Here is a 144179-nt window from a genome sequence, read left to right on the forward strand (position 1 = left end):
AGGTCATTTATAACAGGGGTTAACTTCGGCGAGGTGTATCTGGCCTTAGAGGTCAGTGTCCGGCTAGCTGAGGATGGCCGACACCCAGCTGCAATCCTGCCAGCACCCCTCGGCATCTAATGGCCTCAGGCTGTGCTGGCTGCGGACGGGTCTCACTGCTGCCAAGACGAGTAGAGAGGAGTAGAGAGGAGGTGGACACTCTGGGGGTTAAGTCGGGTTTATTGGAGATCCCAGGAAGCCAACCAGGGAGTGACCAAGAGAAGAGGGAGAAGCGAGGTTTTAAAGGGAGGAGGTGTATCACGGAGGGGTTTACAAAGAACCAATAAGGGAACATAAGGGAGTGAACGTAACATGACAGACATTAGGGAAAACCCAATTGATACAAAGTAAGGGAGGGGCCCCGGGACCACTGCCAATCACTACCCCCAGAGCGAAGAGGTTTCTGGAAAACTAGGTGGAGTGGGGGGTGACTGACGGGACCCAGGGAGGAGAACCAAGTATACAAATAAGGAAATGAAGGGGAGGAGGAATTATATGACTTGAGGGACTGACAGGGCCAAGGGTGGGAGTAACTATAGTAACAGAATGAGTGGCAGGGCTATGGCGGGAAAACTGGGGAGGGCAGAACCATTTACATAAAATGGGGGGAGCAATACAGAACATGGGGGAACAATACAATAAACTTAACAAACACACTGCAACAGTTAACGGTAGACGGTGACGGTAAAACGGGAGGGGTTCTGCCTGACAGTAACATTGCAATATCTTAACTTCCCACTAGTGGACACTTGTGTGGATGCCAGGGCGCTTTATTTCCCAGGCAGAACTGGTGACGGGTGTCAGAGGAGGACAGCTTGGGGAGGCAATGATAAAGGAAATGGGCGTGACAGCAGGAGACACAAGGTGACCAATAAATGAAGCTCAGGGAAGGAGTGTGGAACACCAGTAAGGATTACATGGGGAGGAGGGAAGAGGCAAATCATGCATTGAGTAAGGGATGACTGACACGGAAAGCTGTCGAAATAAAGGCTACAATGATAGGGGAAGTGGGCAGCACCAGGAGGGAGGAAATAAACTAATAAGGGCATAAAGGAAGGATCAAGGGATCAGTCACTTCAAGGGACAAGCCATTGGCAGGAAAACAAGGGGTGAACAACTTAGGGAAAAACCATTATGAGGGAAGTACTTGGGGGAAACTGAGGACCAAACCATATTTTTAACTTCTAAAAGGTATAACCAGCTTAACAACTTATATAAATGTTTCAAAACACACAACGCCACATCTCCCTCTTCTTTGTTTAAAAATAAAGAGAAGGGCACTGTGGAAAAGGAGTTCAGTCGTTTTTACACCTCGGTGCTCTCTGCTTTCTGTCTTTTCCGTCATCCGTCATTTCTTGTGACTGTGGTGGCAAGCACTATTTTGGACGCTGAGAAAGGCTTTGTGGTGGAGGCAGTGATGATCCGCTTCAGGACACCGAAGCACAAGGACAGCAGAAAAAGGATGATAATAAAATAACTTTTGTCCTTCATGAGGGACAGCATCCACCCGGAAAGGCCCCAGTTTTTTAACAGGCCCTTAAACCAGTCCTTGCCTTCCTGTTGCACGTTACCCACCATGCCTTTGATTTCCTAGATGGATGCGTGGAAGGTTTTCAGGGCCCAGCTAGCTCCCAGGAACCCCGATACTGGGTGGGTGCGGGCAGACCTTGTTCTTGATGTGTCCTGTCGCAGAGCGTCTCTGCTGCTAACACACGCACAGTCGTGGATGCTTAAAAGACGGCACGGCCAGACAGAAGGAGGACTCGGAGATAAGAAATAATAATTCGAAGACTGAAAATCTGAAGAGTCCAGACTCGTCCTTTGAAACGCGGGCTGTCCCAAGGCCATCCTACGCGTGTCCGTGCAGAGACAAACAGCCGACATGGATAATATACAAGAACAGTTTTTTCCCCTTTGACATCAACCTTACCTCAAACTTTCTCTGCAACCTCCCCCTTGTCCCCTCCTCCCACAGACGGATTGGCTCTTGGATGACAGATTTAAACAACCCAGCCCCTCAAACTCCTGGCATCTGTGCCTGTGTGCCAGTGGCAGAAAATCAGTAGCTGCCTTGTTTTGCAGGGTCGCCAGTTTGGTTATCTCCTCATCGTCTAAGAGGTCGCTTAAGGCCATAGATGTTAAGTTCACCTGGCGAGTCACCCAGCATTTAAGATTTTGTAGCTCACTTAGAGCTTTTGCAGCTGTTACCTGTGATGGTTTGGACCAGAAATGAGATTTCTGGGATGCGGTGGTCCCTTGTTCCCCTTCATCAGCAAGACCAAAGTTTTCACCTTCCGGCCAGTTTGTAATTATGTCCAGAATCCCAGGACAATTCAGTTTTCCAATACGGGTGCAGTGTGTGATAACAACAAAGTAGAAAAACGGACACAGCAACACACTTAGATTTGGCCCAGTGATAAATTTCACTGTCACAATGCTCATTGAATTGAGTTGCACCCCTTTTGACAATCTTTGAGCTTAATTTGGGCACTCTGAATTGGAATTTGGGTCATGTTCAGTGATGTCAGGGATAGGCAGCCCAGGGTGCATGGGCCCCCGAGAGGGGATTCCTGGATATGCCCTGTCTCCGCAGATAAGAAAGACCTGGTGTGGTTGAACGTAGCTCGTCTTTGCTCCTGCTCAGAGTACTCAGATGCTTTGCAGTGTTGGATTGCTGGGATTCTTCTTAGTCCCTTCATTTCAGCCCGGGCCCTTTTCTGTACTGTGCCAAACCCAAGTGAGGCACATTATGAGCACATCTGGCTGGGAGGCAGCAGGAACCTGGAGCACCTGGAAATGTCCCCAGAGCCACTCTGGGTTTCTGCCGCGCTGGGAGGACTGAGCCCCAGTTCTTTCTCCCCCAGCCTTGGGAACTATGCTCTGTGCAGTTCACGCAGGCAGGGCAAGCCAGCAGGGTTGCCGCCACGATCCTGGTGTGGTTGAACACAGCTTGTATTGGATCCTGCTCAGAGTACTCAGATGCTTTGCAGTGTTGCGTTGCTGGGATTCTTGTTAGTCCATTTCAACCTGAGTGCTTTTCTGTGCTGCGCCAGCCCAAGTGAGACACATTCCGAGCACATCTGGCTGGGAGGCAGCAGGAACCTGGAAATGTCCCCAGAGCTGCTCTGGGTTTCTGCCACGCTGAGAGGACCGAGCCCCAGTTCTTTCTTCCCAGCCCTGGGAACCATGCTCTGTGCAGTTCACACCTGCAGGGCAAATGAGTAGAGTTGCAGCCACGCTCCTGGTGTGGTTGAACACAGCTTGTCTTGGGTCCTGCTGAGACAGAGTACTCAGATGCTTTGCAGTGTTGCGTTGCTGGGATTCTTGTTAGTCCCTTCATTTCAGCCCGAGTCCTTTTCTGCACTACGCTGCCATGGCGGTGTCGATGGCAGGAGTGCCGTGACCTTCCTGAAGAAGCGCCTTTATGAAGATGTCCCAGGGGGACAGGCACAATCGTGGCAGTTGAGTGATTTCTCAGCTCTCAATCTTGCGGCAGTGCCAGCGATGTGAAGAAAGACTTGAGCACTGTGTGGCTGGTTCCACAGAGTTGGAGGCTTTTATTAGAGCTGCGCGAGGGCATTCGTGGCCCTGAGGTCAGGCTAGCTTATGGGTGAAGGCGGCCGACGCCTCCGCGCATCTGAGGACCAGCCCCCCTTGGCATCCTGGCCTCGGGCTGGGCTGGGTCGCGGACGTGGATGAAAGCGTGCCTACGAGTCGAGGAAGGAGGCGACCACTCGCTGGGGTGGAAAACGTCGGTTTATTGAAGGTGGACGGAACCAACCATAGGGAGGGCACCGACCAGCAAATGGCCACCAACAGATGGAAAGGGCCCCAGCAAATGGCAAGGAACAGGGGGAGGAACAAGGTTTTAAAGGAGAGGGGTGGAGAAAGGAGGGACGCCCAGCTAGCCAATAACAAAATAACATGGGAGGTACAGAACTTAATAGACATACAAGAGTAACCAATAAATACAAAGTAAAGGAGGGGCCCTGGGACCACAGCCAACCACAATCCCCAGAGGGAAGAAGCCTCTAGAACAGAGGGAGGAGTGGGGGTGATTGACTGGGCCCAGGGAGGAGAAAAACTTGACTTACAAGGATAAGAAAGGGGAGGAGAAGTTACATAACCTAGGAGCTTAAGAACTAAGGGGGAGAGGGTAACCATGGAAACTGAACTGGCAGGAGAACAGTGGCGGGAAAACTGTGAAGGGAAGAACCATTTACAAGAACATGGGGGAGGTTACATCAAATGGGGGAGCAAACAGAAAACTTAGAAAACACACTACAACATCTCCCCATTTCTTAACAAGTAAAAAATGAAAGAACAAAGCAGTCCATAGAAACTTAAAACTCAGGGACCCGCGGCTGGTCCGGCCAGTCCTCGCCTTCCTCGAACTGGGGTCCATCCGCCCAGGGATGGTCAGCTGGCGACGTAGTTGACCCCTCCTCTTCTGCAGCTTCTCCGGCCTCTGAGGAGAGGTCTCCCAGCTCACTGTGCTCTTCCACGGGCACGGTGACATGATTGCTGCTTGGCGAGGTGGCCTTGGATATCAGTCTCTGGACCAGACCGTGGATCAACATAAAGAAAACTAAAAGTATAAACAAGCTTAAAACAACTTTTGAAACTGATTCTAAAATTGAACTGGCCCACCTGCTAAGGCCCCAACCCTTGAAAATGTCCCCCAGCCAGTCTGAAGTCTCCTTCTTGACCTGATGGACGAGGTCCTGGAGCTTCTTGATGGAATGCCTGGCGTCCTCGGCTCGGGAGGACAGGTTCAAGCAGCAGAGGCCCTCAAACTCCTCGCAATGATGGTGATGGAGCAGCAATAGAAAATCTATTGCTGCCCTGTTCTGGAGTGTCGCCTTCCTTGTAATTTCCTCGTCTGTAAGGAGATCGTAGAGCGCGGCGGAAGTAAAGTTGGCTTGTTTAGCCACCCAACACTCTAGGCGGCCCAATTCACCTAGAGCCTTCGCCACCGATACCCAAGGCAATAGAATGGTAAAGGCGACAGACTTTGAATGGGACCAATGAGTAATTTCGTCGTCACAATCTTCTGTGAGATCCTTAAGATCTCTTTTAGCTCTGCCCAATTCATATGTGACATTATTTCTCTTCCAATTGACAATTTGGGTCATGTTAGGGGTATACAGCGTCAGCCGGCCAAAAGTACACGGCCCTCCGACCAGGCCAGAGGGGATGCCTGCCCACGCTCGGTCACCACAAATCAAAAACACACCCCAAGGAAGGGAGTAAGGGGTCCGGCCAGTAGTGGTGGGGCCGAGGATCTTCAGAACGGCCTGACACCACTCTTTGGCCTGATATTCCTTTTTTGTCTGAAGGACCACCTCACTACCCTTCTCTACGGGGGTGATGCCGTAATCAAACTGGAAACAAACAGAGGCATTGGCGGAGCCGAGCAGGTGTAATTCAGTGGGCTCGGAGGTTGCAGGAGCCAGCCTGAACACTCCGTCTCTCCAGGCATTTGAGGAGTCAAAATTCGGGAGGATAGTGAGGCTCCTGGCCAAAATCGGGTAAAAGGAATGTTGGAAGGTGGGAGGGAACTCGCCTGGAGAGAATGGGATCCCCACAAGGCAAGACGACATCGGGTCCTCTGCTGCACCAGTATCCAGGCAGATACTGTCCTGCCCTAGGGATTGAGCCAAGGCACGCCAGACATTGACTTTCGGCTGGGGGATGACCCACGACTCCGAAGGTGTCACAAGGAGTCCGTAGGTCAGGATGATTGTCAGCAGCATCTCAGGGCTGGGAACCAGTGATGTTGCAGCGGGGGCCATTGGGGAGATGTAACTGAAACGAAAGAAACCAGTAAAAGTATAACGAAGTCACAAATAGGGTTCTTCCCCAAACAGCCAACTTAAATAAAACATACGGGGTGACATAGCTGGAGCAGGAGGAGAATATGAAGAAACATGGGATAATAAATCAAGGGGAGGAGGAGAAACAGGAGGTGAAGGTTCTTCGGAAAGAGGGGGGAGATCTGGAGGAACGGATAGGAGCTGATGGGAGGCCTTCCTCCGCCGCCGCCAACACGCCTGCCGTACCTGCGACACTGCTTCTGCCTTGGTCCTCTGTTTCGGGACGAAGGGCCTGACCCACTTTGATGGTACCCACCTGGGGCCCGAGGGAGTGGACACGCAAGCATATCCCCTCCCCCAGGTCACCAGGTCAAAGGGATCCTTAACAAGAACTGGAGGCCTGACTTTAGGCTGCAGCTGCTGGTGGCTGCCGAAGTGCCGGACCACTGGAGGATTCTGGTTGTCAAAAGAGCAGTTGAGAAAATTAAGCTTGTACAAAGCTCTTGACAGCCGGACGTGGGGGGTCTCCACCTTCATCGCCGGTTGTTGACGGGACAGGATCTTCTTAAGGCTCTGGTGGGCCCTCTCCACCATGGCTTGGCCTGTCGGGGAATAGGGGATGCCCGTCTTATGGACTATTCCCCATTGCTGCAGGAAGCTCCGCAGCTCCTCAGAAGTGTACGCTGGGCTGTTGTCTGTTTTTAAGGCCCTAGGGATGCCCAAGACGGCGAATGCCTGAAGCAGATGCTTCTGGACATCCGCTGCCCTCTCACCTGTGTGGGCAGAGGCATAGATGGCCCCGGAGAAGGTATCGACGGAGACATGGACGTAACACAATCGACCGAAAGACGGGATGTGTGTCACGTCCATCTGCCACACCTCGCAGCTCGCCAGGCCCCGGGGATTTGCCCCCGAGGCCACGGTGGGCATCTGATCTTGTTGGCATTGGGGACATGTGGCCATGATCGCCTTGGCCTGGTCCTGCGTCAGATTGAATTGCCGAACCAGGCCGGGCGCATTCTGGTGAAAGAGCTGGTGGCTGATCTTAGCCTGGCCGAACACATCCGGGAGGGGGCCCTGCGTCACAGCAGCCGCGGCCAAAGAATCGGCACGACGGTTACCGTCCGCAATAAACCCAGGCAGATCGGTGTGTGATCTAACATGCATGACATAAAATGGATGCTCGCGGTGGGAGACCAGCTCGATGAGCCTATTCAGTAAATTAAATAAATTTTTGTTGGAAACCTCCTGAAGAACTGCGCACTCAGCTCTAGACACTAGACCTGCGACATACGCAGAATTTGTGACCAAATTAAAAGGTCCTGGGAACCTCTGGAATGCCCTGACGACTGCGTCTAACTCAGCAATCTGTGGAGAACCCTCCACAACAGCAACATCGGTCTCCCACTGCTGAGTCTGAGGAGCCTTCCAAGTCATTACTGACTTGTGGGATGCTCCCGACGCGTCTGTAAAAACTGTCACGGCATCCAATGGTTCCCTGCTTTGGACCTTTTTAAGAGATAATTTGAACTCCGAATTGAATAATTTATGGGCCGGCCGATCAACTGTGATGCGCCCAGTATAGCTGTCGAGCGCAAACTGAAGATATTCATTAGTTTGCAGCAATTCTTCGAAGGTTTTCAATTTTAATTGGCCCGATTCTAATTTAATTGGAATATGAATGCATGAAAAATCACACCCTGCCAACTCCCTGATCCTCGATCTTGCCTTGAGGATCAGTTCGGCTACCAACTCCTGTGGCCGTGTCATCCTTTTGGACCTATTGTGGCTGAGGAACACCCACTCTATGATCAAGAGGGGGTCACCCAGACCCTGGTTCTTTAGGTCTTGGTCCCACTAGTGGATTATGCCATGGAGGTGTGGCAGCTTTCCCCGTATAATAAATTTGGATGGCAGGCCCGGATGGTACCGATGGGCCTGCCTGGCCGAAATAGTCTTTTGAACCTTCTCCAGAGCCACCTCTGCCTCTGGGGTGAGGGCCCTAGGGGAACTAAGCCCCTCTCCCCCTTTCAACAAATTGAAAAGGGGGGCTAGGTCTTCGGTGGGGATGCCTAGCCAGGGTCTCACCCAATTTAAAGACCCACACAGCTGATGGACATCCACTAGGGTCTGGACTTTCGTCCGAATAGCCAATTTTTGCGCAACAATGGTCCGCTTTGTAATTTCGAGGCCCAGGTACTTCCAAGGTGGCATCCGCTGAATCTTATCCTGCTGGAGCTCGAACCCTGCAGCAACCAACGCATTGATTGTCAGGTCAAGCGCATGGGCAAGCAGACTGTGGTCGGCCGCACACACGAGGATGTCGTCCATGTAATGATGGATGATGACGGCATCCCCGAGGGCTGTACGTAGAGGTGACAGCAGCGAAGCGACGTACCATTGGCAGATCACAGGGCTGTTCTTCATGCCCTGTGGCAATACCCGCCAATGATAGCGCTTGGCCGGGGACTCACGATTGATTGACGGCACCGTGAAAGCAAAGCGCGGGGCATCATCCGGGTGAAGGGGAATTTGGAAGAAACAGTCTTTTATGTCAATTACTGCCAGGTTCCAATTTTGGGGGAGCATTGCTCGGGATGGCATCCCTGGTTGGAGAGATCCCATGTCAACAATTATATCGTTAATTTGGCGGAGGTCGGTCAGGAGCCGCCACTTATCTTTATTGGGCTTCTTGATGACAAAGACCGGGGAGTTCCATGGAGACATGGACTCCTCGATATTGCCCTTAAGTAGCTGCTCCTGCACGAGCTCGTTGAGCGCCTTCAATTTCTGTTTGTTAAGTGGCCACTGTTGGACTTGTACTGGTCTATCAGAAAGCCAATCCAGCTTCCAAGTCCGGCGCTCATCAGTGGCCCCTGCCCGAAAAACCTGGGGAGCCTTTGGCAAGTCAATTCTGGCCCCCCACTGGGCTAGCAGATCTCTCCCCCAGAGAGGCTCGGTGTTGTCTAATACAAACGGGCGTACAGACGCCAATTGCCCGTCGGGCCCCTGAATTTGGACAATGCTCCTTGATTGTTTGGCCAATTGTAGACCCCCGACACCAGAAATCGTGCCTGCTGCACTTTGCAAATCCCAATGTGACGGCCACTCCCGAGAGGGAATGATCGTCACATCTGCACCCGTGTCCAAGAGACCCCTGATGACCTTACGATCCCCGCCCAACGAAAGCTGACATGTCAGGCGGGGCTTCTCCCTCCCTACAAGCTGTGCCCAGGCCACCGACGGAGGCGATGTCCTCTCTGCGCCGCTGCTCCAGTGATCTTGATCGGGTACGGGAATGGCCTGGGCGATGACCTGTCCCTTGGGAAGGAGAAGTGGGGGTCGGACACAGTACAGCCCTACCGCGAAACGATCCTGGTCGGTAGTGACCAGACCGGGAATGATGTGCACGTCTCGCGGCGTGTGCTTTGTGTCACCGATGACAGTCCACCTGCAACATCCTAGTTTCCTCCAGCGACCCGGATGTTGGAGATCGACAGACACCAGCTGGATGTTACTGTTAGGGATGTAAAAATCCCTAGTTAGCTGCAGCCTGTAAGGGGAAGCAGAGGACAAGGTGTTAAGCGCAGGAACTGCACCACAGGTATTTGTCACGTCCGAGAATTGAGTCAAGTCCGGCAAGACGAATTTTGGCGGCGGCACTCCCTCATCTTTCTCCTCCCCGCGTGGTGTTGCTTTGCCCGCCGCATTTTTATCAGCGCGCAGGGAGGGGCTGCGCTCTTGATCTAGTTTTTTGCTGACTTCTCCCTCTCCCTTTGCCTCCTGAAATTAAGGTAGTCTGCCCTCATGGGACACTGGGGCATCCAGTGTCCCATTTCGCCACACAAGTGGCAGGGGTGGGTGTCCGTCGTTCTTCTGCCAGGCCCTGGTGTTGGTGGCCCAGCAGTGGGGGCAGCCTCCAGGTCGAATGGCTCGGGCTCGGGGAGGTCGGCAAAGGTTACGGAGTTTCGGCGTGGGCGCACAGAGAGTGGAACGTGAGCCACTACCGCCTCCATCATTGCCTCCACCGTGGGCCAGGGGGTCCGGGGGAGAGTGCGAATTGCCTTCCGGCATTCCGCGTTGGCATTGTAGTATGCCATTTTTCTCAGCATACATTCTCTCTCCCAGTCCCCGGACACCTGCGCTTCAACGAAGCGGTAGAGGCGTTCGATGAAGGCCAGGTAGGGCTCCTGCCTCACTTCGTCTTCCTCCCATTGGGAGGTGACTACTGCCAGCCTAAAGAAGGCTTGCTCCGCAGCCTGAGCCGTCTCCACCAGATGTTGGGGGAAAAGAGCCCGAGCCTGGGCTGCCCCATTCGCCCATTGCCCCTCGCCCAACAGATGTTCTTCCTGTACTATCAGACCGTCCGCGTCATGAGAAGTGGTAGGAGTCCCCCAAAGGTTTGGGAGAACCTCCACAATCTCCCTCCTCTACTCCGCCACCCAAATCCGAAACTCCATAGGGCCGGTTAAGCTTGAGAAGAGAGCCCTAAGGTCAGCGGGTACCAGGTCTCCCCGTGCAAGGGCATCACGGAGCAACCCCCGGAAGTATTCAGACTCCCGGGAGTAGTCCTTCTGCGCCTTGCACAGTTCCTTGATCCTGGCTGGTGCTAAAGGCATCCACTGCGCCAAAGAACTCCCCTCTCCGCTCAGGGTGTACGAAACCGGGGCGGCTTCCAACAAGGGCGCCTGTCCCGGCCTCCGGTCATCCACTCCCCCCCCCCCGGAACACAAAGCGTGGGAACCAGAAGGGAAGGCGTGGGAACCGGAAGTGGAAGAGGTTGAGGCGGGGCCTGACGGTGAGGCGGGACGAGGGGGCGGGCACGGCACACCACCCCTCTCCGCCCCCTGGGTGGAACATGGGGGCGGAGCCAAACATGAAGGCGTGACAGGAGAGGGGTCTGCGGGGGGCTGGACTGGGGGAGGAGATATGGGAGGAGCAGAAGGAGGAGCTGACTGAATGAGAGGAACAGGGGCGGGATTAATAGACGGTTGAACTGTGGGCGGAGAAACGTGAGGGGTCGAGGGAGGAGCAGAATATGAGGGAGGAGCAGGGGTGGGATTGGCAGGGGGAGCAGTGGGAGGGACCGTGGAGGGGTACGAGGGAGGGGCAACCGAAAAAGGGGTTGGGTCGGGAGGGAGAAAGGGGTTGGGATTTGGGAGAAAGGGGTTCTGGGAAAGAGAAGGGGCCCTGGCGGGAACGGCCATGTGGCCGGCGCCATTTTGGGCACCCTGGGAGCCATCTTCCAACTCTTCAACAAACCAAACTTTGGGTTTAACAACTGGGGACTTGGGGGCAGGGACAGAGGGGTCGGGAAGAAGAGAAGCCTGGCCAGGGCTCCTTGAAGGGGGAGGCCGAGCAGGTCGAGGGGGAGCAGGGGCAGGTGGAACCCCCTGCTTCTTGTCGGCCTTTAAAATCCCCCTCGAGGGCTCCTGCCTATGGGATGGGGGAGCGGAATGAGGGACAAGGGCAAGCGAACGTGGGGAACGAGGGGACAAAACAGAACTTGCGGGCCCTTTCTTCGGCTCCCCTACTGGGCGGATAGTGGCAAGCACAACGCCAGCCCAGTATGCCACGTTAGCCAGTTTTGCCTCCCCGGACTTCACTGCTTCATTTAATTTGGCCACAACGGCTGTCCAAAAACGTGGCTGTTTAACAATTTCCGAGGAGGCATTGGGGAACTTCGAAAAGACCCACTTAACCAACAATTTTAACTCTGGTTTGGGCGCCTTATGCCCACCAGTCAACAGCAAACCTTTAACATAATAATATACCTCTTTCTGTTCCTTTCCCAAGCCTGCACCCATGGCACCTTTCTAGCAGCTAAAATTTCACTACTAGAAAGGGGGAAAGGAAACCGATGTCACTCCCCTCTCGCCCGGGGAAAAACACAAACTAAAACAACAAGCCGCAAACAACGAGCCTTCGCCCTCCCACCGCCCCGAAGTCTGGGGAAAAGGTGTGAGGGACAAGGAATTAGGGTGGTGGGTCCGGCCCCCGCGTCCGGGGAGAGTCCGGCTCCCACGGGAAAGTTAAAACAACAAAATCCGGGTAATAGGGAAAAGGGTGGGGGGCAGGTCCCCAGAGCAGGGCCCGTACCCCTAGGGGAGAGTTTAAAAAGGCGAAGGGGGAAGCCCGGAAAGTACCCAGGGAGAAGGGGCCCGGACTTACCGATCTCGTTGTGGCGGCAACACAAACCAAGGCGAGGGGGTCTTCATTGCTGGTGTCGTCCCGGAGGGTGCTTGGGAGTCCCGACTCCGGTCCCCAGGGAGCGCTGCCCTAGAATGGGCCTGCTACAACCTTGGGGTAGGTTGACGGCCAAAGGAATTTATAAATCCCACACCGCGGGGTCCGGTCAGTGGTCAGACGTCCGAGTGTCCACTTCACAGGCCACACATTGGGCGCCATTCTGCGCGAGGGCGTATTTGGCCCAAGTGTCCGGCTAGCTGGAGTAGTGACGGAGGTGGCCGACACCCCCGGCGCATACACTGCCAGCCCCCCTTGGCGTCTTGGCCTCAGGCTGAGCTGGATACGCGGTGTGGACAGAAGCGCAGTGGAACGAAGGAAGAGGTGACCACAGGCTGGGGGCTAACTCCGGTTTATTGAGGGTTCGATGGCAAGAACAGGTAGGGAGGGTGCCAACCAGCAAGTGGCGAGGAGTGAGGGGGGGAGGTACAGTTTTAAAAAGAAGGGGTGGAGAGAGGAGGGGAGCCCAACTAGCCAATCAAGGAAGGGTGCAAACATAACTGACAAAAGGAGACGAACCAATAAATACAACATAAAGGAGGGGCCCCGGGACCACAGCCAGCCACAGTCCCCAGAGAGGAGAAGATTCTGGAAACCTGGGAGGAGTGGGGGGTGATTGACTGGGCCCGGGGAGGAGGAAAAACTTACTTATAAGGAGAATGAAGGAGGGGTAATTACATAACCGGGAAGATTGACTGTTGAGGGGGAAGGGGGTTACCATGGAAACTAACTGTGAAGGGAGGCAGTGGCGGGAAAGTCAGGGGAGGGAGGAACCATTTTACAGAACTGGGGGGAGAATACATAAAATGGGGAAATAACTGAGGAAATTGAACAACACACAACAACAAGAAAGCTCTGTGAGGGCTTTGGTGGCAGAAACCGAAGGTAGGAAAATGGACATCACCAACAACGTGTATGACCAGTCGATAATTTTGTTGTCACAATTTTCATCTAATTGAGTGAGCTCTTGTTCTTGGTGGGCCAATTAGTTCTTTTTCTGCCAATCGGTAATAGTTGTGGAGTTTGGAGTTCAGATGGTAAGCTGGCCAAGCGTGCAAGGATCTCCTGGGAGGAAGGAGGGAGTCCTGGCCTGCACTCTGTCCCCACAGATCAGGAACATGCCCTGGGGTAACTCTCTGGGATGACAGGTGGAGATGGAAAGTGTGCTGCTGGTGTAATTGCACCAATCAAATCGATTGTATGTTTTGTCATTTGGTGACGCATCTTTCATATGAGTAGATTTTTGATACTTTGCAGTAGTCCATGTCTTACCTGGTGGGTGGTAGTAAAACTTAATGCAATATGTGGCCTTGGAAGACCCCAAAAACTCCAATTCTTGGGGCTCCTCTGGTGCATGTGGCAAAATCCTCATCCACTCATCCCATGTGTCCACTGGATTGGGCTCCTTCCCTGTGAAGGGATACTCGTTGGGCTTCAGGGGAATCCCTACTTGTCACACCTCCCGGCTAGATGGTGATGGGGGGTGACAGTCTCCTTCTCCTGGGCTCTGCAGAATCCCACTGCCAGGGCAGGCGCAGCGCCGAACAAAAGGACAACAGCACAGACACGGGGTGGCACTAGGGTGCGCGAGGGCGTATGTGGCCAAAGGTCCAGCTAGCAGAAGGTGAAAGGCCGACGCCTCTGCTGCATCGAAGGCCAGCCCCCCTTGGCGTCTTGGCCTTGGGCTGGGCTGGATGGCGGACCGGATTCGCAACGCAGAGGAGACGAGGAAAGGAGTGACCCCTTGCTGGGGGTGGAATTCAGTTTATTGATGACAGGTAGGCACCAACAGAGGGTAGGCACCAACCAGCAAATGGCCAAGAACAAAGGGAGAGGCAAGGTTTTAAAGGCATGGGGTGGAGAAGGGAGGGATGCCCAGCTAGCCAATAGGGAAAGGTATGGGGAGGTACATAACCTAACTGACATACAAAAGCAACCAGTAAATACAAAGTAAAGGAGGGGCCCTGGGACCACAGCCGACCATAACCCCCAAAGAGAAGAAGGTTCTCGAAGACTAGGAGGAGTGGGGGGTGATTGACTGGGCCCAGGGAGGAGGAAAAGTTTACTTATAAGGAAAATCATGGGAGGGGAAATTATATAACTTACTTTACTGACAAAGCGAGGGGGAAAGGGTAACCATGGAAACCTAACTGACAAAGGGCTTGTGGCGGGAAAACTGGGGAGGACAGAACCATTTTACATAAAATAGGGGGAAACAATACATAAAATGGGGGAGCAAAGCAAGAAACTTAAGAACACACTACAACATCTCCCCATTTCTTATCAAATAAAATTAAAAGGAACAGGAAAGTCCATATGAACTTAAAATGCAGGGACCCGCGGCTGGTCCGGCCAGGCCTAGCCTTCTTCGAACTGGAGTCCGCCCGCCCATGGATGGTCGAGGGGCGGCGCGGTCGCCCCCTCCTCATCTGCAGCTTCCTCGGCCTCCGAGGAGAGGTCCTCCAGCTCGATGGGCTCATCCAGCGGAACGGCAGCATGGTTCACACTTGGCGAGGAAGCCTTGCCATCAGTCTCTTGACTAAACCGTGGATTAAAGTAATAAAAACTAAAAGTATAATTAAACTCAAAATAACTTTACAAACGGATTCTATAACAGAACTGGCCCACCCGCTAAGGCCCCAACCCTTGAAAATGTCCCCCAGCCAGTCCGAGGTCTCTTGCTTGACCTGATGTAGGAGGTCTTGCAGTCACTTAATGGAGTGTCTGGCGTCCTCGGCTCGAGAGGACAGGTTCAGGCAGCAGAGGCTCTCAAACTCCTCAGTGATGATGGTGAAACAGCAATGGAAAATCTATTGCTGCTCTGTTTTGGAGCGTCGCCTTCCTTGTAATTTCCTCATCTGTGAGGAGGTCGTATAGCGCAGCTGAAGTAAGATTGGCTTGTTTGGCCACCCAACACTCTAGGCGGCCCAATTCACCTAGAGACTTCGCTACTGATGCCCATGGCAATAAAATGGTAAAGGCGACGGATTTGGAGTGTGACCAATGTGTAATTTCGTCATCACAATACTTGGTGAGATCTTTAAGATCTCTTTTAGATCTGGCCAATTCGGATGTGATGTTTGTCTTCCTCCAATTGATAATTTGGGTGATGTTGGGGGTAAACAGCGTCAAACGGCCAAAAGTGCACGGCCCTCCGACCAGACCAGAGGGGATGCCTGCCCATGCTCGGTCGCCACAAACCAAAAACACTTCCCTAGGAAGGGTGTAAGGGGTCCGTCCAGTAGTGGTGGGGCCACTGATCTTTAAAACTGCCTGACACCACTGACTGGCTTGATGTTCTATTTTGGACTGTTGGACTACCTCACTGCCCCTCTCAATGGGGGTGATGGTGTAATCAAACTGAAAACAAATGGAAGAATTGGCAGAACAGAGAAGGTGTAATTCTGTGAGCTTGGAGGGTGCAGGATCCAGCTTGACCCACTCCATCTCTCCAGGCATTGGTGGAACCAAAACTGGGGAGGATCGTGAGGCTCCGGGCCAGAATAGGGGAAAGGGCAGACTGGAAGGCAGGGGGAAACTCACCTGGAGAGAAAGGGATCCCCACAAGGCAAGACGACATCAGGTTCTCTGCTGCGCCGGTGTCAAGGCATATGTGATCCTGTCCTAGCGACTGAGCCAAGGCACGCCAGACGTTGACCTTTGGCTGGCGGATGACCCACGGCTCTGAGGATGGCAGGAGGAGTCTGCAGGTCTTCAGCAACATGAGCAGCAGGCCAGGGTTGGGAGCCAGTGATGTTGCAGCGGGGGCCATTGGGGAGATGTAACTGAAACAAAAGAAAGTGGTAAAAGTACAAAGAATTCACAAAAATGGTTCTTCCTCAAACAACCAACTCAAATTTAACATAAGCGGAGAGAGAGCTGGAGTGGAGGAATAAGATTGGAAGTGGTATAGAAGATCAAGGGGTGGAGGAGAAGAGGGAGGAGAGGGCTCCTCAGCCACTGAGGGAATTTCCGGAGAAAAGGATGGCGACCGGTGAAAGGGTTTTCTCCGCCGCCGCCAGCATGCCTGCTGGACCTGTGGTATTGCCTCCTTCTTTGTCCTCTGTTTCGGGACGAAAGGCCTGACCCATTTTGATGGAATCCACCGGGGGCCTGAGGGAGTGGACACGCAAGCATATCCCCTCCCCCAGGTCACCAGGTCAAAGGGCCCCTCTGTCTGCCAGGTCTCTGGATCCTTGACGAGAACCGGAGGCCTGGCTTTAGGCTGCAGCTGCTGGTGGCTGCCGAAATGTCGGACCACTGGAGGATTTTGGTTGTCGAATGAGCAGTTCAAGAAGTTGAGGGTGTAAAGTGCTCTCGACAACCGGATGTGGGGGGTCTCCACCTTCACTGCTGGTTGTTGATGGGACAGGATCTTCTTGAGGCTCTGGTGGGCCCTCGCCACCATGGCTTGGCCTGTCGGGGAATAGGGGATGCCGGTCTTATGCACTATCCCCCATTGCTGCAAGAAGCTCTGCAGCTCCTTGGAGGTGTACGCTGGGCTGCTATCTGTTTTTAGGGCCCTAGGGATGCCCAAGACAGCGAATGCTTGAAGCAGATGCTTCTGGACATCCGCTGCCTTTTCCCCTGTGTGGGCAGAAGCATAGATAGCTCCGGAGAAGGTGTCCACTGAGTCATGGATGTAACACAATCGACCAAAAGATGGGATGTGCGTTACGTCCATCTGCCACACCTCGCAGCTCGCCAAACCTTGGGGATTAGTCCCTGAGGCAATGGTGGGCATCTGATCTTGCTGGCACTGGGGACATGTGGCCACTATCGCCTTGGCCTGATCCGTCGTCAGATTGAATTGCCGAACCAGGCCAGGCGCGTTCTGGTGGAAAAGTTGGTGGCTGATCTTAGCCTGGCCGAACACATCTGGGAGTGGGCCCTGCGTAACAGCAGCCGCGGCCAGAGAATCGGCATGACGGTTGTCTTCTGCAATGAACCCAGGCAGGTCCGTGTGCGATCTTACATGCATTACGTAGAACGGGTGCTCGCGGTGGGAGACCAAATCGACGAGCCTATTGGGTAATTCAAATAATTTTTTGTTGGAGACCTCTTGAAGAACTGCGGATTGAGCTCGGGACCCTACACCGGCGATATACGCAGAATCTGTCACCAAATTGAAAGGTCCCGGGAATCTCTGGAATGCTCTGATGACTGCGTCCAACTCAGCAATTTGCGGAGAACCCTCCACAACAGCAACATCGGTCTCCCACTGCTGAGTCTGAGGATCCTTCCAAGTCATCACTGACTTGTGGGATGCTCCAGACGCATCTGTAAAAACTGTCACAGCATCCAGCGGCTCCCTGCTTTGGACCTTTTTTAGAGATAATTTGAACTCCGAATTAAACAATTTATGGGCCGGCCGATCTACTGCAATGCGTCCAGTGTAGCTGTCCAATGCAAACTGAAGATTTTCATTAGTTTGCAACAGTTCATCAAAGGTTTTTAATTTCAGTTGGCCCGATTCTAATTCAATTGGAATATGAATGCATACAAAATCACAACCTGCCAACTCCCTGATCCTCAATCTTGCCTTGAGGATCAGTTTGGCTTCCAACTCCTGTGGCCTGGTCATCCTTTTGGACCGATGGTGGCTCAGAAAGACCCACTCTATGATTAAGAGCTTATCTCCTGAGCCTTGGTCCTTTAAGCTGTCATCCCATTGATGGATAATGCCATGGAGGTGTGGCAACTTTCCCAGCACAATGAATTTGAAGGGCAGGCCCGGATGGTAACGATGGGCCTGCCTGGCCGAAATAGCCTTTTGGATCTTCTCCAAGGCTACCTGTGCCTCTGGGGTGAGAGCCCTAGGGGAACTAAGCCCCTCTCCCCCTTTCAACAAATTGAAAAAGGGGGCCAGTCCGGCTAGCAGAAAGCGAAAGGCCGACGCCTCTGCTGCATCGAAGGCCAGCCCCCCTTGGCGTGTTGGCCTTGGGCTGGGCTGGATGGCGGACCGGATTCGCAACGCAGAGGAGACGAGGAAAGGAGTGACCACTTGCTGGGGGTGGAATTCGGTTTATTGATGGCAGGTAGGCACCAACAGAGGGTAGGCACCGACCAGCAAATGGCCAAGAACAAAGGGAGAGGCAAGGTTTTAAAGGCAAGGGGTGGAGAAGGGAGGGATGCCCAGCTAGCCAATAGGGAAAGGTATGGGGAGGTACATAACCTAACTGACATACAAAAGCAACCAGTAAATACAAAGGAGGGGCCCTGGGACCACAGCCAACCACAACCCCCAAAGAGAAGAAGGTTCTCGAAGACTAGGAGGAGTGGGGGGTGATTGACTGGGCCCAGGGAGGAGGAAAAGTTTATTTATAAGGAAAATCATGGGAGGGGACTTAATTTATTTGATGGTAAAACTCCCCGAGGTGCCAAACTGGGGGCAAAAACCAGCTTATAAACTGGGGGAGGTCTCAGGGGAGGATACAATCTCTAGCTAATCAGGAGAGCTGGGGGTGAAACGCAAAGCAGGGAATGCAACGTGTAAATCAATGAAGGATTTCAAGGGAGGGGAACAGCTTGGGATAGGAGGGGTTAACAACTGGATGGAGGGAAAGGGGGTTTGAAACTTCGCAGGGAAGTAGCTAAGTAACAAACAGATAAACCAACACCTGGCTCAATTAAATAACAAAGGCAGGTCTGTGTCACTCTAAAAATGGGGAGAAAAATACAAATGGACTACAAAACCACAAATCAAATAATAAACATGCCAAATAAAAAACACACTACAACACCTATCAGGCATGATGTGAGGGCATTGGTGGCACTACCCATGGACAAGCACATGTTGTTCTGTTGGAGAGACTTTGCGAGGATGATCCATACGTTCTCCTTGGGCTGTGCTACAAGCCGGGCATCCACGGTTGCAATCATGAGAAGCATCCAGTGGGTCAGGAACTGCGATTGGGCTCTATTTTCCATGGTACCGAGTAGCTGGGTCATCTGTGGGAGGGAGTATTGTTTGTGTCTGTCCCTCAGGGAGCCTCTCAGGATCCCCCTGCCAGTCCCGAGTCAGCAGACACTGGGGGGCAGCCCCGACAGGGCCGACAGTGGGGAGACTCTCTCTGTGCCCCGAGGGTACAGAGGGCACCTGGGCTGGTCGCCTCTGCAGCACAAGAGACACCAGAGACATCTGTAGGAGATAAAGGGCCGACTCTTAGCAGGGGTTAATCCAAGGTTTTATTCTAGGAGTCCTGAAGGAGCCCCCACACCTCAGGGGGCTTCTGCAGAGAACCCCAGGAGATGTGCCCAGGTTACATTTAAAGGGAGGTGGAAACTGAGAGTAGATAACATTTTACTGACCAACAAGTGACCCTAAGGGATGGGTACTGGGGGATAGACATTTAGGACAGCGTATGGGGCAAGGCTTGGGGAGCTAGTCTAATCACTTGATGTCCAGGACCAAAGCTTCTAGATGGAGGGATGGGATGCTGAGTGATTGAAAGAGAGCCAGGGTGTGGATTTGGGAATGATCTCAGCAGGGGAGAGGGATTACACAGGTAAAGGGAGGGGAGGTACAATCTGGGATAAACCATGGGAAAAATACAGGGATACAAAAATGAAACTTCTTCAGAATATCACCAAGTATAAAAATACACTACAACAGTTGTTAACAAAAGAAAAGTTAGTCTTGGGGGGGTGGGCTCCTGCATTCAACTCTCCCATGCTCCTCTCTTCTTTTATAAATTTATAACTGAGTAAAACCCAATGTTAATAACAGGATAATAATTAATGAGGTAGATGATGGCCGGTGGGACCATTTTGTGCGGTGGGGGCATATAGTCAAGCGTCAGCTGTTGTAGGTTGAAAATGGCTTGCATTAAGGTGCATTGGCGTCATCTGTTGGTGGATGAAGTGATGAGGGAGTGGAGGAGAAAGAGGACAAAGAGGATAAGGGAGGGAGGGTAATAAGTGTGGCCATGTGAATGAGGAATGTAGCAGTGTGTGGCTACAAAGATGAGATCATGTCCAGGGAGGCCATGGCCAACAGCAGGAGAAACAGATGAGACAAGTTTCCTCATTGTTTAGCACAGGAGTCAATTTTCTTTCTCTCCCTCACCCTCTGCTGGGGGAGGACGGGGCAGGAGGAGGAGGCGTGGAAGTCCGAGCAGAGCCCCAGAGATGTGAGAGCAGAGGGAAAAGAGAGCAAAGCAGACCTGTGGCAGGGGTTTTATCAGGTGTCCCATGGGTGTTTTGCGGAGAGAAAGAAAAATAACTCCACAACTTTGTGAAAGTTGTAAAGCTGGTATGTTTTATTACAGCGCTGGACGCATGCGGAGATTGCTCTCCTCAAAAAGGCACGCGTGTGTCTTGAGAACTTCAGATCTCTTTTTATCCCCCCCCTAAATACATATGCATACAGTTTCGCAATAGATTCATATATATTCATTTTTATGGATTTCACGTGACATTTGCCGCTAGTTCTTTTTATCAGAAAGAATTTCTAGGTCAGGTTGACCTGCTCCTGTAGCAGTTTCTGTTTCTCTTTGTCTGTCTCCCCCTGTCTCCCCTTTATCTATGTCTTTCATTGGTGCAGTTTTCCCTTTAGCCTGGGCCTTAAAGACTTAAGGTGTACATTTCACCCAAATGTATTGCTACTTTGGGGGATTTCTACTCTGGGGGATTTTTACTCTGTCTCATGGGAGGAGTCTTAATATCAGATTACAGCCTCCTCAGAAACAGGAAAGTTCCACAGAGGAATACTGAATTGGGAGAAAGGGTATTGTAGCATTGAGACTTGGAATTGGGATGGGGAGGGAGCTTTGCTTGTCTTGGGAAGTGTTGGCATTGTGGTGGCTTGGTCTTGTTTGGGACCTGGTGACAGGTCCATTGGCTCTCAGTTGCAATGTTCTCTTGCAGCCCATCCTGACAAACCCCATGCGGAGGAGATGTTCCCCAGCCAGTCTGCAGTCTCTTGTTTCAAGTCTCGGACCATATCTTGCATTTTGTTAATCATCTTTCGCACGTTCTCGGCCTTGGTGGTCAGGTTTAGACAAGAAAGATCTTCAAACTCCTCTCACCGATGGTTGTGCAGTAGGAGAAGAAAGCCAAAAGCAGCCATATTTTGCAAAGTTGCCTTCCTTGTTATTTTCTCATCTGATAGGAGATCTGAAAGAGCAGCTGATGTAAGGTTCGATTGTTTCACCACCCAGCACTCTAGGTGGGCCAATTCACCTAGAGCCTTGGCTGCAGCCACCCAAGGCAAAAACACAGTGACTGCAACAACTTTTGGTTTTGACCAATGAATAATCTCAGAATCACAATCTAGGTCCAAATTTTTCGGGTCACTTTTAGGATGTGCTGAATTATGGGTGCTATTTTTGGTCCACCAGTCTCTGATTTGGGTCTGGTTGGGTGCGAACAGGGTCAGCGTGAGAAAGTGCATGGACTTCCAGTGAGGCAAGAGGGGATACTTGCCCATGCTCGGTTCTCACAAATTAAAAATATTTCTCTGGGGAGAGCTAAAGGCTCGTAATTAAAGGTTGAAGCCATCTTCATGTGGGCCACTCTAGTACACCAGGAATTTGTGGTGTATTTTCTCCTGTACTGCTGGACAGCATAAAAAAACTTATTTGGAGGGTTGGGATTAAATATAAGCAGAACACAATAGGAAGCTTTGGAGAAACTGAGTAATTTAAATTCTAGCAGCTCATTATTAAGTGGGGTTAATTTTCAGACCATGCTCCTTCAGCCAACCATTGGGTTAGCTACAGGAATTTCTACTTCTTGCATCATGAAGGAACATGTGGCTCTTTGGGGGCACTGGGGAGTCAGGGAGTCAGCTAAAAAAGGGTGAAACTCATTCACTTTAAAAGGGATCCGGATCCCCACAAGGCAGGTTGACATTGGGTCTTCTGCAGAGATGGTGGCGGGGCAAATGTGATCCTGGCTGAGGACGTGTGCGAGGATTGTCCAGACATTGGCCTTTGGCTGAGGAACAATCCACTGGTCCGTAGGGTGGATGATGGAACACAGGATAACCACAAGGGCAAATTCCACCGTTCAGATCAGGGCCATTGGGGCTGGGTCACTAAAAGAAAGCATAGGAAGTTAGAAGGGTAACCTAAAAGGACTTGGTTCTGCCACTGCATCAAGGGGTTAGGGTTTGCACCTCCTTCTCCAGCAGGCCACTTCTGTCTACACCCCAAGTCTGATTTCGGGCTGCTTCTTAGAGAGGTACGGTTTGACCCATTTGGAGGGGACCCACTTCAGTCCTGAGGGATTGGACACACAGGCATAGGCCCTCCCCCAGGTAACCAGATCCTAGGGCCCCTCTGTCTTCCAAGACTTTGGATCTTTCACCAGGACCGGAGGCCTGGCCTTGAGGTGCAACTGAGAATTTTGTTTAAAGAGCTGGATAGTGGGTAGATTTAGGTTGTCGGAAGTGCGGTTTGAAGTGAAAAGTGCTTTGGAGAGCTGGACCTGAGGGGATTCCACCTTCATTGTCTGTTGTTGCTGTTGGAGGGTTCTTCTGAGACTCTGGTGGGCCTTCTCAACCATGGCTTGGTGCGTTGAGGAATAGGGGATGCCGGTCTTAATTCAATTCCCCACTGTTGAAGGAAGCTCTGGAACTCCCATGACTTGTACAAAGACTTGTTGTCCATTTTGATCACCTTGGGGACACCCAACACAGAGAAAGCGTACACGAGATGTCTTTTCGTGTCAGCTGCTTTCTCCCCTGCATGAGCTGAGGCATAGCCAGTGCCAGAGAAAGCGTCCACTGAGACATGGGCATAGTTGACTCTGCCGAAAGAGGGGATGTGGGTGACGTCTGTTTGCCACACGTCGCAGCTTTGCATCCCACAGGGATTCGTGCCTGAGATTGGAGATGGCAACTGGTGGGACTGGCACAAGGGGCGTGTGGCTACAATCACCTTGGCCTGCTCTCGGATTAGGTGGAACTGCCAAACCAGGCCAGGTGCATTCTGATGAAAGAGCTGGTGGCTGATCTTTGCTTGCTGGAACGCATTGGAGAGCGGGGCCATCTCGACAGGGGCAGCAAGGGCATTGGCTCAGCAATTGCCCTCCGCAATGAGCCCCACCAGGTCTGTGTGTGACCTGACATGCAGCACATAGAAATGGTTGCTCTCAGTGGGAGACTAGGGTTACTAGTTTTGAGAGCAACTCGAAAACAGGCGTGTTGGAAACCTGCTGCAGTACTGCATTTTCTGCTCGGGATACTACAGTGGCTGCATAAGCCGAATCTATTACCAAATTAAATGGTTCAGAGAACCTCTCGAAGGCTCTGATGACAGTGGCCAACTCAGCTACTTGAGGTGCTCCTTCCATCTCGGCAACATCTGCCTCCCACCGCTGAGTTTGAGGATCCTTCCAAGTCATTACTGACTTGTGGGATGCTCTGGACATGTCTGTAAAAATTGGCAATGTCATTAGAGATGTTGTACTTTAGAGATAGCGAAAACCGAACATCCAAATCAAAGAATTTGTGGGCTGGCCAATGAAGGGAAATTTGACTGGTGTAGCTATCCAACGCAAACTGTAGGGCTTCATTCTCCTGAAGCAAATGTTCCACCATTGCCTTGGTTAGTTGGCTCGACTCTAATTGAAGCGGCATATGGATGCAGTCAAGGGCACACCCTGCTAGTTCCCTGTTCTGTGATCTTGCTTTGTGTATCAATTCTGCCACCAGCTCTTGTGGCTGTGTCAGTCTTTCAGACCGATGGTGGCTGAGGAAAACCCACTCTGTGATTAAGAGTGGATCCCTCTGGCCCTTGGCCTTGGATGTTATGTCCCATTGAAAAATCGCCCCATGGAGGAGTGGCAGTTTCCCCAGTACAGTAAGTTTGAAGGGCAAGCCTGGCAGATGCCGGGCAGAGATGGGTTCCTGGACATTCTCCAGTGCTTCCCGGCTCCTTGCTTCCTGGGTAAGTGTCCTGGGAGGGAGAACTCCTCTCTCCCTTCCAATAAATTGAAAGGGGGGGCTAGGTCGCCAGCGGGACTGCGTAGCCAAGGCCTTACCCATTTCAAAGACCCACACTGTTCGTGGATGTCCACCAGGGTCTTGATGTTATTTTTGATTTGAACAGTGGTCTGCTTTCAGATTTCAAAGCCTAGGTACTTCCAGGGTGACATCCATTGAATCTTTTCTTCTTGAAGCTCGTACCCTGCAACAACCAACACATTGATTGTGACGTCAGGCACATGATTAAGTAGGTTGTCATTCGGAGCACACTCCAAGATGTCATCCATGTAGTGTAAAATGATGACATCTTCTGTGACTGCATGGACAGGGGACAGCAAAGAGGAGACGTACCACTGGCAAATCACTGGACTGTTCTTCATCCCTCGCAGGAGGACTTTCCAGTGGTACCTCTTCCTTGGGGCTTCTCAGTTGATGGCAGGAACTGAGAAGGCAAACCGTGAGACGTCGTCAGAGTGTAGGGGAATTTGGAAGAAACAATCTTTGATATCGATAACAGATAATTTTGGGGGAGCATCATGGGCAACAGCATCCCTGGTTGGAGAGAGCCCGTATCTTCTATTATGTTGTTAATTTGGTGGAGGTCGTGGAGGAACCACCACTTGTGTTTCTTTGGTTTTTTGATCACAAAGACGGGAGTTCCATGGACTCATGGTCTCCATGATGTTTCCTTTGCGCAGCTGCTCCTCTGTGAACTCCTCAGGTGCCTTTAATTTTTGTTTATGGAGCGGCCACTGTTCTACCCATACTGGTATATCAGTCTTCCAATTCAGTTTTTGGGTAGAGCGCTCTTCAGTGGCCACTGCCACACAAACCTGGGGGGCTGGTCTTAGGTCAATTCTGGCCCCTCACTGGGCCATGAGGTCTTTCCCCCACAAGGATTCTGCATAATCTGAAGTGAGTGGACATATTGGTGCCAATTGCCCATCCAGTCCCTCAATTTGTACGGTGCTTTTTGATTGCCTAGCCAGTTGAATGTCTCCTGTACCTTGCACGTGACCAGCCACGTTTTGCTGCTCCCAGTGTGACGGCCACTCCCGAGAGCAAGCGATCATCACATCTGCACCTGAGTCTGAAAGTCCATCTAGGTATCTATGTCCCCCACCCTTCTGCGTTCTGCACATAATACAGGGCTTCTCCCTTCCCAGTACCTGAGCCCATGAGACAGTGTGATGAATGTTTCGTTGGAGCAGATGGGTTTGCTCTGGATCCCACATCAGCTCAGGCACTGGTATGGCCTGTGCTATTATCTGGCTTTTTGGGAGGTAGGTGCGGGGGTGGATGCAGTACAGCCCAAGAGAGAATTATTCTGGGTCTGATGTCAGGAGACCCCAAACAATGTTGATTTCTAGAGGTGTGTATTTTGGATCTCCGATGACAATGTACCTATATCAGATCCTGTTCCAACTACCTTGAGACTCTGGGCACACTGACACGAAGTGGAAGTCGGAATTCTGCAGATGAAGCGGCTCTGTCAGTTGCAACTGGAAAGGTTCAAAATTAGAGTGCACAAAATGGGTCTTTGTTTAGTAGGTGTAAGGCGAGACAAGTCCTGTTGTCATCTTATTGCAGAAGTCCCATACCTTCATGGTGATTTCTCATGGACATCTCCTCACAGCACTGGCTCCTGCACAGCACAGCTGACAAACTCCAACTCTCTCCTCACCCAGCTAACCCACTCTTTTGTAGCACTCGTCTTCTTATTGGACACAGCTGTGACCTAAGAGCAGGCCTGTTCCTGATCTTTGGTGTTTAGTACGGCTGCAATTCCTCAGGTGTGAGACTACCTTCTGCACTATCTTTATTTTCTTACATTCTGTCCCTCCACAAAGTCTGGTGAAGTTGTGGTCACAGGTAGGCTCTGCTTCTTAACATTTTCTCCACTACTCTCCCCCTGTGAAGTGAACAAGCCCACCTCATTTTTGTCATGGTGCAGGGAGGGACTGCGCTCTTCAGTTAGTTTTTTTGTTGGGCCTCCACAGGAGCCTTCTGCCCCCTTTTAAGGTCTAAAAATTGTTGCCTCAGTGGGCAGTCAGGCATCCAACATCCCTTGTTCCCACACAGGTGGCACGGCTTGTCTGGGTCTGTGGGTTTCCTGGAAGGTTTTGGGATGCAAGGCTGATGTGTGGCTGGTGTTGGAGCTGAACCAGCAGCAGAGTTGACAGCGGTGATCCTCCAAGGTGGCTGAATCTTCTTGTCATGTTCCTCCAGGGCAGTGACTTCACAAGCACACACTTTTAACACGTGCTGCAGAGTCAGAGCAGGATCCAGGGGCAGACTCAGGAGACTGCAGCTTTGCATTTTGCATTATCATTGGCTAGTGCAAATTTCTTGAGGATGTTCAGCCATGCATCCTCACTCTGCACCTGCAACTCAGTTGCTCTGCAGAGTTTCTCAACAAAGGTTAGAAAAGATTTGGTTGGTGTTTATGTAATTTTGGTGTGGCTACAAACTGGTGCCTTGGATCGCAAGGTGATTAAAACTTTCTCTGTTTGGCGTTTTCCCTCAGTACCTCCATAGGAATTGCCAGTGCCTGCTTGGCACCATCTTCCCGTTCCTCCTCCCCACAAAGATGATCTATGGAGATGTCATCACCATTGACATCAGAGGCTGTGCAAGGGTTGTCCCATAATCATGGGAGAATTCCCCTCAGTTCTTTTTTGCATGCTGCTTCCCACATTAGGAACTCTGTAGGGGAGAGCAGGTGTGAAAATAATTAAGTTGGCTGGGGTGATCTCTGATGCTGGTAACGTCGCCCTCAGGAGCCCCCGAAGTATTCACTCTCCTGAGAAAACCTTTTTTTGGGCTTTACACAACTCCTTAGTGGTGTGGCAAGGGAATGGGGTCCACTAGGCCTGCATTCTCCTTTCCCTCTCCAGATTTTTCGTAATTTCCCCAACACCACAGAAACTAACATCTTTACAACAGATTTCTGGGACTTGGCGGGGGTAAACCTTTACAATCTAACTACTAAAAGAACCTCTGTGGCCCCCTGCACGCTCCCTGTTGCAGTGTATTTTTTCTTAAATGATTTGTTCCTTTCATCCTATATTGTTAGTTCATTCCTAAGTTGCATCGTCCTCCTCAACTGTCAGTCTTGTCCAGACCCTGCCTTCTGTTCCCAAATGTTCCCTGTCAGTCCCTCCTTGTGCCAACCCCCTGCTTGGGACCACCCCTTTGGAAACTCCCTAATCCTTGAGGCTCCATTTGTTTATTTGACCTCTTTCCCTTCTCCTGTGACTCCCCATTGGCTTAAGGATTGTAAACCCTGCCTGTTTCTCCTCCCCATCCCTTCCCCTATTGGTTAAGAATTGTACCCTCCCTCTGAGATGTGCCCCATATGTAAGTTCATGTACCCCTTTGCTCAATGTCTTTTGTCCCTAGAGCCTTCAGAGAATAATTTTTTTGGAACATACACAAAATATCCCTCCCTCATCTTCGCCTCTCCCCTCGATGCCTCGTGATCAGTGCCGTGGAGCAGTTCCTCTAAGCTGCATTCCCATGGGTTTTGAGGAACAGTGTTGTAGTGTGTTTTTTCTGTGCCATGTTGGCCATCACAGGGCACCCACAGGATTGCTGAGGGATGAAGCCCAGCCAGCAGGGGTTCAGGAGGGTTGGGTCATGTCTGACCAAGCTGGTGTCCTTCCATGAGCAGGTGACCCTGCTGGTGGGTGCAGGAAAGGCTGTGGATGTGTCTGTCCAGGCTCCAGCAAGGCCTTTGGCGCTGTGTCCCACAGCTCCCTCCTGGAAAAGCTGCAGCCAGGGCTGGGACAGGAGCACTCTGTGCTGGATGGCCCAGAGGTGGTGGGGATGGTGCTGCACCCAGCTGGGGCCAGGCACCAGGGCTGTCCCTCAGGGCTCTGGGCTGGGCCAGCTCTGATCAGTGTTTGCACTGACCCCATGGGTGAGGGCATTGAGGCTTTCATTAGTGAATCTGCAGAGACTCTGAGCTGGGAGCTGTGTCCATCTGCTGGAGGGTAGCAGGGCTCTGCAGGGAGGCCTGGAACAGTTGGATGGATGGGCACAGTCCATGAGATGAAGTTTAATAACTGCAAGTGCCCAGTCCTGCATTGTTGTTGTGTTGTGTTGTTTTATTTCCCCAGTTATTCCCCCATTTTACGTATTCTCCCCCCTGTTTCTGTAAAATGGTTCCTCCCAACCCTGATTTTCCAGCCACTGTCCCTCTTGACAGTTGGTTTCCCCGGTTCCCCCCTTCCCCCCTCAACTGCCAATCTCCCCCTGTTACGTAATTACCCCTCCCTTTTACTCCTTATATGTAAGTTTTTTCTTCTCCCTGGGCCCAGTCAATCACCCCCCACTCCTCCCAGCTTTCTGGAAGCTTCGCCTCTCGGGGGGCTGTGGTTGGCTGTGGTCCCGGGGCCCCTCCTTTATGTTGTATTGATTGGTTAACCCCTTATGCCAGTTATGTTTGTACCCCTCCTTGATTGGCTAGTTGGGCTTCCCTCCTCTCTCCACCCCCTCCTTTTAAAACTTTGCCTCTCACCTCACTCCTTGCCATTTGTTGGTTGGCACCCTCCCTTCCTGTTCTCGTCATCGAACCTTCAGTAAAGTGGAGTTAGCCCCCAGCATTTGGACGCCTCTTCCTTCATTCCATTGCGCCTTAGTCCGCACCGCGCATCCAGCCCAGCCCGAGGCAAAGACGCCAAAGGGGGCTGGCAGTGCATGCGCCAGGGGTGTCGGCCACCTCCTTCTCGCTTCAGCTAGCCGGACTTCAGGGCCAAATACGCCCCTGCGCAGGTGGGCCCAATAACGCCTGCAGTGCTCTGGGCTGGGGACGGTGTGGCTGGACAGTGCCCAGGCACAAAGGGACCTGGGGGCACTGAGGGACAGCAGGCTGGACATGAGCCGGCAGTGTGCCCTGGTGGCCAAGGAGGCCGATGGCTCCTGGCCTGGATCAGGAATGGTGTGGCCAGCAGGAGCAGGGAGGGCACTGTGCCCCTGTACTGGCCCTGGTGAGGGCACACCTCGAGTGCTGTGTCAGCTCCGGGGCCCTCAATTTAGAATAATTTAGTTGATAAGGTGGTGTTAGGTTGCAGCTTGAGACTTGGTGATCTCCAAGGTCTTTCCCAACCTGATTGATTCCGTGAATGTCCCAACCCTTTTTTTCCTTATGTGGAATCATGCAGACTCTTTATGGAGAATACTACTTTATGACCAATGATCATTTGCCTTATGTAGTTAAACAGGATCAGTCTTTGCAACTTTTTCATTAATAAGATGGCCATTTGAATGTAAAACAAGTTAATTACTTAGGATTAAGATTGAGCCCCATTTCAACAGCAGTGAAGGACATTTCTGAGATTTGCACAGAAAGGTCTGGAAAGTAGAACTGTACTTTTACAATACTGGATTGTAGCTTTTTAAATCTGAAACATTAGACATCTATGATGAATTTTTCTGGGTTTGTACTACAATCAGTACTAGTAATTGATTTTCTTCCAGTTATTAAACTGTTCTTATTTCAATCCACGGAGTTTCATTTCCTCTGTTCCTCCCTGGTACCCACATGGTACCCAGCTGCCAGCTGAGAGCAACCATGAGAGCAAATATGACATTTCATACATTGCCTGTGCTATTTCAAGGTCTCTTGTAGGCAAATGAAAAACAAAGTAAAAAAAAAAAAAATCAAAGCACTTCTTATCTTTCATTAGAAACTTTATTGTATTAACCTACAGGGATGTGAAGTGAAATATATGGTAGTGAAAGGGAGAATGATGAACATCAGTCATCTTTGGAAAATATATATATGTTTTCACAACAAAACACCTTTTTTTTGTTACAACTAAGAAAAAAAAAAGCCAGGCATACTTAATAGGTTTTCTTTAAAAATATAATACAGTTCAATCATATCAAAGTGAAGTCTTGTCGGCTAAAAAACTGCAAAGTTATGTTCAGTGCTCTAGCACTAGGATGAGAGTATCAAATGACAAGGTTTTCTCTACATACACTCATTTGCTTTCAGTGATTTCAGATACTGTATATACAATCTTTAATATGAAGCATTTTTTGTCAAAACTAGCTCTGTGATCTTCAGTCTGGACTTTGGAGCTTCGGTGTAAGAATTACGATTTGGACACATATTGGATAAAAAATTGTTGTTAGTGTACTTGAAAATCCAATATATTTAGAGTAACACATTCCTTGCTTTTGATTTTATCCTAACTGCACTTCAGTATGAACTTGCAGATTGTCTCAGCAGAAAGTGTGAGCACAATGAAATCTTTCTTCCTGTAATCTGCATGTGCATCTCCAATTAAAGTTAATGGAAGTTCTCTGGGTAGATCAAGATGAGGACAGATTTTATGCGTAACAGTGTGTTGTGATTAAAATCTTGGACGTAGCAGAAAGCTGTGGGGTTTGTTATGCTTCTAAGTGGCCTGAATTAATAATGCCTACAGTATTTAAAGCCTAAAGTTTATATTCACTACTTAAATCAGCTATTTATTAACTTGGTGCAGCTTTTTATTGAAATGGTGACATGTTGCTAGGGGAGAGCCACCTCCATTTTCAATGCCACATTTTGTCCCTACTGCAGTGTGAACACATAGAGGCAAGGCATCCCTTCCCATTCCTGTCTGTGGTGAAGTGAAGCCCATTCTCTGAGTGCTGGCTAAATTTAAAAAACATCCCGACATTTATTCAGCTCTTCTCTTTTCCATGTTAAAAGAATTGTTTATGTGACGAAGATAATTTACCTAGTGGTCTTCGAAAAGAGCAAGAAGTTTTTGTGAACTCCCAATTGTTAAACGCAGCGTTTTCTATTCATGGCTTTAGAGAAGAAAGGTTTTATTTTAAAGTCTGTTTCACACAATACAAAAAAAAAAATGTATGTATCAGTAGCTCTACATTTTATCTAGATGCATACAAACCCAATCAATACTTCATCTTAGACAGGGATTAAATGGCAAGGAGCCTTAGAAATCTCCTAGCTAATACCTGTACTTTCCAAATCCAAAGGTAATGGAATTCTTTATTCCAAGGATGTACCAGAAATGCCCAGGGAACTGCAGAATAGCCAGGATCCTTCTCCCCATCCATTAGTGACACAGCAACCCTCAGGACCAGGTGCTGCAGAGGCACTGCCAGGTCACGTTAAATGCTGGCACCTCACTCTTAGCTTCCTAAAAATAACTTTTCACTGAGAGAGGATATCTCATCTGTAACAACCATGTAATCTTCAGGTTGATGCGTTGGGGGAAAATTCTGTCCAATGGATGGATCCCTTGGTGAATTTGATTTCCACCAAATCGTGCAGCTCGTAAGAGATTACTTTGGAAGGACTGAAAGCCTCTTTTGGGAAAAAGGGGCTGTTTTGGGAAGATGATGTCCAGCCACATGATCAACAGAATAAGCTAAATTTTAAGGAGGAATTGGTTTTTACTTTATTTCTGTGTTTTTGTTGTCATTCTCAACAAAACACCTTCATTTTCTTCCCGCAAATTAATTAATCGGTCTGAACTGTTAGGTATTTTTTAATCATCCTGACTGACATCACTGTGAATTCTTACTTGGATACTCTTGCTCTGCCCAGAGGTCCCTTGAACCAGACAAACAAAAGGCCAGTTGGCAAAAATGCAAAAGAAATGGACACACACACACACTAGAATATTTTTTCAGTTACAAGCTAGCTCACTAAAAACACAGACACACAGCGTAAAAATGGAGAGAGAAGTTAATGAAGGTGAGGGGGGTACATGTGTCATATTATTAGCAATGCAAAAGACCAGCTTAAGCATGTGTTTCCCTACGTCAACTATAAAAAAAGAAAAGGTGCCTTTTTAGCAAGTATGCACAGAGTTTGCTTAGTTATTTCGAAGAAAAAAAAAAGTCAGAACACTTGACTATCTTTATCCTATATTACAGTAATTATTACTACCTTTTTATAAAATGTAAACCCTTCCTTGCAGTTAAGATTTACAGAAGTCATCACCTTTGTCCACTCCTTACGTAATCAGTCCGTGGTGACAAAAATAAACTGATTCAATTTACATCTTTTTTGAAGTAATAACTGATATGTTTTGGATTATTAGTTTGTGTGGCAGAAACAGTGGTCAGAACTGCAACGTATGAAGCTGAACTGGAGCAAAATACTTGTTGAAGACTGGTGCTGGGTCTACAGTACTAAGAGATCTTGAAGCATCATGTAAATATTGATGTATGCAATCATTTATCTCCAGAACTATTCAAGCCAAGTACATCCACCACCTGCAATGGAGACAGCAAAGCCTGATGGTGGATTTCCCAAACAACTGCAACACTGTGCTTCCTTATCCCCATCAGATCTTGTTTCTTGTAATATGTCTTGACTAAAGGTAAGAATGGAAGGTAAAATTTGGCAAGGCAGTTTTCCTTCTACGAGTGAGTAACTGGTGAATCAGATCACCTGTACAAAGTGGTATTTGGTAAATTGCACTGTCCTGGGAGTATTACTACTCAGGAACATGACAGACATGAAGCCTATATTTGAAGTCGCTAAAATGTGATGTTATCAATACTAATCTGCAAACTACTATTTTTTTTAAGCCAGTATATTACAGTATAAATGTGTTGCATACCTGTTTCTATAAAATTTACTGCCATGAAAAAAAAACAAAAACAAGAAGAAGAATCAGGATCCCCAGAGTGTGGCATTTGTCCATCTGTCACTTGTATACACAATACAGACCTCGTGCTGAGATTCTGCTCAAGGTACAGCAATTATCTGCAGGACAGGTCAGGAGCTCAGAGCGATGGCAAACGAGAGCGGAGGGAGCGCGGCCGCGCCGTTCTGCCCCTCGGAGTCCCAGGGCTGCAGCATCAGCTCCCTGCGGGGTCATTTGCTGCTGAGCCCCTCTGTGGAGGGCGTGGGGCTCTCTCTCACGGGGAGCAGGTCGTAGTGGCAGGGAATGTGGCTGTTTTTTGGGAGGTCGTAGGGATCCTGGCCGAGGCGCCCGCCACCGCTGCCGAACGCGCCCTGGACAACGCTCACCGTGGGCTCTGTGAGGAGAGACAGCACGCACTCAAATCCAGGGAAAACACTCATGCTTTATTTCAGTTTCTGCTTCAGCAGGAAGATTCCTGATCCTGCTGAGTCCTGAAATGCAGCTCTAGAAACACAGGTTGGTGTTTTTGCTTCGCACTTGCAGCAGGGCCCTGCCATGAGTGTCTTTACTGACAGACAAGACAGCATCTCTTCTTATGTGTCTCCAATTTCAACAAATTTAAAAAAACCAAACAACAACTTGAATTTGAGGGTTTCAGTCAAGACTTTGTAACAGTCCTTAAAAGCAGAATGGGTCTGTTGATGGATTTCAGTGCTCTCTAATTGCATGCAGAAAAGGAAAACACATCCTGTGACACTGGACACAATTTATTACAGCCCAGAGATGATCAGGATAGTACCACTCCACAGGACCCCAAAGATCTCTGTAACTAAAGAAATATGGCAACTGGGTACGGCCCATATTAGTGGAATACTACGTTTGGGGGTGAAGATGCCATTTTATTCTCATCAAGAGAAGGAAACAGAACTTTTACCCTCCCACGGATAACTTCAGTCTAACCTAGAGCTGAATTACATTGCAATCAAATGCTAAACTTTTCTTATGCTGTTGGTTAAAGGAAAGCTTTCACACCAGGGCAATTCAGAGGTACCTGTAGGTGACAGAACAGATATGAAGGTACTTCAAACCCTGTTTGTGTGAATTATACTAAATTAGTAAAAACACTTTCATTACAGCTTTTGGGCAGAACATGGAATCGGAACGCGTAATTTTGTTTTCCTGGTGGTTTCCGTGTGTTTTGATGAAACTGAAGCAAAGATTAAAAAGCCCTGTGCTCTTTTTTGCTGCCCCCCAGCTCCCAGAGGTAGATGTTGTACCTACCAACTTCGTACACGTTCTTGCTGGCCGTGGCAGAGCCGGCGATCTCGGCGTAGGGGGAGTCGCGGCGCGCCGGGGACTTCATTTCCACGTAGCCACATTCTGAACTCTTTGGCACCAGAGCTGGTGGGTCTTTGATGGTAGCATAGGGGTTCTCAGAGCTGCTCAGTGAGCAGTTACTTAGGTTGTACTCCGAGTTCTTCACCAGGTCTGCCAAAAGAGAAGCATGTTACTGTCTTGAGCATGCTGCGTGCTATGGACGTAGCTACCAAAAAAAAAAAAAGGGTTTTGTTTCATGCTGAGTTCTAAAAAGTCACTCAGAAGTGAATATTTAAATGCAAACCAGTTATAACACCCCAAATTATTTGCAACAATCAATGAAAGCATCTCAGCTGCTATGCTCTTTAATGGACTTCATCTTGCCACCAGTAAATTACTGTTGCAAAATCCGAGCATCTTCAGTTCTGGTTTAAATAGTGCCTAGCATTATACAGGGACAATTATAAGGATAGGATGAAGAATCAATTTTTAACAAGCACTTCAGAACACTTCCTGCCCCTCTAGGTGCTGAAGTCAGGACACTTAAAATCTGAGACTGTTCCCAAGAGCAGTCTCTGGGTGAACAGCAAATGGCATGATTGATATCTAGGGATGGCTTGGGTGATGCAAAGGTTGAGTATCTGAGTACACAAAAAGAATAACCAGCTTCTTCTAAGTTTCTCTAAGGCACATACAGGAAAACTGGCAAGGAAACAACAGGTGGCTTGTGACGTCAGGATTAGACTGAAGGATGAATAACTGAATAATTTCAGAGATGTATTTGCTGGTGCTGGGAAGTGATTTTGTGGTGTTTGTGTTGCTTTGTGCTCTGTGTTGGTTTGTGATATAATATGTTATTTAACATGACACTTCTTAGCTCATTGCTGACTCCATATCCGACATGACACTGACCTGGTGGACCTGTCAATGGATGGGTGCTCATGATTTTGTGACTCATTTGAACTGGGATTTCTGTAATCACCGAAGTGTAGAATTGTTTAGGTTGTAAAAGACCTTTCAGATCATTGAGTCACCATTTATGTAACACTGCCAAATCCATCACTTAACCACATTCCTAAGTGCCAAACTAGGGTGGTACAATGGAAAGTCTTGTGAGAAAACTGGATAATTCAGAACATCAAAATACCAGATCACCACTACCCTGAATTTTTGAAGCTTTTAATGCTGATATCCTTTCCAGGGGCCTGCAGTGGATGTGGTGAAGGTTTGTGGTCATGCAGACCAAGGCCAGCTGCAGTTGGAATTGCCTTTTAAATCCTTTCAGCAGAGGCAGCATGTGTTCTGCAGTCTAGAATTGAGCTCTGTTGTGACTCAAGAATGACAGAAACCATTTGGTCTATGCGACACACAGGGGACTTTAAATGGCTTGGGTTTGTGGTTTTGCTGGTTTAAAGAAAAATAAAAATCCAACAACCTCCCTTCAAAAAAAGATAACCCACACCAGCAAAGAAACCAATCATGCATTGATTCAGTGTCTAGGAAAAATTTAGTTCCAGAATGATTTTTTTATATTTTCTTCACCTATAAACCAAAGGGAATTTGGAAGAATAGAAGGCATGTCTATGTAGTTTCATCTAAATACATCAGAAAACAACCTCACCTTTCAGGGACTTCCCCACATATCCCCTATCAAGTCCAAAAGCACCTGAGGAGAAAATGATACAAAAAAAAAAAAGGGTAGTTTTAAAACCAAAGAAAACAGAAGTGATTAGACAACAGCTTGTAAATGTTTAGGAATTGCCTTGGGACTCATTTCTGCCCTAGCTGAATAATTCTCTCACAAGGGCTGTGGAACTGCCCAGGATGGGGGTACAGAAACACTTGTACCATTTGCTTCCACATTTTCCAGCAGGAACAGGGGAGGTGGGTCATGAGGGACCATTAAATTATCTCAAGTTTGAACTCACGTAACACCAGTTACTCACTCTTGAACAATCCCATTAAATGCTGTTGGACTAAAACTTTTTTTGCTTGGTTTTTCTGTTTTTTTTTTTTTCTTTTTTTTTTTGATCTGGATAAACCCTACCTACCAGAAAGGCATCCCACCTTGACCTGAAAATCTCAGCGCATGCAGAGCTTGCTCCAGTTCTTATTTCTCTGCTTCCAAATGCAATCACTCCCAAATCAGGGTCAGCCTGTCCCAGCCCCAGTGGCCTGAACACCTTGCACCTGAACCTACAGCTCTGCAATTGCCTGTTACTCACTGATTTCCCTCAATAAAAGTAAACAGCAGAGCACAACTGCTGTCTGCAGAGACCTGGCACTTTCCTGGTTACTGATCTATTGAAATAGCTTTCACTGATATTGTGGAGAGCTCATTTTTAATTAGGCTGTATTGTGGTACTATGCTAGAAGCATTATAAAAGCCTAAAATGGTTTTATCCATGCACTATCTAAACAAAATTAGTAGTTTTCAAGAGTTAAGTGGTATTATTTTAAGGAGACCTGCACATAATTGATTTTATTCCTACCCCATCTTTATTTACTAGATCTCATGTCAGCTGTGCTGTTGTTTTCACAGATTTACTGCTCAGGTCACCAGCCTCAAGTTACCCAAGTAACTCTATTTTACTTTCTAGCAAACAGACACAATATCAGCACTCATCCAGTCCTCTGGAACCTCCCTGTTGCTCAAGACGGGCCCCTGCCTTGGGTTAACCACAGCAAGTGTCTCTCAGAAGCATTTAGTGCAAGTTCAAATGCTCTAAGAAAATATAAAGCTGAATGTTGAGCATTATGACTGAAATCCTTTCCTGAAAAAAAAAAAAAAAAAAAAAACAACAAAAAACCAAAACCAAATCCCAAACCAAACACAACAGATCTGAGCCTGAACTGTGGTTTGACCAAGGTTGGGGAAGAGCAGGGAAAAACAAACCAAAACCAGTGCTGCATACTGTTGTTCTGAATCCCAGGGTCTGATATATGTAAATACCAGAAACGAAAGTAATTAAATTTTCTGAATTATATTGCCATTGAAAGTCCTCTTTAAGGCTTTCACTGGGCAGTGCAGTCCAGCCTTTTTGGAATGCATGAGAGTGGAAAAGGGTGACAAGCAGGATACAGCAACTCTCACCATTTCTTGGGAATTTCTCTCCTTAAAGACAATGCTCTTTTAGCAAACAGGAGGCATGCCTGGGAAGATCTACTATTTACATCTGTAGTGGCTCAGGTTATGCAAAAATACTTTTTAAACCATTGATTGCATCTTGCGGTGATTTTAAAAAAATAATATATGCAACCTTTCATTTATTTGATAGGAATTTGTAATTTTGTCCAAGCAGACTCCCATTGTTCCATGAAACTAGTGAATAAGCAAATCTTTTAATAAAAATGAGATATTGTACATGCCATGTCTGCACTGGGCACCAAAAACTGTTCCACCATTCCTCACAAGGGGTCACTTGTTAATCTCTTCCTGCCTTAAGGGATGCATCCCACATCCAGTGAACAACATTCCCATTCTCCTCCTCTCTTTTTTTTAATTTTTATTCTTACCAAGTTCATTGAGGTAGCCGCCGTGTTTCCAGTCTGCTGGCAGGGTTCCCGTGTAGTCCATGACAGCACTTCGTTTTCCAGGCTCCATGTTTTTCAGGTTCACAAACAGCTGGCTGGTTTTTGCCTATTCCAAAGAAAGAGAGGCAATAAAACTGAAACTGAAGGGGAGATGCTGAATTTCCAGGTGGTGATCAGGAAGAGCAAAAACAAGCCAAATAGGAGAGATTAGGGAACGATGTAAAATAAACTAAAGACTGCCAGAAGTTTCCACGTTTTCCTGCTTTACCTTTGCCAAGGTCAGTCTCTCCATGTTGGTGACATGAGGTGGGCTGGAGCACTGGGTCAGAGTGTGGTAACTGGGGTTGGAGAAGTAGTGGCTGTTGACATTTCCACCATTGGTATGAGGGATGGTTTCTGGAAATAAAAAGAAAGGAAAATGAACAAAAACACAGAATTTCTTCCTTAAGGTAAATTTCTGAGAGAGAGTGCTGCGCTGATTTTCGAATCTGACCTGGAGATTCCTAAAAAAACCCCCAACAAACACAAACCTAAGTATTTTTTACTCATTCCAAGAAATGAGAGAAGCAGGGCAGTGAGTGACAAGTCATGTCCTCACTTTTAGCAAGGAGCATTCTAGTGTAGCCTGCTAACTCAACCCCTCTCTCTGCTGTGGATCCTTGCTCTGTTTTTCTTTTCTAGCCATCACTGTAGTCACTTGTACCATCAAGTCTGCATCAACATTTTCTGGTGCTCCAAGAACACCAGGACCTTTGCTATTTGCTTTTCCTTAACTCAGAGGAGTCTTCCTGCTGCCTTCTTCAGCTTTCCTTGACAGCGGTGTTGAGAAGGCACAATGGCCTCAAGTTTCATGCACCCACTGAATCCCAACTCACAGGCACTACAGTAAGTCAAAAACTCTTGTTTGTTCCACTGCTCCTTCCCTTAGTCAGTTTCAAACCTTTTGCTGTCTGTTTCTCTGCAGAATCTTGCTACAGATAGCATGAAACCCTGATTTTCTACGCTCTTCCTTTATTCAAGCTCTTGGCATTGAATTTAAAGTCCCTTGTAGAAACCAGATTTTGCCACATTCCAACTGTATATATATATATAAAAGCAGGCTCAGAGGATATAAATGTCCACGTTTAATGCAGAAAAAAATTTTGAGGGTGTAAAATGTTGCACAGGAAGGCGAAGTAAATGGTCACTTTTCTTTAGAGTTAAGACGTTTTTCCAGGGTGTGCCACCTTCATGGTCTCAAAAAGCAGAAATATGTGAATTCAAGCCCTGTTAGGGGCAGATCTGAGCACAAAGACAAGAGGTGGAGGGGGGAAAAAGAGAAAAGCATTCTAAACACGCCATACCTGAAATGGTGTAGTCTGCATTGATGACCCTCATGGCAGGGGTGTAGGTGACAGTGGGCATGTGTGTCTCCTTCCCTTTCTGCTTCTGCCTGTAAATGATGAACAGCACCAGCAGGAAGAGCACCACCAGGACAAGGATGATGATGCCAGCTATGGCTCCTATCTGGTAGGAGTCAGCAGGGAGGGCAGTGCTGGTACGGCTCAGGCTGTTCAGGTTCCCCACTATAATTACACCAGCTGGAACAGAGGAAGCAATGAAAGTAAATGCCATAAACCCAGAGGGGCCACGTGTCGGGAGCAGGAGACGAAATTTCACTTCTAAATATAACTGTATTTAGTAAGGCCAGAGTAGAACTCTGTCAGGAACCAATCCTAAATTTAAGGAATCTTAGAATCTTCAAACTTAGAATCTTCACAGAAAAGAAAAACACTCAGAATTTTCACTCAGAAAAGAGATGTTTTCATGAATTTGAAAAAGTAACAACGTTCTTTGGGCAAAAGAACAGGGCAGGTAAAGCCCATGCTCCATCAGCACCTTTGAGAAGCACTGCCTTGCAATTTCATGCAAATCCACACTCCACTTACTTTGCTACAGTTTTAATTATCTCTCATCTAATTTAAAGCTTCAAAAAGTTACATGAATTAACACTGCAGAATGGGCTACACAAAAAACTCCACCTGTTAGATTTATTTAATGAACGACACAGAGATGGCGTTCACTAGCTGAGGCCAGTTTCCGTGTGAAAAGATGCCAATAAATGTGATTATGTCCGGGCTTACCTTGATCACACCTGGCCCCTTTCCAGCCCGGGCTGCAGTAGCAGGTGCCTGTGATGTGGTCACAGGTGGAGTTGTTGAGGCAGTCGCAGATCTGGCGGCATCCGTACCCGTACGTGCCCTGGGGACACTCTGCACACGACAAAAAGCAACAAAAACCTCATTGAAGTTTGGAGTTCCAGGTCTGCAGCAGCACAGGAGCCCAGCCCCACACGCTCCTGTCCCTGGGCAGCAGGTGGCAATGTGTCACCAGCATCAGATCTCTCCTGGAGATGCTCCCACGAGGAGCATCCTCCTCGGGGTGCAGGAGGGAGAGAAGCTGTGCTCGGATGGGTGTTCATGCTTCACCTGCAGTGCCACCGAGGCAGTGCAGCAAGGAAACAAGGGGGAAAAAAAAAAAGGCAAAAAAAGATAAATTCTTAGAAATTAGAAGGCAGTGAAGAAATGGGCAAGCTGTGTATAAAGAGCCAGAAGACTCAGATCCCAGCGCCTGAAAAATCTCATTGTCATACAGATGGAGCCAAACACCTGGATGGTGTTCTGTGGTGTGACAGGTGTGCTGGTGTAAAACAGCAAAAGGAAAGGACCCTAACAGTGAGTCCAAAATGCACCACACATTTACAGAGAAATACAGCTGCTGCCCATTGCATGCTCTGATACTGCAATGTATACACTGAGAAACTACCAACAGGAGAAAAATGCCAAATTATGTAGAATAAGGTAACTGGAGAAGTTGTACTTAATTATTTGAATTACTTGAATGTAATACTTAATTACTGATCAAAGTGTCTCCTACCTCATGTAGGTATCCTGGTAGAGAATTACCCTATACTGACAAAAATAATTTCTTTTATACTGCCACCACTTGGTACTGTGTGGCCTGGCACATTACAGCAGTTCTGATGGTTTTAGCAAATGTAGTCTTTCTTCACTTTTTCTGAAATTTCTTGAGAGTTCTGCACTTATATTTATTTCCTTTTGTACTTTTAAAAGAATCTAACTCATCTTTCGTGCATTCCTAATTTGGAATAATTTAAAAAATAACACAAAGCGTGCCAAAAAAGAGTCTTGCAGCCTTGACAAATCCCAGCTCAAGTGAAAAAATTCATGTTTATGTACCTCCTCCTTCTCTTGATTACACTCAATAAAACAAGATTATAAATACTGAGGTAAATGGGTGGCCAAAACCCACCACGTCACAATATATTTTTGCATTTCAAGATCTGAATTAGTATGAACACCAAAACATGCTAAACCCTGCTAAATCATTATTATCAACTTGAAGGATAAAAAATCTGTAACAGATTTGCCAAATTATTCAAAGAGATGTTTTGACATCAAGAGACTATCTTAAAAAGTTACCTTCTCCTGAACATTAGTGATGTTTTGAGGAGAAACACAGATGTCATTTGAATGAACAAATTTGGAAGCAGAGTCCCGTAAAGTCAGCAAAGGTTGGACAAACAGTGCTGTGCTCACGAGCCTGATTATTCTTTTAATGTTGCACAACATTACACCACCAGTGATGTCAGTGGTGTTATCCCTAATCTTCCTGAGGAGAGCAGCACACGTGTGTGTGAAAACATGAAAACAAAACAAACCAGCTGTGCTGTAAACCCACACTGCAAAGGTTGATTTCATCCGCCAGCACTGATGTGTTAGTTCTTATCTCCAGTTTTCCAACTATGAGCTGTCACTGTGGTTTGTACTAATGGATACATTTCATTACTTTCACAGGATTCTAGTGACAATCCCTTGGATTAATTTTGCTGCTTTTACACGATGGAGTAACTGGGTGTTCCTTTAGCGTCACGCCCAAAGCGACTAAAACGCAGCGCAGAGGAACAGAAACCACAATTGTGACAGACAGCTCAATTCTGTGGGGTCCTTAACTGTTTGGAAAAGCCTGTGGCCAGCTGTGTGTCCATGGGATGTGGCCCTGGAGGCCAGAGGCTGTGTCCCAAGGCAGAGGGAAGGAGGGAAGGAGGGAAGGGTGTGCTCACTGTGCTCGCAGTGCCGCCCCATGAAGCCCGTGCGGCACGTGCACTGCCCGCTGATGTGGTCGCAGTCGGCTCCGTTCTGGCACTGGCAGATCAAGGCACAGTCCTTCCCAAAAAAGCCCAGGGGACACCCTGGAACACAAGCAGAGAGAGGGGGAGAGGGGTGAAACAGCTGCTCTGGGAGCGAAGGCAAACATTCTGGTTTGGTGTGCTGCCGAGGGTTGCTCCTGCAGCTCCTGAAATGGAGAGTTCTGCAAGCCCAAGGGACCAAAACCTTCCTGGTGTGGAGTGGTGTAAAACACACATCAGGCAAAAATGAATTTGGGAAATGGTGCTGGCAGCAGAGGTTCTGAAAAGACAGCTCCTTGAAGAAATGGGCTTCCAAAGAGATTTGAGGGCACCTTGGGAGCCTGCCCATCAGTCAGTGACTCTCTGGCCAGATTTCCTTCGTGGTTTGTACTGAAGCATTAAAAAAGCCAAAACAACAACACATTGTACCTGAGCTACTTACAAAGAAACCATTTCAGTATGAGGAAGACACACCACTGCAAAGAGATCATTATTCACCAGCAGGAAGCAAAAAACCCCTGAGAGCTGACAGCTGAACCAGCATAGTGAATGTCTCCCAGAACTGCATCCATATGGTCCTGTAATGTATCTGTTATTTCCTGCCACTATGACATTACTCATTTGAAACAGCAAAGTTCTGATTTTATGAAAAACATGTATTTGAACACTGAATGCAAAATACAGTCAGCAGTCCAATTTTTCTTGAGGTTAAATGCAGGGGCTGTGGCCAGGATCACAGTCAGTGATGGCAACCTGAACTGAAGGTAAACCAAACTGAAAGTGTAAAGCAAAAAAGATAAGAAGTCAGCTTTACTCATATTTATTTCTAACAAATGTTTATTTCTTAAACTTTGTATGAACTCTTAGTTTGCACTTAATGAATGACACATACCTACCCCCAGTCACTGCATACTATTTTACTTTAAAAAGCTCTTAGGGAAAAAAAAAATAATCAGAACTAATGTATTATTACATGAAGAAAATTCCAGAAGAAATTATGATGTTACAGCCTAGTGAAATAATCTTTCAAGATTCTAAATAGAAACAGCTTCTGTATCAGCACTTGGATTCCAGGTTCAAGCTGTTCTGGAGGGTAACTGTGTCACTGATGTTCAGACTAAGGACGAGCACAAAATTCACTTACTCTGTGTGCAGTAGAGGCCAGTCCAGCCCGGGGTGCACTTGCACTCCCCGTCGTAGGCACTGCAGAAAGCTCCATTGTGGCAGTTGCACGTGTGGATGCAGTTTGGTCCCCAGTGGGAAGGTGGGCAGGCTGCAACAACCCAGAGCAATTAATTAACCTCAGATGACAAAGGTTCCTTGATGCACATGAATAGAGCTGCTTCCATTCACACACGAGCACTGCTTTGTTCGCTGCTTTTCTCTCGAGTTCATGTTTTGGGCCGCTCTGCTCTGAGCAAACAGCCATAGATTTATTCATTTATTTCAGCTAAGGCATCGTTTTACTCCAGGTAAAAAGTGCTTAAAAATATTAAATGGGTGAAAAATGCATACTCTATACTCAGTAAATAGGGCATTCACAGCAGCTTTCTCACAGAGAAAGCCATTAGGTTTACTTTCTTCACTTATTTTTTACTCTGCAAACAGTCAAGGTGACACAGCTTTTAAACCTCAGTAACTGAAGGAAAACAGAGAAGGTGGAAACTCATATATAGCTTAGAGATTTAGATCCTATACTGAGCCTGCTTCTTGTACTTCCACTGTTAAATTTTATGTATTTGCCTAAATGTGGTGAAGATAATCAGGTCTGTACCTTAATCTGGTTAATTCAGTTGCTTCCGTGGGTCCAATAATCAATAAAATATTTTTAAACACCAAGTAATTATCCAATAATCAATATAAAATTTCTAAACACCAAGTAATTATCCACAGAATGGAGATTATTTTTTGCACAATCATGTAGACTCATTATGAGACAGAATTTACTGGCTGCTTTGGAAATGTCATGATGGATGAATCTGATGCTATGTGCTGCCACTAGAACTGTGAAGTGGTTCCAAAATACTAATTACTACTCAGAGACAGCAAAAGATAATTTTCTTCATGGTAGAATATCACTAAGTGAAGAGGGTACTCTAAGAATAGACCCTTTCTGTTGAGTAGATTCTCATCTTGAGGAGTTTTTTCCTTTAGTAAAGAAAGCAAAGTACTTTAAGTAGTAGTTAATATTAAAAAAAAAATAGTAAAACAAATAATTATTTAGTACTTTAAAAATGGTTTTATGGAAGTACAGTGTCAGTATTTCATAGGAGAGAAGCAAGAGGTCAGACACTGAAGCCTTGGTTTTATTCCTGTGTAAATTTAAAAGAGTAACTCCTTATTGTTTTGTACTGGTCTGATTGCCTGAGACCAATAAAACTCCTGAATCCTTTAACATTTGCATAATGAGTCATGTATAAGTGGGCTGTACTTTTCCAAAGTATCACCTTTTTACCCCAAATTTCAGTTCATCAAAAATTATATTATGATGAATTAAAAAAACTCCACTAAGTTTGGTTTTTTATTACTTTCACCTCAGCTGTGCCTTGTAATTGCTTTTTTTGTTATTGTTTTGTGTTTGAAATTAGTGGTCAGCTAGGAAGGAATGTAAATCACATACAGGCAAAAGGTTAGAAGTTTAAAAAAGGTCGCTGGTTCTGAAAGAAATTAATGGAATCATTATTTTCCATGTGAACGAAAGGCCTTTATACAAAGCAAATAAACTTCCTCTGTTATGGTCTCTGAGCACAGCCTCAATAAACACTTCCATTCATATTGCTGGCACCATTTTCTTGATATTGATGCAGTGAGTAAGTCCCTCCTCTTCCTAAATACCCCTATTCTGCTACTCTCCCAACTACCTAGTTATTTTACCATAAAAACAGGGACCTTTGTAGCCACTGGCTTCCACAGGAATGGGCCCAGGATTTATTTTGGTATCGTACTGGGCTGTGCATGCTAATCACTTCACAGAAGTTAGCCAGGAAAGTTGTTTTTCGGGTTCTTTTCCCAAACTGACCAGATGTTACCCTGCACTTGTGCAGAGCCTGGTAACCTGGGCCAGTCAAACCGTAAATGATATGAACCAATGAGCCATGTTATTAAAAAATGCACTTCCCTGGAAACCCCAGCACAGTGCCTGACATTTCAGGGTATGGTGCAGCTTCTTTTAGTCACAAAAGTGGGTTGAGTGAAATTTTGGCAAGTGTGTGTTTCAGACTGTGTGGATTTTAGCACCTTATGGGATTGGGTATGCTTCTTGTGAGAGTCTTCCTTAAAACAATTCTTTCCTCTAATTAGTAAATCTCATAGACCCATCCAGGCATATGGGGAGTGACTACTTAATAAAGTAACTTTACAAAAGACAGTAAAATTAGAACCTTCCCTTCTCCTTTTTAAAGCAGTAATGAAGAGTCCAATGAGTTCAGCACAGGAAAATACTCATTGAGTGAGGCAGAATGACACTAAAAATGTCTATCTGTGGAAACACGTCTATCTGTTTCTTGTTATAAAAGGAAGAAGGAGGAAAATGCATCACAGAATTACAAGCACTTAAAAAAAAGGCACAGTGAAAAATTTCTTAACAAAATGTTTAAATGCTTAGTGAGGACAAGGATGGTTGTGCAGCTAGAGCACTAACCTATGCCTGAGAAAACCCTGATTATTTGTTCTAAAATTAAAGGTGAAAAAACTCCTGGTACTTACGCTGAGAACAGTCACTACCAATCCATCCAGGGTAGCACTGACAGGATCTATCAATAGGATTACAAGTCCCATTATTGGTGCAGGTGCATATTCCAGCACAGTTCTTCCCAAATCTGCCGCTGGGACATACTGAGGAGAAATTGTCAGAATGAGAACTCCTTAGTGATCAGAACAAGATTTCATTTTCTTCATTTCAGGAGAAAACGACTAATATTTGGATTGAGAGAGGTATAAGGGTAAAAGCAAGGTATTATAAATCACAGTGGGCACAACATCCATATTCACCACTCAAACAATGCAGTTAAGAGCATAGAGGACGAAACCACTTCAAGGATGAACAGCTCTGACTGATGCACTGAGCATTCCACAACAGCAAGCATCTTGGGCGTGGCAGCCCCCGGGTGATGGAATGGGGGCTCCCCGTGGTACCTTCGTTGCAGAGGGCTCCTGTGAATCCGGGCAGGCAGTCGCACAGGCCGGTGACGTGGTGGCAGGGCCCGCTGCTGTGCACGCACTGGGGGCACGTCTGGCTGCAGCGGTGGCCGTAGAAGCCGGGCGAGCAGACTGCGGACAGAGGGGACAGGCTGTCACTGCCGGTGGCTCCGCTGCCTCCCTGCAGGCCTGGCCGGGGGCTGGCGCTGCCTGCCAGCCACAGAGGTGGCTGCTGTTATCTGAGCAGCTCGGTGATTTACGCTCCCCAAACGAGACCTGCTCCCTCTCCTCAAGGGTTTGGTGCAACTCTGGCTCATCGCCGCTTTGTTGACGTTCCATTGGATGTCAAGCCACCCTGAACTTGGATAATGTTTGGAATGCAAATTTTTTTTTTTTTTTTTTTTTTTTTTTTTTTTTTTTTTTGCCAAACAAGGACATCTTTTGAAGCCCATCTGAAGTAACAGAGAGAGAACAGTTTTATCTCCAGATGAGTAAGGCCATCTTAGACCTTGATTCCTGATGTGTTTTCTAACTTGGAATTCAAAATAGCCACAACTTCACTGGATAAAAAGCACAGATGTTTTCCAATCAGCCTTTCTTTTACAGAGTCACTCTAACTTTCAGGGAACCTGAGACCAGAAATACAGAGTTGTGCAGTTAATTGTGATGCTAAAAGCACAAGTTTCTCAAGAAGAAAAAGAAAAAAATGGGAGGAAAAAAGGCTGCTTCTCCTTCTTTGTTGATCTAATCCCTTTTGGCATTTATTTCCTGATAAATTAGAATATTAGGTAAGAGACCAAGAGAAATACCTGAACAGCTGCAATTAGCACTGACTGAACTACCTTGGAATCTTTTCAATATTTCAATTTCATTCAAGATTCAGTCTTTTAATTACACACTTGATACAACTTATATGGCCAGGATCTCTCCAGGGAGATTAACTTCTCCAAGTGAAACAGTGCCAAAAGGTCTTCCTGTTTACTGAAAAGGCAGTTTCTGACCAGGATCCAAATTATTCCTATGACCTTTGTCTTCCCAGCCTGCAGACTGTGCTTCAGAGGGGCACTGGACTGGGAGCCCCTTGTCCAGGTTAGAGGCACAGTTCCGAAACACCAGGGAACATTTTTACATGGCAGCGTTGCACTTTGGATGCACTGATTGACTGCAGGGCCCACAGAGATTAGATAGTGAGAGTAATTAGTGCTCACAGTCAGGAATGCTCAAGGAATACTAATGCCACACTGACATGGGATTTAGCAGAGCCATGACACAGCCTTCAGCTGGAAATGCTGCCATTCCTGGACTGATAGAACTTCACCTTCCTCTGGTTCTCCTTCTCCCAGCAGTGACCACTGCAGGTCATCTCCTGCCTTTTTAGCCTCTTTTGGAAGAGCCAGCAGCATCTTGGCTTGTCCTTAACCCACCTGCTTCTGGATCCTGTTTCTGGGAGACCTGCTCTGGAAACTGGGCTCCCCTCCAGTTCCAGACAAATCACATTTCTCTTCCCTGAACACCCTTCCCTCATAGCTTCAGTGATTCAAACTGAAGACAGCTGGAAAAATGTGACAAATCTTGGGAGGGCAGAGTTATTATCTACCTCCCTAATTCTGGCATGAGTTTCCTTAGTTCATCTGTATCTCTCTTTGTGAAATTTGTACTTTACCCAGACAAGTTTTTCAAAAGGAGCCATGGGTACATGTGACATTCTCTGCTTACTGTGGGGCCTGATCTCACTGACTGTTCTTACAAAACAAGTGTTGAAGCCCCAAATATTAACTAAGCTATTGGTCCCTAGCAGACAACGGGAAGGCTTTTAGTTTCTGAAACTCAAGTATGTTTTATTTACCTGTATTACAAACTTAACACTCATCAACCATGTTTGGAAATGCTTTAGAATGGAATCCCCTATGAATGTCTTGGAAAGTCATGTTCATAACAGTGCCACAGGACACACAGTGAATAAAAGGAAAGCTGTACCATAACAAGAAGAGCACTACTAGATGAAACATTTGTTCATTTCAGGTAATCCTTTTTTTTTCCTGAATATTCATGTATTTTGACAAAATGTCCAATCAAGGAGTGTTTCCTACCCTTTCAGACTGCAATTAGCAAAGCATTAGGATGTTGTGGGATATGTTTACCAAGCAACTGAGGAAGAAACAGAGATTTTTAGAGCATTTATGATGTCCTTACTTCTCTGGCAAGTGGTGCCTCGGTATCCTGGTGCACACTCACAGATGCCATCATCTGGAGAGCAGGATGCTCCATTTTTGCAGTAACAAGGCAAGGAGCAGTTTGGACCCCACTGTCCCTCAGCACACACACTGTCACAGTGAATACCTGCAACCACAAACAAACAAAACATCTGTGAAGAGCTCTTGTGCACAGTTAGGTTAAACCTTTGCTGAACTTTAAACCTGTTTATCAAAACATCACTAACATCAGGAAAGCACCACAAGATAAACCTGCCTCTCTGTTCCTGCCTTCTCCAGAACAGTGAATTTCCCTCATATTCCAGCTTTGGTGAGAGGCACATAAATGGCTTTTGCTTCCTCCATAACGGCTGTTTCAAAACAGCAGAAGGTTTTTTTTGTTTCAGATTTTATGTTTGGGAAATGCACGGCAGAAGGTACTGCAGGAACTTTTCCCTCTGAGCATTCTTTGTGTCTCATATAACTTGTGTATAATAATGGGGTGCAGGGCACGGAATGATTTCTAATTAGTGGTGAGCTGATTACTGCTCAGCCTCGTAGTGAACGGAAAAATGCAGTGCACACAAAGGGTTTCCAAACACACCACGTGAGCATTCCAAAATGCTGAGCTGCCACAGTGTTAAGGATGCTGGTCAGCCAGTGCTTTGTTTAACCTGTTTCAGTATAAAACTGATTGTAAAATGGCCACAACCTGAATCTCTACGCATAGATCCTAACACACGCCACCCATCACAATCATCCAATCACAATTTGTTTGCTGGGTTCTTTTGTTTGTTTCCTTGTCATTTTTCTTCACAATGCAGCAGCATTAAATATAATTTCCCTGCTTTTTAAGAAGCACTGTGCATGTTAAATGCCAGCAGGCACCACCGTGGAACTCAGACCCTATTGTGTCTGCAGCACTTTGCATTAACAATCAAGTTTTATTGTAATGCCTCCACTGAATGAACCCTCCACTAAGGGAAAAGTGGACTGGATCCAACCACAACCATGTCTTGCTTTGTAAGTATTTCCAGCAAAATATGCCACAGGTTCAATGGCTGCCAGGGTCCTAAAAAAAGCAAAACAGTTTTACATGTGACAAGGAAAAAAAAATCTTTTAACTTTGAACCCACTGCTTGTAAAAATACCGAGAAATAATTACATGGTTTGCTGATAGATCAGACTAAGAGGTGATTCCTCATCACCCCCAGCATGTGCCTCGCAAAGCTGCCCATATCTAAAAACCAACCCTCTAATTAGAGGAAAGGTACAAATCCAGACTCTTGAACTGTTTTTCTCTGCAGGACAATCAACAGACTGAAGAGTCAAATATGTGTTTCAACAGATTGCACCAACCTGTGCCAGCACAACAGAACAACACCTGCCTTTAAAAATTCAGATACTGACAGACGGTACCCAGGCCACCTCGAAGCCCTAACTGCACCATGGTCATCAGCACTGACCTAAAACAAACCTATTATCAGAAAATGAAAGGCTGCTTGCATCACTCCTTTTTCACTTTCTGCCTGCCCAGACAGTGTCTGCCGTTCTCCTGTCTCCATCTACATTTGAGAGGCAGTGCTGACTTGGTTCTCAGCAGCCTATTTCAAACTTTTCATCAACTCATTTAAGCAAATTAAAGAGAGAGGTTTGACTTTGATAGATGCTGATGCACAAGGGCAGTTTTGACATCACTGCACTTAATTCCTTTTTTCCCCCCACAAACAAGACCACTTCTTCCAGCTGCTGCTTTTCCTGGTGCTCCCAAATTCGAGAATGTGGTCTCCAAGTCTGTGCAAGCACAGGCAGAGCCCCTCAGAGGGTTATCTGCCCTATCCCACATAGCTGCACTGGGTGCACCCTGCTGCAGAAAAGCCATTTTTCACAGCATCAATGGGTGTCAGCAGCGCCCAGTGTATAATGGTCACTATTAACAAGCCCGTGGTTGCCAAGAGCTACCAAAGTGCATTATCTGAGATTATGTAGACCAGTGACATACAATAACACCAGGCTCAATTATACTGCCTTGATCTGTGCACAGAGGATGCTTTATGACAGCGGAGTGTCCGAGGGTGATGCGGGCACGCTGGGATGGGGAAGACAATGGGTCCCATGCTGCACAGAGCCACGGGGCTTAAAACAGACAAAAAATACCACTAAAAACTAAAAAAGGGGGAAAAAAGGCTCCTTCAGTACATGTCAGGGAAAAACACCCCTTAGGGAAACTGAAAAAACCTGCTTTTTATCTCCCACTCTCATCCCTTACGAGGAGGTGAAGAATGGCATCATTCTACTTGGCAAATAAACAGTGTGCACTAAATGTCACCGGGTAACAGTGATGACAACGTAACACACTGAAAGACTGCTGACAACTACTCTGTTTCACTGTAATTTTATTATATTCACTCTTGATCATTAGGAAAATCAGTTTTACTCCTCTTGAGTGTAAAGAACCAATGCAGCAAGGCCAAAATCATTTAGTTATTTGCTGCATCTCTACTTATTAAAATAGTTTTCAGTTTCACTATTTTTTTATTATTCACAAGGCACTTAAAAATAACAAGTTGAGCTTCATATCTTATGGTTGTAAAAACCAACTGTGTATTTTTGAGAAAGAAGAGGTCAGAAATATTAAAGGGATTTAAAAAAATTAAAAATTAATTTCCAAAGTGATGCTTTTAATGAAATTTCAGCAAAGAAAGCTATGCTTTGATAGAAAAGCCAGAAATTATTCAGGAAAAAAAAAAAGCATTTTTACCAGAACTTGCAAAGCAGGATTAGACTCACTTTTCACAACAGTGTTACCAACTGGTTGATGACTGCCACAGTTTCGTGCAAGTATTAATCTCTGACACAATAAAATTGTTTCTATTAAGTTTTCATGTTGGTTCTGATACTGATAAGGATATCTGAGAAAATGTTTTTGCCAGAGCTATGGACAAAGAGCTCTTTGATGGCCTTCACAAGTTGCTAGGCAATAGCTGAATGGTCATGATAAACTTCAGCTAAGCTGCTCTGAAGAAATGCTCGTGCATTTAATGCCCAGTGCTTTATGCTGGGGGCCTCACATCCCAATCAGCATTCCCCCAGCATTCGTAATTGCATGAATGAAGTGAAGAATTCTTCAGGGATACCACTCCTTCTGCCCATGCTAGCAGAGCATTTGCACACTCCCCATGCTGTATTTTTAAGCTGAGACTCCGTGATCCACCCGAGTCACATCAACAAAGAGCTGGTTTGTTTTAGCACTTGAAGTGGGGGGGGGAGGGAAATTACCAATTATTTCTTATTATCTTCCAATTTACTATTGGAGTAAGTGCTGTTTTACACCTTACTATGTTTCCATTAGTCTGAGAAAAGGTTACCCAAACTTTACGAAGAATATTTTTTTTGTGAAGAACTTTTATTTGCTGTGCAATTTATGTTAATACACATGGAACTTTCCAGTATAACCCCTCAGCATTAAAAACTATTTATATACTGGTGTACTTCCCATGTGCCAGTGCAAAACTGGATATGTAGCAGCCCAAAGTAAAGAAGGAACAAGACTTTCAAAAGCTGGAGGAAGCCTGATGTCATTAAAGCTCATGATGCTTTCTCATTATGGTCCAAGTGCTTGCCCTTCATTTTTGAAAAAAACCTGACATTTCTGTTAAAGGCAGCTGCCACTTCTGATGGTGGGAATTACTTTCCTAATTTCTCTGTCAAATAATGGGCAGCCCAAAGAAAGGGAGGTGGTGAAAAATGTCACAGGCACTATTTCAAAGTACCCTCACTGTCTTTGAGGGAGGGTGGTACCTTACTCCACTGCTGCAGGTAGCCAGAGGAATTAATTTAAGTGTCTCAAATTGAGGAGGTAATGAGAGGATCAGAGTTTTTTCTGCAGAAGTTCAGACTTCAGCTGCTTCCCTGCAGCAGCAGGAGAGCCATGGCTGGAAATTTTGGTCAGAAGCCAGCTAGAAAAGGCTGTCAACAAGGACATCTGACTTTAAAGGCAGAAATCCTTATCTGCAAATTTTAGTAGCAGAATCCCTTTTGAGGTATTGGGAGTATCCTTCTGAAGGCCACACTCTTGCTGCATACTGTTACCCACTCCAGAGGTGCTCTTCTTTTCATCTATCAATCCCTATGTAGCCACCAGCAAATGAGACTTCTCCCTTTTTCAACTTCTTCTAGGCAGAAAACAGGTACATCTAATCAGTGATTTAAAGCTATTTTTTTTTTCTAAAAGGGTGGGATTTCTTCCACATAAAAATCCACGACAGCGCTCAGAGAACAGACACACGGACACAGCGAAACCCAGATGTAGGGTGGAACCAAAACTCTTACTGGAGAATTCCTCTCCCCAAGCTTGAAAAGCAAATTTGTAATTTATCATGGGAGAGTGCTCAGAAGTAATTTCATTTTTCAGCTCACTGAGTATTCCTCCCAATGGGGCCTCATCCTTCAGCAGGCCAGGTGGAACTGGTGGCAATGGAGGGAAAGTTATGTTTTACAAGAGAATCTTGGCTTGGGTGCACTGGTGCTACAGCAGCAGCTCATTTTTGCTGCAAAGGTGAGACAGAACCCTTCCAATTCTGTTTTTTTTTGCTTTGTAGGACAGGGAAAAATGCATACTCATGGAAAGCTGAGGGTGAAGGCAGAGCTGCAGACCTGGGCGTTTCCACCAGCAGGGTGAGTGTCAGATGTCAGACCTCCCCTTCATAATCCAGCAACAAATGTGCCTCTCAGAAATACTGTCAGGGGCACATGGAAGGACACAGAAACAACACATCTGGTGATGGGTGAGCTGAGTAATGCCAGCAGGTGTCCAGCAAAGAAAAAGTCACCGACACCCCTCCTGCTGCAGCCTGTGGGTGAATGCTCTGCCCGCTGGTGAAATGTGGGCTGGTATTACTGCATCTGTCTTTTCCACAAACCACTGCCATTGTTTTGGTACCAGATAGCAGACTGGTGGTATTTCATAATCCCTGGCATCACATAGCCTTTAAATCGATTTTGAGAGTAACAAGTGTGGCGCCACCCTGACGTGACGTCTCCTCGCAAACGCAAAGGTGCTGCAGCAGGGGCAGCAGAGCAGTGGTGTCTGATCAGGAACACCCACATCACTGCAATTACACCAATAAACTGTCTGGAGGGAAAAAGCTTTTGCCATTTTAACTAATTAATCATATTGCTTTACTTAATTGATTAATGCTTTAATGCGAAACCTCTGTTTGCAAGAATATGAGTTCCCTAATCTTTCAGGAAATTTGGCAGAAATTTATTTTGACAGCTGTTTGCAGAACAGATAAGATTAAGGGATGAAACTATCATGGTGCTTGCTGGTTTGCTTGTTGAGAGAAGTATTGGATATACCTTTATAGTGGAAGTTACCCAAAAGTTTTGGTATAATTTAATAGGAGAATTATCATTAACTATCAGGAGAGTATATTTTCTGTGTGTTTCTTCTGTTTTCCATTTTAATATTTCTTACTCTTTTCCACTCTCTGGTTACTGAGAAATGAAAAAGAACTTTCCCTCCAAATGAAAAAGAAGTTATTTATAAGATACAGTGAAAATGTCAAGGGATGAGGGAGTTTGGGGCAGACATCATGCTCTGTGTGGGCGGACGTTTCTCATTTGTGCCATCCTGTCATGTGGCTCCTGGAACGTGACGGAATGGTCAGGCTGCCAGGAAAAAAACATCACCCTTAACTCTTCCTTCCCTAAGCAGAACTGAGCTGCTGCAGAGGGAAAACACTCTGCAAACTGCAAAAGAGCACAGGATTTCTAACAGGGGTCCTGTAAACCTAAATCGCTTTTGTTTAGCATGAAACAGAACCCCAATGAAAACCAGCAACCCCAAATAAAAACAGAGATCTAATGAAAGTCAATTTTAACTGTTTCTTGACTCTTTTAACCCAATAATAGTGTTAAAACTATTTTAACAAAAAATAGCTGCGTCGAAAACTGAACTTTTACTCCTATGCAGAACCTAATAAGGAGAACACCCTGAGCATGCTCAAAAAGTAACTGAAAAACTCCTTAACAAAACCAGACCTTAGAGCATCTCAGTGCTGAGCAGTGGGCAGCTGAGGCCAAGCCCTCGTGCCAACACCAGCAGCCCAGAGCTCCCTCACACCCCAAGGTCACCAACCCTCCCTCCCATGCAGCGCTTCCTGCTCCCCAGCCTTTTGGGACAGCTGTGTAGTCACTCCTTCATCTGCTCCTAAAGAGTTACATAAACTGTTCCCTCTGATGGAATTCCCTGGGGGAAGTGCAGATAGCTGTTCTGCCCACAGGGCTGAGGAAAATGCTGCGTTTAAAGCACCTTCTTGGAAAGTCTGTGTTATTTTGGTGGCATCAGAATGTTTTGGGAAGTTCACCTGGGCGTCATGGATTTATTTGTGCTTAAAACCAAAAGATACTCACAAGTTCACATTTTTAAGCTTCTTTAGTATGTATTTATTTTTAAAACTGTTCAACATCAATGATTTTAAGCAACTAAATCCCTCATTTGGGTTAGAGAAGCATTAAACCAACCCAAAATCTGGTTTTCCCTCTCTTTGTTTTTCAACTAGGTAGGTAACACTACCCACCCAAAACTAGTATATCTGTAAGTCTGATGGTTCCTTTCACAAATCCAACACCAAAAACAAACAAACAAAAAAAAAAAAAAAGGCCAAGCCACAGAATTCTGTCATTTTAGAAGCTCCTGTATTTTCCACACAACCTCCACCTGCTTCTCCACACAACCCTATGCACAACCTCCCTCCTTAATCCTACAATCTTCTGCTATTCCTGCAATGCACTGTTACAGCAGAGCTATTTGAGAGCCCTTTCCTGAAGCATTCACTCCTTTTTTTTTAATCATTCCAAATATAAGCATCTGCACAAAGCCTGGATTCCTCTCTGGGTATTGCTCTGACATGTGAAGTGTGGGAGGAGGATTTTTTTTTTCCAGACACTGAGTATAAAGTGAGCTATGCTGTGGATGTTGTAAAGTGTGTCTAGACATCACCAACATGTCAAAACTAGTCTGTCACACACATGCTGTTCTGGTGACATCATCCAGGGATGGGGGGGCTCCATTTTATCAATAATAAGGCCTCAAGTCTCTTTCTTGTGAAGTATTTTTCCTTCTAAGAACAAAGGCGAAGTAAGATTTCACTACAAAAAATATATATATTATGTCTTTATCTTATTATATATTATATAATCTACATTATTGATACATTATGCTTTCCCATACCTGAATCCAAGCATAGTCAAGGTGCACCTGAAGCCTCTGTCACACCCGGGGTTAGTTATATCACACTGGCCAGGTAATTCTTATAGCATGTTATAAAAAATGCTGCTAGATTTTTAATCTAGCCTTTCAAAACTGCCCGTTTTAACCTGGATCCATTCATTAACACATTTTGACCTTGATTGTCCGTCTCAATTTTAGAAGACTTACAGGATGTACTTCAAGCTGTGCCCTTAGGACTTGTGAACCTACGTGCACCATTAAGGATCAGCAACTCTTCCCATGTTTTTATGGTGGGTATTCTGTGATTAATACATTTAGTAATTTATGAGATCACATTTTCAGCAGATTCAAATGTAACTTTGTGGAAATGTGTCCAAACACACACACAATTACCTGAAAACTACCTGAAAGTCAAGGACATTGACATCATAACAAAATAAACACAAAGTAGTGTCAGGAAAAACAGCAATAGCTGGTATAAGGCTAATAGTATTTTTTTGTAATTCACTCAGGTAGCTTCTACTATTTTCTGCACTCCTCAGGCATCTGAGTGGCTGATGCAAATCACACTGCAGACTGTGGGAAGAACTCAAAGAATTCCTGCCTCAGTTAGGTGAGTGCTGGCTCTTAAAGCTCCTCTCACTCACACTAACAAGAAATGGTGAGACAGCCTTCTCAAAGAGAAAATAAACAGAAAAAATGAGTAAACAACAGAGAGGTTTGGTTTTCCAGAGCAAAGCAGGAGCTTTTCATGTGCCTGTGTATCTGCATCCCCTAGAGATTTCCACTTCCTACCCCCAGTAATCATAAAAGTCATGTTCATCTGAACAGAAAGTAGAAAAAACAGCAGGTAAGCTGTAATCAGCTACGGTTAATCAACCTGAATAGCAGACACCAAGTATTATGTACTTCAAACAAGATGCTGGCAATCCATCCACAGAGCTAGGAAGAAAGAGCATAGAAAAATAAAGGTTTGGGAAAAAAACAATAGTAAGACTGTACCTATCTACCCGAGGAGATTATAAGCTCACCTCTACCTACTTTGTCTAAAAGCACCATAAATAAAAAGAAAACAATTCTATTATGAACCTACATAATCAGTTAGGCCAAACATTAGTTTACAGAAGAGTGGAAAATGTCTGAAATCACAAATAAAATACAAATCACTGATTTTCAGAGCACAAACATGCTTTGCTCATTTAAGGTTTGGTTTTCATGCTGACTTCTCATTATTAAATGGAAGAAGCCCACACAGACAGGTGATGTGAGACCTGTGTGATCCTTGCAACATTGCAGCATCACAGAGAGGCAGCTGCAACACTCCAAGAGGGGCAAACTTACAGTGTTAATAAAACTTTACAGAAGATCAAAGAGCTCTTCCAAATTTAAAGCTTAGAAATCCTTGTGAGACCTAAAACTCCCTCCTAGAGATAAAGGGAACATTTCGTGATAGCTGCCTTTCTGCATAGTCCCAGGTTTTCAAAAAAAAACCAAACAATCTTGCTCTCCACTAGCAAGAGGGTGCAACAACAAAAATTTGGTGAATGATTCCACTGACAATAGTCCTTGAAATCTTATTGTAAAAAAAAAAAAAATTGTGAGAAAATTTTGTAGAGGACAAAGTATCTGCAGAGAAACTTAAAAAGGGTTGAGACACTGAAATGGCAGCACAGCTGTCTTGGTTTGAGACAAGTTAGGAGGCTGACAAGTCGGGACAATGGTTTGTTCTCTTCTTGGCTGCCTGAACAAAGCCTCCTGAGCTCCTGTACATGATGCTTTACCCCCAAGCTGCCACAACAACCATGGATATTTACAGCTCATCACCACTTTTGTAAGGAATTGTGTAGCGGAGGTGCCCAAGCTTTAAAGTTCTCCCTTTCCATTCCCAGTTTTGTGCAGATCACACTGGAAAACTTCCCCTCCTCTGAGTCACAAGAGCAGCACAGCGGCTACAGAGCGGGGAGCTCTTTGCCATTGCAGCCTCACCAACTCCTCCTTTTCCCCCAAAGCCAGGTGCCCCTGCGGGGGGGGAGCTCTGTTTCTGTGCTCCCCAGGTGTGTGTGTGTACCTGACCATCTGACCAGGTGTGCTCCCCAGGTGTGTGTGTGTGTACCTGACCATCTGACCAGGTGTGCTCCCCAGGTGTGTGTGTGTGTACCTGACCATCTGACCAGGTGTGCTCCCCAGGTGTGTGTGTGTACCTGACCATCTGACCAGGTGTGCTCCCCAGGTGTGTGTGTGTGTACCTGACCATCTGACCAGGTGTGCTCCCCAGGTGTGTGTGTGTACCTGACCATCCCGGGAGGCAGCGGCAGTAGCCCGTGGTGGGGTGGCAGCCGTCGGCGTGGCTGCAGTCGCAGCGCTCGGCGCAGCCCAGGCCGTAGGTACCATCCTGTGGCAACAGAGAACACAACAGCCCGCAGGTGAGGGCAGCTGGCAGCCAGAGCAGAGACAAGGCAGGGTCAGCCCGGCCTCGACGAGCAGCCACGGACCTCTCCTGAATCCCCGGGCTGTTAATAATGGAAAATGTTTGCGGCGTTTGGATCGTGTCAGCATCCTTCGCTTTCGTTCTTTCGTTAAAGGGGGGAAGATAAAGAATGAATTATGCGCTCTTGAAAAATACCAGACTAAAGGAATTAAGTCTCCCTTCTGCATCAGACTCTGAGATCTCTGCTTAAGGGTCAAAATGGGTACCACACAGAGGTTTAATTTTAAAGAAAATGAGTGAAACCCATTAAATTACGAGATACCTTCAGTGTGAGGTTCACTGCATAAATAAAGCAAACTATCACTTTCTTTTAATTAGAAACAATTCTCTTGATTAAAAACATTTCTCTCTGCACTACAACGAATACTCCATCAAAAAGAGATAATCTTTGGCTGTGGAACAGTGCACAAAATGAAACTTTATTTTTACCTATGCAACATTTTTTGAACCAACAAGAGATGAAAGTCACAAGTTGAATCACTCTGTTGGTGTATTTCTTTTTTCATGGGAAACATCTAAACATTTGAATTTGCTTTTCTTGCTGCTTCCATGGAAGCTGGCATACAGATTTGTGGATAATTTCACACTAAATCAACCCAAGAAACTAAGAAGAGCAGATTCTTTACAATCTCCAAACAAGGAAAAGTATAGAAGTCAATTGATCTTGAATAAAAAGTGGCAGAACAAAATTTTAAAAAAGAGCATGGGAAAAAAGCCAGTATAATTTACAGTAATACTTCAGGGTTACCCACAGCAAAGGCAAAAAAGGGAAAAAAATCATGTCAGGTTTAAACCCCAATAATTTACATTCAAAGCTAAAAATTAGTGTCAGTCACATTAAAAATACGAATAAAATCTATATGAAAATTAATCTGCTGTTCTTTGATGTTCATGCATACATTTCAACCGAGTGCCACAGGATTTAGCTATTCAACTGCCAGTCTTTCAAGTCTAAAGTAGAACAAAATCTTACATTACTTCAGTGTAAGGAGCCTTTCACTCATCTCAACAATACATTTTTACATACAGAAAAAGAAAAGATTAAGCGTTTCCTTTGCATATAATCAGATTTGGAATGAAAGGAAATCCTCAAATATGCTGTTGAAAAGCAGTATTTTTAGCCTGCTATGTACTTGGACTGAAGTCCAAACTGTAGTTCAAATCTGGAACAACAATCTGAGCAGTGATAATAATGTTCTGAAGTTACCGAAACAAATTGAAATACACCGATTTAAATAAAGTCTCTGCTCAGACATGAAAAACATTTTAGACAACTGGAAGTACTTGAACTATTTTTTAATAAATTATTATATTTATTATTATTTGAATAAACAATTTCTGTTTATTCCCCTGCTCTGGAATTTTGAAGCAGAATTTGCATTTGAAATAGGTAAATGCTTATGGACATTGTTTGATACAGATGCAGAGAGGGAGACGAAGACAGTGAGCTTGGGCATGCTGAGTTATCTGATACAGAAAAAGTTTGGGATAGTGATGCAATTGCTCTGAAATGATACATGTATTTTTTAAATGTCAGTTTTGGAAGAGCTAATGCAGCTTGGGAGGTCTCATCAGAATCAGGCACTAAGTGACAAACAAAGCTGCTTGAGGAAACAGAAAGATCAGTCTTCTGATGGAGATACATTGCTGGAAACAGTGCACACAGGTGGTACTGCCAGCAGCTTTCCAGAATATATTGCATTTTCTTTGCCACTTTACTCACTACAGGAGTGCTTCATGTTAAAACCAAAAGCAGAGACCCAAAAAATCACTCCTGAGCGTTCCTAGTGCAGTTCAGCAGAAAAAAATTTCATTTTAAATGAGGTGATTTCCAGTTTTCTGCTGTAGTTCAGCTACTCTCATCATGTCATTGCTCAGTAGAGCTTGTCCAAACTGAAAGAAGCTTAAATGTGATATTTACAGGGTGTGTGCTCCCTTCAGGTGATTCCTTTGTAGTTATATCAAACCAACAACCTGCTCTGCGGATATATTGCAAAAGTTAACAACTGACAGGGGAAGGGAAAAGAAGGGCAAAGAGCAATTTATTTTAATAATTAGTTTTGTTAAAAGTTTCCCAGAAAATTGATGTCCATCACTGAAAACAGTGGACCCTGGAAAAACCCACTTTTTATAAAATACTTCTTTTCAGTGTATAAAATATAAGTGAAACCAGTTACACAATAAAACAAATCCACTTGGAAATTTAAGATTTAAAAACTTCTGATATTATGTATTTGAATTAATGTATTTTATTTCCCCAAAACTGCAGATTACAAGGTGGAAGAGAACTGATAAGGAGCATTCCATTGTCCTCACAATGATTTCTGATTTTCCAAAGTCTGGGAGAGAGCAAAAGCCAAAGCTCCAGTAGAAAAAGGAAGACCTGTGATGGAACTGGTGGTAAGAGTAGCTTCTCACTTTTGACTGAGAAGGAATAAAAATTCTTTGTTCATATTGTAACACAGACATAAGGAAAAAAGTAGTTAAAATGAGATTATTTGATTTGGGGTGTATTTTTTGCATTTTTCTCTAATTATTTACACTTAAAAGTAGCAGTTTGATAGCATTTGATGAAGAAATGCTAGAAGAATTTTTAGTGCCAGTGCCCCATCCTGTGTGGTCCAAAGAGACTCATCCCCATGGAGACAAAGAATGGCAGATGCCCCTCCCTGCCCAATACTCTCCCACAAAAAACTCAAAATTCAGAGGAATTATTAAACTACCTGGCACGGGAGCTCACATTTCTCTCCCCTCCATCCCGGGGCACAGGTACAGGTTCCATCCAGAGCATTGCAAGCCCCTCCATTGAGACACTGGCAGGTCAGGTTACAGCCCAGTCCCCACGTGCCACTGGGGCAATTTATGGAGCAATCCACACCATGCCAACCTGACAAAAATAAAAGGGATTAAAGTCAGAAATTAACCAGGTTTTCCCCCATTCCTCTCAGAGGATGTTTCATGTCTCTGAGATGGGCAGTACTGGGGTAAAATTCACTGCAGGATTTATCAGCTGCTTTAGCTGAGGGCCTGTCCAGGTTGGAACAAAGGTGTTCAAGGGCACCTTGTAACATCTGTGCACAGCACACATCTGCAGATGCGTGCCAACAAGCAAAAGAGACTGATGGAAGATCTGAAATGGAAATAGAGACACCTTGACACTTCACTGAGAAGCTCTAAACTACAGTGAGAGTGTTAAGGTGTAGCCTGGAAACAATTAGGAATATTTTCCCTACGCTCAAGCCGCTACTTTCATAATTGTTCCACCAACATTCAACTCAGACAGTCCTGTAATATGGTTTTAACATGTATCTAACAAAAAAAAAAAAAAAAAAAAGTATTGCATAAATTGGAAAATTGGATCCTTTGAGGAAACACAGAAGACCTTTTAGAGAATTTCTGTATACTTCTCCCCAAATACAAAAAGAAATGTAATGGAAAATAGCCGTAAAATGCAGCATTCACCACTGATCATGCCCAATACCAATGGTTTGCAGACTGGATAGACTGGGATGTGAATAGATTTTTTAAAATGTGATCATCCATCAGATTCAAGAGGAACAGTGTGAGGCAGTCAGTCACATATTACCATCACCAGTGACACAGGCCAAGTTTCTAATTTTGTACCTTGTTTACAGTAAGTGGAGGGAAAAATAATTCTGCACTGAGACTGATCAATAGGCTATGCAAAACACATGCACAGCAATCAGGCTGCCTCGTGCTTCATTGGTAACTTCAAATTCAGGGGTCATTTCAGGAAAAAATGTATTTTTTGTAATTTGACTAGGAAATTGAGTCACTCTCCCTCAGCTGTCTTCCCAGGATTTATTACCTTCCTTTGTTTACATGACAGGTACCTAGGTTCGGTTTAATTTTACTTTTTGCTGTCCTCTTTCACTGTAGTGTGATTAAAACTGCATGGGGACCAGGAACATAGGATTCTGCATTGCAAGGAATATTTTTATCCTCATCAGCTAGCTGCTTTGCAGTATCAACCTGAACAGGGTTAAAGCAGCCACACTGTCTCTGGAAAGAGCAGAAGTTCTACATTTGCTGCGTAACTGATCTAACAGTGTCAGTCTCTGAAAAGTTTAGTGGATATTTGTCTAGCAAACTCTGTTTAGATGGGATATTGGGGATTAGAAATTGTTCCCTGGCAGGGTGGGCAGGCCCTGGCCCTGTGGCTGCCCCTGCATCCCTGGCAGTGCCCAAGGCCAGGTTGGACATTGGGACAGTGGGAGGTGTCCCTGCCATGGCTGGGGGTGGAACAAAATGATCTTTCAGGTCCCTTCCAACCCAAACTGTTACCAAATCCTCCAAAATCCTTGTTACAATTAAACCCCTCTAGCACTGTTCTGTGTCAGCAAATTAGGCATTGGTTTTTACCTGGTCAGGCTCTGTGTGTGTGTGTGTTGCTGACAAAATTCTGGCCTCCACACAGACGCAGACACAAAACTTTTTCACTTATTTATCCATTTTTAGCAAACAAAGAAATTATTATTCATTGGTTCTAAATTACGTAATTCTCTTTCATTACATAGCATTCTGTCCTCTATTGGTAATAGATTCCTCACTTCTCAGGCTAATTAATCTGTATTTTTTACTCTTTTTATTATCTTTTGCACAGGTAGGGAGCTTCCAATACACATATATGGAGTCTTAGTTATCTTGCTGTCTTCCTCATCTTCTGGTTTCTGCAAAATGTATTTGTAGCCCATAAATTCTGCACTTCTCGTACTCATTTTAAACAACACATCTCTCTCTCTCTCTCTCTCTCTCTCTCTCTCTCTCTCTCTCTCTCTCTCTCTCCTCCCCCAGGCTTTGTTCATTGAAGCATGTCAAAATTAGCCAAGGAAAACATCAAGTTTCAGTAACTCTTCCCAAGTCTTCCCACAACAGCTGCTTATGACAAACTTTGCTGAATTGTGGCTAAAAGGGATTCAAAACTAACACACTGCTTATAGTCAACATACGGATTATGATTAATTAAAAACACGTTATTAAAACTTAATGAAAACCATTAATTAAAAACAAATACGAAAGTTATGTAATTCCAATTCCAAAACCGTTCTGGGATTCCATTTGATTTTGATTAGGAATGCTGACATCAGATAAAGGGTACACCCCACAGACCTCCTGACAGAGCAGAGAACAAGTTTTCTTCCCATTTTCCTTGTTTTCACCTCCCAGAGCAGCAGAAGCATCAAGTGTCTGCTTCTCATTAAGTTTCCTCTTCTCTGCTTCAAAAACCCAATTTAATTTTTACAGTTACAGGGAAATGAAACCCATCTGAGGAGACACTTACCTGCTTTGCAGGCACAAGAGCCATCCACAGGTGAGCAGGTGGCCCCATTCTTGCAGCTGCACACGGAGGAGCAGTTCACTCCATATGTCCCAGGGAGACAAGGGGTACCACAAGATGCACCCTGAATTATAAAAGAAGAGTCTAAAAAGAGCCTAAAAACCAACTGAGGAGTCTCAGAAAATACAACTGACTCAAGTGATACAAAAGCCAGCAAAAATACAGCCCATGCATGTCCCAGGCTGTCACTAAATTTTCTTTAATTTAGGGGTGAGGGACACTCTTCATGCTTTTGAAGTATTTTAAAGTTATTTTCAGTAAGTGTTAGTTTTCTGTTGTTTGCTCTGAGAGCTCAAGTCACATAGCACCTGGTTAGATTTGGATCAGGGGACAATAATAGAAAAGCTCTTTATGAAGTCAAAACACAGTAAGAAAGAAGTCTAATGGTAAATTATGTGAGTATGTAAAATATTTTTAAGAGCTAATTTGGCTGACGTTTTCAGTTATTACTTTCACAAGAACAGTCATACTGTAAAATGTTAGATTAGCATCCAAAGCACATGTAACAGCAAATGTGTGTAAAAGTTGCAGAATAATCTGTCCTGAAGTATAAAAAGAAGTGCTTTTGGCTGGAGTTTCTGTGGATGGAGCGTGAGGAGTTGATGACTGAAACCCATCGTTCCTGCCTTTACTTACACCTCAACAGCACGCCCTCAACATCTTATAAAGCAAGTAACTTCCCTTTCTGATAATACCTTTATTTTAGCAGTGAGACCCGACCAGAAATGCTGATTTTTCAGAATCCTACAGCACAAGCTGTGCCACCCAAACACCCTCACTTCCCTTGTACCGCAGCGGAGGAGAAAGGGACGGGGTGGCGCCCTGCAGAATCTGCTGCCCAAGCTGTGGGATGTGCAAGTGAGACCCTTTTACCTCGAAGCCAGGGGCGCAGGTGCAGGTGCCGGTGACGCTGTCGCAGTCGGCCCCGTTGTGGCAGCTGCAGATCTGCTGGCACGCCTCCCCGTAGAAACCCGGCGAGCACGTCTCGTTGCAGTACAGCCCAGCCCAGCCTGGCTTGCAGGAGCACTCCCCAGACATGGGGTGACAGCTGAAGTGAAGGTTGACTCAGTAATTCGGGACTACGTGTGGCATAAGTATTGCTTTCTCTACATAAGACCCAAAAAAACCCCCAAAAAACCCCAAAAAAACCCCCAAAAAACCCTCAAGCCCTCCCCCCCAAAAAACCCAAAAACCAAAACAACCCCCCAAAACCCAAACAAACAAACAAATAACAAAAAAAAAAAAAAAAAAAAAAAAAAAACCAAAACAAGAAGAAGCCCGGCGAGCATGATTTGTTGCAGTACAGCCCAGCCCAGCCTGGCTTGCAGGAGCACTCCCCAGACATGGGGTGACAGCTGAAGTGAAGGTTGACTCAGTAATTCAGGACTACATGTGGCATAAGTATTGTCTTCTCTACATAAGACCAAAAAAAACCCCAAACAAAATCCCCAACCCCCCCAAAAAACCCCCCAAAACCAAACCAACCCAAACAAACAAACAAAAAAACGAAACAAAAACCAAAAAAAACCCAAAACAAAACACCCAAACCCCCCGCCTCGTTGGAGATGAGTTGTGTGAAGGGCCTTGCGTGAGATGATTTTACTTCCCACAACACAATTTGGTGTATTTATATAAAAATATGTTCCAATTAAAATGGGAAATGCAACATTATGCAACATACAGACATTTTGGGATGAGATGGAAAGAAATAAAGGGTGCAATTTTTCTCTGTTTGAGCAGAAACCTCGCTGAAACACAGTTTTTACCATAAGACAGATGTCCATGGATACAAATACTAAGAGGATCAAACCATTAAATTACTCAACATTTATTGTTAGATTCCCACTCTGACAGGACCATTTTCCTAACCCTGCAGAAGCTCAGCAGCATACTGTCCGAGAAACATGATCAAGCAGAAAAATAGCATGGCAGCATCCAACAGGAAATAAAACCACAGCACCCCATCAGCCAAGCAAGAACCTTCTCTTCATTAAGCCAGTTTGGAAGAGGATGACTGAGAACGGCAAAAAAACCCCCAGCCCTGGGCAGAAGCCAGCTATAGCATGAGGGCAGTGACCTTTGGGCAGCATCTCCCCTCTGTGCTGGCCATACCTGGTGGCAGAGCAGCTGCCCCATACCTGGAACAGCAGTTCCATTGAAGGGCCACGCAGGCAGCTGCTGCCTGGGAACACATGGACATCATCAGCTGTGCAAGGATATACGGGCTGGGAGAGGGGACACAATGGGCTGCTCTGTAGCACTCTGGCAGACAAAGCATTTGCTTAATTCTCACCAAAGGAAAGCCTCAGTATCCAAATCCAGTGTATTTACAATGGGAAGACTGTTTGGAGATATTTGCCTCCCACTGATTGAAGTGAAGCTCCTTTACGAGTGCTGGAAGGACCAAAAAAAAAAAAAAAAAAGAAAAAGAAAAAAAAAAAAAAAACCAGAAAAGCCTTCCTCCAGACAAATTAAATGACCCATGACAAGAGCCTGGTTTTGCAAGACTTGCTGACTTTGTGTGTGGGGGTGTATTGGAAACTGAGTATTTTTCTGACCTTTTGAAAGTCTGAAAAAATACCTGCTGCACGTTTATAACATTACAACAACAATCTCTGAAAGAGACGCAGTGTAACGTGGGAACACAACATTACTTACAACTGCTTTTGGACTTGAGGGCTGCTCTTGTCCAAGGAAGAGTTTAAAATTGCTGAAAACAACCATTGCTAATCAGGGAAGGCAAAAGGATTGTGACAGTTGGAACATCACCATGTATTCTGCTTTCTGCATATTTAATGCACACACTATGGCACCATAAAAATTTGTGGGTCTCCAGAATATTAAAATACCTTTGACAGTGTTGACATAAAGTAGGAGGAAAGGCCTTTTCATACAGAAATGGTTCAAAACTCATGGTGCTCAGACTGAACAGACCAGGTTATTTGTTAGTAATGTGCATACCAGCCATGAAACAAGATGAAATGGAGATATTCTCATATAAAACACGGGCAAAACTAAGAAGTAACACGATGCAGCAAGATAATCAAGTTTGTCTCCTATCCTAAATTCCTGCAGGACCCCAGAGCTCTCACTACTGGAAGAATACAGAGCAGGGAAGATTTAAAAAAAAAAAAAATCAATTCACAACTAGATAATTGTTAGGGTAAGAACCAGAATATATTCATGACATAAATTCAGCAGCATGGGCACCTTACAACAAAAATCCCGGCGCTCACGGAATCCTGTGAATTCCCTGTTGGAAGTGTGGTTTGTTGTTGGGCTTTTTTCCTTTTTTCCCCCTCGCAGGACATGAGGGAGCCCTGGGTATGAGGCAGAGGCATTGATGTTCTGTGCCCCCAGTGAGTGTCACCCAGGCGCCCTTGCCCACGTATTGACCGGCGCTGAAATTAGCACTCCATGATTTGCAATTAGATGCAGGAGGCCAGAGCACTTCTGGAGGCTTTGGATGGGTTCTCACGCAGTTACCTTAATTGGCAATAATGTCTAAATGTTAAGGTAGGGATATAAAGAGATGCTGGGAGATACTGGCAATATAGCCTATTTTATTCCTGGTTGTCTGTTCACACTTTCTGGAAATACAACCCCACTCTGTACAGAGACAAAAATAAATTATTGTGGGCACTTCATATTATATATTTGAAGGATTTAGGTGAAAATAATTATTTTTATATGCTTAATTTATGTGTTTTGCTTTCAAAGTATCCAACCAAATTATGTAGTACTCTAAAAAATAAGTATAAACATAAATATGAATAAGCACAAAATTTCCATTAAAAGCTTTTGCACCTGTACATACAGGCCCATTATAAAAATGGAAATGTAAAAAGCCATAATCTTTACTTTAAAAATAGAGCCAAACTACATGAACCAAACATGAATTCCACCAATAAAACTACATGGGTATCTCAGAAAGGGCATGAGACAAGAAAAAAAAAAACCCACTAGTGCTCATGTCATGAATAAATCTTAATTGCAGGCTGAACTGCACCAAGGGTGCTGGTACAAGAAGGTCTTTACCTGTTGCTGTCCTCTGGGCCCCTCAAACAGATTAAAATCTCTCAAGTATAGCTATTTCTATGCTCCACAGAGCATTTAATAAAGGCTGCTGGTAGGACCAAGAGCAAGGAAGGGCTTGCCTTTCATCTGCAGGAGCTGCCATCAACCAACAGCAGCAGCAAAATTTCTACAGCTCAGCCTACCCTAAATGCAAATAATGAATTACTGTCAGACCTGGTTTTTTCCCAATCATAAAACAGTAATAAAAACACAGAATGTGCATTATCCAACTGTGTATGTGGAGATGTATGCGAAGAACACATACTTGTATTCTGGAACTTAGGTACAGCTTCTTTAGAGCAGTATTTTTTGGAGCTAAGCATATTTTTAAAAAATTAACGTTTCTGTTCATTTCTGTATTGATTAATACCAATAACCTAGAGCTCTAAGCCTAACAACAGCTCCTCTTTGAGGATATCTAAATCATTGATCACACCCAGATGACAAAAGCTGTTATGGTATCAAGGGCCCCCAAACAAAACCCCAGACCTACAGACACAGAAAGTTTATTTGCAGAAGGAATTCCACCCCTTTTTTATTTTTTGCATGCCCTGAGATTCCTTTTCTGCTAAATGAATTAGTGCACTGCCTGTGGCAGGCAAGCAGAGGGCAGAGGGTATTCCCTGACATGATTAAAGAGCTGCCTCGTGGCTGACTGACATCAAGAAGCGAGGACAACCAGGCACAACTGGCTTCTGAAAACATTTTCAAAAGCTTCAAGTGCCCACAGGGAGTTTTGTCTTCTACATCATTACCTTTATTCCTGATATTTATGGTCTTGGGCACATCCTGACCCAAAGGGAAGGAACTTACACATATGTAAAATGTTCTTGGGAAGCAATGAAAATATTTGTTTTTCTCACACATCATGATGTTCTGGCAAATATGCTCCAGCACCTTCAGGGCTGTTAAGTGCCTTTGGATTTCTCATTCAGAGGGGGAAATGTCCAAAAAAAAAAAAAAGACCAGCCAAATGCTGTTTACTTGTGAACATTTGTGATCTGATTTGACCACGAGCTGTCTCCTCCAGTGGTATACATGAAGGAACAGCTGTGTGGGACATGAAGCAGAAGTAATCCCTGTAATATTAGAAATGGTATACAGTGCAATGCATTCCTGTCAAACCAGGCTGCTGCAACAGTCTGCAGACAGATTTTCTGTAGGGAAGTAGCTAACTATAATTCATAACACAATAGTGTTTGCTGTGCTAGCCTAATCTGAGAGCTGGAGGGCCCTGCATTATAATGCCACTTATCCCTGAACACACTGCCCAAATAATAAATTGCTTGATTTTACATCAAAATAACTCTGTATTTTTTTCAAGGTATTTCAGGCAAATGGGATGAGCAAGAGCACAAATACACAACTGTAAAATTATAGGACTGGAAGGGGAAAATTATTCAGTTTGTCAACAAAAGGTGTGTTGGACAGCTGCAACAAAACACAAAATAATTTTTCACAAACAATTAACAGAGTAGCTATTTCCATGCATGGATTTAACATCACTGCTAAATTCTGACTAAAGGCTTTTGTTTTGTCTATGAGAAAAAGTGCCTCTTATATTAATGCAGAGCAGCATTCTATGTGACACTCAGTAGCTCCTGCAAATAACCCTCACAGCTACTTTCAATAGCAAAAACTTTAAATTGTGCTCACGACCCTTCTCCAAGGTACTGTTATTAGTAATGCAATTAAGTGGAAGTGAATGCACAATGACCACAGTATCTAATCAGAAGAACTGTTTTGTAACAAGAGAAAGCTGTCCACAATTGTTCTATAAATATGCTGGCTCGCCTCAACTGACATCTGACATCCCTCCCTCACAGCTGAAACTCTGTCTGCAAATAAGCAGTTTTTATATTTTCATAACAATACGCTCCAATGCTGTCAAAATTCACAAAAACTCAAAAAACAGGGCTCATCACCTCCTAAATGAGGAGAGATGTGTAAAAGCTAAGCTAATGAGAAAACTATTTTCATTTGATTTCCAGGGATTGGGTTTTACCTGCTCACTCAAAAAAGCTCTTAAATGACAAAAAATGTACTTTTCCCAGATTTAGAATAGGTAAGGCTTTTGGAATTTTGTGCTAAAATAAGTCACCCACAGAAATTCTTATATAAAGAGACTGAGAGAAATGTCCAATCAGAAGACTTTAAACATCCATTGATTTCAATCCAGTTATTTCTCATCTACAGTAAACCACAGTGTGTAAGAGGCAGCCCATGTGCACTGGCTTTATTCAGTCACGGTGAACAACATAATGATTTATTCAGGTGGCAAACATAGATAAAGGTCATGCTTTGTCTTAATATTTATTTCATGGGTCAGAGACCAAACACAGCAAGTGAATATTACGATCAAACGCGCTTGCAAGCAAAAAACGCAAAGCATCTTTTGGGTTGGGATTTTCTTTCTCACCGCAGTCAGAGAACACCGAATACTCACAAGCCTTTACCTGCTTCAGTCTGCGCGGAAGTGTTAGAAAAATCAGGAAATACCCCTTTTCAGGTTATATATTTAGATTTCTGTGTTCTGTTTAGGAAAAAACCACGGCAGGGCAGAGGGAGCAGAGCGTTACCTCCACGTGTTGGGCATGTGGCAGGGGCAGTTTCTGTCACACCTGAGGCCGTAAATGCCCTCGGGGCAGAGCCTGGTCTCGCAGTGCTGCCCGGTGTAGCCCGGCTCGCAGAGGCAGGCGCCGCTGACGTGGTAGCACTTCCCACCGTTCACGCACCGGCAGCTCTCCGCACACAGCAGCCCGTAGCGCCCCACCGGGCACTCATCCTGGCACCTGGCAGCGGGAAAAACAACAACGACAACCAATGGAATTGTGGATTTCCCATAAACGACAGCCGCTGGAGGCCTGAAGGAAATTTGGGGTATGAGGAATATCTTCTGCTGGTTGAAAATGCCGCTTAAATAAGAGCAAAAATCTGCGTAACTTGGGGGAAACCTTCAGGACATCAAACCTGTTTTTTTCATCTCATTTTTTTTGACAGGTGAAAATGAAAAATCAGTAAAAATTTGAGTTTAACCCACATGGCTTAGCAATGACTTTTGTTGCTGCTTAAGGAAAATATATATTAAGAAAGAAACGTCACCAAACTTTTCCTTTCTTATTCACAGAGTTTTGAGAAGATAGACAACAGACATAAATTAATCTGTTTAGCCAACAGATTAATTTCCTTAATTTTTCATAGATGGAACACATTGTTTAACCTAAAGATCAGTCTCTATCTTCAATCTGACTACTAGAAAATAAAATTTCAGTATCCTGCTTCTCAAATTTGCAACTCATAAACTAATGATCTTCTGGATAGCAATTTCATTTCTCTGTGTCTTGAGTTTGATGTTTACAGCTTTGTCTTTCATGTGTTCTGAAAAGGAATTGTTAAATTTGAATGTCAGTCAAGTTACAGGTTGTTAAAAAAATACTAGATAATATAACACATTATTAATGGTTTTATTTATTTATTTTCTTTTTCTGTTTTTCTTATAGATTTGGCGTTTTTTGTTTTGGTTTTTTCCCTCATTACATGAGAATTTCAAAGACACATGATACAAGGAACTGCAAAATGTAACAGAAATTAGCAAAGCCCTCTGACTGAAGAAAAATGAGTAAACATGTTTGTTTCATGCTTCTACACTACTTTTCTCAATCTGATGCTGATACCCAGAAGTTTCAAGGTATTTTTAACTCTGTCCTAACTTTTTAGCAATAAAATCTTCTTTTCTCCGGAGGTGTAGCATAAAAGTAGAGCTAACAGCATAATAATAGAGCAAATTACCTTGTATCAATGTGTCCTGACGAAGTTTTACAAATACAGATGTGAAAGAATTTTCTTCAAATGGCAACCAGGAACCTCAGCCAAAGTAGACAAAATTTAACCCAGATTTTTCTTTTTTTAAAATTTCATTTGCAAAACTCATCTCTTTGGAGGAGGTGTGTATGGGCTACTCAGACAGTAGCCACATAGGTCTCAGACATGAAATAAGGACCAGGTCCTTATTTAAATAATAACTTTGCCACTGACTCCTTCCTGCCCTTGGAACCCTCTCGAAAAATGAAAGAATTGAAAATACAGCCTCTTTTGCAAGAAAAGGAGGCTAAGATCTGCAAAAGTGATCAAAATGCTGCAAACTGTAAGGCATTTCAGATGAAAGTCAGATTTAAATTATTACAATACGAAAAATTTAATTACTTTTAGAAACACCGGCGCAGAGCAGTGCACAGACACTTGTGTGGTTACTCCTTTGATTTTCCGTGGAGCCCCTGTCTATGTCTGCCTAAATGTGTCTGCCACCTTCTGCACTGTTTCTTCACAGACACAAATATAACTTTGGCATGCAAATGGCTCTGGGCTAATTATTCCTCTTCTTCTTGAGGTCTTTTTCCACATTATGTCTGGCAGAGCCCTTCCCAAGTCCTGTGAATGCTGGTGTGGGGAGTGCACATGGTTACCAAACCCACAGCTGCTGGCAGGGATCCCCTGCACTGACCCCAGAGATCAGGCTGCTGCTGACTCCTGAAAATGAGCTGTGTGCTGCTTAAAATACACGCAGGAAAATGTTCTTTCATCGCTTTCCACCGCCTTCAAAAGGGACATCTCACTCTACTATCTTTCCAATCTGCCAAAGCTGACTTAACAGACATCCAAAGATGCAATGTATCATTTGAGCGGAGCATTTTTAGGAGACAGCTCTGCAGCCTGCAGCCTTTGAAGAGGGACTGAACGAGCGTCCCTCGCTGCTGTGAGTTCCAGACATCTGCACAAACCCACGGGCCTCCCTCCTCAGCCTGCCAGCACAGCCCAGGCTGCACCATTCTGCAGACACTCCACAGGAGGAAGGCTCACACAAGTGCCAGGGAAACAGTGAAACCCAGCAGTTCCTTCACACGCAGTGTTCTTTCACACGGACCTTCAACTTGCAACCTGGCCTCAGCCGAGCGATGCGGCAAACACTTCATCACCAAAACCAGCACTTTCAATCACATCTCAGACGCTTCCACTGCTCCTCCTAGCAGCCTCTGCAGCTGCCCTGCTGTGGCAGAGCCCTGCAGGCTGAGCAGCCTGGCAGGAATGGGTTTCCTTACCGTTCCCCTGTGTAGCCTGGGCTGCAGTGGCACTGGCCCGTCGCTGAGTCGCAGGTGCCTCCGTTGTGGCACTGGCACTCCTGGGAGCAGTTCTTCCCAAAACGACCCTCAGGACAAGGCTGACCACACACCATGCCCTGGCAGTGCACAAGAGAAGTCTTAGAGTTGGGACTGAAGCTTGAATAGACAAGGAAGACGTGAAGGAAGATCAAGGACATGCTGTATTACTCTCCCAGTGCTGATCTTGGAAAGGCCGGACCCTTCTCCAGCTTTAAATGTGGGGCATGTTCCAGCACTGGATTTGCATGTTGGAAGTGAAACACTCATGAAAACACTCCCTCTAAGCACCTGTGAAAACACTTACACATAAAAGGCTAACTGATGTCAATCTCTTACCAATTTATTTACCAGGAGTGCTATATATCAATATACCCAGGAATGTCCTCCAGTGAATAGAGGTGTAAGAATCAGCAGCTGCTCTAATGCCCCAATTATTCTACTTTATGGTAAGTTGGGTTTTTTTTTTTTGATGAATGAAAAAGCTGTTTGCAATTTCACTTAAAGCAGCACATCCTAAAAGCTTAAGTAGCATGATTGCTCCTTTCATGGGTTTTGAATTTCTGCACTGCCTTTTACATCCTTGGAATTAATTGCACCTGGGTGGTGAGGGAAACATCAGAACCTAAGACTTTTAAGAAGCCATTTCAAGAAAAAGGTATTTACAGGCAATTCATCAGACAAAAGACATCCAGGTATTTCATCTAATGTAAGTTACTGCAGAATTTGCACCTGGCTATCTTAAATCTCCCTTACAAGGAAAAGAGCAAAAAAAAAAAAAGGTTACACTGACAAAACAGTGTTCCACGAAACTGAAAATTCTACAATTAAAACTTACCCTTAAATAGTTACTTGGAGTGGAAAATTAATCAAAGGTCTAAATAGTCATGTATTAATTAACATACATACTAGTAGTGTAAAGTTTTCCTGACTGCTTCATGTGCTATATCTCATTTTTAGTAGCTCTGTTTAGGTGGATAAAGGTGAGTGAAGAATTTATGCAAACATCTGTATTCCTTGACCAATAATTTTGCTCTTCTAGCATGAAATGCAATAGAAAGTAAAAATGGTAATGGTACCAGCTGGGTAGTCAGGTGTGCTACATAATCTCACTACCAGAGACTGTATTTTATAGCATGCTCTCTAGTTGGTGAAAAACTGGCCTCTGCCACAGCTTATTTTCAGTATAATATAATATGTAATTAAATGATCAGTAAATATGAATTTTCACACAAAAGAAACATTTAAATGAAAAATATTATCAAATGCTCACCATCAATATTATCAGCAAATGTACTTAAAGAATTTATTTGGGCCTTGATCACCTTCCAATTGCATCATTTTCCAACTCAGAGCAGGCAGCCTGATAGCAAGGGAAGGTAATTTGCAGCTGCAAGGTCAGGTCCTAATTCCCTATCCTCTGATAAAAGGGAAGGAAGCCTAAAGATAATGTCAAAGATCCGATGTGCCATCTCCTCCCCAGCAGTGAACACACTAGGCAAAGGTTTTGGGCTTTTTTCCATGCATACTAGACATACAAAAACAGGCACAAACCCCACTATCAATAACCACAATAGTGTCATCTCCCTATAATATCAACCTACATGCAGAAACCGAAGACTCCCAGGCAAGATCTAAAGGATATTGCCTTGTCACAGCACAACTCAGGTCTTTTGCTTCCCAGAATCTAATACAGTTAAAAAGGCAGTGCAGAACTGGAGCATGTTCAGTAACAGATGGTTTCGCAAGCGTTTTATTTCAGTCCCCTATGCTAAAATATGTTTCTCATTACTCCTGGCTACAAGCAGACTACATTTGCTATCCTCGTTTGCTACCCTGTTCCTTTTCTCCCTGTGGAGATGCACAGCTATAGGAGTTTTGGGGGGCTGTGGGGGTTTCAGTGAGCATTGTTTACCATCCATCCCGGCGGGCAGGAGCACTCCCCGGTGATGTGGTGACACACGCCTCCGTTCTGGCACGGGCACCTCTCCTCGCACTGCGGGCCGTGCTTCCCGGGGGGACACAGGTCCTCACAGCTGGGCACAGGGTGGGGACAGCACAGACACCCGTTAGCACAGGCCCCAGCTTTGTTTCCAGTGCTATCACCATCAGCTCTGCCAGCCAAAAAGCGTGGAGCTCTTCTGAGAGCAGAGAGATGCGCCCCGAGCGCTGTGCGGTACCCACACAATGGATCTAAGGAAACAGACCTCTCACTCCAGGAATTACTCCTTCCCAAGAAGTAATTTTACATGCAGTTTGGCACTCATTCCCTGCTGCTCACACAGCTCTGGCATGACCAAGGCCAAACAACTCCATGTTTCAATGCCATTTCCCAAACCTGTGGCCAGACTGACGGCCACGAAGAACCCACTGCTGCTCCTTTTTGTGCGTTTTTACCCATGCGCATCAAGGATCTTTTTCCTCTTGGCCACACATCTGAATGCACCCTCCAGCATGGCTTTGCCCAAACCCGCCAGCTCAGAATCAAGACCCTAAATGGAATCTAACCTCTCCAACACCCCAAGCAAACCCCACAACCCGGGCACTTCTTACAAGGCGCCGGTGTATCCGGGGGGGCAGCGGCACTCGCCGGTGACGTGGTCGCAGGTGGCTCTGTTCTGGCACTGGCACTTCTGCTGGCAGTCGTTGCCGTAGGAGCCGGGGTCGCAGCGCTCCTCGCAGCGCCAGCCCTTGAAGCCTGCAGAGCAGTGGCAGGCCCCCGTGATGGGGTTGCACAGGGCCCCGTTCTTGCACTGGCAGCGGCTGCTGCAGTGGGGTCCCCAGTGGTCGCTGTCACACGCTAAACGGGCAGAAGGAGAAAAGTTTTAGAAGGAGTTTTTGTGGTTACAGCGCAGTGAGCTGGCTGTGCAGCAATAAGAAAGAAGTTATGGAAGGGGAATGGTTTCTCCTTCTTGGTTCTTATGGGTCAGAACTCAGTGCATCCCTCCGGGTGTCCAGAGCTGCCAGGACCCTGCCAGGGGGCTCGGAGACCCTGGCACACAGCCCAGAGCACCTGGTGATTCGATTATGACCCCTGGAGCAAGTTGCCAACTTTGTATGGGGACCTGAAAGTCACACAGGTTTGAATGGTGTAATAATAAAATTATCACAGGGCGAAAATGCAGATTTTCGGATTTTTGGTATGGGGGTTATGGGGACAAGGTGGAGGAACTTGGGCGTGTCCAGCCTTTCTCCTTCTTCTTCTTGTTCTCCATTTTCTGCAGTGATTGGTTTAGAGTAGAAGTGCACTGTCTAACATAGGTGATGGGTATTGGGAATTAAGTGTAAATATGTTATACGTAGTTTGTAGTATAAAAGGACAACACCGCCTCGGGGGCGGTCAGAGTGCCTGTGGCTGCCCTGCTGAGCAGATCTCAGCTGGGCAGAGAGAAAATTTTATAGAGAAGAATTAATGAACAACCTCAACACCAAAAAGTGAAGAGTCCAGACTCATTCTTCAGTCATGCGGGCCGAAACGGAGATACCCTGCACATATCGGGGCAGCAATTAACAACCAAAACCTGAGACTTAAGGACTGTAGCAGGCAGATCAGACTTGGTTTATGTGATTTATGCAATTCATTCTTCTCAAGAAAAGCCAACATTATAAACACGAGGTGGAAAACTAAATACAAGTTCAAATCTCTTAATTCTCAAAACTCTTCTTTGTGACAGTGTTCATAGGGGTCCAAGGATGAGGGAAGAGACGAGGATCTGACTCCATGTTTCAGAAGGCTTGATTTATTATTTTATGATATATATTACATTAAAACTATACTAAAAGAATAGAAGAAAGGATTTCATCAGAAGGCTGGCTAAGAATAGAAAAAGAAAGAATGGATAACAAAGGGTTGTGGCTTGGACAGAGAATCCGAGCCAGCTGTGATTGGCCATTAATTAGAAACAACCACGTGAGCCCAATCAAAAATTCACCTGTTGCATTCCACAGCAGCAGATAACCATTGTTTACATTTTGTTCCTGAGGCCTCTCAGCTTCTCAGGAGGAAAAATCCTAAGGAAAGGATTTTTCATAAAAGATTTCTGTGACACTTCATTATAACTCTCAACCATCAAGCCATGAGCGTCCCTTTACAGAGGGAAGTCTAGCTAACTTAAAAAATGTATTCTAAATCCACCAACAACTCTCTTAATCCCACAAGGAAGTTGCAAATCTTGCTCAGAGCAGACTTCTGATTTTGGGCAAATCATAGAATTCCTACTTGTTCATGTAATTGCAAATATTTCCTTTGCAATCCTCAAATATACTGACAGGGCAAAAAAACCCACAAGAAGCACTTCACCAAGCAATAGGAAATTAACAACTACATGGTTAAACTTCATCTGGATGTTACAAATTTGATTATCCAATGCATCTTTACGATCACTCAAATCCATCTTTTCTTGTCTGCTCCAATGCATCCCATTAAAGCTCTATAAGCAAACCATTTAGAGGGTATTTCAGCATCAAAAGAAGAACTCAATGTTAAGGAAGAAATTTTATCCTAAGAAACACAGGAGGTTTTGTAAAGAGCCAGGAGATTAGGGTCACCTGGAGTTCAACAAGAATGTGTTAATCATATGGTCAAATGATCTGATTTTATTTTTATGTTCTGTTGATAACAGCAGCACAATGGGAAAGCTTCAATTGCAGGGACTGTAAGCCCAGGCTCTCCTCTTGGAGACTGACAACCATTGTTCTCCCAGTCTTCTCTTGGGGCAAAAAAGCCAGGCAGAGAACAGCCACACTTTCCTAGACTAATGCAAAGTAATTCAAGAATGCTCCTCGGGGTAGGAATTATTCAGCTGTAAGAGCTGTTCACCCAGGCTACACTAATAAAAAGGAATTAGGGTCTTTTCAAGAATCTACTCCTTAAGGTTGTTTTGTTTTTTTCCTTTTTGCCCCCAGTATAGGTCACTAGAACATGCATCCATAAATGGAGATACTGTGAGCACTTAACACAGAATAAAACAGAGAGCAGCAGAAAGTAGTGTTATGTATTATAAACACCAAGCAGTGCTGCTGGGCTGTAAGGACAACTGCCCATCTTATTACTGGCCTCTGTCTTTAAGGATGTGTGGGTTTTGCTGTGGACAAACAACAGGCCTACAACACTCTGTAACACACTGAGAGATGCACACTGCATCTCCCAAATTGCCTTTTGCCACGATAACTTTAAACATTTTCAGCATGTCTGCATGGAGCAGAACGTGTAACCCTCCTGCTCAACCGGGCAGGAAACTAACTGTTTTGGGTATAAAAAATACATGTATGGCTGTCAAGATGCCTGAGACAGTTATGTGTTCTATCACGGCAGAGCAGAAACCCCTAATTTTTTTTTTTTAAACATATTAGTTTGCATTCAGATGAAAGTCTTCTTTGTTTCAGACAAAATTTCAATTTTTGCAATTCCTCATGGAAATATTAATTAAAAAATCAAACAAGTAATAATAATAATATTAAAAAACCACCAACCAAAACCCAACAAGCCCTGTCCAGACATGTGTGATAAACAGGAGAATTGAGACTGAATGCCACACCACAACTGTTCCAGTGCAGAGCTCAGGCAAGGATGCAGGCAGCCAGAACATGCCCTTGGCTACAAAGATGGGGCTGGCAAGAGATTTATTCTTGGTGGTGGCGGCAAGAGATTTATTCTTGGTGGTGGTGTTCTTTTAGCAGCTGCTGGGAATGGGGTGTTTGGTGCAGCCAGCAATATTCCTGCAGCTTCCTGAAGACCCAGTGCAATGAGTCTGTGATTGCTCCTACCAAGCATCTGTCCCCACATCCAACACCCAGCCTCACTTGGGCAGGATGCACTGCCCAGTACATAACCATTAATTAGTTTCCTGGCATGACCTTCTCATTATGTTTGCAGGAAATCATTAAAATAAAAGCACATCCTATGGCTGGCAAACACCCAGCCTCAGGACCACTCTCCCAGCAATGATCAGGTGAATAACAAATATTGATTTTGCAATCTTTCATTACGTTCCAGTGGCGGCCCCAGCACAGTGCACTTTTGCCACAACCCTTCACACAAGGTCTGTCACCAGCCTTCCATCCACCTGTGACTTATGGGCAGAACTGTGGAGAAATGTGCAGGATTATGGGGAATAAATAATAATACTGAACAAGATGGATAAATCATGTATTTTAACTCTATTTCCCCTGACTGATCATCAATAAAATTCTCCATAGGAAATCACAGTGATTTGTCAGAAACTGATGCTCAGTTTACTACTAGAAAAGAAGGCAAAGGGCAGAAATATTTCCTGTGGCAAATTTGGATTACTTTTATACAATTATTACATCAGACTAGTTCTAGGATTCAAACACTGAGAAAGCTGGGCTGGAAGTCACACATATCTGCTAATTTGGTGGAATGGGATATTCCTGGAGTTAGCTAATGACTACTGCCACATTGCAGAGTGTCAGCAGGAGTTTAATAAGCAGAGCTGTGCTGGCTGCACCTGGCCCACAGGGCACACTCCACAAGCAGGCACCTGAAAAATCCTCATACACTGATTTTCTAACAGATTCAGAGCTGTCACACCATCTCTCTCAGCACAAGGGGAAAGGGGAGCAATGCACAGAGACAAGGGAAGGTTCAGATTTATTTCTGCACAAGGATGGTGTATCTCAGCCCCAATCAAAGCCTGAACTACTCAGAGGTGCCAAACCCAGCCAGGAAACCAGTATTAATTTTCTGTGTTGATCCTAGAGAATTGGCTCATTGTTGCTCCGTCTTACACAGAACACCTGCTTTACACAAGGCCTTCATTACCTTTCACACATTATATTCACCCTCGGGTATTTTTTATATTTTAAACAGAAGAATTAGTTAGCCTCCCCCCATCAGCTATTGTATCAGATTCACAGGGTCCTTTCTGCCTTCATCTTATGCTGTAGCGGAAAAAACAAAATACACATAAACACCACTTTTAACACTGTGGTATTAATGTCACATCTTCTTATAATCTTTTTCTTTTACTACTCATCTGGGAATATCTTTTTTTCTCACCACAGTATGCACAAAGCACATCACACAACGCCACAGACACCTGAAGGAGAACTTTGCTCTCTGCTTTGCTGAGCAAAAGCAGGAATTGGAATAAAAGTGCTGCATTGCATAAATTCTATTTAACATGAACACTATGGTAAGAATCTCTAAGTATGAAGGTCTACCATCATAACAATTCTTGGTGACACTGAGGGCCAAGTGACTCGAGAAGCAGGGAGAAGCTTAAGGAGTCAATGGTAAAAGAACAATCTTTGAGAAAAAACTGAAAACTGTGATGGAAAATGCCACCAGTTTGGGGCCTTTTGTAGCATCTTTGAAGATGTAAAGTTCTCCTGTATAGCATATGATTTCCTTGTAAAATAACTGTAATGCACATTGTTATTGTTCTGGTTTAAATGTGGTTTTGTGAGAATGGTTTTTGTAATTTACAAGCTGGGGTGGTAGGAGCTGTGATATTTTAATTTATCTTTTTAAATTATTTTTTTCTAGCAATCTGGAACACATGGGTAGAATTTGGTAACTACTTTATTGCTCTTTATAAGCAAAAAACATTTTAAACTAAATACGGTCACGTGCTTGTAAGTTTTTTTCCTGCTTCTTAAAAATGTTGATTTCATTAAAGAGCAACAAAAAAACTTCAAACAATTCCCAGTTCATCCTGACAAACCCACCTTGATCATCTAAAACTCTGCACTCCTCTAAAGGCTGGCCTATAATAAACAAATAATGCTATCAGACCAAGCCAAAAAACAGTTTAGAAGAAAGACCTCCTTAGAAACTCTAACTTGCAACTACCTTTTAACTATGCCCCAATTTCCCTTATAACTTCATACTCAAGCCAGACAGTTTATTGCAATGCTATTTTTAAAGATAACTTCTTTTTGTGCCATTGGGGAGGGAGAAGAACTACAGCAAAACTAAGATTTACAGTCCTTGCTGTCAGTTTCTTGCAGGTGTCTCATATGCAGTACCAAGACAACTAAATGAGATTTTAGTCTATCTTACCCATCTTTCTGCAAGACACATTGCAGTGTGTTCCTGGAAATACATACCACTGTTGGAAAACAGAGGAGATTCTTATCACTTCAGTAGGCTTATGTATTTTTATGGCCTTTTAAAAAAAAACGAAAACAAAACTCCCTACCACAGACAGCAGGGAGTAAATACTCCCTCCCTTGGAATGCAATATTGTGAAGTATAAATTTAAAATAACCCAGCACTGGCACATATACATATTGCTGTCTCTCTGCCCTCAAAAGTCCCAACACAGTTTCTGCAGAAAGTTTCAAGCAATTACAGCCTTTAGTAAGTGAAAGGTGATTTTCCTTGCTTCAGCATGGAAAACAAAGTGAAGCTGCCCACAGCTTCAACATCCTTCCCTTCCCTTCCCTTCCCTTCCCTTCCCTTCCCTTCCCTTCCCTTCCCTTCCCTTCCCTTCCCTTCCCTTCCCTTCCCTTCCCTTCCCTTCCCTTCCCTTCCCTTCCCTTCCCTTCCCTTCCCTTCCCTTCCCAAACCTTCCCAAACCTTCCCAAACCTTCCCAAACCTTCCCTTCCCTTCCCTTCCCTTCCCTTCCCTTCCCTTCCCTTCCCTTCCCTTCCCTTCCCTTCCCTTCCCTTCCCAAACCTTCCCAAACCTTCCCAAACCTTCCCAAACCTTCCCAAACCTTCCCAAACCTTCCCTTCCCAAACCTTCCCTTCCCAAACCTTCCCTTCCCTTCCCTTCCCAAACCTTCCCTTCCCAAACCTTCCCTTCCCAAACCTTCCCTTCCCTTCCCAAACCTTCCCTTCCCTTCCCAAACCTTCCCTTCCCAAACCTTCCCTTCCCAAACCTTCCCTTCCCTTCCCAAACCTTCCCTTCCCAAACCTTCCCTTCCCTTCCCAAACCTTCCCTTCCCAAACCTTTCCTTCCCAAACCTTCCCAAACCTTCCCTTCCCAAACCTTCCCTTCCCTTCCCAAACCTTCCCTTCCCAAACCTTCCCTTCCCAAACCTTCCCAAACCTTCCCAAACCTTCCCAAACCTTCCCAATGACCAACCATAGACAGTGTGAGTAAAAAAAGAACAATATTGAGAAAACTGTGATTTATCCAAAGGAGTACTCCACTGACAGTCCTGTCACTACAAACAAGATTGCTAATCCCTGGACATACCCCAAGGTGAGACTTCTAAGAGTCAACAGAGGGGAAATCTGTTGATTTTATAAGAAAAAAAATGACAAAAATACGGATGTTATCACTGATCTATAGTCACATCACACCTACTGGAAAGTTTAGAGAGTATTCTTGAAACTACTCTCTGCTACTTCCATCTGCAGATCTAAATGGATTGTACTTGTTTCCCTTAGGATAATTCTGCAGGGTAGGAAACAGATAATAATTCTCCCAACTGGAATTTAATCCAAGTAAAAGTAAATTCCAGCTTATTTTGAAAGCTATAAATACTCAAAGTGTGTTTTAAATTTGACAAGATGCACAAATTCCCCAGTGACATCAGCCTGTCTGTCAGCCTGGACGGCAAATGTGGAACATGGCAAACAGAAACTTCAGAGATGAGTCAAAAAAGCCAGGAAACAAAGCCAGCTACTCTGAAAACTAGAATAAAAACATCCTGTAGAAAACCTTCAACGTGTTATTTCATAAAACCATGGATTATTCTCCATGTAATTTTTTTCAATTTTGCTCTGTTCTAGTCATCTCAAAATGCTATGAAAATGACACATGCATATTAATAAAAACTCCTAATTTTCCTTCAGAGAACCACTCATAATAATTACAAAATACCAATGTCTTTCAGTAAAAGACCTACTTTACCTACATCCCAGACACAAAAATGCACGGAATTTTTTTTTTTTCAGAATGCCATGTCTATTGGATCTGGAATTTTCTTTCAGTCCTTTGTTTCTCTCTGATTGCATTTGTTATACTGTAGGCCTTTTAGCCTGTGGCGTATTTTTCATTGTTACTTTTTGTTTTGTGTATAAGAAAGGATTTTTATTCAAAATGCTAAGCTTAAACTTAATTCAGGGTTTTTTCTTGTTTACTTTATAAAAGCCTTTTGATCCGTGAAGTGGAAGAACAATGAAAATGTGTTTTTCAGATGTCATGAAAGACTGGAACTATATGCCTTTCACATGCCATAAATTTCCAAGACTCTTTAAAGTGCTTTGGACAGCAGAACACAAGGATGGATAATTGATAAGGAAAACACACACAGATGGTTGTTGGTGTTCATTTTATCATTTTACTGAGATAAAACCTGTTAAAAATAATTATTATTATAGGAAAAATTTTAAGAACTTGCTTGTACTACATCCTTCCCATGACCTGATTTTGCATAGATATCCTTGTAGAACCATAAGTTAGGTTTTTTTCCTTTTTTTTTTCTTTTTGCAATGACGTGAAGGTCATCTTAATTGTTTGGTTTTTATTTAAATTGGCCACAAATGTTATCCCTCACATCCTTGAAAACCTACTAAGCAAGCCACTGAAAATATATAAGCTCACCAATACATAAGGCAGATTGAAATGAAATCAGCACTAAAAATACTTAGGCACTGTTAGTAGGGGAAAAAAAAAAAAACCAACACAGACCTTAGTCAAAAAATCAGCTTAGGCAAACAGTACAAATTATTGGGTTTCCAAAATGGTGAAAAGCAGAAATGAAAAGTTTCTCTGGTCCAGAAAAAATTTACAAAGCAATAAAACTACCACCATTTACTGGAATGCCTTCCTTTAAGTATATCTCAATATAAGTAAATTTAGTAACTCTGTGTTGTAGAAAGCTTTTTTTTTGTTTCTACTTTTGCTTAAAGAGTGATACTGTAATTAAGCAAAATTCTAACACATGGCCATAAAATCTATTAATTTCCCTAGGACTTCCAAAGCAAAATGGTTCACAGCACCAAAGATACGCTAAACATAAGAACATTATTATTTCAAATGCATAGTTGTACTGAACCTCCAAACAAGCAGACGTGCTATGTAGCCCTGGAAATTCTGATGCTACCTACCACAGTGACACTGCAGTGACTGTTAAAATTGAAGGTGATGGCAACTTCCATTAATATCTGTTTTTCCTATTTGCACCTCATCTGACTTGCTGGTGGGTTAGTTTCTCAACTCAAAGATATTCAGCCTCCTTAAAGGGAAAAATGAAGTGTTCAGCTGGAAAAACTGAGGAGAAGTCAGTCAGGGAAGTTACAGCAGCAATAATTACAGAAGAATTATGGGCAGTGAACACAGGGAAGACACATTAAATATGAACAGGTCAAGGTTAAGATTGTCTATGACCTGCTGGCACTTTTGTTTGGGAGCTGGGCTGGGGGCAGTTCTGCGTTACTCGAACAAGTCATTTCTCTACATTTTCCATAAAAGTAAAATAGCTGTCTGCCAGGACACTCTGTGTGTTTACCAGCTCCCAGTTCTGGGAACCAAGCCTTCCTAATGCAAGGATGTGGTTAAAACCAGAACTTATTTCTGCAGCCTGCTGGATGGCCTGGAAGACTCAGGGATGAGCTAACTCCCTTAGTGTATCTTGCAAGCTGCATTGGTCCAAAAAAAAAAGAAAGAAAGAAAAAGGGAAAGGGAAAGCAATGCCCTGGCCCAGAAAAAGCAGCTCAGTTTAGGAGGACTCTGTGCCATCAGTGTGCAAGGTGGCTCCAGGCAGGCTCCACGGAGGCTGTCTCACTTGGAAAACTCACACATGCACCTCTGCAGGGTTAAAGGAAATCCAGGGCTGCACTGGGAAACTGGCACTGCCGTGGCTCACGTGAGTGTCCCACACACAGCAGTGCCAAGGGATCCAGTTTCTGCCACGGCCTGCATCTGCCAAGGCCCATGGAGGAAACAGCGAGATTTTCATGGAATTTGCAAACTTTACAAAACACCCACGGCTGTGAAGGAAATCTGATAGTAGCAGAGCTGCTGTGGTTTAAAAGTTACCTTAATAAAGCCCATTTAAAGGTAAAGGTTTCTCTGAGGTGCCAGCCTTAGACCTGCAGCTTAATGTATTAAGGAAAAATCCAGTTTTCTTCTCATGCTTCACAAAACCCCGGAGACAAATTATGTCTTCACGCCACTTTTTCTACTCCCATGACTTCAGACTATAGTCCCAATAAAGCTCTGCTAATCACCAACAGAATCAAATTACAAATTAGAACCCAGTGATTCAAACAAGTATCAAGATTACTTCAGCACAATAAAAATGGAAAAATCCCACTCCCATATTCACAAACATTGTTTGGTCATAAATCAAGGACATGTCTTTCCCTTTTTTGCTTTACCACTCATGCCAGCTGGGGGGGATCACAAGGCTATAACCATTTCAGACTAGTCAGTGTAATATTGATTTCTGCCTCTGCTCCAGCTTATCCAGAAAGTGTCCTATTGATTTTGAAGGAATTATCTGCGGACTGCTAGGCATGAGAAGAAAAAAACAAAGTGAGTGTCCTGGTTGTGGACAGGACACCCACTGAACTGCACACCCACTCAAAACTGACAATCAGGTCAGGTATTATCCATTATAATATAGACAATAATACAAATATAAATAATATCACATATCTATAAATAATATAAATAAATAACATATATAAATAGATGTAAAGGAAATTAATCTGAACTTCACACTCACCCAAAACTGACAATCAGGTTCATGTATAATCCATTATAATATAGATAATAGTATAAATATAAATAATACCACATATCTATAAATAATATAAATAAATAACATTTATAAATAGAGATAAAGTAGTGTTGTAGGAGTGTGAGCAGAAAACATAAATTACAAATGAACAACAGGGTTTGATCATCTCCACATCTACACAGACATTAGCACAGAATTCAACTATTAGCACAAGTTCTACAGAAGACTATTCTATTCTCAACCTGTACTCAAAAGCATTCTTAAAAACAACCCAATCACACACGTGCCAGTTAAAAATTGGAGAAAACAGTTTCGTTTGGGAGGCAAAAGTTTGTGTCAGTTTGTTTGTTCTTCAATAAAATCTATCTGTTTAACCTACATTTATCACTCTATGCACTTTTGTTAATACTGCACTTGTCCCTAGCCCAGAAATTACCAACTTCTATTCCTGGAATTCACAAGTATTTCTTCAAAGGGGAACCGAAAACTTATGGATTGTGCTGATTCACTTGCTCCTCTCACTCAACACATCTTCTGTCCACTCCTTTATCCTGACTATTGTGTTCAGTCGCTAAATCTGTCTTGGAATAAATTGTTTTGCATGACTGTCATCTCTCCCACCAGAATGTAATGTTCTGCAAAGGAGTGATCTCTTGATCCAAGTGGTGTTTCCTCTCAGGTATATCCACATAATCATCACTTTCTTGACCGACCCCACACTGACTTTCACTGCAAGCAAACACTGTCTAATACACTCTATTTCCTTTAAATAAAAAGAAAACACCTGAAGAAAAATTAAACCTTGTGCAGAAATGTTCCCCAAGGAAACATTATTTAATTAACAAAACTGCTAAGCCACAACTCAGGTTTTCCTTGCTGAAGAATAGATCCAATCCTGCTTCCCACTCAGCTGGGATGTAATTTTTTTCAGAAAGGCAGAGGATGTGGTGAGGAGCAGAGTTATAGTCTGGGTTAGAAGTGAGCACTGAAAAAAGACAGGCTCAGCACTCCAGTCAAACCTTAGGCCTCCTCTCCCTAAACTGAGAGCAGCCACTAACCTAAACCATTCAGGAATTGGCAAGGAGTCACAGCAATAAGGAGGCAATATTTGCTACAAAAGGAAATGGGAGTCACCCAAAAAATTTATTCCCTCCTGAGAAACAACAGATAAAAATCAGTTTGGGGGTTGGCAGATGCTGTAACAGGACTAAATCTGTTCTCAGATACTTGCAGATAAAATTCCTTTGTAAGGAGAATAAACAATTCCAATAGAGATGGGACAGCAATTTGGAAGAAAATGTTTCTTTTTGCAGTTTTATAAAATGTTTGGTCCCTGGGTAGAACAGTTCCTTCCCGTATGTGTGAATCCATGAAAATGAACAGATGACTGCATCTGGAAGTTGGCCTAATACCTCACACTGTGAGGATAATATCTCTTTTTGAGACAGGGCATTTTATCTGGTCATCACAAGCCATAAAATCCCTGAACCTTTGCTTTGCAAAGACAATGGCCTGTCTTTCAAAAATGGTTCCACCGTTCAGGTAAGTAATGAAAATGATTATTTGATGGACATTATTACAGTAGGGCAACATGCACATATTCCTACTGAATTAATAACTTGCTATATAAAAAACCATTATTTTAAAAAAAGCACATATCTTTATTTTGTATCACTGCACCTTTCTGTGACTAAAGCTAAAACCAAGTTGGGGATCATGCAGAAAATACAACTAAAGGCAGAGCGCCAAAATCTTCTGTGTAGGGCAAGCAATAAGAAAGCTCAGAAAGCCAAGCCCCTCTCACTTTCTGTTATTTCCAACACTATCCACTACTCCTCAATTCAGTTTGACCTGTGCTGTAGCTCTTCAGATAAGGAGATCATGGACAGATAGCAGCAAACGTCAGCTCTCAAGCTCAGAAGGACAAACGGGGGAAATCAGCAACTTCCTCAGGTTTGTGCACGCAGAAGGGGATAAATCCCAGAACAAATGTTCCTTCCTGTAGCACGTGCACAGAAATTTCCCCTTCCCCAGCCTAACCCCTTCTCCTAGGGCTACAGCAGTAATCCCAAACGAATTCTGGCAGCTCCAGGGAGCCCTAATGTCACTCAGGAGCCTTTAGAGGATCACCAGCCTCTCCAGAGATCACTGTTCAAAGGTACACAAAAGGCAACCAGCTGAGAAAAAAGCAGAGGAAAAGAGCTGGAGGTGTACCTAGAGTGAATCATACCAGACAGAAATCCTGCGAGAGGAAGGGTTACTTCCAAAGGCAGATTAAGAGGTTCCTGTCTCATCTAAAGCACACCTTCAGGCTTGAAAATCTCAGTAAATAACAGTAATTTTGCAATCTGTGCTGTCTAATGATTCACATTTCTTCTGCATGTTTGATTAGTTACAGAAGAGCTTAATGCATAAGGTTTTCAGAAAGAAAGATAGCATGTTTTGACAATTTATTTTGACAATTCAGTACATTAGATTAAGACCAGTCTTACAGCAACACTCCGTTGTGAAAAAACAATGGCTCTTTCAGTTTTATGCCTTATGCAAAACTTGAGTGTTTCTTTGGAGCTATACATGAATCCCATGTAAGCGTGCAAAAAAACTACATAACAAATGTAGTTAATTTTAAAAGAGTTAAATTCTTCCTCATGCCAACAAATATGATGCTGGAGCAACAGATCAGTTCCAGATGAATTATGATAGCAACGTTTGAAAACTGAAGAACATTTCCCCTTTTTTAAAAGAAAGATAATGGGAGTTATTAATTTTATAGGAATCATGTACTAAGTAAATTAGAAGTGTAATATCTTTGCAATTTGTTTGTTAGAGATTTACAAGGTCTATGGACTTTAACTTGTAAATACAATTGTTTTTATTGTTGGCTAAAATACATTTCTTTCAACTGCACAATCACTAGCAGAGACCCACCTTAAACCTGATTGTATCAAAATATGTGGTTTTATGTTAGCCTCAAAAATACATTTTTAAAGATCTTAAAAAGATAGCCACAAGGCTGGAATAAATAAAGAAGTATAATGAATTGGAAAATTACTCTGAGAAACTGTATTTCAGAAGAAAAGATAATGATTTGTGTTCCACACAATTCTACTCTCCTCATCTCCTGCACATGCAAAGGGAAAGGAGAAGGAAGGAAGTGGGAGAAATTTGACCAGAGTACAATGGAAAGACATTGAGTGTTCAGGGAGTGAAGAGAGAAGGGAAAAATGGTTGAGTCAGTGTCAGAGTGAAAAAGGAGGACAGAGTTGTTAGGAAGGCTTTCCTCATAGCTTTTAAATGTGACTTGGCACCATCAAACTTCACACATTAGTGAAGTAAAAACTGTGAGATTTTCTTACATGTAAAATAAAACTATGTCTTTACTCCAGATACTGTGCAATCTGCATGTCTCCGAGTACATAAAAAAAAAAAAAAGAAAGCTCATTAGTGCTGCTACATGAGAACAGTGTTTGCAAGTAAATGAAGAAAAATCAGGTTACACCGAGTAACCTGATAACTCAGAAAAAAGCCCTGATCAGAGAGCAGAAGCCCAGAACAGAACTGATGATTATCTGCCCAAAAGAGAGGACAACGCCACGGAAAGAGTACAAGACAGGCAGAAGCAGGTGAAAACTCACCACTGGAGCAGTTGGGTCCTCCCCAGCCAGGCTCACACTGACAGGTGTTGGGCGCAATGCAACGGCCATGCACACATTTATCAGCACAGTGAGCTGTCAGAGAAGGGAATAAAAAAAACAATTACAGAACTCCTACCACTGGGAAAAATATTCTTTAAAATACTCTAAAATAGTCCTAACCCAGTTCTTTCGTGTCTCAAGTACCTCTTAAAAGCAAAATAAATACCAGTGTATTTGGTGGCATCTATTAAAAATATATTTCACTTCAGTCTCTTCCATTTCTCCTAAGTTTGAAGAATCCAGCTAAAAATGTGTTAGTATTACGCAAATAGTTCAGAGGAAATGGTCCAAATTTAATGAAAAAAGAGTCAAAGTATGATCTGGGCTGGAAATCCATCTGACTGTGGTCCTGGGCAAGAGGCTCTGGCTGGCCCTGCCTGAACTTGGATGGGATGACTTCCACAGGTCCCTTTCCACCTCAGCCATCCTGTGACCCTCATGCCAAGAAAAAAGAGGGGAACTTCAGCAGGCATCCAAAGAAATGCTCTTCTGCAACAGCATGGATAAAGTAAGATTTGCAACATACCGACATTTTAGTATCAACTTTTCCAAATGATTGCACAGTTCAATTGAAGAACAAAACAAACAGTGACAGCGATTGAAGTAAAACATGACATATAAAACTTATGAATCACTGCAACCTTTATTCTAAGCGCTAAACAGGGTGCACTTAAATTTATTTTCTTTTTTATGATTTGCAAACACGTTTCTAAGATAAGTCCTTCTTTGAAACAGACCTTTTGATTGAAACATCTAAGAAAAAACTGAAATTACTTTGATATCCAGCATTATCAATGCCAAAACATAATACACCCAAGAGGAAAAACCTCTGATCAGCAACAATTTGCTGCCATCATATTAATCACAAAGTACCCCTAATTTTCCAAAATACATGTGCTGTAATAATTTCCTTCCACTTTAAACAACAATAAAACTTAGAAAATGAGTGCAGGATGAGATTTTTCTTTGTACCAACATTTCCAGAGAAACTGGAAATCTGACTGCTATATAAATGAATATAAAGTCAAAGGGAAAAAGACAAAGCAGATGTTAAAAAGGAGTTTCATGGGGCTACATATGAATCACTGGGGTTCTGAATGACTGAAACTATTCTAGAGTAATTAGGTATTTAGGTAAAACACTTGCAGCTTCTGGGCTTTTCTCAATTAAAAGATGATGAAGCACATTGGTCATCTTTACATTTAGTGTGTCCAAGAAAAAGGAAAACCACACAAAGATCAATAAAATAAAAATTTTTGATTATATGGGATCCCAGCCATTAACTGCTTATTTTTACAGCCTTCAGTTTTAATTCTCAACTATTTCTAACAAGCTGCTTTTCAGATGTGCATTAAAATGATCTTCATTAGAAATCAACAGGGACAATAATAATTTTTAAACATTTGATGAAGTAAGGCATCAACACAGAGCGCTGTTGCCTATTTACGTGTTACGGAAAGACTGAGTTTAAATAATACATCACAATTTTCCATTAGTCTTGTAACTTGACGTGAATCACTTGCATCTTTGGAGATTGCTTCCTAGTTAGTGCTGCCTTGGGCCCTGAGGCTCTCCACAAACCAAATGTGTGAAACCCTTGCCAGCAAGCCGTGAGGCAGGAGCAGGTCACTGTAAACATGCAGTGCGAGCACTCGTAGGAACGACCCAGGGAATGCAAACATCCCCAGCCCGCATTTCTGAGCACCGAGCCCCACATACAATGAGGCAACGCTCCACCACCTCCTCTGTGAGGCAGCTGGAGCAGAGCAGAAAAATAAAGAAGTTGCAAGAAACCAGACCTAGCTCCTTGCACTGCCCCTCATGCCGCGCTCAGAACATGGAGCCACACTCTGGATAAACACAAAAACCTACTCCCTAACCAAAAGAAATTATTCTCCAGACACCTTCTGGGCTAACTGATTCTTGGCAAGTGAATCCTACATCTGTAAGAGACAGCACATGTTAAAAAAGAATATTGCAGTGGACATGGGGATGAGAGAACCGTGTCCAAATTTACTACACAGAGCTACAAAGAGGTGAGGACAACAGAAAAATGACCTAGATGAAGCTGAAAAGATGTGAATAACACCAGGAACAGATGAAATACTTTCTGTTGGTTTTCTATTGAATTGTTTGGCATGGTATTAAAAAAAATGCTTATACGCAGGTGTAGGTGACAAACTTAACATGAAGGGTCTTCTTTTTTTACTGATGAGTGTGAAAAAACTCCCTGGCAGCAATTGCCATGTTTTCTTTTTTTGCAAGAAAAACCTCAATTATTGTAAGAAAAGCAATCTGGGTTTAGTCTTGCACATTGGCTTTTACATCTTATTTGCCCTTTTTTTGTGCCTTATTGTTCTTTCAAGATCTTTTCTACACTCTTGCCTTCATTATCCGATGTTAAAAAGAAAACTTGAAAAAATGTATTTTTGTCTTTGATGTAAGTTTATGCATGCATTTTAGGATCTGTTTCTTTTTCACTTTGAAAAGCCAGCCATAAATCAGTTAACATAAAATTGAAACACTTCCTATGTAATTATGCACATAAATTAAATGACTGCAAGGTTTAGCTCCAACTTCCTCCAAATTAATTGAAACAAGCATTTGTCATGGGAAAAAATAAATTATCTATTAAACAACACTATAAACATGTTTTTTTCAAATATATCCTTCACTTTTACACTGTATGCTAGAACATACAGTGTTCTTGTTTGATCCTTGTTTCCTGTGCTTGATGGCTAACTGCTAGTGAAGTGAATGATATCCAGTTATACCTTAAGATGGATGGTGCATTTCCTATTTCATGTTTTGAGGAAATTCAGTATTAAGATTGATAAAAACTTCTCCATTAAGATGCTTAGAAATGTACTACGATGTTAGAAACTAAGTGAGGCAAATGTTCAAGCTGCCAGGAACAATCAGCCTTTGCTTGTGTGTCCATCTTCAAGAAAGCCACTAGAAAATGTCTTAAAACCTTTGAAATCTTCCTTTTCAGAAACACGCTAAAAAAAAAAAAATTGCACTTTTTGAAAAAGTTTCTAGTCTGTAGCTAAGCCTAGTATTCATATGCCAAATCTCCTAGGGATTGCCACAGATAGTAGCAGACAAGTGGCAAGAAATTCTTTGGAGTAACTAAGAAATTCAGTCACCCACTCTGCCAGGATTCAGCTCCTTAACACAACTTCACAGAATTACTGTTCTGCCTTTGTATCCGCATATAAACTGCATTTAGATATCTCAGAAAATGCGTCAGGTCTAAACCTAAGACTAAAATAACAGCTTGAAGTCCACTTCACCTACTGCTCCACAGAGTTGCTGGCAGTAGTGGAGACAGAGGTGAGAAATTTGTGCATTATTTATACCCTCTGTGAACAGGAGTTTCATGAGGACAGCACAAAGCACATTTTTTTAGTGAAAGTGAATTAGTACTCACTAACAAGATAACTACACTCTTATAAACAGTCCAAGTACTGACTGCATATAATGTTGGAATTAAAATTAAAATACACTTTCATGTCAACCCACCTAAAGACAAAATGACACAGATTCCTATTATTTTTGAGAAGCAGCAATGAAATTTCAATTAATGCAATGTCGAGTCATACAAAAACTATCTAAACAGTAGACTTTTCTAATTTACCTTTCTAAATTGAGAAGTCAAATAAAGGAACAAACAAACAACAAAATGTCAACAGCAACACAAGAATTTTAGCCTTTTAGAGGCACCTTACATCCTTCCACTAGGTAAAGAAAATAATCTACACAGCATGGAAATAAAATTGCAGTAATGAAAATGCTCCAGCTGGAGATGATAAAGACTGAAGGTCTCTTTCTTCCAAGGTCAAATAACTGCAAACTCAGCTACACTGAAGGATCTGTATTTTCACATGATTTAAAGTCTAAGGCACTGCACAATCACTTCAGAAGTCAGAGCAGGTATGTCCTGAGTACCATAATCAGGCATATTTTCATGTAATAACAGGAAAAATTAGTATGTCCAATGGTACTTGAACTTTTCAGGTTCTGAATGTCATTGTGTTAACACAATGAATTTACTACATATGCTATAGCTGTGTAAAAGCTGCAGTCACATAAGAGAATCACCATCACACCTGTCATCACATCACGAATTAAACTGTAACACACTTCAAAAAGTATTCTACCTCATAAAAAAATTAAATATCATTATTCACACAGGCTGTATAATAACCAAATGTAGTCCGAAATTGGTTCTTGTAAGTCTAATATATACATATTACAAAAAAAAAGCTAAAAGCATTGCCAGTCTGATATATTAGTTTATTATTATCAGATATATTAGTTTTCTAAAAAATATTTTGACCTTGCTTTTGCACAAGCAGAAAATGTTTTGAATCAAAGCTTCTTCTTTTCAAATTCCAGGACATAAAACACGTTCTTATCAAACACCATTTTAAGACCTCCCTAGGTCTGCACAAGGCCAAACAAGAGAGACAAAGAACGGAGCCAAGGGTGCCTCCAGACTCCCCAGACACAAATTTTCTCAATTTTGGGTTAGACAGAGGTATGTGCCACCCAAAAAAGGTGCTGAGACCTCTAAAGATTTGTTACAGACCTCTGTACCCCCAAGAGTGGCTCAGCATGAGGATCTGCTGGGGTCTGCTCCAAGGAGAAAAGACTTCCACGTCCCTCATGGTTTTAAACCTTGTGTTTAAAACACTGATGCTTGCACAACGCATTTTCCACACGGTCATTAGCCAGAACCACATGAAAGCTGGCTGGCCATGCAGACACCTAAAATCCAACCATCCTGTCACCTGCATCTGCTCAGCCTCAGCTGGCTCCAACGAGAGCTGCAAACACATTGCCGGCGAGTAACTGAGCTCCTGCAAGCCAGCCTCCACAGACCACCCATCAGGTGGGAGGGGAGTCACACCAGTCAGCACAGTTTCAAAGCCAAAACAATGGTAACAAGAAGCTGAACTTACGGACACACATCTCCCTGCTCTCATAGAATCCAGGGCAGCACTGGGATTTGCGCCTGTACATCGTTTTCTCACCATGTCTGTAGGCAGTGCGGTAACTGATCCTAAAGACAGGAAGGAGTGTTTGTCACATACCTTGGCTCAGAAGCACCACAGGATGTGCTCTTACACATCTTATAAAACATTCAGGTGTCATAAGAAAAGAAATAAAGTGCTCCAAGTTGCCTTGATTTATCTGTTGCTAATTTTAAGAGTCCAAGGGGTTTCCTGACATGCCTTAGGTTCAGGGGTGGTCAGAAAGCAGGAAAAGAATGGGGAATTTTTCACTTGTGATGGTTCATACTTATGGGCATATTCCTCTGAGGAAAATGCTCTTTACAGATGTCACCAGTTTTTAATCACTCAACCCTTGCTTGCTTTCTGCTTGCACAGGAAGTTTCCTTTAACAAATCACTTTTCTTTCAAGAAGCATAAACTTACTTCCCCCAGAACACAAGGGTTCCCTGTGATATTTCTGAACAGATACACCTTGCAGGGTCTGGAGAATTTAGTTTTTCGCAAGCTGTTTGCTTTCTGTTGGCACTCCATGGGATGGTACACCCCAACCTGCTACTAAAATTTATGTGACATTGCTTGGACAGGCATTTTCCAGCTGACACAAATCACAGCAGTTAGACAGGGTGGACAGTACTGCTAAAAAATCCTACATATGATGCTTGATTTTGAGTCAAGATTTTTAACAATATAAGCAAATTGACAATATTAGGATTTATACATCACCTGTGTCGTGTGCACTTGAACCAGTTTAGGATGTCAGTACAACTGGTGTAGTAAATCTGATCAAAAGGATGTGGATATGACTCTTGCACTGTAACTGAGTAACTGGGGAAGAGACAGAGAGAAAAAAGGGAGATCATCAAGCAAGTCCTTTTAGTACAGTCTCATTTACTTAGGTCTTTTACAGAATCCTGTTACAGAATGGAAAAAATATAACAAAATACTCATGCCTAAAAAAGTGACACAGAAAGCTTGCAAAGAAAAATAAGCATGCAGAGAGTCATCATGTTTATACTGTGTAACACATTTGATGAAATTCCACTACTCGACATTTAAAGAAATGTAATGTCAGCCTGACTTTTCTTAAAGTCAGAATGGCTGTAACTCAAACAGGCAGCAAATGGAAGTAGTGCATTTTAGGTGTTCTCCTGTAGAAACTTTTATTAATGAACTAGATAACTGAACAACTAGTTACAGAGACAGAAAATGAGGTTTCTTCTATTATCACTCAAAATAGAAAAAAAGGACTTTCTGAGAAATTTCTTTTAAAAACTTGATCCCTATATGGATCAAGTTTTTACAAGAAAAAAGCTGGGCCTATAGGAAGACATCCAGTGCACTTAAATACTAAATGAATGTTAACACAGAAATACACCTGAGTAGTAATTACTGGAAAATTACATTACAGGCACACCACCAGTCAGTCTACTCAGCAATCAGAAATTAATGAATACTGAAGACCATAATTTCTTTTGCTTACTGGATAATTTTTAACAGAGAACCACCCACACCACACCCCCAGAAATACTATACAAAATCCTACTATTATTTTTTGCCAAATTACACAATTATACAGTGTCCTAGAAACAAATCCATGCTGAGAGCTTCCAAAGCTGTCAGTAGGACACAAGAGGAGCAGAACCCTGTCTCAAAGGGGGAAAATATTGAATCATCCTAGAAAACTCTTTGAGAGCTGTTTGTGCTGGCAGCCAGTCCTGGGTTGCGCAAGGGAGCTTGAAAATTCAGGAATGCGTGGCAAGCTCCTGCAGCAGGACTGATTCCCAGGAGCAGCCAGAACACTGAACAGCTCACCCAGCTCTGCCTCTCCTCCACTCAGCCCCTCTCTGAGCCTGAGCCCCCAGTGCAGGGTGACAGCCAGGTCTCCTCATCCTGCTGTCACCATCTATGCCAAGGGGGAGCACCTCCAGAGCCGCTCACCCCTACCTGCACACACCCTACTCCGTTTTCCTGCAAGAAGGCAAAGCAGGAATCAGCAGCCCTAATCCACCCAGCTGTCCCAGCCCAACAAAATTCCAGCGGGATGCTGGCGCTTGCCTGAGGCTCTGTGCTCTCACCCTGAGGCAGCAGGGCCCTCTCTACCCCTTCTCACCACTTGTAAAGATCATTTTACCACTGACTGAGGTCTGTTTTTTATTTAAAGCACACATCAGTGACAGTGGCAGTTAGGAGCTTCTGCCTGGGGCTTTGCCCTTTCATACTTCTGTCCTTTTGTCACCTGCTTTGGGCAGCAGCATGAATGTTGCACTGAGTTTATTCGGAGCTCTGCCCTGATTGTGAGATAGCACAAGAAGGAAAAAAAAGTTCATGCAACAAAGTGGGCATGCTTGCTAAATGCATTTTTGGGTATATTTTTCCTTCTGCAGACTTTGATTGGCTAGTTTTAAATTACATTATGTAGTGTAAATAATTATATTCGGGGATTTTCCCATTTTGTTTTCACTATGTTGTAGCTTTCCCCAAAACCACTTGCAGCTACAAAAACTGTAAACAAAGCATACACTACACAGGATAGTAACACTGTAGACAAATTCCTGACTACTACAAACAGGTATTTAATATGGTGACTACTTCATATACACATTCTTGCATGAACTGTACACAGCAGCTGAGGCAGAGGCACCAAATCCTTTACATGAATCTGAGGTAAATTCCCAAAGAGTGTTCTTACGTGTTGGGTTTGTTCTTTTCTTTTAATATAGAGACTTTATAAAAAAGGAAATACAAGTTTCAATTTTCTTTGTAAAGATTCAGCCACAATAATCAAAAATGAATGTACAGTGGCTCAGCAGCACTCCCCATGACTAAGCACAAAACAGAGTTTACATTAAGTGCAGGAAATACTGATGTCCTCAAGTGAACGCTGAAAATTAAGACTTTCTCATGGACCATCTGATCAATTACAGGCACAACAGTTATAATGAGACCAGAAGTCTTGTTTTCACTATCATAGCCTTCACACAAAGAAAGAAGTTCAGCAGATGCTTGAGGCTCAACCTCTCCCAACTCACTGTGGCTTTTTGCAATTCACATGAAATTGGATGAACAAACAGACCAACTACATTGATGATGAATTTCATTTTGCATGTTATAAATTTCTGAACCTCATCAAAATAATTAAACAACAAATCTTAATTCAGATCCTGTGAGTGCTGAATAGGAAGGAATCAGCATAATCAAATTTGGCCAAATTCCAATATGGTTAATTATATTTTGCATATGTAAAACTTCTTTTCACCTAAATTGGAAAGAGCTATTTTTACTCACTTCTAGTACCCAGATGGTTGTGTAACATTGCTAGTACCACTGTACTTTGCATCCTAACCCCCAACGCAAAGATGCATTTAGCCCACTGCCAAACAGTCTTTTACTTATCCAAGAACTCACCTGCCCATGCAGTAAAATGAATTCTTTTCCCTTGTTTTTAAACACAGCTAAAAGCCTTCAATAATTTGAAGCATGCCAAGCAAAGCAAAGCAAAATTATGATATCAGAATTTACATCACTTATTTTTCCAAAAGGAAAGCATTACCTTTCCCAGTGGCTACACACATTGGGATCTTCCAGATTCAAAGACACAGCTGAACCCATCCAGTGGTACAGGAGTATGACAGGGAAGCCAAAAAGGGAGTTGAAATGAAGAACCATCTTTCCAAGGAGATGGCTGTGAGGAGAAAAAGAAATAGTACATTAGTAATACCATAGAGAATTTAAAGAAGATAATAATGTTGACCCACATATAATTAATGTAAAGCAATGGATAGATACTTCAAGGAAGCAGCAACACCATGCCCATTGTGGAAGGAGAGCCCAAACAGAGGCGTTTCCCATGAGGTGAGCTGGTGGCAAACGGCACCTCAGGGGCCCTGCTGTCCCCTCCAGTGTCCCACACCCAGGCTGGGAGCACTGTGCCCACTCCCAGAGCCAGAGCCGAGCTCTGCAGTAAAAGCTGGGAGTGCTCAGCCATGCTGGGAGCGCTGTGCCCACTCCCAGAGCCAGAGCCGAGCTCTGCAGTAAAGGCTGCCACTCGCTCAGGGCCACAGGAGCAGACAGGCTCAGCTGTGACACAGCACCAGAGCCCTGCATGTCCCTCATCCCACACCCAAGCTGGGAGTGCTCAGCCAGGCTGGGAGCGCTCCCAAAGCCAGAGCCGAGGCCTGCAGTAAAGGCTGGAAGTGTTCAGCCATGCTGTGCCCACTCCCAGAGCCAGAGCTGAGGCCTGCAGTAAAGGCCGGGAGTGCTCAGCCAGGCAGTGCCCACTCCCACAGCCAGAGCCAAGCTCTGCAGTAAAGGCCGGGAGTGTTCAGCCATGCTGTGCCCACTCCCAGAGCCAGAGCTGAGGCCTGCAGTAAAGGCTGGAAGTGTTCAGCCATGCTGTGCCCACTCCCAGAGCCAGAGCCGAGGCCTGCAGTAAAGGCCGGGAGTGCTCAGCCAGGCAGTGCCCACTCCCACAGCCAGAGCCGAGGCCTGCAGTAAAGGCTGGAAGTGTTCAGCCATGCTGTGCCCACTCCCAGAGCCAGAGCCGAGGCCTGCAGTAAAGGCTGGAAGTGTTCAGCCATGCTGTGCCCACTCCCAGAGCCAGAGCCGAGGCCTGCAGTAAAGGCTAGAAGTGTTCAGCCATGCTGTGCCCACTCCCAAAGCCAGAGCCAAGGCCTGCAGTAAAGGCCGGGAGTGCTCAGCCAGGCTGTGCCCACTCCCACAGCCAGAGCCGAGGCCTGCAGTAAAGGCCGCCACTTGCTCAGGACCACAGGAGCAGAGAGGCTCAGCTGGGACAAAGCACCCAAGCCCTGCATGTCCCTTATTCACAGGAAGGGTTTGTGCCTCCTCCCCATGGCCGGCACAGCCTCACATGGCACCCTGCACTGCCACTGCTCTTCGAACCTGAATGCCCCAAAACTTAATTCCCCCACCTCAGCCGGCTGTACAGCTTCCGAACAGAATAAACATTCATTAAAGAAAGCTGCTGTAGTAATATCAAGGTCTGAAAAGATGATCTTAACACTTTTACTAAGCAAATTATTTTAATTTGCATGCTGAAACACTCTTAATCCAAGTGGTCATTAATCCACAAATGCCAGAATGAATGTTATTAACACATAATTTGTTTGTAATGACTTAAGCTACATTTCTGTTTCAGTGAACATTTGACCTTATTTCCTCACTTTCACACTGATTCTAACACTATGTGGTTACAGAGGTAACAAAAAAATGAGATTCTTGAGTCTGATCTGTAGTAAATGAAAATAATTCAATGTAATAAATGAAAATAATTCGAACATAATTCTAAAAGAATGCAATGTCATAAATGAAAATAATTAGAAAATAATTTCTAATAAATAAATTTGATTTAATAAAAATATTTTTAACATAGTAAATTAATCCAGAAATAGTAATTTTTTACTTTAAATATTATGCAACAGAATAAAGCAAGTTACATCAATCACATTGTTATATGAGAAAGAAGACCACGGGACCATGGGAAAAAAAAGAGACAAAGTAGTCTTACTTTACTTAACTCTCACTTCAGAACTTAACATGAAAAAAAGCTCACAACATGAAACTATTATATTTAAGGTATCTGAAGATAGAGAGATGATCCTATTTTGCTGAATTGTTCTTGAAAAATCAGGCTGCTGAAAGTATTTCATGGTCTGTAACTATTTCTCTGCATGCAGCAAAGCAGTCAACGTGCAGTTATTTCAACGGCAGCTGTATTTTCACCTAATAATTGCAATGAAGTTGTGATTTCCTTGAAAATATTCACTCTGATTAAGCACACTGTAAATGGTATTTTCCCTTTTTTTTCTTTCTTTTATTCTCAACTTCAGCAACTTTCCTTTTCCAGGATACATTTAACAAAATTTAAAATTTAAAAAAAATTGCATGAACCCCCTAGAGTAAAACTTGATTGCATTCCAGATCTTTTGCTTAATTATTAAGGAAAATCAAAACAGAAAATCAGTACAGCTGATTAGCATTGCTGAAGTGTTGATATTAGCAATAAAAGATGTAGATGACTCATTTAACTCTTGCTGCCTACGGTTTGCACCAAGAACAACTGTTCAGAGATTCACTTTTCATACCATATATTGCTCAAATTATCTCATCCAATAACACAAGAGTATTTCAATTATCTACACGTACACAGAACCTGCAGTTTAAGTACTGAAAAAGCTCATTTTGAGGAATGCCTTCCCTGTGCAAATTAGTACATACATGAGATAGGAATAAAACCCCAACAAATTTAAGACATTCCTTGGTGTTTCACCACCAGGACTTCCTTCCACAACAGAACACTAAACAGGCTTTATTGCCTGTTAGTTTTTTCAGCAGCACTTGAGGCAAAACCTCTCGTTGACAAAGCTGTATCTTTATTCCTATTTCAGGCAGGAACTTTAAAGCAGTGCCAGTGTCTGTTCAGGTCAGACTTCCCTGTTTCCCTCAACTTTAATCCATACCCATGATGTAAAAATTTTAGCAGGAAAGCAGTGCAGCTGCATTAAACAACTGTAGAGTACTTCTTTTAATCTCTGTAAGCTAATTAAGGAAATTAAACTAGTTTTATATTTATTTTATAAAAAACCAGATAATCAATAACAGTCATTTTAAAAAATAAACCTGATCACCCCAAGGTTTATTATAACTACTAACAAGCTCATTTTAAAATGGTATAAAAAGAGTACAAAATATACCCCTATAAATTACTCCCCTAAAATACATTTAAACTTGAGCAACTACATAAATTACATTTTTCTCACTAGTAAGCTGATGCAAAATCGTATGAGTATGTGCACTATGTATGTGTAAACACAGACAGTTAACCATTAATACCCAATATCTGAGATTATTAGGCACTTTCTCTGCCACTAGTAACTGTCTTGACAGTTTTTATTTGGTTTGAGAGTTTTTTTTCCCCATAGAGAGTTCAGCATCAAAACCAGAGAAAGAACAGATAACTGAAGAAAAAGAGGCAAAAAAATGCTTCTTCTTTATGAGGTGAAAATTACAACATGCTTACAAATAATCTCTCCACCCACCCAGAGCAGAGCCACAGGCAAAGCTGAGGGTGCACAGCTCTCCCTCAGATTTCTTGTAATAAAAGGCAAATAAATACAGGTGGAACTGAGGGGGGCAGGAGAAGATATGATGGACACTGTAAAAGAAGCGAAGGTTGCTCAAGGCTGCAAACAAATATTTTTTTGTCAGCAAAATCAAGTGCTTCCAGAGAATTAACTAGGATTAGACCTGCATGAGCAACAGAGAATAGTACGACACAGTTGCTAACATGACATAATGGACCCAAGACCAAGGGAAATGCTGATGCAGCTTTCCCATTACTGTTGCAGAAGCATTTTTACCACTGAAACATGAAAAATGCAGCAGGAATGGGCCATTCAGTTAGAAGACAAACTCCAGAGCAGTGAGAACCTTCTGTACTCTGTTGCAGCATCTCAAAGGTTTTACACACAGTGGTAGGGCACAGGGGCATCAAAATGTTTTCTGAGCTGCAAACCTATTCTTAATTGCACTGATATGGCATCAACCTACATGTATAGCAAGTGCTACTTCAAAGAAAATCATCTCTCTGTCCGTCATAGATTTCTTCAAATTTCAGACTGAACTGTGAACCCCACAGTCATCTGTGCAAAGGCCTTTGCAGGTGTCCGTGCCCTCACTCTCTCCAGAGCTCCCCACACAGACTTGGTGACTGCAACTGGAAATTACAGCTTTGCATGAGATAAAAGAGTTTTTCTAGGCACTTCTGAGTGAAGAATTGCTTGGTCTTTCACTTCCTACAGTCTTCTTCTTAATACTCTTCACTCCGGAGGCTCAGCTCCTCTATCAGAGACACAATTTGCTAATAAAAACATCTCTCTCACAACTGATGTCAGGCAGAGCAAAATTTGAATCTGACCTAATCTTGTCAATGATGATTAATCCTGGGTTAGCTTCTGTTAGAAAAAAAATAAATCCACAACTGATTGCTTTTATCGATTACGTTAGGGAATTAATGGATGAAGAGCAGAAGGCGTTTTCCCTTTGGAAATCAGTAAATCAGTTTGACACCTTGTCACATGAAATCTCACTCATAAAGCAAATACAAAATAACCTCATTTACGAGCATTATCACACAGACCCTAGGCTGGCTGAAGATGTACAGTCACAGCAAATGCAAGCTGATTGTTCTTTTTTTCCCAAATCCTCAGAACATATCACTCCAAAGGCAGCATTGATTGTCACCGTCACGGGGAGCTCAGGACAGGCCAAGCTGGCAGGGCTGACAGAAAATGCATGGGATCTGCACAGCCAGCATGAGAGTTTGTTAAAGGATAACCCAATAGTGCCCTACACTGAAGGGCTCTAAACATTCACACCCTCCACGGTCAGAGACGATAAGAGCCCTTCTTGATGCAGCCTAATCAGACCTGACCCTCTTCATCTGGGCTGCTCTGCTTTCAAACCTCACTGTGAAGCAGACTGACACAGCTGGAGAGTGCAGAGGTGCTGAAGATGGGCTAAGCACGGATGAGGGAAAACCAATTCATTTAGACTGATGTCTGAAGAATAAACAAATCAAAGGCTGAGTGAGCTGGAACAAGTCTCCTTGATGGAGACAGATATGCTGCTACTTTTTTCAAGTTACGCTGCAAAGAAAAATAAATCAGTAATCAATGACCATTTTTCTTTGGTTATTAGATTAGGTCATTTTTATTTTTCAGTCTCTCTTTAATTATCAGAGGCTTCTAAGAAAATGAGGTTTATGTAATCACAGTGTTTGTCTGTGTGTTCTGGCCTCGTGCCCAATAACCTGTAAATTTATCAGTCACTCAAAGCAGGAGGGGGGAAGAAGTCTTGAATTGTGGAGTTCTAGAGAATCCAGTGATAATGCACAAGTCTGGAGGAGACCAGGCTTTATTTGCCCCTAAGTGATGGAATTACCAGTTTTGAAAGCAACAGCATCACAGTCCTTTATTTCATGGTAGTGCTGTAATTTCACAGAATGAATCTCTCTACCATTCCTACTAAATATAAATGCAACAAGATGTGACCTGATCTTAAATAACAGAGAGCAGCCTTCAAACTATATTAAAAATGTAAACTAGAGTTAATTTTCGAGTTAAACTTTTTTTTTCCTTAAACATTTTCTGGTGGAAACCTGGAGAGGTTGGGAGCTGCCACACCACACATTGTTTTGTAAGCATCAACCAACCTCTTGCGTTGTAATTACAAGCACAGAATGAAGTAAGATAACTGCAAACATGGGAGAAAACAGGAAACTTTACCACCCAGAAAATATGTGGATATGCACTAGTAAAGCCACACAGTTCCAGATGCAATGGGTGGCTGGATAGCATGGATCATGCTGCAGCACAGACTCAAACGCACAGGAATATTGCAACAAGGTCCTCAAGGACCCTGTCCTTCCCTGCAGAACACTCAGCAGTATCTTTTACAAGACCTGTTCTTTCTGCAAATGATCATGAGAGTTTGCTCTAGGAATTGTCCTCTTGAAAAGCAAGATTGTCTTTGGCCTGCTGACTTCACTCGCTGCCATTCAGTGAGTTTCTGAAGCTGCTAAGCTGGCAGGGACCATATATATCCACTTATCAGTCCTCTTCTCCCTCAAATTAGCATTAAAAGAGCAGGAAAGACAGTTCAGTGCAAGTCAAGTCTGCACAAGGCAAGGAGGCACGGTAAAGAAAAATGCCAGCATGCCAGATACTTTGCAGATGGACACATTATTGTTCCTCAGAGGAAGGCTGCCAAACATCACAAACATGGGGTCACTCCACTGCAGCTGTCATTGCCTGATAAATTAGGGCCCTTTCACTTCAAAGTATTTCCTTTTTTTTCAGGCAGATAAGTACAGGTGTTGAACCATTAAGGTTACCTACAGCCCACGGTATTGCATGTTTAAAGATTATTTCCACAGGTAGACAGCAGGATGAGCTGTTAACAAAAATCTTTTGACTAAATATGCTGCTTTTTTTTTCCCCACCCAGATGAAAATTTACCAAATAAAGACACTTAAAACTGTGTAGAATCCAAACCAAAGTTTCTGAAAAGCAAACTTGGAGAAGAAGAAACAGCACCTTGACCATAAATCCTGATTTGCCTGTTTGACACAAGACGTTTCAGGTGAAACATGAAAAACTGTATGTCAGGTCCATACACAGATGGCACCTCTCAGCCCCAGGCATCTTTCCCAGGGCGGATGCTGGGAGTTAATAGTTCTCAGCAGAAAAGGCAAATAACGTAATTTAATAGAGTCTATAGGCTTGAGACAAAAATCATATCCCCCTCTGCTTCCCCTTCCTTCTTTTTTTAAATTAATATATTTTAAAATGTTTTTTCAAAATATGTATTCCTAACTGAAACATCTTTTTATTTTAACCCCAAGTCAATTTTAATAGTACAGGGCTAGAAGACTATAGAATTAAGTAAAAATGGCTAAATGCATGTCTCAAAGGAGAATTATTTCTGAAATAAGGTATTACTACCATGCATGAAAGCTTTATTACTGAGTTACCCAACAAAGATATCTGTATCAAATTTCTGTCATAGTCCCTCAGCCATATAGCATGTACATTTCTGATGGGTTCTTTTCCCTGATGCAAATAATAAAAAAGGACATTGCACTCGTGGATATAACTGTGAAAACTTTGTGGTTGCTAACAAGTTGCCTGGGACAATCCTGTGGTTGCCTAAATACACCAATGCCCTGGTTCCACCGCTGTGGAAATTATCATTCATGGTTTTACCCTCTCTCGAACAAAGTTTCTGTGACCCCTCTTTTCCTATTACCAGCCTCCCAGACACCGTGTCACTTCCAGTTTATTGCCAGGATATAAAAGAGCACAGTCAAAGGACTCAGATAATTACTTGAGCTTCCTATGCAATTTAGGATCAATTTCAAATGTTCCCACCTTCCTTTGAAAGCCTTCTGCTTTCCAGCCCTCTTCAAAGACAGCCTCTGTTGCCTTCCCTCCCCCATGACATGCACTTTCTATTTTTCCACACACATTTTCACCATACATTACATTCTACCCTTTCCTAGACACAGCCTCTGTTATCACTGGCAAAATTCTTCAATCTGCAGTTCCCTGCACTTGTGACAGACCCTCTCACTATGAGAATCAGACATATGCACTCCTGCATTTGTTTATAACTTCTATCTGCTAACAAAATGCTAGAGTTTGTGAAAAAAAATTTGCTGGCAACTCTGCTTCAGAACCTTTGTCCTTGTAAATCATCCAGTAAAATGCCACTTTGCATGTAACAGCCAGATGAAAATAAAGTTGTCTTTCCAGCTAGCTCCTGTTTTCATGATTTACACCAAGCATTACACTTCTGTAAATCTTTATCACAGCTTAAAAACTTCATGTTTCAAATGATCTGTTCAAAAAAACCCCAAAATTAATTCATTTTGACACCATTTCCCCTTAACAGCTTCTGAAACTTTTCAGTGCATTACAGATCAGTTTTTCCACCTCCAGCAATCAAAGCATCTGTGATTCACTGCACAAAGCCTCACAACCACCACCCTACAAAGGAAATTCAAAACATTTTAGCAGAAGAATAGGGAAGGCAAAAGCATTTCCTTTGACAGTTCATTCACTCAGTTCCATCTTTTATTTTGGGGATTTGCAGAGGTTGGAATGGATGTAGTACTCCTGCACTCAAAGGGGAAAATTGAAGAACATAATTCAAAACTGAAAGTGACTGGTTAATCCTAGTTTTTTAACAAACCCACAGTTAAAGGGATAAATCCTGTCTTTAAGTCTTGATGAACTTCTGCCTTGAAGGACTTTCACAGGGATTACAACACAGCCTAAACAGGTGAGTGAGCAACATGCAAAATATGTGGTTTTCATGGTAAACTGGCTTAAACACATTACATCCTCTGTAAACATTAATACAAATTTAAAACCATGTTTGCAGTTGTGTAATTCTAGTACCTAATACTAGTACTCCCTATGTGCCAGCAGAAGAAAAAATAATTCCTGGGGAGAAATTCAACTTTGCCAGGTGCCAGTGGTGTCTGCAAATTTTCTGCACACTAAAAATATATAAACATTTTTTATATGTAGAATGCAAAAAAGACAAAGAACGTACACAGGCACAAACTGGTTCAATACACTCCTATAGTATCAGTTGCAGCTGTAGGACAAGATGCTGTGCTTCAGTGGATAAATAAAACCTCCACGAAATAAACCTGCTACCAGCACTTGTGGCAGGCAGTAAAAAAGCAGATTCTTTCTAAGAATGACCAAGTAAAAAACTTTGTAATTTTATGCCTTTCATACACAGTAATTTCATAACAAAGCTTCCTGTTCTGATTTATATCAGTATCAGTCTTCTCTAACCATAAATTTTAGAGCACCTCAAATCATTAAATTCTTTAATTAACTTTGTCTAATGATGAAGCAGAGGCCTTTTTAAAAAGAGTGCCCAATACATCAGTAGAAGAAGCTAATGATGGCAAATGCCTTAGAAGCTTCAACAATCAGAAGACAACTGTTTCAGGTTGCAATTAATACTGTTCATCAAGAAAATTTCTCTTACTTTAATATGTTAATTTACCTGCATTACAGATTATCCGAAATCTTTTTAAATGCTTGCTGCTGATTTCAGTTGAGGGCAGTGTAATTTGAACCCAGAAAAATCAAGACCATGTTCTTATCAACTTGAACACAAGGCCCTAAATCCCAAAAAATACCATCCTTCAGGACACATGTTGACTTCTTTAAGCCTGTACCTCTGCAGTGTGCAAAAGGACAGCAGCAGCACAAGCACATATTTGTCATACAAAAATGGTCTGTCCATATCACTGTCAGACAAAGCACCTTTCGTAACAAGGCACCCTATTCAGAGATCTAATTTTTGCAGACATTTGTATGCCAAATTAAAAAAAAAAAAAAAAGCCCAACTCTATGATGCTGGGTTTAATGAGGTACTCTGTTATTCTCTGTAATAAAAATTAAACGAGAGAGACAGAATTCTTCAGCTTAATTGCCACATCTGTTATTAGGCACTTTACTTTGATTGACTGGAGTGTATGTGTCAGAGACTGTGCCAGAAAACAGGCAAACTTTGTAAAGTAGACTTATAACTTATAGCCCAACTGGCACTAGCAGCATCTCTGTTACAGCTTCTGCTGCCTCTCAGTTAAAACTACAGGAACATTGGCCTTGGTTCAGTCATTCATTAAAAACTAAAGTAAGTATTGCAAATTGTTCCTCCTTTTTTCTTTTTTTTTTTTTTTTCCTCCTTTCTTAAAGATAAATTAAAAGCAGTCCCTATTTTCAGAAGGAAGAGCAGTGGTTACCTCAATGTGTGAATGTGTCATTTCTCATTAGTGATTGAGAGCAACCCAGAATTTGGAAATTGCACCACGTGAAATTTCACATTAAGTGGTGCATCTGCTGCCTCACTTTGCCAGCAGATGAGCAAAGGGCTGAGGGGACAGTGACAAACAGCACAGCATTTGCAAAGGGACTGGACAATCACAGTGAGGGAAGAGCAAAAATGGAATGGACACTCTCCTCTGATCTGCATGGAAACTTGGGATGAAAGCTGAGCTCAGGAACTGCCTTTCTCTGAAATCCACAGATCATGACACCTGGTGAAAATCCCACCTGCCTTGAGCTGCCAATAACTGGTTTTATGACCAGCTGGTTTTCTTTTGGCTCTAGAACCCAAACTCTTAGCATCTACTGTCCTGACATAGCAAAATGACACTGTCTCCCTCAGCTAACTTCTTTTTTCCAATTTCACACAGGCTTTCTACCAAGAGCACAGAAATGTGTGTTGCTATTGTGAGCATGAAGACAGACAGGCCAGCTGCAGTATTGCTGAAAACTACTTTTCATCCACTTCATCCAATAAGGAGCAAGGGATTATTTGACCCTCCTTACCAATTTTCTCTGCTGCTCCAGAGAGCGCAGAGAAAGGTAAAAATATATGTGGAAGAGCAACAAAAAATACAACAATACCCACTTCTGAAAGGTGGAAGGATGGTTCTGTGCTGGAAGCTGAAGCAAAGCTGTCCTCCATGGGCTGGGCAAGCAACGGGCACTCAGCCTGACCCAACCTGTCAGCTGCCCACTGCAGTAACCCATGTGTATATCTGTCTTCTCTCTGCAGGGCAGATTGCGACACTGATTCTCCCCCTCCGCGACAGCAAGTGACTGTTTTTTGGAAGGAGTCTGCCCCAATGGGTGAGACAAGCCAGGGCAGATGCTCTTTGTCACTGTTTGAAGGTTTTTGTTGTGCTCTCAGCAGTTCAAGGCTGCTCGGTGCCACACAGGGGTCCAGAAAGTTTCCATATGGCACTCTACTCCGAGATCTCTTTTCTTTTGCAAATATCTGTTTTCCCTCATCCTAGCGAATACAGCAAAAAGTAGCACTCACTTAAGCACATTCATTTAAGATACACATTATGTAATAATCTCACATACAGCATTTTAATTGACATACTTCCCTATAAGATCTACAACTCTTCTTCTAACACTGCAAGGCATTTTATTCTTGAGGCTACTCTTATTAACCACACTGTACATGCAAAGTATTTGGCTCCAGTCTGTCTAAGTGTTTAATCTTGTTTCACAAAACAAGTCCACAGCAGGGCTGAAAACAGAATTTAGATCTTTTAGTCTCCATTTTCAGCCCACGCCCAGGACCCATGCCTACAGTTTGATATCCTGCCATGATGGCAATGACACGAGCATCGTGCTTATGATACTAACTGGGTATAGCAAATAATGAAATACACACTTCTGGGTCCTAAACATTTACAAAGGAGCCACCACACCCAATGTCATGACTGAGATAATTTTTTTTTTACAGATTTGGGTCACCTCTGAAGAGGCCAATAATGCCCTCTCATCAGTCTGGTTTTTTGCTTGTTTTTCCCACTGGTGTTCTTGTTGGAAACAGCAATGAAGAGAAAACAAACATCAGCGTACTAAAGCTTTGCTATTTCCCTGAAGATAGACCATGAAACACAAAGCAGGGTAATTTTCAAAAGTCTATGGAGAGACTCCCACAAGAGAAGATAAAAGTTTAAAGAGTGTATCTAGAAGCCAGGCTCCAGAAACATTACTCAGTGGCATTGGACATTTTTGGAGTGACTGCAATGGATTTCTACTTAATTCCAAAAAAACCCCCCTTGTGCAGACCAAGAGGCAGCAGCAGCAACCTCAGGGTTTCTTCACAACTTGTCTCATTGCTAGATGAGAGAGGGCATTTCCTCCCTGCATCCCCACACTACTTCAGCAAACAAGCCAAACAAAAATCTCTTTTCTGAAGTTGATACACTGTCAAAATACGCACAGAAAGTTTGGCAATCTGCAAAAGCACAAAAATAACCCCCTTCTCCTGCATATTAGTGGTGCAGACCAGAACCCCAAACCACTGCATCCTTTGAGGTTCACTTACCATGAATGCACATCCTGGCTGTCATTATTCATACATAACGCAAATTGGCATGAACTAGTGTTCAGCAAGAAAGAATGGAGCATTTTTAAAAAGTGCATTAAAGTTGCAGAACAACAATATTGTTCCAGAGATGAGATTAAGTCTCACAGCTCCCTGAAATGGGTTATGGAGATTGAAAAATCTACTGACAAGCAGTGGGGATACTTAAAACAAGGAAGCTTTTCTCTTGCTGTGTTTTTGTTTTACTCTTTCAACAACTACTCACCCTATCTTCTTACTCAATAATTAAAAATGCAGTCTTTTGTGGGTTCAGAGTGTAAACAAGTTCCCTGGAAGTAGTGATTTTTTTCTTCAGGACTATCTTCTCTTTTAAAGAACCTGCCATATGTAGTGTCTTTAATCCAAACCAACCCCAAAGCACAGAGAGCATCCTATGCACTCTCAGCAGAGTCCATCACAGTGCTGGCAGGTCAGCTTTTTGCTAAAAGAAAATTTAATTATCTATTAATTTAATTATCTATTAAAAGAGGCCAGTTGTTCTGGCTTTGGTAGAGGCAGCTTTGGTATACCTGGATAACAAGTAGATGTGCGTGTCTTCACAGATCCTAGAGTGCACAAACAATGGGTCTGGCATCATGAACTTCACCTCAGCTACTCTGATCTCACTTGAGTCACTCCTGGTTTACTCAATGTAAGTAAGAAAACTGGACTCTCAGCCTCTCTACAGTTACACCTTTTATTTTAAAAGAAATGAATCTAGCTAAAATTAATTTATTAAAAAAAAAAAAAAAAACCAACAGAAATTACATTCTTTGCAGACTGATAGAATCTTCATGAACTCTACCCCTCAATTTAAAATACACATTTCAATCTCACTGGCAGGTATCCTTCAGAAACAGTTGTTGTCTGCAATATCAGTCTAGGGAGGGGGGGGAGAAAAAAAAAAAAAAAAGAAGACGAAGGGAAAAAAAAAAAAAGATTAAAAGATCAAGTTACTCTTGACTTCCAAACAAGCCCAGCCACAGCTGTACATCAGCTTCCGAGCAACTGCTCTAGGAACACACAACAGGGCTTCTGTCTTCCCTCAGGGTTTGCTCGGGTCAGCCGCATGTGGCGCGGATTAGAAAGGCAGGAAAGCTCCACCACAGGGCGGGCAGAGCCACGAGCTGAACGGGGGAGCTGCCGGTGAATATCCTGTCCAGGCTCCCTCCCGAGGGGGCTCCCCCGATCCGGAGGGGCCCACACACAGCTCTGCAAAAAAGGGCCCCAAATCATCAGTCTGCTGTCACACTTTCACTGTCTGAGCAGGAGGAAGCTGGGAGCGAAGGGGGCCAAAGAGTTACGTGGGGTTTTCACAGGCAAGAAGAGGATATGAAAGAGGCAGCCTCGGATTTTTGGTGGTGACAGAGTGATGGATTCAGGCAGCCTGTGCAGATTGTGAAATTTTTCTTACGGTAGAAAAACAGTAAAAAGGAAAAGTGACATACAGCGGTAGTCAGGGAATACGGCCAAACCTCTTTGCAGGGTGTGATCACCAGTAACTCTGGCCATCATCAGGTCCCACCTCCAATGTGATGGATGTGCTGCAGAAGTCAATCCATCCCTCAAGACTGCAAAGGCAAACCAGTGGTTTTTAAACAAATACCTCTCTAATTGAAGAGCTCTCCACTCCAGCGGCTGTATCCTATTTACTCAGTAGATTTCCAGCCCTGCAGCCTTTGGGACCAAGACTGCCACAGCTCACAACTCATCAGGGTCATTTCTTCATGTATCAAGTGCTCTTGAACCCTTTGAAGAGGGTTTATAAGACACCAAACAGATGCTTCCCACAAACACACATTGTCATTATTTGTGCTTAAGTTCCAGTGATCATGAGATGTGTGTATTGACAGACCAGTGTGGTCCAAAATTTTGTAAACACTTCAGAGGAAACAAAAACTCAGCTAGACATGCTCAATAGCACGCAGAAGGAAGCAATGGAGCAAAGAAGCAAAGGAAGCGGAAGATCCACTTGGCCTGTTGGCTTACTCCATCTTATTCCCACTATGTCTGCTCTCAAATATATGTTACATGTTTTTTGCTGATTCCTGACAGCAGCTTCCAAATAAACATAAACAAACCAATTGTGTAATTTTGTACTTAAAACTCAACCAGGCCTTGGCGTGCACACACACAAACACACATGTCCTTCTCTTTTTTTTCCTTTTTTTTTTTTTTTTTTTAACATGCAAGTGCTTCCAGTGTGTTCACATTCTCAGGGCGATCAAGCTTGGTCTGACTATTGGCTTTTGGAGGATCTGATGCCAGTCAGCCGTGCATAATGGCCTCTTTGTCTCACTGTCACATGAGCAGCATTGTGTTACAATCATTGTCACTCTGGGCTCAAACTGCAAGGCATGCTTTCACACAGAACACTCACTTTGGGGGCTCCTTTTGGCAGAGCCCTGCGATTGAAACTCTTGTGCTGCTCTTTAGTTCATCAGCCCGGCAACGCTGAAACTTTAAAAGTCAGGATTCAAAAGCTCTCATCCAAATCAAACGATTATGAAGCTTCTCTATAGGCCACATGAAGAGCGGGGCAAGTAATGTAACATAGTCATCATTTATTTACGTCACTTTAAATCACTTTTCCTATGCCCTCTGACAGCAGAGAATTGTGCTCCAAATAAAAGTGGGGGATGGGAAAAAAGAAAATCACAAGTCCAAGTTATCTCCACCTTGAATATTTGTCTGCAAGATAAAATCAAAACATTTCCACAGGACAAAGACAAGTAACTTGCCAGGTGACAATGTTATTTTACTACTTGCTCTGTAAATCTTCTAAATTCACCAAGAACACCCAACCCTTCCCCTGCCAAGAAAATATTCTGAAAAATAGATAGGGAAGACTTCTGTATAGTAGAAACTTCTAAAGTTGCTTTAAACATGCTGAACTCATTGAAACCCTGTACGGATGTCTCTGTTTTCATTAATGAAAAGTAGTCTCACGGGGCTGAGACCAAACCATATTAAGAAAAACATCCTCCTGCCCATACTGTCCCTTGAATAATTTTGTACTGGAAACTTTTGTCTCGTACTGCTCTTGAAATACAGCACCACTCACTCTGAAGAGGACTTACAGGACCTACCCCCAAAGAAACAGGCACTGCGTGGGAAGGATTCATGACATAACGCCTGTGATGTGCAGAAAACTTTGGGAAGCAGTGGCTTCTTCCCAAAAGAAATGGGGTTGTGCTCGGAACAGCAAACTACCATCTCCTGTCCGGTTCATTCTTCTCTCCTTTGCAGTCCATCAAAGTAACGCAACTTCTGAGCCCCGCTGTGGCGTTCCACCCTGGTACTGCTCATAAACGGGCCCTAAACACATATTACCCTCCTCTGGATGTTTTTTCTTTATTAGGCAGCCTGAGCCAGCCTTCTTCCTTCTCCACACCCTCCACTGCCGCTTTGAGCAGACCCTTCCAGATGAGCACTGCCCCAGAGACAACACCACGACGGGTCAGGGCCACCCTGGCTCTTTCCTGGACAATTCTACCCAGACCACAAACCCCTGCTGGTCCCCTCTTGTCCAGCCTGACAAATGCACCCTCTGCATCATCCTTAAGGTCATGGCTTCTCTGAGATGCCCCTTGCCTTTCACGGTCTCCACCCATGCCCAGCATTCCTGGTACTTCACAAGATGTTGGCCCTTTGTTTTGGTGAAGCCTTAGTTCTAGCCATCATTGGCAATATATTTGCATTACAGAGAAATAGTTCTTCACTTTTTTCTATTTAAATACTCATCTAAAAACACCTATTATTAATTCCTTTAATTGTATGAATTTCAGTTGACTTTTGATGGAAAATAACACAACTTTAGCTTGACACCTGCCTTCATTATTTTGTTGTCTCTCCTTACTTCCTCTTGCCTTTTGTCTTGGGTGTAGATTATAAAAGGAAAGACAATTTTTTGCTATTGTACATCTCCTGTGGCTGCAGTGGTGGACACTAGAGCCATACAAGCTGCAGCTCTTTGTGCCAGTGATCCTAAGTCTAAAATGACACACCAATTGAAGTCTTTACGTTTCTTTGAAAAAATAATTTTGCGCACACTTGCACCTCTGCATGTTCAACCAAAATTATCTGGTACGCTGGGAAGGGTGTTCTTTTACAGCAACAGAAAATTTATTACATTTCTTTCCTGAGATCACACAGCAAGTCAATGTCAAAGTTAAAACTATGTTTTCTGTTGTATGTTTTCATTGTCTTGCATATCAAAAGAGCTCAGAATTGGTATCTCACTGCTGACTATAGGCTAATTTCTCTGACAATCAGATACAAAACACTGATGAAACTGGAAGAGATGGCTGTCCACATTTTAATATAAGCTTAATGTGTACAACCAAAGGCACGAACCACAAATCCTTACACAGGCAAAACATCAATTATAGACTAGACAGTTTGAATGGGTTAATTAACATGAATGCTGACACAATCAATAAAGCTATTCCAGTAAAGCAAATCCCACCCCAGAATATTTCTCCTAGTTTTCTGACAGATGGCTTTAGATGATACATACTCTCTTCACAAGTAAAAAAAAAAAAAAAAAAAAAAACAAAACCAAAAAACCCCAACATTTGGAATATCAAGACACAGATTTTTTTCACAGATGAAAAAAATACTGCACTTATATATACGTTTATGCTATGCTGACTGGAGCATATGAAGTCAGTACTAATTACTGACAAACTAATCTGTTAGTATTAAAAATCAGGATCAAATTCCTGGCAGTGAGTCAGTAACATAACTACTACATACTGAAATCTGATTCCACTGGCATCATTCATCAAGGAAGACACCACTTAACAGGAGTAAGGATGTAAGAACTTAGTCATTTCACTACACCATTCCTGTCCGTACCTAAAGAAACACTACTCATCTACACTGTGCTCCATCAAAATAATTTTTATAAAAAATAGGATCACATCCATTTTACAGTGCTATCTACATAACTTTGGGTTTTTTAAACCAACACATCTTTGGTTAGACTAAAACTGTGGCAAGTGGACAAAGAAGCTGGTTTTTACCTCCCTCAAAAGCCACTTGCTTTCCCTAACAAGAAATGAAAATGCCTAGACAAGAAAAAGCAACATACAGGAACCATGCAAAACTCCTGCCAAGTAATCTGAATATAAATTCAAGGGACCCTCACCAGCTGCAGTCAAAAGCCCACTCCAAACTGTGCTAGATGTTAATCAAACTTAAGTATGGTAATGCACAGTTCCTGTGTTCTTTGCATAGATGAATTAATTGCTTTTGTTAACTGCACTTGCTTCCTTGGGGGGGTGAGTGTACCCGTACAGTTGAACAGCTGATTGTGGAAAACATGGTTATGCAAGTCACCGGGGGACTGTCCACTTGGTTAAACCCTTCTGCTCACCCTAGAACAGCTCATTTAACAGTGAAACCCCTGCACAGGTCCTCCAGGTGCCCACTCCCACCCAACCAGGCACATTCAAAATGACGGCAGTAGCTACCCCAGTTTTGAGTAGACATCTAAATGCTGAAATTCAGATACCAAGGGCTAAGGCAAGGGCAGTACCGTTTCCATCTGTGGGGACTGAAACCTGGCGTGCACAGCCCTGCCCTTGGAGAGCTGTGCCACCTCCGGACCCTTTTACCACCTGATATACACTCTGTTTCCAGGGACAGACACAGCCACCTGACTTCACACAGGTCACCGAGCTGCCTGCAGTTCAGAAACATTTTTTTGCCCGATATGGACTGTAATCAGTGAGCAAGAAGGCAAATTTAATAGCCTGTCCTGTGAACTGCTCTGTTAGAGACTTGAACACTCCAGACTCCAAACCACACGCTAAGGAACCACACACAAAGCCAGGGCATCTCCACAGCACATTAACAACCACTACTAATACGATGCCACTGATTCACCCCCTGTGGGAGCAACACATGCTTAAATTTGATTGTATGACAAGGCCACATGGTTGGCTCTGTAAGAAAATTTAAATAAAGTTTATTACATAGGGTGCCATATATTGATGCTGCACAGGTGCGTGAGTTACATAGGCAAACAAGTAGAAACCTGGTCCTAAATTAGAGTTTGTCCAGCTTATTAAAAATCTGGAGCACACCTGCCCAGCTGGATTTTCTGATTTGAGATGGGAAATCAAACTAGACATGCTAATACTGCTTCATTTGCAGGGCCAGTGACCAGCAAGTAATAGTTATTTGGCCTAAATAGTTATTTGGCTAAATTCTGTCTCCAGCTCAGATGGCTGCACCCCCACTCCCTCCATGTCAAGAAGAACACACATACCTAATTACATATGCTTTCCTCCAAGTATTGTGCTGTGGGGAAAAATACCATTTAGGGATGTTGACAAGGCAACTGAAGCCAGCTTTCAGTTTCAGTCTCACATCAGACATGCTGCTCAATCAAAGAATCTAAGACTTTTCTGCAAAGGTCTGCAGCTTATCTGCTGGGAAACAAATGTTACTCTCCAGACTTGTCTTTTCAGATTTTTTTCCTTTGTTCTTCCAAGATGCTGGAAAAAAACATTTTTCCTATACAGAGTCATTATGTTAATCAGCTTTCTCAAACACTGCTGCCAAAGCTCAGTTACCAACTTGATAAAATAATCTATGAAGGATCTTCTATACCAAAGACACGTTCCAAGTGAGGTTTTAAACTCATTCTATAGTGAGAAGCTGGTGCTTTGGAAAAACTTCAGAGCAGTACGTGATTCTAGGAGATGCATGCTCAATTTGACTACGCTTCAGTACTCAATGACTGGCAGCAACATTTAAGTAATTAATAAGATTACTGAAAGTTGTCCATTCCCAGCTCATTCTAGGAAAAGCAGCTGCGTATTTTTCCTAATTGATCTCTGCCTTTCCAGATTGAACCTACTCCTTGGCTGAAAGACAAAGTAGGAAATGTTTATGCTGCTACTACTGTCGCCAAAAGAAAATCTGCACAGGATACCACACAACTGAGAATTTCTCTAGGCAGCTTCTGCTGAGGGACATATGCTGGAACGAAATCAAGGTATTAAACAGATGTGCATTTCGACGTGCAGGTCACGCTAATTTACATCTATACACAAGCATCCCTCTATTCCACGGCGTACATTTGCTTCTGTCTCTGCCCAGGACTGCCAAAAGCTTTCCAAGAAAAAAGGATGACCTTTAAAAACAGGCACTTTGCGGAAAGTAAATAAATAAATAAATAAATAAAAGTGCTCTGAGGAGAAGCTGAACAGACTCGCTCTGGCTCGGGACCGCGGGAGCGCTCCCGCATCCCGCCCCACCATCCCGATCACCCCGCACGAACGCGGAAACAAACACGCCGGGATGCTCCGCAAAGGCGGAGGCACCGCGGGCTGCCGCGCATCCCACCGGCTCCCCAGAGGATGCCTCTGCCGATGGCAAAGCCCGCTCCGGGAGGGAGCGACGCCGCCTCAGCCCCGCTGCCTCCCCGAGGCTGCCGCACCCGGCACCTGCTGCACGGGACGGGACGGGACCGATCAGCGCCTACCTGTCCCGCGGGCGCCCTCCCCGTCCGACCGGCCGCCGGGAGCCGCCGCCGCCGGGAGCCGCCGCCGCCGGGAGTTGAGCGAGGGGCGGTGTGAGCGGCGGGGCCGGCGGGGATCAGCCCCACCTCCGCCTGCCCCGGACCGCCCCCGGGCAGACCCACCGACATTTTTAACCACTTACCCGCGTTACCAGCGCCACTCCCGCTCGGGGCGCGGGTCTGAGCGGGCGGCGCGTTCCCTTAGAACCGGACTCGCCGCCTTTCACTCAAGTGCGAGCTCCATAGGGACCTCACAGGTCATTCTGTTCGGTCTAGTGAAAGATAGGCACCTACCCAGCAGATGATCGAGGAGGGAAATCGTCTTTTCGAACGACTGAAAGCTTAAGTCCCGCAATGAGGGGCTGATCCTCAGCTCCCTCAGGAGACGCATTTTTACAGAAAAGGAAACGTCATGCTCTCCTCTCCGGAGCTGCTACGGAGAGGAAGGGCATGGTGACTTTTGCACTAAAGTATATTCAAGTATATTGAAGAATTTTACTCTTCAAGGAGCATTGTTCCTTTTTTTTGTTTATTTTTTCCATATTCGAGCGTAGTGTTGTAGAGGCGTTAATACGGACGCTGCTTGGCTCAGTCTTGGCCAGCGGCGGGCCTGTCCTGGAGCCGGCGCCATTGGCTCTTCGGGACAGGGAGGAACATTCCAGCACCTTCCCAGAGAAGCTGAGAAGTTAAACCAGACCTCAGGCTGTTAAACCCGACCATGCCGCCCCATACAGCTTTTCCCCATGCCCATGAGGCGTGGGGATGCTGAGGGTGGTGTGGGAACGGTTCCTGGGAGCCGGGCTTGCCCCAGCCCGGGCTGTGGGGAGGCCGAGAATGCCCGCGCTGTGGGCGCTGCCTCGGGGCTGCGAGTGTCCGCTGTGTGGGTACCTGGGCTGGTGTGGTGTCGAGGGAGATGATGACAGCTACACCATAGAGGTGTGGAGACACCAAGTGGCCAGAGGGACTGCATGGGTTTGGGATGGCCGTGGGGTTCAGTTGGCACTGAAGTGTCCTGCATTTTGGGGGGATTGCAGGGACCACAGGGATGTTGAGCAAAGTGTTTCGAAGCAGGTTGTAGGTCCCATATGGGTGTAAAGGGGTTATGGGTTTTCCAGATTTCTTAAAAGTTTGAGGAGCTTTTCTCGAGGCCAGGTGTCATTAGGGGCCGTGACTCCCTAGTGCAGCCTGGTAAGCCCAATGGCCATGAGATGGAGACCTGACTACCAAATCTGTGTTTGCCGATCAAGTGGTCACTGCTGTATCCCCAGTGTCCATTTCTGATGGATTTCTATCCTGAGATAAGCTCTGACTTTTCTAGAGCATTACTGTTTTAGATGACTTGGACCCCAAGTGAGAATAAGCTAAAAAGGTTTTCTTGAGAATTCACAAAAAGTCAGCAAAGCAGAAGGAGCAGTGCTGAGAGGCTTGTCCAGAAAATGACTGTTCCACCTTCTATAACCATGGTTTTGGATCAGCCTTTAAGGTTTTAATTAAATTACATTAATTTGTATGCCAGTCAGAGTTGTTTGTGTGTGTTGTGTTATTTTATTTCAGTTTGTAATGGTTTCATCTATGTACTCCCCCAAGTTGCTTCCCTCCTCCCCTATGTCAAGCCTCTCTCCACTCCCCACCTACCACCCCCAATTTTCTGCTGAATTCATTCCCCAGTCTCTTCCCTGGGCCTCTGTCACTCACATGGACCCCCATCTCCTCTTTCCAGAACCTTCCATCAGGAGCATAGCGTGATTGGTCAGAGGTCAGGGTGCTTCCCAATTTGTGCCTCCTCCTATCTATCTCCCCATTTTCCACGCCCCCAGTTCTTCCCATTGGTTGTATGAATCTGTCCTTTGCTTCCACCCCTGTCTAAAACTTGTTGCGAGAGCTCAGTCTGTGCGCTTCCGTACCTGGTCACGCTGAGGCATAGGGCTTCCCCCCTGCCCCGGAGTTCCAATAAACCTTGGCTAAAACCCTGGGAAGAGTCAACTCCTTCCTCCTCCACCATCATCTGCCAGTGCCTCCTCTGACTAGTGGCTTACAACCGTAGCCATCCTCCTGTAGCCAGGGGCACAGGACAGTGTCCCCTGCCATCCATTGTGTCAGGGCTGATTGGGAGTGACAGGATGGTCACAAAGAGGACACGGCGACAGGGGTGTCTCCCCCCCCCCCCCCCCCATTTGAAGGGTCCTCTCTCCACTTTGAGGTCCTCCACCTCCATTTGCTGTGTTCACGGCTCCACTGTAACTGGCAGCTCTTCCAAGTTTGGGTGTTCCCTTTTCTTTGTGCTCACCAGACCCATTTTGGGTTCAGCATCAGAGTGCTGTGTCAGACCAGCCTGGAGCAAAGCGCTAAGCAGCATTTTGCTCCTTTTTTGCTGGCTTGGTTGTTGTTTCTGGTTTGGGGATCTATGTGGTGGTTCTTGCAGACCGTGGGGCAATGTTGGATGTCAGAGATATGTTTCTGGGTCTTTGTGGGTTTGGGGGCTGAGAAGTTATGAGGTCTGTAGGCTGCTGCTGCTAGATTTGGGAAAGATGTCAGGGTTTTTGGGTGTTTCTGCATGTCTCAGATGTAAAGTGAGGGAAGTGTTGTGAGTGTGCCTCCTGTGTGGGATCAGTGGGGACAGGCTGGGCTGTGGGCACTTGCTGGGTCATTTGAGGCTGCCTTGCTGTGCCCTGAGGCAGCATGGCAGTGACAGAGCAAGGTTGTGGGGTGTTCTTGCATGGACACTTGCCTAGCCCTGCACAGGGACTCGTGCCAGTGGCCTTGGCTCTGCTAATTTCTATGTGTCTCTAGTTTGTGTGATGTATTTGTGAGGGGGAGGATGTGGGTATTTGTGGTTGCAGAGCTGTGATGAACAAGTTGTGTGGCCACACCTGCTGCCAGGTGAATTCTCATGGCACTCCCTAAAGCTTTGGGCGGAGAGGGAGCCAGGGGCACCAGGTGTGTTTGGGGCTGTGCTGTGGCAGTGCCCCATCCCTGCCCCAGTGCGGAGCAGTGGGGTGGCCACGCAGCCGAGAGCGTGCTGCTGAGGGGCTGCTGTGGTGTCTCCAGCGCTGCTTCGTTCGCTGCAAGATGATGGGGGTGCCCTCACCTGCAAGATGAGCAGGTGGGGCAGCAGCTGCTGCAGCCCTGGGGCTGTCAGGTTGTGGGTGCTCTGCTGGTGTCAAGGGGCTGGGGGTCCCCGAGATTTCTTACAGGGTTGGGAGCTCTTCTCAAGGCAGATGGTCAGTGGGGACTGTGGGACACACTACAGCTTGGTGACCCAATGGCCCTGAGATGGAGAGCTGGCCTGTGAGTCCCCATTTGGAGATGAAGTGTTGAGTGCTGTATCCCCAGGAATGGGCAGCAGCTGGTGGCAGAGGTGATGTGTGAGCTGCAGGTGGAAGGGGATATGTCCTTGCTGAGGCCCTGGATGGGCAGAGTGGTAGTTGAGGTGCAGGTGTAGCAGCAAGGGAGATGCAGCTGGAGATGGAGACAGGATGTACGTAAGGGAGACTGGACAGGAGTGAAGATTTGGTGCAGCCATAGTGGGAATGTAGGTCTAAAAGGGAATGGAATATCATTTTTTCTAGACAGAACATGGAAACATCAGCAATGCCATCAGAAGCAATATGAGCTCCTGTGGCCAAGCCGTGGCTCCTGGGCCACATCTGTGGTCTTCTGGGCATGGCAGGGGCAAGTGCCAGAGACCTTGGCACTTGTCCTTCCTTTCTGTGTGCCTGCAGGTTCTTGTGGTGGGTGCTGCATTCTCAGCAGCGGGTGCAGGCCTGGCCAGAGCAAGAGAGGATGTGCATCATGTCCCTGGAGGTTGTGATCAGTGCCGGCTCTTTGTAAACCATGGTGTGCCCAGCACAATGTGATGCCTGGTTCCATTGGAGCTGCAGCCAGGGACAAGCTCTGCATTCTGCCACGCTGCTGGCGTGGCATTTTCTCCTGGCCATGCCAGCAGCAGAATGAGCGGTTGGTTTCGGCAGTGCTCACCGTGGGGATCTGACTTTCCAAGAGCTTGGATTGTTTTTCTTCCAAGTGGTCAGGCGTCAGGGCCAAGGGCAGTAGCAGCCCAGGCCTTGGTGCCTTCTGTGTTGAGGCTCTTGTGCTCTGTTCTGTGGAGGAGGTGGAAAGGGGACGATCAGAGGAGATGGCAGTACCTGGCTCTGGGTCTTGCTGGGGCACTTGAGGCCGTGTCCCTTCATTGTGCAGCAGAGCCCCATTGTGGGAGAGTGGCCGAGGCCGGGCACTGGGAGGTTAGAGGCATGGCCGAGGCAATGCTGGCACGTTCCTGGGCCAGGGAGGCAGTGAGCACAATGAGGGAGAGAGCTGAGAGAAGAGCAATTTTGGGGTGAACATGGGCTGTTTGCCAGCTCCAGCTAGCGTGGGGAGGAAGGTCTGAGCAGAAGAGCCGAGCTGAGGCACATCTTGCTTGGGGCACTCAGTGCTCACAGCCAGTCCCTGGTTTTCTTGTCCTGGGAAGTGCTGCTGTGCTGTTGCTGAGCTGCCAAGGTGAGCCAGTAAGGCTGCTCCTGCGTTGCTTTTGGATGTTGCAGATGTGCCTCTGGGCTTGTGTATGTTGGTGGTACATTTAAACTGTTCCCCTTGCTTGTGTCTCCCCGGTGGCTTAAGTAGTGTAATCCCTGCCTTGTTCCTTCTCCATTTCCTCTCTATTGGTTAAAGAATTGAACCCACCCCTGGGACCTCCCTTGTATATAAACCCCTGCACACTTGCGTTCTTCAGCTTTCGTCTCTGATCTTTGCTGAGACTAAACCACTTGGAAAATCACACAAAAAATGCCTCTCTCGTCATCATTGCCTCTGTCCTTGGCACTTGAATATATCTGCGTGCTGTAGAGGGAAGCTCTGCTCTACTGCTGCTCAGAGCAGTCTTCGTCACAGAGGGGCCACTCCCGGCAGCTTGCCATGAGCAGCCGGGCACACTCCAGCAGCACGTCAGCTGTCGCCCAACATGCAGCTTCTCGGCACTCAGAGAGGCTGTTCCTTGGATTTATTGGGATAGGAGCCTTTGGGAATATCAGCGTCCCACATGTGAGCACAGCACTTTCTGGTTGGTGGTGCTCCCAGGGGTGAGTTGGCAACTCTCTGACGCCCAGGAGGGTCATCTGAGGACAGAGGACTTCTCCTGTGGCTTTTAGGTCCGGGGACTGACTGTGGTGAGTTTTTGGAGGGGATGCAGGTACGCTGCTCCCAGGGATGGGAACCATGTCCATGAGAGGTTTATGTCAAAGTTGTGGGTTCCCTGGTGGGAGTTGGGAAGAAGTTTTCAAGGCATTTGTTCAAGTGTTCTTATCCTTGGCTCTTACTCCATTTTCTGGTGCATCTGCATCCCCAGGAACAGGCAGCAGCTGGTGGCAGAGGTGATGTGTGAGCTGCAGGTGGAAGTGGATGTGTCCTTGCTGAGGCCCTGGATGGGCAGAGTGGTAGTTGAGGTGCAGGTGTAGCAGCAAGGGAGATGCAGCTGGAGATGGAGACAGGATGTACGTAAGGGAGACTGGACAGGAGTGAAGATTTGGTGCAGCCATAGTGGGAATGTAGGTCTAAAAGGGAATGGAATATCATTTTTTTCTAGACAAAACATGGAAACATCAGCAATGCCATCAGAAGCAATATGAGCTCCTGTGGCCAAGCTGTGGCTCCTGGGTAGCATCTGTGGTCTTCTGGGCATGGCAGGGGCAAGTGCCAGAGACCTTGGCACTTGTCCTTCCTTTCTGTGTGCCTGCAGGTTCTTGTGGTGGGTGCTGCATTCTCAGCACTGGGTGCAGGCCTGGCCCAGAGCAAGAGAGGATGTGCATCATGTCCCTGGAGGTTGTGATCAGTGCCGGCTCTTTGTAAACCATGGTGTGCCCAGCACAATGTGATGCCTGGTTCCATTGGAGCTGCAGCCAGGGACAAGCTCTGCATTCTGCCACGCTGCTGGCGTGGCATTTTCTCCTGGCCATGCCAGCAGCAGAATGAGCGGTTGGTTTCGGCAGTGCTCACCATGGGGATCCAACTCTCCAAGAGCTTGGATTGTTTTTCTTCCAAGTGGTCAGGTGTCAGGCCTGAGGGCAGTGGCAGCCCAGGCCCTGGTGCCTTCTGTGTTGAGGCTCTTGTGCTCTGTTCTGTGGAGGAGGTGGAAAGGGGACGATCAGAGGAGATGGCAGTGCCTGGCTGTGGCTGGGTCTTGCTGGGGCACTTGAGGCTGTGTTTCCTCATTGTCCAGCAGAGCCCCATTGTGCGAGAGTGGCCGAGGCCGGGCACTGGGAGGTTAGAGGCATGGCCAGGGCAATGCTGGCACGTGCCTGTGCCAAGCAGGAAAGGAGGAATATGAGGGAGGGAGCTGAGCGAACAGTAATTTTGGGGTGAACATGGGCTGTTTTCCAGCTCCAGCTAGCTTGGGGAGGAAGGTCTGAGCAGAAGGGCCCAGCTGGAGCACTCAGTGCTCACATCCAGTCCCTGGTTTGCTTGTCCTGGGAAGTGCTGCTGTGCTGATGCTGAGCTGCCCAGGGGAGCCAGTGAGGATGCTCCTGCCTGTTGGATGTTGCAGATGTGTCTCTGGGCTTGTGTGTGTTTGTGGTTTGGGGCCTGGCTGAGAAGAGTTGTGGACCTGTAGGGCACGTGGTGGAAGCTTCCAGCAGCAGCATCTGAAAGAACAACCTCTGTAGTTCCCCACGCAAGCAAAATGTGGCCCCATAAAATGCCAATAGTGAGTTGTCCCCATGCACATGAAGTGTGGGAGTGCTGTCGTCAGACACTGTGGGCATTCTGGGTGCCAGGCTTGGGCTCTGTGAGTCACCTGTGTGGATGCAGTGGGGTAGGGTTGTGCTGTGGGCACCTACTGGGTCATCTAAGATTACCTTGTTGTGCCCTTGAGCCAGCTTGGCAGGCACAGAGGAGGGCCTTGGGGTTATCCTGCATGGAGAATTTCCTGGCCCTACAGAGGGGCGTATGCCCAGTGGCCTTGTCTCTCTTACTTTGTGTGTGTCTCTAGTTTGTGTGATGTATTTGTGAGGGGAAGGATGTGGGTATTTGTGGTTGCAGAGCTGTGATGAACAAGTTGTGTGGCCACACCTGCTGCCAGGTGAATTCTCATGGCACTCCCTAAAGCTTTGGGTGGAGAGGGAGCCAGGGGCACCAGGCGTGTTTGGGGCTGTGCTGTGGCAGTGCCCCATCCCTGCCCCAGTGTGGAGCAGTGGGGTGGCCACGCAGCTGCGAGCGTGCTGCTGAGGGGCTGCTGTGGTGTCTCCAGCGCTGCTTCGTTCGCTGCAAGATGATGGGGGTGCTCTCACCTGCAAGATGAGCAGGTGGGGCAGCAGCTGCTGCTACCCTGGAGCTGTCAGGTTGTGGGTGCTCTGCTGGTGTCAAGGGGCTGGGGGTCCCCGAGATTTCTTACAGGGTTGGGAGCTCTTCTCAAGGCAGATGGTCAGTGGGGACTGTGGGACACAGTACAGCTTGGTGACCCAATGGCCCTGAGATGGAGAGCTGGCCTGTGAGTCCCCATTTGGAGATGAAGTGTTGAGTGCTGTATCCCCAGGAACGGGCAGCAGCTGGTGGCAGAGGTGATGTGTGAGCTGCAGGTGGAAGGGGATATGTCCTTGCTGTGGCCCTGGATGGGCAGAGTGGTAGTTGAGGTGCAGGTGTAGCAGCAAGGGAGATGCAGCTGGAGATGGAGACAGGATGTACATAAGGGAGACTGGACAGGAGTGAAGATTTGGTGCAACCATAGTGGGAATGTAGGTCTAAAAGGGAATGGAATATCATTTTTTTCTAGACAAAACATGGAAACATCAGCAATGCCATCAGAAGCAATATGAGCTCCTGTGGCCAAGCTGTGGCTCCTGGGCAGCATCTGTGGTCTTCTGGGCATGGCAGGGGCAAGTGCCAGAGACCTTGGCACTTGTCCTTCCTTTCTGTGTGCCTGCAGGTTCTTTTGGCGGGTGCTGCATTCTCAGCACTGGGTGCAGGCCTGGCCCAGAGCAAGAGAGGATGTGCATCATGTCCCTGGAGGTTGTGATCAGTGCAGGCTCTGTGTAAACCATGGTGTGCCCAGCACAATGTGATGCCTGGTTCCATTGGAGCTGCAGCCAGGGACAAGCTCTGCATTCTGCCACGCTGCTGGCGTGGCATTTTCTCCTGGCCATGCCAGCAGCAGAATGAGCGGTTGGTTTCGGCAGTGCTCACCATGGGGATCCGACTTTCCAAGAGCTTGGATTGTTTTTCTTCCAAGTGGTCAGGCGTCAGGCCCAAGGGCAGTGGCAGCCCAGGCCCTGGTGCCTTCTGTGTTGAGGCTCTTGTGCTCTGTTCTGTGGAGGAGGTGGAAAGGGGACGATCAGAGGAGATGGCAGTGCCTGGCTGTGGCTGGGTCTTGCTGGGGCACTTGAGGCTGTGTTTCCTCATTGTCCAGCAGAGCCCCATTGTGGGTGAGTGGCCGAGGCCGGGCACTGGGAGGTCAGAGGCATGGCTGGGTTGGTGGTACATCTAAACTTTTCCCCTTGCCTATGTCTCCATAGTGGCTTAAGTGGTGTAAAGCTCTGCCTTGTTCCTTCTCCATTTCCTCCCTATTCGTTAAAGAATTCAACCCAGCCCTGCGACCTCCCTTGTATATAAACCCCTGCACACTTGTGTTCTTTAGCTTTCATCTCTGACCTTTCCTGCCACTAAACCCCTTGGAAAATCACACCAAAAATGCCTCTCTCATCATCATTGTCTCTGTCCTCGGCGCTTGAATATATCTGCGTGCTGTAGAGGGGAAGCTCTGCTCCTCTGCTGCTCAGAGCAGTCTTGGTCACAGAGGGGCCATTCCTGGCAGCCTGCTACCCAGTGGTAGCAGGCCCCATTTTAGTGGTAGCACTCCTGGAGGACGCGGAGTCACAACTCTTCGCACCCGAGGAGGACTCTGCTGATGGGACCTGCTCGCCTGGGATTTCTTTTGTGCCGCCGCCGGTTTAGGTAAGCCCCAGACTTAGTGGTTTTCCCCCCTGCCTTTTTAGCCTCCCCTTTGGGATTGATACCCTGCTTTGGGGACAATTCCCTACCATTTTTCATTGAGGATTGAAACCCCATACTTGGGGACAGTCCTCACTCCTCTGTTTTTTGGTTTCCCTTCCCGTAGGGGCTGAAACCTCAGACTTGGGGACAGTCCCTACCCCCCAACTTCATCTTTCTGTGAGGCTAAGATCCCAGACTTGGGGACAGCTCGCGGAGCAGGGGCCGGTGGCGCACGCCAAATTGTTTTAGTTTTCCTTTTCCCCTGGGCCGGTAGCAGTTAACATCCGAGTTGTTGCTCACTCTGAGGTTGCACAGTTTTGTGCGCTTTAGAGTTTAACCATGGGTGCAGGGTTGAGCGCAGCTCAAAAAAGAGTCTTCTATCAAGTTAAAGGTTTTTTGATTGGGGGAGTGTTCGAAATCCCCAAAAAAGAGTTGAAAAGGTTGGTAAAATGGGTTTTTTCTCAGTTCCCCAAAGCTTCCCCAGAGTTTTTAAGAGAGCCACAGTTTTGGGAAGCCATTGGGGCCAAATTAGAACTTGCGGTCAATTCTGGGGAGGCAAAGTTGTCATCCGTGGCATACTGGGAGGGCAACGTGTTGGTTTCACTGCGTCCGCCCGGGGAACTGAGGAAGAGGTCATCTCGTTCGAGTTTGAACCCCAGTTGTCCCAGTTCTCATATTCCTACCCCTCGTTCCTCCCTCTCTTTCCTTAGGCAAGAGCCCTCGAGAGGAATTCTTAAGGCCAGCAGCAAGCAGGGGGTCAGTCTTGCCCCTGCTTCCTCTCAACCGGCTCGGCCTCCTCCTCCGTAGAGTCCTGGTCAGTCTCTTCAGAGCCCTTCTTCCTATTCCTCTGCCCCTCTCCCCAAGTCCCCAGTTGCGACCCCCAAGTTTGTCAGATTTACTGAACAATCTCAAGATGGCTCCCAGGGAGCACAAGATGGTGGTGACCGTGTGGCTTTTCCTGCCACGGCCCTTTCTCTTTCCCGAAATCCTTTTCGTTCCCAAGCCAACCCCTTCCTCTCTCTTGACCCATCCCCTTCCCCCCTTTCTTCACCCTCTGTTCCTCCCTCTGCTCCACCCCCCGCTGACTCTTTCCTAAACCTGCCTCCCTATGTTGCTCCACCTCCTGACTCCACCTTGGAGGTGGAGAAAACTAAATCGCCATGCCCATGTCCTTGCCCCTCCCAGACACCAAGCCACACCTCAGACTCCTCCCATTCTGGTTCCCACACTCCTTCGTCCGGTTCCCACGGTTTGTGTTCTGGGTGGGGTGGATAACCGGAAGCCGGAGCAGGTGCCTATATTGTAAGCCGCTCTGGTCACATACCGCCTCAGCCGGGAGGGGAGCTCGCAGGCCCAATGGGTGCCGATATCACAGGCACAGATCAAGGAACTGTGCAAGGCACAGAGGGAGTTCTCCCGGGACTCTGAGTATTTCCGGGGGCTCCTTCAGTCTGTCCTTGCACCGGGAGATCTGGTCCCTGCAGACCTGCGGCCCCTCTTCTCCAGCTTTTTGGGCCATATGGAAGTCAGGGTTTGGGCAGCAGAGTGGGGGAGGGAGATTGTGCACGCTCTCCCAGCGCTGTGGGGGAGTCAGTCCACATCTCATGACGCGGATGGCTTGGTGTTGTCCACCGACCACCTGGTGGGCACAGGGACTTGGGCAAGTGGGGCGGCCCAGGCCAGGGTTTTGTTTCCGGTCCATCTAACGGAAACATGTAAAGCGGCGGAAAGGGCATTTTTTAAACTCCCCACTACCACTTCTCAGCTTGACTTTGGGAAAATAAAACAAGGGTCTCACAAACCTTTCCTTTTGTTTGTAGAAAGACTTTATCGTTTAGTGGGCATTTAGGTCCAGGGGGACGCGGCAAGGGAGGAGGTCTTGTGGCAGATGGCCTTCCAAAATGCAAATTATGCATGCAAGGAGGCCATCCGGTCGCTTCCCCTGTACCCGAAGCCCACTATAAAAGAAATGATAGAAGTTTGTGCAAGAAAGGTTCCTTTAACATCGGTGGAGCAAGACCCGAAGGCTCAGCCCTGAAGAGTTTCAGTTGCTTTTGCTGAGACGCCTTTTCCAGACTACCTGGAAGCCGAAGCCGCTGCTGCTGCTGGTCCATTAACACCTGGATTGACCCAAAGGACACCAACATCGCACCCTTGCCACTTATGTGGCAAGATGGGGCATTGGATGCCGCAGTGCCCACTGCGGCAAAGGTTTTTGGAATTTAGGAAAAGGGAGGGGGAGTTCCCTGCTGCTCAGCAGGGTAACTCTGAGCAAAAAAACTAAGATGTGAGCGCAGCCTCTCCCTGCGCAATGATAAAAATGAGGCGGGAAAAACATCTTCCAGCGGGGAGGGAGGAACGAGAATTAAACCACCACATGCTTTACCGAATCTTGACTTTCTTACACCAGATTTGATGCCCAGCACCTGTTGGTTACAGCCCCAGCCTGTTTTAACCACCTTATCATCTCTTTCTCCTTACAGGCTGCAGCTGACCAGGGCAGTACATCTTTCTAACAGCAATTTCCACCTGGTGTCTGCCAACCTTCAACATCCCAGCAGCTGGAGGAGACTTGGACGTTGCAGGTGGACCATTATTGGGGGTACTAAGCACACACCGCAAGACCTACACATTGTCCCGGGCCTCGTCACCACGGACCGGGACAGGTTTGCGGTAGGGCTGTACTGTGTCCGACCCCCACTCTTCCTCCCCAAAGGGCAGGTCATTGCCCAGGCCATCCTGGTGCCAGAGGAGGTGAAGGAGTCCAAGTCATCTAAAGGATCCTCACCTTTAGCCTGGGCCCAAGTTGTGGGGAGGGAGAAACCTAGGCTAACATGTCAGCTAACCCTAGGAGATAACTGAAAAATAGTGAGGGGTCTACTGGACACAGGGGCAGATGTGACGATCATTCCCTCTCGGGAATGGCCGTCACATTGGGACTTGCAAACCGCAGCTGGACACATCCAAGGTATAGGGGATCTCAAATTGGCAAAACAGTCTAAGAGCATTGTACAAATTACGGGGCCGGATGGGCAATTGGCGTCTGTGCGCCCATTCTTTTTGGACCACACTGAGCCCCTGTGGGGGAGACCTTTTAGCCCAATGGGGAGCCAAGATTGACCTTTCCAAGGCTCCCCAGGTTTTTCGGGCGGTGGCCACTGAGGAGGGCCGGACCTGGAAGCTGGAATGGTGGTCAGATAAACCAGTACAGGTCTTACAGTGGCCACTCAATAAACAAAAATTAAAGGCACTCAATGAGCTCGTTCAGGAGCAACTACTTAAAGGCAATATAGGGGAGATCATGTCACCATGGAATTCTCCTGTCTTTGTGATCAAGAAGCCTAACAAAGATAAGTGGCGGCTCCTGACCGACCTCCGCCAAATTAATGAACGTATTGTTGATAGGGGGTCTCTCCAACCAGGGATGCCATCCCCTGCAGTTCTCCCCCAAAATTGGAATTTGGCTGTGATTGATATCAAGGATTGTTTCTTTCAAATTCCCTTACACCCGGATGATGCCCTGTGTTTTGTGTTCACGGTTCCTTCCATCAACCGTGAGTCCCCAGACAAGCGCTACCACTGGCGGGTCCTTCCGAAAGGAATGAAGAACTCTCCAGTGATCTGTCAGTGGTACATCGCTTCTCTGCTGTCCCCAGTATGTACAGCCCTCGGGGATGTTGTCATCATCCATCATTATATGGACGACATCCTCGCGTGCGCCGCCAACAATGATCTGCTTGCCCATGCGCTTGACCTGACAACCAATGCGTTGGTTGCTGCCGGTTTCGAGCTCCAAGCGGAGGAAATTCAAAGGATGCCACCTTGGAGATACCTGGGCCTTGAAATCACTAAGTGGACCATTGTTCCGCAGAAACTGGCTATTCGGACAAATGTCCAGACCCTAGCGGATATTCATCAGCTGTGTGGGTCTTTAAATTGGGTGAGACCCTGGCTGTGTATTCCAGCAGAAGACCTGGCCCCCCTTTTCAATTTACTGAAAGGGGGAGAGGAGCTCAGTTCTAGGGCTCTCACCCCAGAGGCTCCGGTAGCGCTTGAGAAAATCCAGAAAGCCATTTCAGTCAGGCAGGCCCACTGTTACAATCCGGGCCTGCCCTTCAGATTCATCATACTGGGAAAACTGCCACACCTTCACGGCATTATCCACCAATGGGACAAAAGTTTAAAGGATCAGGGCTCGGGAGACTCCCTCTTAATCATAGAGTGGGTGTTTCTCAGCCATCAGAGATCCAAAAGAATGACAAGGCCACAAGAGCTGGTAGCCGAACTGATCCGTAAAGCAAGATCTCGGATCAGGGAGCTGGCAGGGTGTGACTTTGCATGCATACATATCCCTATCGAATTAGAATTGGGCCAGTTGACCAAAAAGACACTGGATGAACTGCTGCAAACTAACGAAATGCTTCAGTTTGCTCTGGATAGTTACACTGGCCAGATTGCAGTTAATCGGCCGGCCCATAAATTATTTAATTTGGAATTCAAATTATCTATCAAAAATATTCAGAGCAGAGCCCCTCTGGATGCCCTGAAAATTTTTACTGATGTGTCTGGAGCATCCCACAAGTCGGTAATGACTTGGAGGGATCCTCACACTCAGCGGTGGGAGACTGATGTTGCTATTGTGGAGGGTTCTCCACAAATCGCTGAGTTGGACACAGTCATTAGGGCATTCGAGAGGTTCACTGGACCTTTCAGTCTGGTTACAGATTCTGCGTAAGTTGCCGGTGTAGTTTCCAGAGCAGAGTTGGCAGTCCTCCAGGAAGTCTCTAACCAAAATTTATTCAATTTGCTCACAAGATTCGTAGATCTGGTCTCCCACCGTGAGCATCCCTTTTATGTTATGCATGTACTGACTTGCCTGGGTTCATCGCTGAAGGCAACCGCAGAGCCGATTCTCTGGCTGCAGCTGCAGTCACGGTGGGCCCGCTCCCAGATGTGTTCGGCCAGGCTAAGATCAGCCACCAGCTTTTCCATCAGAATGCGACTGGCCTGGTCCAGCAATTCCACCTGACCCAAGACCAGGCTAAGGCGATTGTGGCCATATGTCCCCAACGCCAAAAATATCAGATGCCTACCATAGCAGCGGGGGCAAATCCGTGGGGTTTGGCAAGCTGTGAGGTGTGGCAGATGGATGTGACACATACCCCATCCTTTGGTAGATTGTGTTACGTCCATGGACACTTTCTCGGGTGCAATCTTTGCCTCTGCCCACACAGGTGAGAAGGCCACAGACGTCCAGACGTTTTCTGTCTTGGGCATCCCTAGGGCCCTCAAAACCGATAACGGCCCAGCGTACACCTCCAAGGAGCTTCGGAGCTTCCTGCAGCAATGGGGAATAGAACACAAGACAGGCATCCCCTATTCCCCGACAGGCCAAGCCTTGGTGGAGAGGGTCCACCAGAGCCTAAAGAAAATTTTAGCACATCAACAAGTGGCAGTGAAGCTGGAAACCCCCACTTCCGGTTGTCGAGAGCTTTGTACACTCTCAACTTCTTAAACTGCTCATTCAACAACCTGAATGCTCCAGTGGTCCGGCATTTTGGCAGCCACCAGCAGCTGCAGCCTAAAGCCAGGCCACCAGTCCTAATTAAGGATCCAGAGACCTGGCCGACGGAGGAGCCCTTTGACCTAGTTATCTGGGGGAGGGGGTACGTTTGCGTATCCACTCCCTCAGGGCCAAAGTGGATACCATCTAAATGGGTCAGGCCCTTCTTCCCTAAACAGGCGAAACAGAGGGTTGTACCACAGGTGCACGAGGCATGTTGGCGGTGGAGGAGGAAATCTCCTTTGTTATCTCCTTTCTTCTCCGGCCTCCCTCTTGTGCCAGAAGCTGGGTCCTGACCTCCTTCCTCCCCATCCCTTTCACACCTCAACGTTATCCTCGAGTCTCAACCTTCCTCCCCCATCTCCTCGTCTTCTTCAGAGTTAAACCTATTATTTGGGGCAGAACCTTCTGTTTAAAAATTTCATATGCTAACAATTATCATTTTGTTTTCTAGCACATCTCCTCGTTTTCTGAGTGCCCGCTACCAACAACACTGATGGCCCCCAACCCAAGCTCCGTCTTGCTACTGCTGACCTGCATTCTCCTAGCAACACCTGTGGAGGCGTGGGTCATCCCCCAGCCGAAGGTCAACGTATGGCATGCCTTGGCTCAATCGCTTGGACAGGATCACATATGCCTAGATACCAGCTCAGCAGAGGACCCTATGTCATCTTGTCTTGCGGGGATCCCTTTCTCTCCAGGCAAGTTCCCTTCTGCCTTTCAGTTAGCCCTTGCCCCGATTTTGGCCCGGAGCCTCACCATTCCCTCTAGTTTTGACACTAGTGGCACCTGGAGAGACCGAGTAAAGGGGCTGGACCCCTTAGCCTCCGAGCCTGCAGAGTTACAGCTGCTCGGTTCATCGAATGCTACCATTTGCTTTCAGTTCGATTATTCATTTGTTCCCATCAAGAAGGGTATAGAGGTGGTTCAGGGGCTAAAGAAAGAGTATCAAGCACACCAGTGGTGTGCAGCTGTGCTGAAGATCAGCGGACCCACCACCACCGGTCAAACCTCGTTCGCCCTTCCTAGGGGAGTGTTTTTAATTCATGGCGACTGAGCGTGGGCAGGCATCCCCTCTCGCCTAATTGGAGGGCCGTGCACGTTCAGGAGGCTGATGCTGTTTACACCTAACATGACCCAAATTATAAATTGGAGAAAAACCAACGTCACCTCTGATTTGGCCAGAGCCAAAAGAGATCTTAAGGATCTCACTGAGGAATGTGACGACGAAATCACTCATTGGTCTGAACCCAAAGCTGTCGCCTTTACCATACTGTTGCCCTGGGTATCGGTGGCTAAATCTCTAGGCAAATTGGGCCGCCTAGAGTGTTGGGTAGCTAAACAAGCCAACTTTACATCAGCTGCCTTATACGACCTCCTGACAGACGAGGAAATAACAAAGAAGGCCGCACTCCAAAACAGAGCAGCGATAGACTTTTTGCTGCTGCTGCATCACCATCATTGTGAGGATTCTGAGGCCCTCTGCTGCATGAACCTGTCCTCTCGAGCCGAGGATGCCAGACACTCCGTCAAACACCTGCAGGACCTTTTACATCAGGTCAAGCAGGAGACATCAGACTGGCTGGGGGACATTTTCAAGGGTTGGGGCCTGAGCGGCTGGGCCAGTTCAGTGTTAGAATCTGTTTGCAAGGTTGGGATAGGTTTGATTTTACTTTTAGTTTTTGTGTCTTTGATCCGCGTGCTGGTCCAGAGACTCGTAGCCAAATTCACATCGCCCAGCATGAACCAGGTGGTAGCCAACTACAACAAACCTGTAGAAGTGGATGGCCTCTCTTCGGAGGCAGTAGCCGTGGATGAAGAGGGGCCCACCACACCACCAATGGACTACCACTGGGAGGACTACGAAGAGGAAGGCACATGGCCGGACCAGTCGTGGGTCTCTGCACTTTAAGTTTCTGCTTGGACAGTTATGTTCTTTTTAACTTTATTTAACAAAAAACGGGGAGATGTTGTGGTGTGTTTGGTTAGTTTATTCATTTGCTCCCCTATTTTATGTAATGATTCTGTCCCCGAGAGTTTTCCTGCCTTTGTTATGTCTGTCATGTTGTTACCATGGTTTTTCCTGCCCTAAGTTATGTCAAGCCCCTTAGTCATATAATTTCCCCTCCCTTTGCTCCCTTATATGTAAACTTGCCTCTCCCCCCTGGGCTCAGTCAATCACTCCCCACTCCACCTTTTCCTCCAGAAAGTTCTCCACTATGGGAGTCATGATTGGCTGTGGCGCCAGGGCCACTCCTTTACAATGTATCTATTGGTTGTCCTTATGTGTTTGTTACCCCAAGTTCACTCCCCTTTCTCCCCTTATTGCTTCTTGTGTAAACCCCTCCCTTGGATTCCTCCCCCTATAAAACCCTATTGCACCCACTGTTCGTGGTCACTCCCTGGCTGTCTTCCTTGGGTTCCTGTCGGGATTACTCCTTGGCATCTTCCATCATTAAAGCCTGACTGACCCCAGAGAGTGTCTGGCTCTTCCTTCTCGTCCGTCATCGCAGCTTCACATTTGGTCATCTGGCAATCCCGTCTCACAGGCACAGCCCATAGGCCTTGACGCCTAGGGTTGCCTGAGTTGCAGTGGGCTGTTGGCCGCCCCTCCTGCTAGCCAGACATTAGCCTAAGGCCACGGACTGCTGCATCCCCGCCCTCTATGCTTCTAAGAGACTGGCCGCTCACAGTCCTTGACATCAAGGACTGCTTTTTCAACATCCCATTGCACCAGGAGACACTCTCAGGTTCGCCTTCCTGGTGCCATCCATCAACTGGAAGAAGCCGTACAAGCGGTACCACTGGGTCACTTTGCCTCGGGATGAAAAACAGCCCTGTGCTCTGCCAGACTTTCGTGGCACAAGACAAGTGCTTCCTCCAGTCAGAAAGATTTTCTCTGAAGCGGCGATTTATCGTTACATGGACGACATCCTGGTGTGTGCGCCCACTGAAGCCTACCTAAACACTGCATTTGAAAAGACTGTGGCTGCCGTCGAACACGCAGGTCTCCAAATCGTGGCAGACAAAATCCAAATGTCCAGCCTGTGGAAGTACTGCAGCTTCCTCATCACCGGGAGGACTATCACACCCCAGAGCCTCACCATCCAAGAAGATCGACACACCGTACACGACCTGCAGCAGATCTGCGGAATCATCACCTGGATCCAGCCTTTCCTGGGTCTCACCACCGAGGAGCTGGCCCCACTCTTTGACCTCTTATGTGGTGACTGTGACCTCGCCTCTCCTCATGCCCTGACTCCAGAAGCTCAAAAGGCCCTGGAGAGGGTCGCAGCTGCTGTAGTGTCCCATCAAGCCCACTGCGTGGACCGGTCCCTTCCCTTGGATGTGGCAGTCTTAGTAAGGCACCACACTTTCACACTTTGATCTTTCAGTGGCACAGTGGCTCTAAAGAGTCACTGGTTGTCATTGAGTGGCTGTTCCTTCTGCACCAGCCACGAAAAACCGTAACACCCCTACAAGAGTTGGTCACACAATTAATAATCAAAGCTAGAGGTTGTCTCCGAACCCTTGCAGGGCGTGAGCCAGCGTGCATTTACCTACCGTTCACATTAGAGTATTTAGTCGCTCTTACAGATGAACGAACACCTCCAAATTGCATTAGACAGCTACCTCGACCAATTTTCCACACACTAGCCAAAAGAAAAATTCTTTGAAGATTCTTTACATTTGGCACCAAGGACATTCAAAAGCACCACACCCATCAAAGATGCTCTCAGATTGTTCACTGACGGGTCGGGGAAGTCCCACAACTCAGTGATCACTTGGAGAAACACCGACACTGGAAGGTGGGAATCCAGTGTCCAAACTGTTGATGGATCTCCGCAGATCGCAGAACTTGCTGCGGTCATGAGAGCATTCAGGAAATTTCAACAACCTTTGAACGTGGTCACCGATTCGGCTTGTGTTGCTGGGATAGCTGAGTGGGCAGAACATGCCTTGCTTTAAAATGAAAAATTGTTCACCTTGCTCTCGGAACTCATTTGGTTACTCTCCTGCTGAGAGCAACCTTACCATGTCACGCACATCCAGTCTCACACAGACCTGCCTGGCCCCATCACTGAAGGCAACAGGAGAGCAGACCTTCTGGCCATGGCAGTTTGCTCTGACCGCACTCTTCACACTACACCAGACATTTTTCAACAAGCTCAACTGAGCCACCATTTTTACCACCAAAATGCCCCCGTCTTGTGGTGGCAATTCAAACTTTCCATTGAACATGCAGTGACATGTAGCGACATGCCCCAACTGCCAGGCTTTTTCACTACCTTCGATGCCAGTTGAGGTCCACCCAAGAGGCTTAGGAGCCCTTGAGCTCTGGCAAACAGACATTACACATTATGCTCCATTCAGGAGATTAAAATACATACACGTGTCAATAGACACTTTCTCAGGAGCGGTGTTTGCATCAGTACACGCACGAGAAAAGGCAAGAGACGTCATCAAACATTTTTATATGAACTTTGCAACCCTAGGAGTCCCCAAAAATGTAAAAACAGATAATGGTCCTGCCTTCACGTCCAGACATTTAAAGACTTCACACAGCAATAGGGAATTGCCCATACTACTGGCATTCCCCACAATACTACGGGGCAATCTGTCGTAGAACAAGCACACAGTGAAATCAGAAGGTTGCTGGAACAGCAACATGATGCAGCCATCACCTTTTCCCCTTCCAACAGATTGTGCAAAGCATTATATGTGCTGAATTTTATGAATTACTCCCAAAAGGAGCCCAGCCCCCCTATTCTCAGGCATTTCCACAACACCATGCACGCACATCTCAAAGAAAAACCCCCAGTGCTCGTCTGTGATCCAGAATCTAAAATAATTGAAGGGTCCTACCCACTCATTACGTGGGGGAGAGGATTTGCTTGTGTCTCCACAGGCACAGGACCCAGATGTATCCCAGGAAAGTTCATCAAATCCTACCTCGACCACACACCAGAGGACCAGCCAGCTGATGAACAAGTCCATCTCATTATGCACCACACCCCTGAGACCACCTTCCTTTGGAGAAGAAGGAGGAAGAAATGGACATATCCAAACATCATCACAAGACTGTTCATAACATGCAGATACGTCCCTTCCACAGACTGCACAGCTATCTCAGTTACAGACGTACTTCTGCCTTTTCCACGTTATTGTTGTCAATAACACCCATCACTGTTCCTCCTTCCCCTAGCCACTTTACCTCTTCCCTGCCTGTCCTCCTTCCCATTCAAAAAAGAAGGGAGAGATGTATAGGGGAAGAGATGGCAAGCTGTATGATTGACGTGTGTCTTTTCTAAAATCAAGGTACACCGCGAGAGAGAGTGGAGAACCATCACCCCCCTTGCAATAATCCCGAGAATCCCCAACAATGCTGCCAGTGCCACTGCCTTCATCTGTGCCCTCGTGACCGTCCAGGTGACCTCAGGCTGGAACATCTCCTAGCCAAAGCAGAATGTCTGGGTCACCCTGGCAAAGTCCCTGCAACAAGACAATTTATGTATGGCCGTGGGAAGCGTGGACGATCCAGTCTCTACGTGTCTGGTGGGAATCCCCCTATCAGAGAACGACTACCCTTTTCTAAGTAAGAAACCCAACCCTGTGGACCACTCCGATGAATGGACGAGGATTCTCCCACATGCCTCACAGGAACCCCAAGAATTAGACATGCTGGGTTCCACTAGAGTGAAGTACTGTGTCAATTTTGAGTATAAGGTGAGATCTGATGGGCACTATACAACAAAATCACAAAGTAACATCCCTAAAGATGTCTCACCGAATGAGAGGCGGTACAGTGTGGCCAAATGCTGCAACTACACCAACACCACGCCATCCAAGTTCCTGCCATACCCCAGAGTGCTCCCACGGGGGATGTTTCTTACCTGTGGTGATAGGGTGTGGGCAGGAATGCCCTCCAACATAAAAGGGGGGTCCCTGCAGCCTTGGCCAGTTGACTACCCTCACCCCAAATAGACTCTATTACAAGACTGGAAACAGAACACCAAATCAGCCTGCCATAAGAGGTCCTTTGAAGAATTCGACCCAAATGGCAATAGCCAAATTTATAATTGGAGAACTCCTAAAAGGGTTGTGATATTTATCTTCTTACCTTGGGTTGCCGCTGCGAAGACCTTTGGTGAGCTTTCTCACCTGGGGTGCTGGCTTAGTAAGCAGGCCAACGCAGCGTCCGCTGCACTGTCGGACCTCTTGGCAGATGAAGAGACCACCAGACACGCCACGCTATAAAACAGAGCTGCAGTTGACTTCTTGTTGCTCACCCATGGCCATGGGTGTGAGGACTTCAAAGGACTCTGCTGTTTCAACTGTTCTCTCGCAGCAAATCTATACAAGTGAAGATCAAGAGACTTCAAGATCAGGTGAAGGACGTTGAATCTGAGAAAAAGGCGGCCGACTGGCTGGACAGACTTTTTGGACATTGGGGAATTCCTGAGTGGGCCGCCTCCATTTTAAGAGGCCTTCTGTGGATTTTTATTATCATTGCAATTGTTGTAGTCACCATTGCCTGCCTCAAGAAAGTCGCCCAAAAGACGGTAAGCGAGGCTTTTTTAATAAACCAAAAAGGGGGAGATGTGGCAGGGGACCAGAGGAAGAATGGGACGGAGATGCCCTGGGAGGATGTCGCGGTCCGTCCCAGTGAACGGGTGACGCGATGAGTTTTTGGTGCAAAAATAACCAACAAGGCACAGGGGATTTGCAGTAACAAATCAACAAAATGCAGTTTTATTAAAATAATGACAACTGGTAAGCATTGGTGAGGGGGACTGGGGAAAAAAAGGAAATGATGAGGAAAGAGGGAGGAAAGGAGGACAGTGGGGTATAGCTACCGAGACGTGGTGCCGCTTTTGTCCTTCGGGGTCCAGCTGTCGAAGCTCACTGGGGCATGTCTGGGGAGATCTCAAAAAGCACACCTAACCAGGGTTCCAATTATACGATTTTTTCACTGGGGGGAAGGGGAGCTGAAACAAAGGTCTCCAAGGAGGGGGAAAGAACAGAAAAAGGGGAGTACACAGAGTCCTAGCCAAGCAACAGGCAAAATCATTGTTTTCATGGCCCAGTGCTCACAGGTGCATTTATTCTGGGCAGCCTTTCCCCCCTTCATGCGCACCTCCCCCGAGCTGGGGGTGGTGTTCAGTCCCAGTCTCTGGAAGAAGGTGCGAGGGGGGTTTTCTTGCATGGGGATTTCTTGTCTTGGTTCTTTGATGAAGAGGCTCACATCTCTGTTTGTCTGTCACGGTGGTGGAAGGCAGGCAAGAGGGGTCTTCTCTTGGAGGGGGGAACCACCCCAGAGCTCAGACCAGCCAGGCCGGGAGGTAGGGAGAAAGTCCAAGGAGGTAGGGAGGTAGGGAGAAAGTCCAAATCCATTGCTCAGAAAGGGCAGAATGCCCCCTTTAAGTTCAGCATGGCATGTTCTGCAAACAACATCTGTGAAAACAGTGAGCTAAGAAGCATATGACTTTTCCTTCCCACTGGCTCAACAGTTTTTAACTTTTTGGTGGTCTTTTGTTCATCACAATTGTGAGGCAAAAATGAAGGATATTTCGGACAGACTCTCACAGAGGACTCTCCAGTCTGATTGTAAATCAGCTGTGGCCCACTCCCCCATTTCCAGAAGGTTCTCTATCCCTCATTCCCTCATTGGGTTGTGCTGTGAGACCACCTTCTCCCCCCATTCCCAATGGTGTATCCTTTATCACCCCACCTTGACTCCTCCTCTGAACCCTCTCCCTGTTGGTTGTTTTGTATTCTGGCCCAGCCCACCTTCTTCCTGTTATAAACGCTGGCCCCACCCCTGTTCTGAGCTCTGCCACTAGCTCCCCTTCAGCTGGGGTGCTGTCCCTGCTCCTCTCCCTTCCTGGACCCTCTGACTTTCCTATAATAAACCTAGCTTGACCTTCAGCAGTGTCTTGAGTCCTCCTTCTTCATCTGATGGGAAAGAAGACTATCCATCTGGGCCTGAGTGCAAGGTGGGCTGGGAGGGCTGCTCCCTCGAATTCTGAGGAGGTTGCTCTGCCCAGGAACTCCCTCGCAGGGAGGACAAATCCCGCAGTTTCTTCTGTTGTTCATATTAATTTGGTCAGCAGTGAAAGATCAAGGGAAAATGATGAAATGGCCAGCACAGTTGTCCCTAGTTAATCCACATGTTCCTCTTTCCCCATCCCATGATCCTAGAACTCTGTCCCCTAGCCTGGGGGGTCTGTGGGGAGCAGGCTGTAAAGAGGCACAGTGCAGCTTTCAATTCCCTGGCTCTCCTCAGCATCCTTGCCCTGGCAGCATGGCAAGCTGTCGTGGACCCTTGCCTGATCCTCCAGTCTGTTTCCTGCTTTTTCCCAGTTAATCGTTCCCAAACTGTTCCCCAAAGTGGTTTATTCTCTGATCCCCAAGATGGCCCCTCTAGGACAAAAGATGGTGGTGGCTACATGGCATGGCCCCCCACTTGTGCTTCTTCTTCCCAAAATCCCTTTCTCCCTACCCTTTCCCACTCATCCAACCCCGTCCTGTCCGCTGACCACTCCCAGCCATCTGGTGCCTCCCCTTCATGTGGGCTTCTCCTTCAGGCCCTCCCCCAATGTGTTTTGTCCGTCTCTTCATGTTGTAATCACACCCATGTCTCCTTTCTGTGCCCTGCAGTTTGGCCTATCCTCTTCTGACTTCCAGTTCCCACGCCCCTCATTTCGGTTCCTATGTCACCGGAACTGGATGTGACAGGCCATGGATCCCGGAACCAGGTGGCCGTTCTTCTCACTGCCCCAGTTCCTTACAATCGTAGGGGAGCGCACCCTAAGTGAGAGCTCTTCTCCTACCAAAATAAAAGGAGTTCTGCGGGACCCAGAGGGAAATGGGGTGAAAAACTGTGGTGCACAGAGGCTGTGGCACAGGCAAACCTTGGGGTGCCAGTGGGTTTTGACTGTGCTGTGGCAGTGCCCCTTCCCTGCCCCCAGTGCATGTTGTTTTCTGTTCACTTATGTCCTGTTGTAATGTTTTGTATTCTGGTTTACTCCAGTTTCCCCTTGTTGGAATGGTTCTGTCCCTGTTGCCTCCTCCTTCTTCCTCCCTGTCAATCTCCTTCCCTCCACCCCTGCACCCTGGACAGTGCCCCCAACCAGTCCCCAGTGTCCTGTCTGTTACTGGGCACCCCGTCCCTTCCCTCTAGAAGGGGCGTTGAGTGATAGGTCTGGGCACTGGGTCCCTCTCCTGAGTTACCTTTATTGGTTCTCCCAACTGTCTGTTTCCCTATTTTCTCACTCCCATATACCCTCATTGGTGGATGGACAAGTTCTCATACGATCCTACAATAAACCTGGAATGAATCTCGACAGGAGTCTGCCCCTTTACTTCTACCACCGTTGTTCAGTGTCTGATCCGTGCAAGGCAAGAGCCTTAGCTGCCCTCCCGGCCTCCAGAGGAGCAGGAGAAGAGTGTTCCCTGCCATCCACTGTGCCGGAGCGAGCTTGGACACTCCAAATGGACACTTGGGAGAGGCACAGCGACACTGTGGTGCACAGAGGCTGTGGCCCAGGCAAACCTTGGGGTGCCAGGCGTGTTTGGGGTGGTGCTGTGGCAGTGCCCCATCCCTGCCCCAGTGCGGAGCAGTGGGGTGGCCACACAGCCGTGAGCGTGCTGCTGAGGGGCTGCTGTGGTGTCTCCAGCGCTGCTTCGTTCGCTGCAAGATGATGGGGGTGCCCTCACCTGCAAGATGAGCAGGTGGGGCAGCAGCTGCTGCTACCCTGGGGCTGTCAGGTTGTGGGTGCTCTGCTGGTGTCAAGGGGCTGGGGGTCCCCGAGATTTCTTACAGGGTTGGGAGCTCTTCTCAAGGCAGATGGTCAGTGGGGACTGTGGGACACAGTACAGCTTGGTGACCCCAATGGCCCTGAGATGGAGACCTGGCCTGTGAGTCCCCATTTGGAGATGAAGTGTTGAGTGCTGTATCCCCAGGAACGAGCAGCAGCTGGCGGCAGAGGTGATGTGTGAGCTGCAGGTGGAAGGGGATGCGTCCTTGCTGAGGCCCTGGATGGGCAGAGTGGTAGTTGAGGTGCAGATGTAGCAGCAAGGGAGATGCAGCTGGAGATGGAGACAGGATGTACGTGAGGGAGACTGAACATGAGTGAAGATTTGGTGCAACAACAGTGTGAATGTGGTGTGCTCTTGTGTTGTGTTCATACATGTTTTATTTGCCTTAAGCTGTACTTTGGTTTATCCCAGTTCCTCCTGTTACAATGGTTCTGCCCCTGTTGCCTCCTCCCTTCTTTGTGATGTGAATTTCCCTGCCTCTTCCCCCTGTTCCCTAAAAGTTGCTGTGTCATTCCCTCCCCGTTGTCCTCTCTGTCGCTCAGCGGCCCATCCCCCACCTCTAGAAACTTCTACAAAGGCATTGAGTGATAGGTTCAGGTGCCAGGACCCCTCCTTTGAATTGCCCTTAGTGGTCCCCCTGTCTGCCTATGTCCCTGATCCCCATGCCCTTCTGTATTCCCATTGGCAGGTGGGCAAACCCCTCCCCTGTTCAATCCCCCCTTTATAGAACCTTGCACACCCCTGTTCTGGGTCTTCAATAGGCTGGACCCCTTGGGTTGCAGATCTCCTTGGAGCTCCCTCATAAACCTGGACTTTGCCTGCAACTGGAGCCCACTCTTGTCCTACCTACATCATGTTGGTGTCTCGTCCACAAGGTAAAAGCCATAGCCGCTCTCCCAGGCTGCCAAGGAATGGAAGAGCGTCCCCCACTGCTGGGGAAGATGAAACAGGAAAGCCTTATAAATATGATTGTCTGGCAAAAGATTTTGAGAATACAGAAACTATAAGCGAGATTTAAATGAAAACAAGCTTTGAGATCCTTTAGTTACTGAACAACTGGAAAACAACGGTGTGGCTGGTCTGAAGGTAATCCTCTATTGATGGGACAATCCCTCTGCTTGCAGACAGCTCCAAGGGTCAGAGCAGACCCTAGCAGTTTGGCAGAAGGTGTCCAAAGAGGAGTTTTTAGAGTTAAAAATGTAGCACAGTATGGTAATGTAGTGATTCTTATAGGCTGTATGTAAATGCTATAGGATTTGTATCTTGTACTAGATTGGTTAGTGAGAATCAGAATATTCAACACAGAAGAAGGTTTATTGTATTGTAATGGGAACCTTGCTCTCTTACCCTTTTTACTCTCTTGTGCTCTTACCCTCTCATCCTCTCTACCCCTCTCTTCTCTCTTTTCTGCTCTGAGCTGTGGCTGGCAGCTCCCAGCAGGGCCCTGCACCCAGGCCCTTTACAATAAACCACAAGTTCCTGACCTGGCTGCAGAGATCTCTCATCTCCATCGATCCCGACCGTCCTACCCCCCAACGCTCCTACACCACTGACCATCCTACCCCCCAACACTCCTACACCATTGACCATCCTACCCCCCAACGCTCCTACACCACTGACCATCCTACCCCCCAAACACTCCTACACCACTGACCATCCTACCCCCCAAACACTCCTACACCATTGACCATCCTACCCCCCAACACTCTTATACCATTGACCGTCCTACCCCCCAAACACTCCTACACCATTGACCATCCTACCCCCCAACGCTCTTATACCATTGACCGTCCTACCCCCCAAACACTCCTACACCACTGACCATCCTACCCCCCAACGCTCCTACACCATTGACCATCCTACTCCCCAAAGGCTCGCACACCACTGACCATCCTTCCCCCCAAAGCTTCTACACTATTCACCATCCTTACCCCCAACGCTCCTACACCATTGGCCATCCTTCCCCCCAACGCTCCTACACCGCATCACTCGCTGTGCCAGAGCAAGGTGGGTGACTCCGAGCACTTGCTCAGAGGGACACGGTGACAGCATGGCGCCCAACGTGGGGCCTGAGAGCTGTGTCAGACCCCGAAGATGAGACCTCGGACACTTCCCTGGCCTTTATACCTTGGAGTGCCCCCAGAGGTTTCTTGGCTGGCAGGCTACCAGTGGGAGCAGACGGTTTTGATGGGTGGCGCTCCTGGGGGACAGGAATGGAAGCTCCTGAAGCACCACAGGAATCGTTCCCTGGTAGGAGCCATCACTTCTACATTTTTCTTTTCCACTTGCCTGACAGATAAGGAATCCTCTTTCCTCCCCTTTTGTGGAGTGAGGTTCCTTCCTCCTTACTCTCCCTGCCATTTGTATAGGTCCTCTTTTTCTAAGGGACCCTGTCCTTGCGCTCCTTTAGGTTTGGAGCCAGGATCTCTCTCCTTTTGCTGTGCAGACTTTTCTCTTTCTTGTGGGGAACTGGCAGTGGTGTTCTGCTTCATTTTTGGTTTTTCAGGGGCGGTGGGTAGGTTTGAGCTGCTCAATTTGTTATCTCAGCCATGGGTGCTAGGCTGTCAGCAGCTCCAAAAGGAGTTTTAAATCAAGTTGTGGGAATCCTTTCGGGACACAGTTCATTATTCAAAAAGGGAATTGAAACAGCTTGTCCGATGGTTGTTTCCTCACTTCCCCAAGGTGTCCTCTGAACAAGTGTATGACATTCATTTTGGGGATTTAGTTGGCAATAAATTAACAGAATTGGGCATGCCAGGCTACTCCTCCTTCTCTAAATTTACTTTCTGGAGTCTCCAAATTAGAACAATCTTAAAATCCAAATTTGAGTGAGAAAACAACCATATTCCAACAGCCTGTTCCCCAGTTCTCCCAATCCTCCCTGTCCCAGTGTGCAGCCATAGTGTGAGTGTGGTGTGCAACAGTAGTGTGAGTCGTGGCAGCACGATTCTGCAGCAGAACTCCTGCTCTTGCAACGTCCTCCCACCCTTCCTAGCTGCCTGCAGCATTGTGTGCTTGCTGTCCCACACCTAACAGCTGTTCAGGCTCTGACCCACCACAATCACAC

General features: G+C 45.5%; 1 protein-coding gene across 1 annotated transcript; it reads right to left on the reverse strand.

Annotated features, from left to right (window-relative positions):
* Positions 1–29706: 29706 nt before the first annotated feature.
* On the reverse strand, positions 29707–97391 carry MEGF10 (multiple EGF like domains 10). Its single transcript, XM_059492773.1, has 24 exons — positions 97270–97391; positions 94443–94544; positions 93666–93766; positions 88639–88731; positions 74891–75137; positions 74253–74373; positions 72281–72417; positions 69764–69976; positions 63981–64155; positions 63051–63171; positions 60472–60635; positions 57550–57652; positions 48025–48171; positions 45829–45963; positions 45400–45528; positions 42839–42967; positions 41629–41757; positions 39629–39757; positions 38849–39085; positions 37774–37901; positions 37488–37611; positions 35593–35637; positions 33936–34142; positions 29707–33048 (listed from the first exon to the last, which is right to left on the reverse strand). Exons 1-24 carry the CDS (start codon positions 97383–97385, stop codon positions 32885–32887), a joined length of 3396 nt encoding a protein of 1131 aa, XP_059348756.1. The 5' UTR covers positions 97386–97391; the 3' UTR covers positions 29707–32884.
* Between the last annotated feature and the right edge of the window lie 46788 nt (positions 97392–144179).

The sequence above is a fragment of the Ammospiza nelsoni genome, chromosome Z, assembly GCF_027579445.1.
Source record: "Ammospiza nelsoni isolate bAmmNel1 chromosome Z, bAmmNel1.pri, whole genome shotgun sequence".
NCBI classification, from domain to species: domain Eukaryota; kingdom Metazoa; phylum Chordata; class Aves; order Passeriformes; family Passerellidae; genus Ammospiza; species Ammospiza nelsoni.

What these genes read in the sequence shown, in the direction of transcription:
- MEGF10 (XM_059492773.1), bottom strand. Translation starts at nt 97,385, where the DNA reads ATGGTTCTTCATTTCAACTCCCTTTTTGGCTTCCCTGTCATACTCCTG. An exon ending in CCCGGATACACCGGCGCCTT is followed by an intron (nt 74,374 to 74,890) that starts GTAAGAAGTGCC and finishes CCCTGTGCCCAG; the next exon opens with CTGTGAGGACCTGTGTCCCC. An exon ending in CGGCTACCTCAATGAACTTG is followed by an intron (nt 35,638 to 37,487) that starts GTAAGAATAAAA and finishes TTTTCTCCTCAG; the next exon opens with GTGCTTTTGGACTTGATAGG.